We start from the raw sequence: 126,605 nt of genomic DNA on the forward strand, positions 1-126,605 counted from the left end.
GTGGTAGAAAGAGAGAGAGAGAGAGAGAGAGAGAGAGAGAGAGAGAGAGAGAGAGAATAAATAAAAAGAAATAAAGTTAAGCAACTAAGGAACATCCAATTCTTCATCTGTTGGCTATATATAAACATCATTCAACTCATCCACTCCAATATAACACCCAGCACGACTACTGTCTGTTATAAACATTCTGGAAATAATGTGTCATGTTTATTACCCCAAATCTTGTTTTATTACGTGTGTAATATAGCCGCATGTAACTAAAAAACAACCAAGTGGATACAAGCAGAATTTTACATTTCTCCTGCAAATGGGTGCACAAAACATGTTCTCTTCTTCACCTGGTAGCCAGTGAGATTTCTGTGAGGATGGGAGTTTTTTGGGAAGGTATTTCTGAACATTCATTCTCGTAACATTCTCTGTCAGATCAAAATATACAAATAAATAAATCCTGAAGTGGAGTGGTTATCTAGATGAGGGATGGATGAAGTCTGGGTCATTGAGGACTGCTTTGTTCCCCAGACATTGTTCCGGGTGCTGAAGGTGTATTTTATCACACACAATTGTTACTGATTAATTTGGTTCAGCTGCAATTCCATACAGGCTCCTAAACTATATGTGACCACTCACTTTGCTCTGAATAATGAGGGTGTCATTGGGGTAAATCAGGGAAGGCTCCTGTTTGTCCAAGTCACCACTGATCTCAGCATGTGTCAGTCACAGGTTGAAAGCTGAAATTGCCATATCTAATGCAAGTAATGCCCTATGCTGTGTCCATTGATTATTCCTTGTGGGCGAACACTTTCCCAGCAAACAAGCACTTAAACCAAGTGTGTAGGTATATATTTTATATTTCCTGAGAAGCCCAAGATTGTGCCTCATTCAGCAAGGGCAAGATTGCCTTGTTAGAATAAATTCTGAAGGCACAGACATGCCTCAATGGCTTTGTTTTGCCCTGTGGCATGACCCTTAATTGGGATGACATGGGATGTCCAAAGAAATTTTCCAACTGTGTCCTTTTGCCATCTAATGAAGCTTAAGTCCCAGCTTGGGTCTTTCTTTCTTTTTTCCTTTTTGAAAAATGTCTTTGAAATTCAGGATTCATGTTGCAATCCCAGTTTGTTCAGCTTTGGGGAATGAATCTAGAACATTTTTAAATCTTGTGGATGGCAACAAAAGCCAACTTCTCTTCCCGTTTCTTTAAACTTCAGCTAGATTCCATCCTTGCTTCTGAACTATATTTGTGATTTTGCTTTGGGAGTAGTTAGGATTCCTCAGTGGAAAGGCACCCAACCATGTCTTTCTGAGGGGAAAAATCAGTATGTTTCTAACTGAATTGGAAGTGTTCTAAGAACATTTCAAGATAGCATAAAACGACGGAGTTTTTGTCAGCCTCTCTGTGGTTCTGACAGATTATTGTAGGCAAAGGAAGATCCTCTTTGACTGTTCCAAAAAGAACCAATAGGAAGCCACAGTCAGCTCCATAGTAAACTCCTAGTCCATTCATGGTAGTGCACTTCTAAGTAACAGTGAAGAAACCGAGCTTTATTTTGATCCAATTTCTCTTTACTGTTGGATAGTTAAATATTAGCACAACAGCTTTCTTACTTCTTTCTTTTTCTTTATTTCCATGACATCTCACCTATCTCTGAATCTTGTGCAACCGGTAAAACTACAACTTTGAATGTAACTTCTCCCCGGTGCTGCTGCTTCCACCTTCTGCAAGGCAAAGCTGTGTCAATAAGACATGGCCCCATAACTCCATATTCGGCACTTGTCTGAATTTGCAGGTGTTTGTCCTGTCCTTCTGCTCTGAACATGCACCTCCCATCCCCAATTTCTGGGAAGGCTCAAATTGACTCCCAGACAGACAAACAATTTAATTCACATGGTTTTCCCAGTAGTGATGTATGGAAGTGAGAGCTGGACCATAAGGAAGGCTGATCGCCGAAGAATTGATGCTTTTGAATTATGGTGCTGGAGGAGACTCTTGAAAGTCCCATGGACTGCAAGAAGATCCAACCTATCCATTCTAAAGGAAATCAGCCCTGAGTGTTCATTGGAAGGACAGATCCTGAAGCTGAGGCTCCAATACTTTGGCCACCTCATGAGAAGAGAAGACTCCCTGGAAAAGGCCCTGATGTTGGGAAAGATGGAGGGCAGAAGGAGAAGGGAACGACAGAGGACGAGATGGTTGGATAGTGTTCTCGAAGCTACCAGCATGAGTTTGACTAAACTGTGGGAGGCAGTGGAAGACAGAAGTGCCTGGCGTGCTCTGGTCGATGGGGTCACGAAGAGTCGGACACGACTAAACGGCTAAACAACAACAATTTGCAACATTACAGGAATTATCATCAGCGGAATACTAACTGTTCTTTTGGCATTCTTGGCCCAGGAACATATATTTTACCACCCAAATAACTCATGAGTTATTGCCTATCCACATTTGGAAAATGGTGTCTTCCGTATTATTGTCACAGAAGGAGCATGTCAGTTTTGTAGATGCAAAGTTCAGAAGCATATATTTTAAAAAAGCACTCTCAGTACTCAGGTTTTTAAAGCAAAACACTGTTCTGGATGTGGATTGGGAAGAAAGCTTTTCAGGGTTTCAGTTGCTAAGATATTTTGGGGTTTTCGATATGTAGTTAATCACTGGTAATAGCATCATTGGTACTTGTTTGGGAATTGAATTTTGTGTGTAGATTTGTTTTTTAAAAAACTGGTAATCTGCTCTGAGTTTTTGAGAAAGGAAGGAAGGAAGGAAGGGGAAAAAATCAATACAGTTTAATGATCTGCAGCATGATGCCTGCACATAACCTGCCTACCATGAATAGGGAGGGAGCTCACTGGAGAGAGGGACAACTTTGCCAATTTTGGTTTCTCTGTGTGTCTCTTTCACATTCCCTCATCAATCCTTTTTTTATTATAAAAATAATAATTCAAAGTCTTAGTGAAAATTAATCAGCCTTGTAGGGTGCATTTTTCCTAACGTTCACGTTTTTGCATGCAATTTTCCTTAATGTACACATCCGGCAAACAATTTCCCCTAATCAGGAACAGTCCAAGACATCTGAGGCAACTGAGGTGAACTACAAAATCCCTCCCCCCGCCAGATAAGAAAGGTTGAGTGAAGAGCTGCATCAAGAATAAGAAGAGAATAAAGATCTACAAAGGGACGTGGGTGGTGCTGTCGTCTAAACCACTGAGCCTCTTGGGCTTGCCAATCAGAAGGTTGGTGGTTCGAATCCCCGCGACAGGGTGAGCTCCCGTTGCTCGGTCCCTGCTCCTGCCAACCTAGCAGTTCGAAAACACACCAAAGTGCAAGTAGATAAATAGGTGCCGCTCCAGAGGGAAGGTAAACAGCGTTTCTGTGTGCTGCTCTGGTTTTGGTGTTCCGTTGCACCAGAAGTGGCTTAGTCATGCTTGCCACATGACACGGAAAAACTGTCTGCAGAGCAGATGAAACATAGGCTCTCTCGGCCTGTAAAGCAAGGTGAGCACTGCCCAGAGTCGTCTGCGGCTGGACTTAACTGTCACGGGTCCTTTACCTTTACCTTTTAAAGATCTACAACAGGATCTTATCGGTCCTTTGAATTCTGCCACCTGAGGCCGGCCCTGCCTTTAATATAAGCAGAAGTGAGATGGCCATCTGTCAAGTATGATCTAGCTGAGATTCCTGCATTGGAGGGGGTTGGACTAGATGATTCTCGCAGACTCTCCCAACTCTACAAATTCTATGAATCCATGGTTCTACAATGCATTTTTTTGTATATTATTCTCACGAATGGACTGCAAGAAGATAAAACCTATCAATTCTTAAGGAAATCAGCCCTGAGCGCTCACTGGAAGGACAGATCCTGAAGCTGAGACTCCAATACTTTGGCCACCTCATGAGAAGACTCCCTGGAAAAGACCCTGATGTTGGGAAAGATGAAGGGCACAGGGAGAAGGGGACGACAGAGGACGAGATGGTTGGACAGTGTTCTCGAAGCTACCAGCACGAGTTTGACCAAACTGCGAGAGGCAGTGGAAGACAGGAGTGCCTGGCGTGCTCTGGTCCATGGGGTCACGAAGAGTCGGACACGACTAAACGACTAAACAACAACAACTCACAAATAGGTGATTTTTATGCAAGCTTTACCCTGACACACATTTTTGTACTTTTTTTGGTAGGAGGATGCACTGCAAAATTCAGGGAAGAGTGAATTTTGAAGGCCGGTTGTGCTCTGTGCACACAAATGTTTTCAGGAAGTGCAAGTTGGGTAGAGTTGCATTAAGATATGAAGTGGACTGAACTACTTCCTATCACTAGTTCACACTTTGGTTTCTAGGGTCCATTGCTCACTAAGATGCAAAGAATCTCAGATTCAGGTTTCCAATTCAACCCAGAGGGGTATATGAAACTTTGTACATAAAGGGAGGTGTTTCTCTCTACTGCCATAAGGGGGGTGGGGGTGGAATTTCAGCGACTTTCTGCCGTTCTTTTATTATTTGTCTGATTTCTTAACAGCCCTATTCCATAAGGTCTGTGTCACGCTTCATGAGAAATGAAAAGAGAATTAAAACAGATCAAAAATCTGAGGAAGCCTAATCTTAAGCAGCTCATTCCATTTTCTGCTTAAACTCACCAGTGCATGTACATTATTTGAGCTAATCTAAAACTAGTAATAACTTTCAGAGCATCACTACACCCAAATCCTTATATGAAACCTAGAAAAGGAACTCAGGTAATTTAAAAAAACAAAAAACGGATGTTTTATATACCATCTCAGTTTCTTTCATAGGTCTACTTCTCGGTTTGCATGATTCTATTCATTTTCCTTTTGGGGGAGAAGAGGCCAAATTGTAGATCAGGCTTATGGATGTGTATGCCAATTATCTCCACATATCTAATCTAAGTTTGAGGTATATCATCTCTAACTAGTACCACCAACTATTTCAGGAGTAGACAATGTGGTGCCTTTGGATGTTGTCGGATTACAACTCTCATCTGCCCAGCCAGTATGGCCAAGGATCAGGAATGATGGGAATTTTGAGTCTAATAACACCTAGAAAGCACAATGTTGGTTGTTCCTGAACTACAATATTTCTGGTATTATGTGTATGTGTCTATTAAACATGGCGCTCTCTGTTGTCAGGGAAACAATCCTCTGTTAAATTTTTAATTCTTTAATTTAAAGTGCTATATTCTGAGCAGAGAAAGTCATGAAAATTGTATGAGGGAGGGCTAAAAAATATCTCCGACGAAGTAGCCCCTCTACTTGTGGCAAAATTGATGGGGCACTGTAATTACTCCAGGTTACAAAGGGCAGTTGGGAGATGTAGCTTTCATGTTAAGACTGTTATTAATGTTTCTACACATGAGTTATGATGAGAATTGTGTGAGCCATTTATTCTTCCCATGTACATCTGTGGTAAAAGTTGCCAGCTGGAATCACAATTTACCTTGTGTATTGAAATTTTTATGTAGGAGGCAGGAATGATCACCATGAAAATGGCTGCCACGTGAAGGCAAATTCAGTTATATAAATGGTAATTTGAATTGTATACTTTAGCAATTTGAACCCAAACTTAGTATGTTCAGACTGGTGCACAGGTAAATTCTGTAAATTGAGAGTTCCCCAATTCAGGGATAATTTGAAAAGTTTTGAAAAATTCAACTCTAAAACACTCCAAGAAAGTGTACAAATGGCCTAAGTTGTGTTTTTTTAAATAGGTGTGGATCAAGCCCCCACTTTTTGCTGTTAAAGGCATTACTCAATAGTACAATTATACACATAGTGTTGTGACAGGGGAAATTCAGTTTTGCCAGGGGTCAGGATGTGAGGCTTGTATGCTTATAAAATAGTTCTTTTTTCCGCAACAACAGAGGCACAACTTGATAGAAAATGTCTATATTCCCAATCAGGAAGGGATTACAGGAGTGCCTTTGTCTCGCCCACCCCAAAGAAAAGTGACATCTGCACACATCACTGGTTACAGGAACATAAATACTCAACCAAAACAAAAGAGACAAAACTGGAATCTCATCCTAGATGATCAGTGCCCCATTGATCCCTTGAACTGTTGCCTCCATTCCTTCACACAAGCTGCATTTTTGTTTACTTTCAACATATAATTGATGTGCATGTGCATGACAGCGCAGCAGGAAAAGAACTGTAAAATGCAAAGAGGTTTGTCAGAAGTTTGGCTCTGACTTTCCTCACACAATAGACTATAAATCCAGGAAGCCCCTGACATATGTGAAATATTTCAGGCCTGGATGCCAAATGTGTCTGTAAATTTGCAACGATCTACTACCCAAACCTAGTAAAAGCTAACGTAGGAGTTAAAAATAAAAATAAAAAACGCACTCTCACACCTTAAAATTATATTGACTCACTGGCTTTAAGGGAAAGCTTTAACACTAAGGGAAAACATGTTTCTGTTTTCAAATTCATCTACAGACTAAAAAGTCTGACTTGTATTGAATTGGGAGTTGCCAGGTGTGTCGTATCATGTAATTTCTGAGTGGCCACATTTTTTTTTTTTAAGATGCCTGTGTTGCTTGGCTGTTCTCTGGGTGCATGCCCCATTTGTACAAAATGATCATTTTTGAACAAACAAATTGGCAGGCAGGGATTTCCTATTGGTATAGGCAGAAACAAGTGAATTTGAGCTTTAACTGAGAATGCAAATATACTCATACCTTAGAAGTTGAATGGAATCCGTTCTGGAAGTCTGCTCGACTTCCAAAATGGTCAAAAACCAAATCGTGGCTTCTGATTGGCTGCAGGAAGCTCCTGCAGCCAATCAGAAGCCGCAGAAGCCCCATCGGATGTTCGGCTTCCAAAAATAGTTCACAAACCGGAACAATCACTTCTGGGTTTGCAGCATTTGGGAGCCAAAACGTCCGAGTTCCAGGGCGTTCAGGATCCAAGGTACGACTGTACGTGTGTGTGTATTTGTCTGGACTAATGAGGTAAATTTGAATGGAGATAGTGTTGAGTATGTTGAGTAGAGACATCACCTTGCCAACAAAGGTCCGTATAGTAAAAGCTATGGTTTTCCCAGTAGTGATGTACGGAAGTGAGAGCTGGACCATAAAGAAGGCCGATCGCCGAACAATTTATGCTTTTGAATTATGGTGCTGGAGGAGACTCTTGAGAGTCCCATGGACTGCAAGAAGATCAAACCTATCCATTCTGAAGGAAATCAGCCCTGAGTGCTCACTGGAAGGACAGATCCTGAAGCTGAGACTCCAAGACTTTGGCCATCTCATGAGAAGAGAAGACTCCCTGGAAAAGACCCTGATATTGGGAAAGATGGAGGGCAGAAGGAGAAGGGGACGACAGAGGACGAGATGGTTGGATAGTGTTCTCGAAGCTACCAGCATGAGTTTGACCAAACTGCGGGAGGCAGTGGAAGACAGAAGTGCCTGGCATGCTCTGGTCCATGGAGTCACAAAGAGTCGGACACGACTAAACAACAACAAGAAGTGTTGATCCAAATGAGACCCAGCATAAACAGGGATAAACCCTCTGTTCATGTGCAGAATTTCATTTTTCCAGCTCACTTAGTTTCTTACAGATGCTATTTGCATGGATGCACTTCCACTGTTCCTGTAGCAACAAAATGGACTACAGTCATTGAGAGCTTAAGCCACATTAGATCGATTAGTCTTTAAAGTACTGATGGAGAAAATAATGATTTCATATAACTATCATTTTGATGATTCCATTTTCTTTGGAGCCAATGGCTTAGCTAAACTGAAAAGTCCTGTGCCTGGATTTTACACTACAGAACTAGTTGCTTTCAGGTACCGTATGTAGCGAATCTTCATTCCATAACACTGAAAAGAATAAACTTGTTAGAATCCATGGTGACCATAGCATGCATGAAAAGAAAATCAGCTAGGCATAGCGGTTGTGATTCATCTTGAATTGTTTTGTAGACAGATGAAAGAGGATATTGGGAGACATTTAATGGATAGGAAAATTAGTCAAAAGTTTTATTTTTAAAAATTGAGAAATGATTATATGTAATCACACGATATAATGATCTGGAGAGCTAAATAGTTTTGATTGGTTCAGGATGATGACACTGGGTTGCAACTGCTAAGATTGCTGTAATCTTTTGACTGCTAAATAGAAATCATGTGTGTGATCTGGGAATGTATAAGAAACATTGCTTTGGATGTGGTTCTTTGCAGCTGCCTCCTTATTTATGAGAAATTGCTATTTCACTTGGAACATGCATCCTTGTCTGTTGAGGTTTCTGAGAGGGATATCTCCAGTCTTAGGAACCCCTTTTCAATTCCCCCAACAGTACCACAAGACTCTTTGCTGTTTTCCCACTACAACAAACTTTCAAAGTTACCTCTGTTGAAAAGATTGTGATGGATATTTATTTTCTTTTTCTCCCACAGTTCACGTTTCCCAGAGTCACTATGCCACCCCCTCCTATGTGAACCCAGCATTTGGTTGTTTTCAAATTATTAAGATGAATGTATCTATTCCTTAATATGAAAAACAAATTCAGTTCGTGAATAGAGAGTGTGTCTGCTTTATTACTCTGGGACATCAGTTGTTCGGGGATTTAACCCATTTCTGGCATGGTAAACCCTCCACTGTGGTTTCTAGTCAGTCCTGAGAATTTTCCAGCCCTATCTCTTCTCAGTAGCTATGGGGTGGGAATTGGGGCAATAATACAAAAAAACATTTTATGACAAAATCCAGAGAGGGGAAATGTCTTAGCACTCCTCCCGAGCCAAGAGATTTTATTTATAGTCCATTTTTCTTCCAAAGAGCTTGAGGTGACACACAGACAATCTTGAGTCTGTGGGAGGACTGGTTGTTGACAGGCAGATCAGGAATCCTTCACTTAAAAGTGAAGTTATATCTTAACCTTAATTATATCTTATTTAGAAAGACTGACTTATGCCCTCAAACACATGTTACTAAAATCCATTAATTTCAGCTCTGGTCCAAGATTGTCAAATTTAGGGATTTAACTGATAAAAGAACAAGCATCAAATTCCTTTGTTCAAGCTTAACCAAAATAAGGAATAAAAAATAATGCCGAAGCAATGATTCTTCAACATCAACTTTGTTGGACTGGTCGTGTTGTGCAGATGCCTGATTATTGTCTTCCAAAGCAACTACAGTGGTACCTCAGGTTAAGTACTTAATTCGTTCTGGAGGTCTGTTGTTAACCAGAACTGTTCTTAACCTGAAGCACCACTTTAGCTAATGGGGCTTCCTGCTGCCGCCGCGCCACCGGAGCATGATTTCTGTTCTCATCCTGAAGCAAAGTTCTTAACCTAAGGTAATATTTCTGGGTTAGCAGACTCTGTAACCTGAAGCGTATGCAACCTGAAGCGTATGTAACCCGAGGTACCACTGTACTCTATTATGAACTTAAAGATGGAAAGTGTAATGCTGGTGGTCAACAAAAGAGGTTTAAAGACTCAAGGCAAATCTAAAAAAATGTAGTATAAACACCGAAAACTGGGAAACACTAGTTTGTGAGCGCTCCAATTGGAGAACAGCTTGTACCAAAGGTATCATGGGCTTTGAAGACCCTCAAACTCAGGACGAAAGGGAGAAACGTGCTAAGAGGCAGACATGCTTGGCAAACCCTCACCATGATCAACTCCTGCCCGGAAGCCTATGGCTCCACTGTAGAAGGATGTGTGGATCCAGAATTGACCTCCACAGTCACTTACAGACTCACTTTTAAAACCGTGTTCATGGAAGACAATCTTACTCGGCTGCGAGTGATCGCCAAAGAAGAAGACGGAGGAGGAATAAAAAAATAAAAATCCACAAAGAGGCATTTAAAAGGCCTTGGACAGTCCATGGATGTGCTGTTGTCAGTTGCCCAACAGCAACTGTACTGAGGAAAGTTAAGTGCATATATATTGTTGAATAGGGTTAACCCCTTTGTATAGGAGGTTAGGTGCTACAGCAACATTAGTTTGATAGAGGTAAAAATCCTTGACATTTTGCTCCAAGGGTTACTTTGAAATGGTGCAGTTACACACATAGATAAGGGGAGGAAGTATCTAGGTCATCTGGAAAATAGACAGAGAATTCTACTATAAAAGGTAAAGGGACCCCTGACCATTAGGTCCAGTCGTGACTGACTCTGGGGTTGTGGCGCTCATCTCACTTTATTGGCCTAGGGAGCTGGCATACAGCTTCCGGGTCATGTGGCCAGCATGACTAAGCTGCTTCTAGCAAACCAGAGCAACATACGGAAATGCCGTTTACCTTCCCGCCAGAGTGGTACTTGCACTTTGGTGTGTTTTCGAACTGCTAGGTTGGCAGGAGCAGGGACCGAGCAACAGGAGCTCACCCCGTCGCGGGGATTCGAACCACCGACCTTCTGATTGGCAAGTCCTGGGCTCTGTGGTTTAACCCACAGTGCCATCCACTTCCCTAATTCTACTATACCAAGGTGCAAAAACAATTGCTAAGACCAGGAATCAGCAACCATAATTTTAAACCCCTTTTGTTGCTTTTCATACAAGCAGTCAGCAAATGCTGGGCCTAAAAGGAGACTGTGGGCATCTTATTGGGTGATTATTAACATTCAATGTATGATTCAAGCAGTTGCGGCTATATAGAAGCAACATCAGTTTCTGTGATCTTCATGGATGCTTCCCAGCCTCTAAAATCATGGAAGCAGCTATAAGCTGAGTGTCCAACCCCAAAATTACTTTTAAGTATGTGAGAAGAATCCCTAGGACAACTTGCTTCAGCTAGAAACGTGACGGTCAAATCTGGTGCAACTTTCAAATATTTTATTTAAAATTAAAATAATTTTAAAGTAAAACAATATACTGCCTATTATTAATAATTAAGGCAGTTTACAGCAATAATAAATGCAACAGAAGCAGCAGCAACAACTACAGCGGTACCTTGGGTTACCTACGCTTCAGGTTACATACGCTTCAGGTTACAGACTCCGCTCACCCAGAAATAGTGCTTCAGGTTAAGAACTTTGCTTCAGGTTAAGAACAGAAATTGTGCTCCGGCGGCGCGGCAGGAGCAGGAGGCCCCATTAGCTAAAGTGGTGCTTCAGGTTAAGAACAGTTTCAGGTTAAGAACGGACCTCCGGAACGAATTAAGTACTTAACCCGAGGTACCACTGTATCTAAAATGAAACAAGTCATACTAACCCAAAGTCCTGAGCGAAGAAATAGGTTTTCAATAAGCACCAGAAACAAATGATCTTGGTGTCTGATTTCTTAGCAGTTTTGCAAGCCATGCCTTGCTGTGTTTGTCTATAGAGTACCACACTGAAAACTGTTGAAAGAAGATTATTTGGGAGATAAACTCTTTTTTTAAAAGTCCAGCGTGATGTTTCTGAAAGTTCTATCTAACTAACTCACACTGAGAGCAGTCTATCAAGATAGTTATGACTAACTTAGGTGATTGATGTCTGTGGGTTTGAGCATGACTTACTTGGATATTTTTTTTAAATGTGGAAATTAAGAGTTTTCTGTTATTGGATGTGATGGTTACATCTGAACATTTAAAGGGCATCATGCAGACTGCAAGAGAAATTTTAGGACACAGAAGGGGTAAGACATTCATGGTTAGGTGAATTATTTTTAACAGATTTTGCAAGGTTAAATGAAACCACATAGGACTTAGACATAATCCCTCACAAATACTTAAAGCTATGTTAATCTCTTTCCAAGTAGTGCCTGATCTGCTTTCCCAAACTGTGACTTTCACCAGGACCCTTAAAATCAAACATTTATTTCCTCTGTAACATTTAAACCAATTACGTTATCGATCACTTTATTTTATGCATAAAATTATATGCATATATTGGTCTCTGTCCAATAATCCCCAATTATTTTAGGCCTAACTTCCTCCACAAATCCTTACTTTGTATTTCATTAGCAATTTAAAATGTTTCCCACACTATCATTTGCTCCCCCCCCCATCTTCACATCCCCCCCTAAAAAAACAAATCTTTGGTATTCTAGTCTTAAACTAGTTGCATTCCAAGATTAATGTGGATTCAAAAATCGAGGGACAACTAAGACATGCTTTTAATTGCTTATTGGCTCAAGTCACAGAGACATTCTCTGGATCAGGATCATGACAAGAGGGGAAAGTTATTTTTTAAAAAATGCTTTAAAAAACCCCTTTTGATTCAGTTGCCCTCTTGCTGTGGTTCTTTGCCCTTAAAGCAGCAGTGGGAAATCTCCAAACAACTTCAGCCCATCAGGTCTATGAATCTGGCCCACGAGCCCAATTTGAGCAAAGCACACCCACCTGACATGAGGCACAAAAAAATCTGTTTTCTCTCATCTAAGCACTTAGTTTGATGATTGGAGATTTGGGGTCTCTTTTCTACCTTAGTGCTTAAGCACCACAACACTAACATTGAAGGCTGGTATCTCCCCGCTCAAACCTAGATAGCATCTTAAAAAGTAGAGACATCACCTTGCCAACAAAGGTCCGTATAGTTAAAGCTATGGTTTTCCCAGTAGTGATGTATGGAAGTGAGAGCTGGACCATAAAGAAGGCTGATCACCAAAGAATTGATGCTTTTGAATTATGGTGCTGGAGGAGACTCTTGAGAGTCCCATGGACTGCAAGAAGATCAAACCTCTCCATTCTTAAGGAAATCAGCCCTGAGTGCTCACTGGAAGAACATATCCTGAAGCTGAGACTCCAAGACTTTGGCCACCTCATGAGAAGAGAAGACTCCCTGGAAAAGACCCTGATGTTGGGAAAGATGGAGGGCACAAGGAGAAGGGGACGACAGAGGACGAGATGGTTGGACAGTGTTCTCGAAGCTACAAACATGAGTCTGACCAAACTGCGGGAGGCAGTGGAAGACAGGAGTGCCTGGCGTGCTCTGGTCCATGGGGTCACGAAGAGTCGGACACGACTAAACAACATAGGAAAGTGCTAAGTGAAATTATGAAGTTTGGAGCAGGATGTCATTGTGTGTTGACGGCACCAAGGCACTTCTGCCAAATCCCGCTGTGGTTTCCTCTGACTCATCTCCTGCATTGCTAGCACTAGGTATCTCATTATTTACAGGCACTGAGGATACGTAATGACAACCACAGCTGATTTCTCGGCCTGCGGTGTTCTTATCTAGTTGTCTGTGCCTTGAGCTTCAGGTTGTTTGGATCTTGAAATCATCAGGTGCACATACACTGATAATCGGCAAAGGAACGACAAGTTTTGGAGAAGCCTTTCAGGCGCATTCAAAGTCCTGAGAGAGACATAAATTGAAGTACAGAACACATTCCTTTTATAAGTGAGGTCCTTACTCTAAATGACTACATGAATGGGGGGGAAGGAGTGTGGGGGCCACACTATTTTACTATATACACAAAGCATGTGTTCAACCACCAAATCACACACACACAAACACACACACACACACACACGGTTTCAAAGTTTGTTCTCAAAGCTATTGTACTACCAACCTTACTGTATGCTTGTGAAACATGGACCACTTATAAACGACATCTCCAACTCCTCAAAAATTTCCATCAATGGTGTCTCTGAAAAATTTTACACATCACTTGGGAAGACAGGCAAACTAATGCCTGTGCACTGGAAGAAGCAAAGATCACCAGTGTCAAAGCAATGATTCTTCAACATCAACTTTGTTGGACTTGTCATGTTGTTCGGATGCCTGATTATCATATTCCAAAGCAACTACAGTGGTACCTCAGGTTAGGTACTTAATTCGTTCCGGAGGTCCGTACTTAACCTTAAATTGTTCTTAACCTGAAGCACCACTTTAGCTAATGGGGCCTCCTGCTGCCACCGCGCCACCGGAGCACGATTTCTGTTCTCATCCTGAAGCAAAGTTCTTAACCTGAAGCACTATTTCTGGGTTAGTGGGGTCTGTAACCTGAAGCATATGTAAACTTAAGCGTATGTAACCTGAGGTACCACTGTACTCTATTCCGAACTTAAAAACGGAAAGCGCGATGCTGGTGGTCAACAAAAGAGGTTCAAAGACTCTTTTGTGGCAGATAGACAAAGATACACACAGAGTGAGCACAGATAAGTGAAAACAGACCCCATTATGTTTGTTTACAAAAGGGTGGGCACTGTGGGTTAAACCACAGAGCCTAGGACTTGCCAATCAGAAGGTCGGCGGTTCGAATCCCCGCGACGGGGTGAGCTCCCGTTGCTTGGTCCCTGCTCCTGCCCACCTAGCAGTTTGAAAGCATGTCAAAGTGCAAGTAGATAAATAGGTACCGCTCCGGCAGGAAGGTAAACGGTGTTTGCAGGCACTGCTCTGATTCTCCAGAAGCGGCTTAGTCATGCTGGCCACATGACCCGGAAGCTGTACGCCAGCTCCCTCGGCCAATAAAGCAAGAGGAGCGCCGCAACCCCAGAGTCGGCCACGACTGGACCTAATGGTCAGGGGTCCCTTTACCTTTTTAAACTAACTAACTAACTAACTAACTAACTAACTAACTAACTATCTATCTAAGGTGTCTAACTGTTGGATATGCAACAGGGATAATGCTTCTCTAAAACATGTTTTTCCATTGTCCTATATTGAAAGATTTTTGGCAGAAGGTAACTGAAACCATCAACAGATCTGTATGGAACAACCTTACATTTACAGAGCAAAATACCCCCTTGAATTACATGCCCAGCACATGGAACCTTACAAAAGGACAATACAAGTAGAATCTCCATGCCCTTACCAGAGGAAAAAGACTGATACTGATGAATCGGAAAAATAAAAATGCGTCTCCCTTCTACAATCGGATTGAAGACTTGTACAAACTCACAATATATGAACAACTTGCATATAAACGCAGACTTGCCATGGACAAATTCACGGATATTTGGAATCCATTCTTACAAATACTGTAATAGGTTAAGATCTCGTGAAGTACAATAACAACCTTGCGAAAGAGGGGCGGGGGATGAAAACAGGCTTGCATCAAAGTCTAATCAAAAGTCTAGGCTAGGGAGGTGATGAATATGGTATTCTCAGCTGTCATCATTGTGCCTGCAGAGTTCAGCCTAGAAGAGGTATTCTGGATAGTGAATGGAGGGTCGTTTGAAAGAGAAATCTAGCGATCCAGTGCTCTTACATACACTTTTAGATTCACAAATGAATCTAGAATACTCTGACTTTTTTGTAGCTCCATCCTAATGGGAGAAGTTACCCTGGAAACTGACTTAGACAGCCCAATTTCCTTCTGAACAGAACTCCTATTATTAGCACTAATACAACTACGGAATAAAAGTCTGTGAAAATCCTACACACAGAATCCCTGCCTTTTGCAACAATAAAATCAAGATTAACTTCTGCCTAATACTAAGAAATCTTTAAGGCTCAGTTTTGATGAAATGGAGAATCTTTATTGTACTTGAAGATACAGAGAGAAAGAGAGCGCTCACAAATGAGTTTAGCAGTCCTTGAAGATAGTTACAGTCGGTGGTTTTGCTTTTTAAAATCTTTATTATATACAGAGTATGTACATGCCTCCATTGTAGGTCATAATATATTTTTTTCAATTTGTACTTCTACAAAATGGATATTGCTGCCTCTATACATGTGCAATTCTAAATAAGCCCTGAGTAAATCTTAAAGCGCATTGAAATAGTCTAAATTCTTATTTTTGCAACTAAGGATCAGTCAATGATAGCGTTATACCTTTATGGGGGAAAATAAGTTTAAAAAGTAAGATGCCATGCTGCATTTCTTTTATGCCTAGCCATGAGCACAATATGATACATAATATACAGTAACAATCCATATAATTAGAAAATGTGAAAAGAAGCTGACCTCATTCCCCTCCAAAAAAAGCTGTTGCTTCCTTTTCTTTTGAATTAATGGCAAATGATTCACTCAAAATCTCAAGTCTTCGGATTACAATGGTGTCCAGTTCTCTGCAGATTATATTTTGTAAACATTCAAATTTAAGGTAATATGCGGAAGAAAATGCTATGATCAAATAGATAAAGTGCAGTTCTTGAGATACACAAGGCATCATGCCAGTATTTTTTTAAATGGAACAGGAAACCTGCTTAAGATATAAGCTTGTCTGCCTGCTGAAAACTTAATCAAAATAACTTGGAAACAGTAATGGAAGGCTGTATCTCTCTGTATTGCCAGAGAACATGTGCAAAGAACTTTGGCCGTCAAGTGGTCTCAACCGTGCGTGAAACTTGCATTGTTTCTCAGACCAATGTAAAGTAGAAAACCTCTAAAGAAGAACCCAGAAGTAGGTAGAAGAACCATTAAAAATGCTGTTTTCAACAGTCAATAGTTTGGGTGGAAATTTTCCAGGAATTGCAACCCAATTTTGTTGCTGAGTTCATGGAGCAGCAAGGAAGACAAGATAAAGTGTATTCTTCGGCTGGGAAGTGAGGCTCCCAATGGTTAACTTGTGCCATGGCTGCTGTAGTCAAAAACACCTTTCTTGAAGAATGATGAGAACTCACAGATAGCATGTTTTGAAAGGGCCAGACCCTCTTTGTTTACATGCAGTGGTGATGATGGAGAGTTGAGCATCACAGCAAAGAAATTTCTGAGGTATTCCTGTGGAGGGAGAGAAAAACAAAATCACAACTGTTATGTAGTGAATACTGCGCTTAGAGAAGCATTACAAGAGAAGAAGCCTTTATAAATCACTAGAAAATTAAGAATCATACCAACTGAAATACAAAACCTTTAAAACTATTCATCTTGACTAAAATCTTAAACATTGATTAAAAATCGATCTTCCTTCTAAACATATCCCAATTTTCTACTAACAAATGTACTGCATGTTATACATCCAACAGACCACTGAAATCCTATCCACCAATATAAATGGGTCTTCTCTTCAACCCTTTATCAATGTATTCTGCTCACTGTTTATTATTTTAAATATAACAATACAATAACTCATACTCCAAAACATGTGGCCCAATATTTTGGGGTGCAATATTTTCCTTTTCCAACACCTTTCTCTTCCTCATAAAACTGGAACCCCTTCAAATGTATTTCCAGTGTCCCAGAATCCCAACCTCTAGATGCTCAAATCACATAAGACTAAATAAATTAACAAAAACAGAGGGGGAACAGGGGAATATATATTTTCAGAGTGTCTCTGACAGTCGTCTTGGGTAATCACACACCTTTGACAAGAGGTTGAGGAAGTTGTGCCAGATATGTTCAAAGTTATTAAGATTCTCTCTTTCAAAATAAGCTGCTTTCTCATTGTCTGCATGACTCAAGAAGTTGTGAGACTTGTGATCTGCAGCTGGTTCCCTTTGGGCCCTCCATTTGTGAAAGATCATTGTCTTGGCAATCTCTACTGCCCTTTGAAAACGCATTGTTCGATTCTTGCTTAGGCCTCCTCTTCTTCTTGGTCAACCGTATAAATCACTAAATAGAATCTTGTCCACTATATAGATGAATTTTATTAAGTACATTGGGTGTAATACGGTTTAATATTTGGAATGCCTAACCTGCCTTTTTCCTTAAGAATCCTTTGATTAATTCTTCTTTTTGCTATTTTCACCAAAAAATATACATGAAAGAAGTGTTTGCCACTTTGTCAGAACAACATTCTGAGCCATGAAATGAGATTTTTCATGTTTTATTTTAATAGCTCCATCTGTATTCATCTTTACTGTATTCTTTATCTTCTGAGGTAAATATAGCTTTGTCAACTTTAAAACAACATTTACCTCAGAAGATAAAGAATACAGTAAAAATAAATACAGTATTGAAAAGTCACAATGTTTGAGTTTTGTGAGGTATATAAAGATGCAAAATATCTAACAATGTGAAGTACATGAAGATTTGCAGTACTTCTTAACAGTGTTAGAAACTCAGATATAAATGGCTCATTAAACAATTACAGTCAACGAAACAGAACGCCTAGTTGCCATTTTAGGGCCAGATGGCTTGAAAGTCACTATTTTGCAATACGACTTTTCGGTTTCTGAATTTCGTTCTGATTGTGAAGGTAAAACAACATGGATAGAATTCTAAAGGATGTGTTGTTAGTGTGTGAAAACAGTCAAGATCCGAGTATGGTTGAGACATCAGTATGGTTGAGACTATCCTGGCGCCCAGGCATCTTCATTTTGTCTTGTGGCTGATTGCCAGGTGCAAAATGTGCCTGGCAAATTTTGAACAATGTTTCTTAATAGAAATTGCTCTAAAAGTTGCATTCAGGGTTTTTTTTTATTGGTAGAATGAAATTCTTATGTCTACTATCTATCAGTTACCTATCTCCCAACTTTACAATATCCTGTGGATTTTGTACACTTCAAAATTTTCTAGTATCTTTATGGTGATCCCACTAAAAAAACAACAACCCAAAACACAACATCTAGTCTGGCCCTATGATAATGTCCTGCATTTCTCTTTCAATGCTTCAAGCTTGGGTTACAAGTGCTTGGGAAATATCAGTAAATGACCAGAAATTCCATGCTTTTGCATGGAATTTTGCAATATCAAGACCTGTTCTCTCTTTATTATAGCTAAATTTAGAAGAAGTTCGGACATTTTTCATCTCTCACCATTGCCCCTTTGTTATGGGTAGCTTTGAGCACTGCAGAAATCCAGGAACTCTAACATCTGAAGAGGGAATTTGAAAATCTGCCCTACAGAAAGATACAGAGACTCCAGATTCGTGGGCATTTTACTATGGGTAGATTATAGAGGATATACCAGAAAGTACAGATGAGCCTATCATTTGTGCATTTGCTCCCTGATACTTTTTGTGGAGTCCCAAATAGTGTGTAAAATTCACTATAAATAATACCTTAAGAGTAGCAAGTGACCAACTGTCATGGCATGAGGAGAATTTATGCAAAACGTATCTCAGACTCCTGGTGAAAACAATGTAATATCTGAGTGGAAAACGAGAGCATGTGAAATGCCCAAATGCCCATAAAACGTATGATGGAGAGTAAATGAAGAGGTGAAATGTAAGCAGTGGTGATGGAAATATTATGTACAGTAAAAAGGATCAGGCTTGCTCAGTAACAGACTGGATAATAACAGCCTTGCTGTATCCCAGTGACACTGCACACTGTAATTGTGGACTCAGGGGAGAAAATAATCTATTTACTAAAGTATCCTTTGAAAAATGGATACTTTAGTTCAGAGAGTTACATGGAGCATCAAATTTATTTTGAGCAGCTTTCCCCAATAAGTAGAAATTTCATCTTCAGGTGAAGTTTTTCCATGTAAACATGACTGATGTGTCTAAATACTGCTAAAGTTCTCAGAGATTTATTACGCAAATACTTCAAAATGTTAAGCAAAGCGCATAGCTATTTTATTGGTCTTTTTTCTTCTCCTGACTGTACTAACCTCCACACCAACGTTTTGCTTTGAGATGCACAACAAAATCCCTGTAAAATGAATGTCAACAGACAAAACAGTCATTTAAATCAGGGAACAGATGTGTCAGCCTGAGTTATGACTAGTTCGCAGAGCAAGGTCTCCTCTGTTTCATGCGCATTCCCTCTATAAGACAACGAAAACACAAATGTTGGATGCAGCAGCTGAGCAGCGGGCATTTCAAAAATGGGTACAGCTGGGTAGAGAGTTAAAGCGGCTAAACTGCAATAATAGTTTGATTTATTTATTATTTATTAAAAGGATTTTTCTCTCACCCTCCTCGCAAGAAGCATCATATACAACTTAGGAGAATGCACCAATGTCTTACTCAGAAGATGTATTTACAACACCAACATTAATTACAGACTGGCGTTTTGTCTCAATTTTCTTTGGATATATACTACTACCTATTTTTAGGGGGGGAACCCTATGTTCTGAGGGGATGGCATAGTTGGTAGAGCATGAGACTCTTAATTTGAGAGTCATGGGTTCAACCCCCGTTTTGGGGGAAAGGGGTTGGACAACACCATTATTATTATTATTATTATTATTATTATTATTATTATTATTATTATTATTATTACAGTGGTCCCTCTGGTTATGAACTTACTTTGTTCTGTTTTTTTTTTAAAAAATACATTTTTATTGATTTTCCAACATATATTAAAAGACAATAAAACTAACAACACATAAACAAACAAACATATAAACATGTATAATTTCATAACCTCTTTTTCTTAAACCTTATTTCAACGACTTCCCCATACCTCCCTTTTCTGCATCCCTGTTTTAAACTTTCCCAGCAACCCCTAGTTTCAATTACTTAAAATTCACTATCTTTGATCTTTTTCCTCTTACCCAATTACTTATCACTGCAATTCTGTTTTACATTACCCATGACATTTTAGCACTCATTAATTTTACAACAGTTCTTAAGATAAACTTTAAATTTCTTCCAATCTTCTTCCACCGTCTCTTTCCCTTGGTCGCGGATTCTGCCAGTCATCTCAGCCAGTCCCATATAGTCTATCACCTTCGTCTGCCACTCTTCCAGCGTGGGTAGTTCTTGTGTCTTCCAATACTTTGCTAAAAGAACTCTTGCTGCTGTTGTAGCGTACATAAAGAACGTCCTATCTTTCCTTGGCACCAATTGGCCCACCATGCCCAGGAGAAAGGCCTCTGGTTTCTTATGAAAGGTACACTTAAGTACCTTCTTAATTTCATTATAGATCATTTCCCAGAAGACCTTGATCCTTGGGCACGTCCACCAAAGGTGGTAGAAAGTACCTTCAGTTTCATTACATTTCCAGCATTTATTATTGGGCGTATGATAGATTTTTGCAAGCTTGACTGGGGTCATGTACCACCTATAAATCATTTTCATAATGTTCTCTCTTAAGGCATTACATGCCGTAAACTTTATACCGGTGGTCCATAACTGTTCCCAGTCAGCAAACATACCGTATTTTTCCCTCTATAACACGCAGATTTTTTCTCCTAAAAAGGAAGGGGAAATGTCTGTGCGTGTTATTGAGCGAATGTGTGGTCCCTGGAGCCAAATGGCAAAAAAAATCAGGCAAAAATCAAATCGCGCGTCTCGGAGAAGGGAAACCTGAAAAGAGGAAGTGGTGCTTTCCTGCATTCTGCCTCAGGGTCTTACTGCCCACCCTCCTCTGTTTCCTTGCTGTGTTTGCTCAAACGGAACAAAGAGCAGGGAAAGCCCCTCCCCTCCAGGCAAGCAGAGGGGAAAGCAGAGTGTCGTCTCTGTGCTCCGGTGCTGCTGAAAACATGCAGGAGGGAGAGAGAGAGAGAGAGAGAGAGAGAGAGAGAGAGAGAGAGAGAGAGAGAGCTGGCTGGCTTGGGTGGGTAGGTGAGGGAAAACTTTTGCCTTCCTTTCCTCCCTCCCGTTATACCCCTCTCCTGCATTCTTAGCCAGCTGCTTCTCTGCACACCCCTCTCGTGCTCCTTGTCCATTCTGTATTTTTCCTTCCTTCCCCACTTAAAATGTGGTTAAAAAGCATGGATCCACATGGATCCTCAGGATCTTTGCATTGGGTCACCCCAAATTCACCATCAGATCACATAGCATGTCCATGGCTACAGCCTGCCCCCCAAAAATCACACACCCACTGTTGCCTGGGGCTGCAATGGTGCAAAAATGTGGTTAAAAAGCATGGATCCACATGGATCCTCAGGATCTTTGCATTGGGTCACCCCAAATTCACCATCAGAGCACATAGCATGTCCATGGCTACAGCCTGCCCCCCCCAAAATCACACACCCACTGTTGCCTGGGGCTGCAATGGTGCAAAAACGTGGTTACAAAGCATGGATCCACAGGGATTCTCAGGATTTTTGCATTGGGTCACCCCAAATTCACCATCAGATCACATGTCTGTGGCCACAGCATGAAGCACAAAAATGATACATCCACTGTTTCATTCAGAATGTTTTTTCCCTTGTTTTCCTCCTCTAAAAACGATGTGCGTGTTATGGTCAGGTGCGTGTTATCGAGCGAAAAATACGGTAATGTCATGACCAATGTCTTGTGCCCATTTAATCATAGCTGATTTAACCATCTCATCCTGTGTATTCCATTTCAACAGCAAGTTGTACATTCTTGACAAATTCTTAGTATTGGGTTCCAACAATTCTGTTTCTAATTTTGATCTTTCCACCTGGAAGCCAATTTTCCTGTCCTGTTTGAAAACTTCATTTATCTGGTAGTAATGAAGCCAGTCTCTTACTTTAGACTTCAATTTCTCATAGCTCTGCAATTTCACTTTTCCCTCCTCTTGTTCTATAATTTCCCAGTATTTTGGCCATTTAGATTCTGAACTTACTTTGTTCTGGAGGTCTGTTCTTAACCTGAAATCGTTCTTAACCTGAAGCACCACTTTAGCTAATGGGGTCTTTCACTGCTGCCGTGCTGCTGCTGCACGATTTCTGTTCTCATCCTGAGGTAAAGTTCTTAACCTGAGGTACTGTTTCTGTGTTAGCGGAGTCTGTAACCCAAAGTGTTTGTAACCCGAGGTACCACTGTATTATTATACCCCGCCCATCTGGCTGGGTTTCCCCAGTCACTTGGGGTGGCTTACAATACATCAAAAATTGTAAAACATTAGATATTAAAATTTTCCCAATACAGGGAACCCCGTGGTCCCTTCCAACTCTACAATTCTTTGAGAAGATCTATATCGCCTTGGAAGAAGGATGGATTTATCAGGTTAATCAATAAATGAATTAGGGTTGTCTATAGTTGGATGTTCTTCAATTCCTCTGACATGCAACATCAGCTTTGCTAGTTTTTCCTCGCTGCCCCTTTTGTTTTACGGCAACTTTTCTTTTTAAAGCGTTCTATCCACTTACAAAGACGGTTGACAACCTACAAAGAGGTTTCAGCACCGAACGTGGACTTGTTTCAAACTTTTATTTGAGTCTCAAAGCTGCTGCTGCTGCTGCACAGAGCGTCTGACCCAACATTTGAAAAGGTGACAGCAGTACTGCCCTTTTGGTTTGTCCCACATAATTATGCCCTTTAGACAGCCAAACCAGATCCATACGGTGTGAGCTATGCTTAGTTCAAAGCTTTAACCTTCCAATTCAAACACCCCTGAGAGGAAGAGAAAAGAAGCACGAGTAAGCCTGACGAAAACTCAGACCTGCTTCTTTATTGACTGGGCTGAGCAACTTTGCTCAAGCGTTAATTAAGGCAAGAGTGATATTGTAGCCATTTAAAAACCTTATTGGAAGCTATTTTAATAGACCTGTACTCTTTAACTCTAGCCTGGTGTTCATGTGATAGGCAATATTTCAGCAGAGAGATGTCATTCTAACGTTTTCTGCACCATCTCACATCGTAGGGGCTCGGGTTTTCAGGGTATGTAGCATAAATCCTGGTTTAATGTAAAGTTATTAAAATTATAAGAAAAATTAATGGCTTTGGGCAATTCAAAGAGGAGCCGTAATTGCTCTTCTGGTTGTGACATATTAACAGGGAACGTGGCTCACTTGCACTGTTCTCATAATCTATTGCAAATCTTTGAAGTCAACAGCACAGTTTAACTTAAAGTTTTCTTTTTTTAAATCATGATTACCAATACCTGCACTGTTTTAAAGCTTAAGTGGTACAAAGTACTCTGAAGAAAAGGAAAGTTGGGTTTGCAACTGACAAAACTAGCTCTCTGAGGTTGGATTAATTTTCTGCCTCCAGATTACAGAAAGCATCAAGGAATAATGAAAGGAGGTGGGGAAATTGAGGGTTTGGATAGATTTTACAAACCCAACATGCATGTGAACATATGAAGCATATGAGAATGAACGTGTGAAAAAAACGGAGAACTCTTTGTCCTATCTCTAGCTGGTTAGGAACCAATGTTTTGAAGTATTTACAACATGAGCAATACATTGAAAAGCTCTAGATTTAAATCTAGGTATAGTATGCATATGGGACACGGGTGGCGCTGTGGGTTAAAACCACAGAGCCTAGGGCTTGCCAATCAGAAGGTCGGCGGTTCGAATCCCCGCAATGGGGTGAGCTCCCGTTGCTCGGTCCCTGCTCCTGCCAACCTAGCAGTTCGAAAGCACGTCAAAGTGCAAGTAGATAAATAGGTACCGCTCCAGCGGGAAGGTAAACAGCATTTCCGTGCGCTGCTCTGGTTCGCCAGAAGTGGCTTAGTCATGCTGGCCACATGACCCGGAAGCTGTACGCCGGCTCCCTCGGCCAATAAAGCAAGATGAGCGCCGCAACCCCAAAGTCGGTCACGACTGGACCTAATGGTCAGGGGTCCCTTTACCTTTACCTATAGTATGCATGCCCGCCAATAAGAAGAATCAGAATAGTAATTACAGTCGTACTTTGGAAGTTGAACAGAATCCGTTCCGGAAGTCCATTCGACTTCCAAAACATTCGGAAACCAAAGCGCAGCTTCTGATTGGCTGCAGGAAGCTCGTGCAGCCAACTGGAAGCCGCAGAAGCCCCGTCAGATGTTCGGGTTCCAAAGAACGTTTGCAAACCGGAATACTCACTTCCGGGTTTGCAGCATTCGGGAGCCAAAATGTTCGACTTGCAAGGCATTCGGGATCCAAGGTACAACTGTGTTATTTCTACAGTACTTTTAGTCTGCATTTCTACCAACGGTTGTTCTGAACTGGAGAGAAGCCATTGTCTGTAACAGCATAGCTGAGAGTTTGCTTTTTCACACCCAGGTAAAACGTAACATTATAATCTGCAGGTGTTTCTTGCACCGATCTCTGCTTTAGTGAGTTTCCCAGTGCACCTCACATTATGTTGAGCCTTACGAAACTGACTAAATGTCCAAGCAAGTAAAGCTCAAGCTGCAATAATTATCTATAATAATGGTTCCTACTACACCCATATATAACATTAAATTCATTCAGAATCCCTAGGATTTAATATTCCTTACAGCACACACAAGCAATAAAGCTTATGTTCTTTGCCACAGATGAAAACAGCAGTAACACTATTTAAACTGTTGGGGGAACCTAGAATTTACAGGGGTTTTGTAGTTTTGTGAATCTGTTTTTTTTTTAGGGATGTGTTAAGGCCCTGTTTGAAAAGTTCAGAATACGCCTGGCTAGTGAAGGAAATCCATCTTTCCTCTTGAGCACTAGTTAAAAGAAGTCTTGTCAAAATCCATTCGCAGACAACAGCAAAGGAATTGAATTTCCTACGCATCTCTGGGTCAGCAGTGACAGGATGTCATTTGCTGGAGTGGTCCTGGCAAACGGCTAACCCAACTGCTTGACATGCATCACCCTCAACTTCCTTTGGCGAAATCAAAAACTGAGGGATGATTGATAAGGTTGCTCTGAAAAGGGACAAGACCGAAGTGCATCTTGCGTCCTTGCCTGAGTGGTCACTTTATTGATACACTTGAGCTCTGAACGTGAAGTTTGAAAGCTATACAGGTACACAGCCCCGGCGCAGACTGGCGAGCACATTTGAAAAATTTGCTCTGATCTGACAGCAAAGGAAATTAAATAAGGTTAAACTGGAAAACAATGTATTTTCCCCCAGAAACAAACCAATATTAGTCACTTTGTCCTCCTTTTCCTCTAAAATGAAAACCATCTGTGGCCAAGTTGAGATTTCTAGCATATAAATCATACCGTGCCAGTTTCAAAAAAGTTAATATATGACCAAAATGAAAAAAAAGTAGCAATTTAGTAATCTTTTAAAATGTCAAACTGGCTGAGTCAAAGAAGCAAAAACGAAAGAAAAAAAAGAGGAGCAGTAACAACGCAGGCCTAAAACTGGAGAAGCCAAGATAATAAGGTGCTGCCTTAAAGCAATTCTTGCAAAGCTCTGGAACTGGAAACACAAACAATTTTCTTAATAATTTTTTGTCAACTGACATCTAACTAGCAGTTTTGACAGCTCTTCCTAACTGAGCACAGTTGCATAAAATCCCACCAGAAAAACATAAATGTTTCTCATACTACTGTTTTCAGAAGAGTTCCCCTTCTCCTTGATTTGACTGGATTTCCCCCCACATTTTATCTGAAGATAAATAAAATAGGGTAAGGCATATGAGCAACTACAGTGATTAACATCTTGCCTAAATGATTGTATTTAAGGAAGAGCCATGGCAAGTTTGTTCCTGGAAATGCCACGTGCTGTTCAGTTCTTCAGGGTGGGGTGCTGCTTTGCATTGTTCTGCTTCAGGCAAGTCTTCTCTTTGCACCTGGTTTTCTGAAGCTTTGGGTGTCTCCTTACTTGGTGTCTTAAAGGACATAGGGGGCAAGTGTCCAAGGCAGGAGGAATAAATGCTGCGCCACAGCCCCACAAAACAGTGCTGACCCCCACTGGTTTTCTGAAGGCAGCAGCGACATCTTTGAAGGCACATATTGGGGTTCGGGCAGCTGCTATGATACCTACAAAGCTCTGAAGCTCTGGGATCAGCCCAATGTGAATGGCCAACCCCTACAACCAACCATCCAAGTGCTAAGGTAAAGGGACCCCTGACCATTAGTTCCAGTCGTGACCGACTCTGGGGTTGCAGCACTCATCTTGCTTTATTGGCCAAGGGAGCCGGTGTACAGCTTGTGGCCAGCATGACTAAGCCGCTTCTGGCGAACCAGAGCAGCGCACGGAAACGCCGTTTACCTTCCCGCCAGAGCTGTACCTATTTATCTACTTGCACTTTGACGTGCTTTCAAACTGCTAGGTTGGCAGGAGCAGGGACCAAGCAACGGGAGCTCACCCCGTCATGGGGATTAATACAAAAGGGCTGACCAATTGGCTTGAAGAAACCCCAATGATTCAGATTATTAAATGACAAACTGATAATGACAAGTTGATAATCTTTGGGTTACAGAAGTGGCCATAATCCAAAAAGTATGAAGGAGACTGGGTAGAAAACAATATTGCCTTACTTCCCCTCCTCCCCATATAAAAATCATTCTGTGGTGTGCTTTGTTATGATGGCATGTCACCGAACTGAATCCTGAGGATGAAATTCCATTCGTTTCTGCAAGCAAGCTCCATTGCACGATCTTCTTTTACAACTGTCTACTGCTAGGCATCAATGTGATGCTGTTTATATAATAACTCGACTCTTCAATCTGATAAAACTAGTAGCATATGCCCTTCAGAGCCTTAAGCAACTCGGTTTGATGTACTGCAACATTCGTGGCATTTGTTTATTCCTTTATCTTGACGTGTAGGCAGCAAATGAAAGCCAGGATAGAGATTCAGGAAGTCTAGTGTTTCAAAGGTCAGGATTTTTGTAGGCTTTATTTTTACACCTAACACGGAACTGAGGCGCAATACCTGGAACACCCTTTTTCTTTTAACCTCATAAGTATCTGTATAGAAACCCGACAAATCTTGTGTTTTTTAGGCAAGTGTTGTAAGAATAAATGGCCATATGCTGAATCCCTTTTGCAGGCATTAAGCTGCACATGCAATTCCAAAAAGACATAACTTATCTGAAAAGCACCTAATGACAAGAAATGGCTGTGTTAATTAGCACTAAATACAACTGGGCAAAAGGAAACAGGAAAATGGAAAGTCATTAAGACAAAAGAAGTTTATTGTTATGAGTTTATGTTATGACTTTGTGGGTGCTAGGCACTTAATCCCCGGACCCAGCAAATGTTAAAAGCTAAAAGCTAAAGACAGGCTAGTTTCCTCAAGAGGTAATCAATCACCTGGGAGATGAGCCATTAAGAAAACAAAGGAAAAGTAATGAGCCATTAAGAAAGCAAAGGCTCTGGGCCAGACGGCCAAGTTGAGATTTCTAGCATACCATGCCAGTTTCAAAAAAGTTAATACAGTGGTACCTCGGGTTGAGTACTTAATTCATTCCGGAGGTCCGTTCTTAACCTGAAACTGTTCTTAACTTGAAGCACCACTTTAGCTAATGGGGCCTCCTGCTGCCGCCGCGCCGCCGGAGCACGATTTCTGTTCTCATCCTGAAGCAAAGTTCTTAACCTGAAGCACTATTTATGGGTTAACCGAGTCTGTAACCTGAAGCGTATGTAACCTGAAGCGTATGTAACCCGAGGTACCACTGTATATGAGTTGCTTGGAATAGCCAATACTGACAGTGTGCCCTTTGTTGTGGTTCTGGAACATATTGAACTCCACACTCTGAAGCCAGACTTGGGGAGAAGAAGAATATTTCCTAGGTAATTTCCTTTGAAGGTAGCAAATTTGTGATGTAAACCAATAAATTGACTCACAAGCATGTTAATTTAAACTGATGTATTTTCTGAGAACAGGAGACAGCAGTAACGGAAAGCTATGTGTCAGAGCTGCCCGAGGTCCCAGCTCACAAAGGACCAACGCCGTTTCGTTGTTAAGTACGGAAGTCTTTATTGAAGTTCAGTTTCACTTCCAGAGCCGCAGCGTGCAGCTCTACGTCTCAAACTTCAGACCGCTGAAGCTCCGTCTGAGTCTCCTCCCCCCAGACACCAGTTTAAGACTCTAGCCTTGCTCCACCTCTTCCTCTGCTCTTTCTGCCTCTGGTTCCACCTGTCCGTCGAGGTCTTGCCCTTTCTAGACTCTTCTGACGCTGAATCCCCTGAGCCTTCCCCCTCCCTCCGGCGGGCTTTAGGAGCTGGTTCCCAATCCGGGTCTCCTGCTGTCCCTCGCGCCTGTACATTTGAACTTGGCGCGCGCGCCCAGCCAGCAACTTTCCTCCTGACCGTTTCACTGCTGCTGTCACTGCTTCCCCCTTCGGGGAGGCTAGCTGCAACTGACCTCCCCTCCGTTCCCCCACTCTCCGATGGAGGCATGGTCAGCCCTGACTCATCTTCTCTCCCCGCTGGAGGAGACGCTGGTCCTGACACATGTGACTCTTCCCCCCCACTACGCTCTGGTGGGGAAACTGGTCCTGATCCCCCGCTGCTGCTTTGGGGTTCCCCGCTGGCTCCTTGTTTCTGGTGCGTCCCCCCTGGTACCCCCCTTGCCCTGACCATTGGCGCCCCCTTCTGGGAATCTTCTGATTCGCTGGAGAAGCTCATGGAATCTCTCGGGTCACTGTCATACTCCCCTACGCTACCCTCGGATTCTTCCCCTTCGCTCTCCATTTCCTCTCTCCCCTGTGCTCCTGCTCCCGAGCCCCTGACACTATGCTTATGAACTACTGGGCACAAAGTGTGCTGCATCAGTGCAGTACCACACTTTGTGGTGTGACGGTGGCCATACAAACAGATGCAGGATAAGCAGTGGCTATCAGCAGTACAGGCAGAAGTCAACTACTGCTAGATGTGCAATGAAGCAATAAGTCAGCATTGCATGGGTCACAAAAATGTTGGAGACGGGTTACAGTGTAGGCTGGTATAACAATCACATGCTGAACAAAGGTATCTTTATCAACAAGCTGTGAAATATCCTGCAAAACCCAACATATGTGGTACCATATATGATGTAATAAGATGTTATAATGTGGATTTACATGTTCCATTTGTCTCATAATGCTGTAGCCATTTGGTGTGACTTTTATAAACAGTAGCTAAAGTGAGGAGGAATTAAAGAAACTTTTATTGAGGGTGAAAGAGAAGAGCGCAAAATATGGTCTGAAGCTCAACATCAATAAAACTGAAGATAATGGCCACTGGTCCCATCACCTCCTGCCAAATAGAAGGGGAAGAAATGGAGGCAGTGAGAGATTTTACTTTCTTGGGCTCCATGATCACTGCAGATGGTGACAGTAGCCACGAAATTAAAAGACGCCAGCTTCTTGGGAGAAAAGCAATGACAAACCTAGATAGCATCTTAAAAAGTAGAGACATCACTTTGGCAACAAACGTCCGTATAGTAAAAACTATGGTTTTCCCAGTAGTGATGTATGGAAATGAAAGCTGGACCATAAAGAAGGCTGATCGCCGAAGAATTGATGCTTTTGAATTATGGTGCTGGAGGAGACTCTTGAGAGTCCCATGGACTGCAAGAAGTTCAAACCTCTCCATTCTTAAGGAAATCAGCCCTGAGTGCTCACTGGAAGGACAGATCGCGAAGCTGAGGCTCCAATACTTTGGCCACCTCATGAGAAGAGAAGACTTCCTGGAAAAGACCCTGATGCTGGGAAAGATGGAGGGCACAAGGAGAAGGGGACGACAGAGGACGAGATGGTTGGACAGTGTTCTTGAAGCTACCAGCATGAGTTTGACCAAACTGTGGGAGTCAGTGGAAGACAGACGTGCTTGACATGCTCTGGTCCATGGGGTCACGAAGAGTCAGACATGACTAAATGACTAAACAACAACAACACACATTCACAGCCATATCCCAAGCGCAGAGTTGTTCAGTGCTCATTTTGTGATGTCCAAAAGACTGCATCTTAACAAACCTGGTGCAGGTGTCCAACGGCGGCTAAGTTGCTACTTTTCAAGGGGAGTAATTTTAATACTAAATTTTGTCATGCTTTACTTTCCCTTCTTTAAATACACACACCCGCACAGCCATGGTTTTAAAAACAGTCAAATAATGACAGCTTTCCCCTATTTATAGTTATCAAATGGCATGAATGGATAAACAACATTAACTTCTATTCATTAAGTTTAATCAACAAAATTCTTGGCTGTGTCAGTCAAGACAGATTTAATTAAGCAAGGGTGGCTTTAAAGTTAAATTGCAGTACTTAAACTGCTGAACAATTAATTTAGAGTTTTACCATGCAACAGGCCCTCATAGACCACTAAATTAAAAGTTGACAAAATAAGCCAGAGATTTAGGCTTAGTTCTCACTGAGCTGGCAAACTCATGTCTAGGTGCCTTCACTTCAGACTGCAGGTGGGGGCAGACATGACTGAATACTCCACCTCACCAAATAACTAAACCCATGCATACAGAAAACTAGGGTGTCAGGGAAAAGGATAGGCAAGAACTGTTCTCCCTAACGTCTATATTCAGGGAAGTTTTTTGTGAAGAGGAGTGCTGTGTGTCCCTGTCTGCAATTTGGACTGATAAACCACAGATATTGTTTTGCTAGCTCAGTGAGTTCTTTTAGAAACTTTTCCTTCAAAGTCTTATCTAACTACTGTGAACAGTAGCAGCGACAGAACACATTACTGCATAACTATTTTCTGACCAAAAAAATTCTTAATCTTTGAGAAATCTTATTGTTTACATTTCATTTTAATTTCCTATTGAAATACTTTTAATTCCCATATGGGAAAAATACCTTTCAATGCTCTGTGCAGTCTGATATGAGAGAACTGTACCAGTTAACAGGACTCTGTTTTACCATGGGCTATTTCTGAATCCACACATTTCCTCCAGTAACAACTACCAAACCACCATTCACTGAGGTTCACATCCCACCATGGATTCTCCTGCACAGAAACTGGTTCCTACACATACATTAAATTTGCTGAAGCCAGATGCTTGCAAACTACCAGGAGAATGCAACCAATACTACTAGGCTACTGACTAGGTGAGAAGCATCCTTCATCAAAGCAATAAACATTTACTGACAGGGATGTCATCATTCTCTGCTTCCCAGCTGCATGTGGATATCTACAGTTGACAGTTTTCAAAGCCCAGCAAACCTTGCTTCCTGATCAAGGAGCAGCGCTCAAATTTTACAGCCAGCCACCTGGTGCTAATGGCCTTTTGCACTATCCCTCGAGGTGACAAGCAGAGACAGTATCTCAGCTGCTGCCAGCCAGTTCCATAAAGAAAATCTTGTCTTGGCCTACTGACCTCAGACGAATGTGATCGTCTGCTTATGGAATAAACTGACTTTCTATGTGAAATGAAGGGACCAGCCAGGCTGTTTGATGTAAACACAGTTCATTTGGTTGGCTTCCAGTTATGCTCCCCCCCCATCCCCCCGAAGTTTAATTTGCTTCACTTCTATTTTATTTCCACCAGTGCCTCCTAACCGGATGGTGTTTTGCTGACTGCTGTCAAGCTGGCTCTCTAGCACTGAGATGCCTTCAGAAGTAGTCCACAATGAGAGCTACTTTTTGTCTGAATGCTGACCTAATTATGCTGATTGCTGTGCTGTTTTCCTGCTGGGATGCCTTTGGCAGCAATCGATGTGAGCGTTGATCTTCTGGCTGTGGCATAGCAGGCACCTTCAGACTGGTACTATTAATAGTGCACTTGGAAGCAGCAAAACACACTTTAAAAGGATGTGTTTTGGGGTGTTCTTAGGAGCTCCAGTTCAGAACGAATTGCTGAAAACTTGGGGAAGCCCAATGCTGATATGCAACTGCTGGGGGGAAATGTAAAAGGGCAGGGGGAATGTGCGGGAGATGGGGAACTAAATATATTGCCTATTTGCTGGGGGTCCCCATGTTGTCGTCGTCCCCTCCCCCTGAGCTTTTGGTGGGTCATATGCAACCCTCCTTTAGATCTTCTTGTTGAATGCGAGAATGTTGACGGGTGAGGCAAGCCCATTTGGTCCTGCACCTCTACATAGCTGTCAACTTACAGATTTGAAAATAAGGGAACAGCAGCCTCGAAAATAAGGGATCAGCAGTCAAAATAAGGGATTTTCCCAGCACAGGTATGTTTGACTTCTGAGCCCCTCCAAGCCTAAGGCAGAAAGCCCAGCTAGCAGCCAAACGAAGCCTCAAGCTGTGGTTCCCATAGTGCAGCAACCTGGCAAAGGGGATGCAGCAAGAAAAACCACTATCACCTCTCCGCTGGGAAGCGCTGAGCAAAGGCGAGTCCCCAGGCAACGTGGCCGATTTGATCGGCACAAGGCACGCAAGCTCCACACCCCCAGTTGTTCTTAGACTCCTTATTGGGTGAGCAATGCAGCCAAGCAACAAAGTTGGAGCCTCCCTCCTCCCCGGCCGGCAGGGAGGGAGAGGAGCTGCTTCCTTTGAAACCCGGGAAATTTAAGGGACATCATCAATAAGGGACAGCAGCGGGACATGGCGCTGGGATAAGGGACTCTCCCGCCATATAAGGGACGCTTGACAGCTATGCACCTCTACCATGGTTAGACATTTATACTGCTGAGAGAGGACTGTACAGTATGCTATTCTAGGTTGCATCAACAGAAGTATAGGGTTCAGATCAAGGGAAGTAATAGTACCACTGTATTCTGCCTTGGTCAGACCACTCCTGGAATACTGTGTCCAATTCTGGGCACCACAATTTATGAAGGATGTTGACAAGTTAGAATGTGTGCAGAGGAGGGCAACCAAGATGATCAAGGGTCTGGAAACTAAGCCTGATTGAGGAGCTGGGCATTTTTAGCCTGGAAAAGAGGAGACTGAGAGGAGATATGATAGCCATCTTCAAACATCTCAAAGGCTGTCACATGGAAGAGGGAGAAAGCTTGTTTTCTCCTGCTCTGGAAGGTAGAACTTGAACCAATGGCTTCAAGTTACAAGAAAGGAGATTCCGACTAAACATTCGGAAAAAACTTTCTGACACTAAGACCTGTTTGACAGCGGAACAGACTCCCATGAGAGGTGGTGGACTCTCCTTTCTTGGAGGTTTTTAAACAGAGGTTGGATGGCCATCTGTCATGGATGCTTTAGCTGAGATTCCTCCATTGCTGTGGGTTGGACTAGATGACCCTCAGGACTCTTCCAACTCTAAGATTCTATGAGAATTTTGTTTTCTTTACTCTGAGATACAGTAGTTAATAGTTAGTGCCTGTCCCATGCATGAATAGTCAATGCATTAAAGGGAAGTACATATAGTAATATTCTCTCTGTGTGTGTTTGTGTGTGTAATGCTGGTATTGAGGCCACAGAATCTGCATCTGGTCACACTTTTATAATGAGAATTCTGGAGAACTTGAAATTTTGCATACTGTTTTGTGATATTTTGGTGGTCTAATAAAACTACTGCCCTTATACATATTTTGGTGGGGCGTTCTTATGGGTCTATATAGCTCCCTTTACTTTTGATGTGAGCCAAAACAGCAAGTTAATAATTCAGAATCAAAAAGATCTATAAAATCTTCCCTCCGTTCTAAATAGTCATCTCATTCCCAACCTCTTAGCCCTCTAATGAACATATTTCCTACAACTCCTACGATGCTTCTTTACAAGACCATAAGAATATTTCTGATCTATGTGCCACATTACTTTATGATATACTGTTGCCATCTTCCATGTCAAATGAAGCAGCTGCAATTGCCCATTTACCAAGGGGCTATTTAATTTCTACCACATGGAAATGGTTCCTATTGGTCAAGAAGACAGAACCGTGTAAATATATCTAAAGGAAGTAGTTTTTAAAAAATATAAATAAAATTCTATTACCTCTAAGTGATTCCGACGCTCTGCGATGACTCGTTCATCTTTGTTTCCAAAGAGCTTCTTTGGAGGAAATTCTAACATAGCCAGCTGCAAGACGCAACAGAGAATGAATCAACTGAGAAATGTTCTTAGCAATTATGAAATAAGATACAGAGGGGAAAGGATGTACATGGGTAGCTTGCTTGTACAGCATTAATGGCAACAGCATTCTCAAACCCATTTTTAATATACAGTGGTACCTCGGGTTACATACGCTTCAGGTTACTACTACTACTACTACTACTACTACTACTACTAATTTATTATTTATACCCCGCTCATCTGGCTGAGTTTCCCCAGCCACTCTGGGCGGCTCCCAATCAAGTGTTAAAAACAGTACAGCGTTAAATATTAAAAACTTCCCTGAACAGACTCTGCTAACCTAGAAATAGCGCTTCAGGTTAAGAACTTTGCTTCAGGATGAGAACAGAAATCGTGCTCCGGCGGCACGGCAGCAGCAGGAGGCACCATTAGCTAAAGTGGTGCTTCAGGTTAAGAACAGTTTCAGGTTAAGTACGAACATCCGGAACGAATTAAGTACTTAACCCGAGGTACCACTGTAATTGTGGGCAGGACAAGCCTATGTCAGTCAAACTATCACAGAGTCTTGTGCCTTAAGGTTACTTAAGTGTAAGTCCTACTGAACCAGATATGTCTGGCATATTATTGCACTACAAATGTTTTACAAAAGAACTGAAGAGATCATGCGTATACTAGATTATAGCCTATGGTTATAACCTAAACCATAGGTTATAATCTAGTATACACAAGACCTCTTCAGTTCTTTTGTAAAACATTTGTAGTGCAATAATATGTCAGACATACCTGGTTCAGTGGGACTTATACTTAAGTAAATTAATTCAGCAGTAAGGCCTTAAAATGCAAAAAGCAATGAGGAGAAGGAATTCAACGTTACAAATGTTTCATCAGCCTAAGCCCAATGGAGTGACCTCGCTTCTCCTCCTCCTGTGTGCTGTTTTTTGGGGGGGTGGGTTTCCACACATATCCGACCCAATGAGGGTCATGGGAGGAGGTGAGAGGGAGAAGTCCTGTTGCGCTTGTGTAAACCCTTGCATGGGCTTCTCCTAGCGGGACCAGTTAGTTGAATCCGACCCAATATGCTTAACAATCCTTCTTCCATTCTTTGGAGACAATTTTTTAGAACTGCCTAGAATTCTAAGCCACTTTGTCATAGACTCAAAACAGCTTCCAAGAAAGCAAGCAAGCAAAACGGTATTTAAGATATCAGGGGGAATGCAACAAAAAACACACAAAACCCAAAGCAGTTTTTACTAACTCAGGCTTTGTTCGTGCCACCCACAGAGCCACAGCAGTTAGCTGAAATAGGTGTTCCTTGCAGCCTTTCTCCAGAGGCAGCTACCAAGTTCGGTTTTAGAACTCCGCAGGAAGATTGTTCACAGCCTCTGGCAATTATGATAAAGGCTTTGCTTCTCCTTGCACTGATGAAAGATGAAGCAGGGCCCCATTTGAGGAATGTAATTATGATAGCAGCCAAAATAGGCAGAGGTGGTTTCTACGATGTGTTGATTCTATGCTTTGAAGGGCTTTAAAAGTCAGCATCTTGAACCGGAAGTGCCTTGGCAGTCAGCATGGATAGACGTACCACAGATTGTATTCAGGAGGCAGGGGCACAATGTGGAGCAGCTGATGTCTCCAGCTCATCACACAGAACACATGTATTATAACACACACACACACACACACACACACACACACACACCTATCTATCTATCATCTGTCTGTCTGTCTGTCTGTCTGTCTGTCTGTCTGTCTATCTATCTATCTATCTATCTATCTATCTATCTATCTATCTATCCCCCTCAGGTATGATGATGGAAGAAAGGTGGGATATAAATGCAACTATAAATAAATGAAATAATAAAAAAGCAGTGCCAGTTTTTTTCATTTTCAAAGTAAAAGAAAGTCTGTTTTATTGCCCCCAATACAGATGGGGGGGGGGTGAGAGGGGGAACTTTTAAAGAAAAGAGAAGCAGAGTATGAGCAGAAATAATTTTTAATGTTTCATTATTACTTGATTTTTGTGCATTAGCCTTTCAAATCTATAGGGAGAAATATTAAAATAATGTCACTTTAAGCATTAAAGTATTTAACATTTTCAGGCCTAGATTTTCTCAGTTTTTCAAGGGCTATGTCTGACTTCTGATCCTTTGTCCTGGTTTTCTATGTCTGATTCGAGAAAAATCAGAAGTGGTCTCTTTCTGTAGATAGTCAGGGGCTGCTTCACTTACTTTTGAGCTTATAATGAAAAGGGGGAAAAGTGTCCTAGTTTAAAGTTTTTGAAGTTTAAACAAGTAACTCAAGCCTCATCTTCTAGAGAAGTCCTGAAACTCCTCGAGTAAAGGAACTGGACAAAAAAAAAAAAAAGTTCTTAAGTTGGAAGTAGCACTATATATTTGGAAATTTGACAACTCTTATCTTTTTTGCCTTGGAAGATTTCTCCAGTAACTTATTTGAGGATAAAACAGCTTTTGCCTACATTTCTACAGCGCTTTCAAGAGGCATGGTAAGAAGGGCAAAACTGCCTTACTTATAGCTTATAGCTTCTTGCAGCAAGCAGCTCTAAAACAGGTCAGAAGGGGAAATATAATTTGAACAAACATTTGATTAAAAAAGCCAATTAAGGCAAAGTAAAACCTTTTTCAAACTTTTTACAAGGGAGAAGAGTATCACCTATTTCAGGTCAGGTCATATTTCTGAAACACAAAAGTTCAATCAAGTAAAGGGTTTATTTTGTCCGTTTGCCGTCCTTGGTTCTGTTTGAAGAACACCAAATCTTATGGCCTAGGTCCCTGAACCGCTTGTACTGTCTTGGCAGGTCACAATGATGGGATGCAGGGCTTCCTATTGTCACATCTGCAATTTACGGAAGTAAGTGCACTGTTTGAAGAACACCAAATCTTATGGCCTAGGTCCCTGAACCGCTTGTACTGTCTTGGCAGGTCACAATGATGGGATGCAGGGCTTCCTATTGTCACATCTGCAATTTACGGAAGTAAGTGCATGACTGGCTATGATCTACCGAATGGAAACTGATCTCTTTCACCTTGCCAACCCCCCAAAGTAGGGGTGCTCTTTTTTATATTGGGAATTGTTCTGTTAAATTCCATTTCCTGATGGCATCATGCTTAATACCTGGTCTATAAATTATGGTACAATATTTTCATCATAGGCTAAGTAGACATTAATTAAACTAAAAATGACAGAATGGCTTGATTTCCGTAGCCAGAAAAAAATTAGCAGAATCCCACCCACTTCCACATAGACTTGTAGAGGAGATCTAGACACCATGGTTTATTGCATTATTATTTTAACATCGGTCTGCCCGGTGTTATTAAGGAAACAAATTAAATTCTGCAGAAATTTTTTATCCAGATTAGGGACATCTTTCATTCCCAAAAGCAATTTTTGGGGAGCCTAGCTGGATATAGCAGTAAACACTGGTAGTATCATGGATGATAAGTAACATCATTTGATAAATGACTTCACCATTGTGTTCATTATAAGTAGTCTAGGGTAGTGTTCATACGCAGAATTCTAATAAAAAGTGAGTGGAGTGCAATTTAGAAGTTCATGCAAACCTTTTATAGTGCTATAAACACTATGGAGCCTTAACTGGATTTTAAATTGCTTACAAAAAAAAATCAGGACTAGTAAAGCCACGGGCTATTTACAGAAATAAATTTACCATAGAACCAAGTTTATTCCCTCAAGTCATACAGTCATACTAGTTTTATCCTTGTGTGTTCACTGCCCCAGCCCTTTTTACTTTTTGCTTCATGATAAAGTAAAGGTAAAGGTAAAGGTAAAGGTAAAGGTAAAGGACCCCTGGACAGTTAAGTCCAGTCAAAGGCGACTATAGGGTTGCAGCGCTCATCTCGCTTTCAGGCCAAGGGAGCCGGCGTTTGACCACAAACAGCTTTCCGGGTCATGTGGCCAGCATGACTAAACCGCTTCTGGCGCAACGGAACACCGTGATGGAAAACACCGTTTACCTTCCCGCCGCAGTGGTACCTATTTACTATATTTTTCCATGTGTAAGTCGCTGCCATATATAAGATGACTCCTATTTTTTTAAACCCCAAATTAAGAAATTAAATTGTTTAGCTTTTTTGGGGGGAGTGGGGGAGGTCACTTCTACCAATTGCTCACCCGCCTGCCCGCAACTTTCAACTGCACACCTTGCTGCAGCCGCCAATTGTCTTCCAGCTCGCCGCCACCAACAGTCCACCCACCCACTTGCAACAGCTGCCAATCGCCTGCCCAATTGCCACAGCCACAGCCCATCGCCAACAGGCCTTGCCGCAGCCACCAATCACCCGCCCAATCGCCGCTGCCAATCTCCTGCTTGCTGCTGCCATTAATCAGATGTCCCCCCCCTGCATTTACTGTCCGTGTATAAGACGACACCCAATTTTTGCCTATTTTTTAATAGCAAAAAGGATCGCCTTATACACGGAAAAATATAGTATCTACTTGCACTGGTGTGCTTTCAAACTGCAAGGTTGGCAGGAGCTGGGACAGAGCAACGGGAGCTCACCCTACCGTGCGGATTTGAACCGCTGACCTTCCAATCAGCAAGTCCAAGAGGCTCAGTGGTTTGGACCACAGCGCCACCCACTCTTTTTACTTTGCTTCAGGATATGCTCAGCTATATCCACTGGATTTCAAGATACGCTGTGCTAATACATATATATTAGGTATATTCAAATTTATGTAAGAGTCCCACGGATCCAAAGAGTGCAAGCCAGGGATCCGTAAAAGCTTTCCTGGATCTAACCCATAGCCTTTATAGTCAGCATCTTCTTCTCACAGATGCCAACCAGATGATACCTGTAGGGAAGTCCAGAAGCAGAACATGGGCACAAATGCCCTCTCCTACTCATGAACTCCAGCAAAAGGTATTTAGGTACACTGCTTTCAATGTTGGAGGTAATCTGGCCACCATGACTTGTAGCCATTGGCGGCCTTTCCTTTTAATCTTTTAAAAGCTGTCCAAGTTGGTGGCCATCAACACATCTTGTGGCAACAAGATTCCATAGCTCAGCTATATACTGTGTACTACTTTGACTCTTCCCAACATCTGGTTCCTCTGTTCTCTAGAACTGAACATAGCTTTTCTATATGTGGCCAATTTTTTTAGAATCTTTCCTAGATAATGATAAATTTCTCTTTCCAAATACTCATCCAGCATAGTAATGAACTACCGTGTTTTTCGCTCTATTAGACGCACCAGACAATTGGACGCACCTAGTTTTTAGGGGAGGAAAACAAGAAATAAGAAAGGAACCCAAAGCATCCTGAGCTAAGAGGGAGCGCTCCTCCATCTTCGCTCAGGAGGCTTTGCGGGGCTATCCCTGAAGCCAGGAGAGCAAGCGGGATTGGTGCACAGCCCTTCTCCCTCCTCGGGAAAAGCCTCCAAGAGCCGCACACGTGCTCCATGCGGCACTTTAAAGGGAGCGCTGACAGAGCCTCCCGCCTGCATTCGCTCCATAAGACGCACACACATTTCCCCTTACTTTTTAGCAGGGGAAAGTGAGTCTTATAGAGCGAAAAATATGGTAACTACTACAATCTGAATATATATCTAATATATCTATAATGACGATCATCTGTTTTGTTTTTTCAACGTAACTTCCAGCTGTTCACTGAGGGCCAGAGAACACAGTACATTACACATACACTTTTTTAAAAGCATGTGTACAACAGGCTACTGCTCAACATCCTGCTGGGTTTTTTTTCTTTTTTGTTTTACTTCAAGTGCAATATTATTATTTGTTTATGTGCCTCTTCTCTCAATTTGACTGACATCCGATGCCCTTTTAAAATGTGGCGGTTTTTTGAAGTTGTTTTTATTTTGATTATATATATTATGGTTTTATATTTTGATTTTGTTCTGTGAACCGCCCTGAGACCTTCAGGTATAGGGCGGTATATAAATTCAATAAACAAACAAACAAACAAAACAAATAATACTGTCGTTTTTTCTTTTTTGCAAAAGCTGTTGCCGGCACTCCAATCAGAACTGGAACAGCAGATCAGCAAATAGCTTCTCTGGAGTTTAGGAGTTATACCTCCCTCCTGCCACGCTCTAATGTGGGTCAAATTCCTCCCATCCCTGCAGCAAGGGAATGCTTAATTTTATCTGGATTGTACTATTTATCTGAGCAAAATAATAGAGAATTTTTTTCGGGGGGGGGGGGGCTGAAACCTTCCCAAATTTTTACACTTAACCTAATTTATGCTGAACTCTATTTAGTTCAAATTGCACTAATCAACTGCACTACACAAACAGTTTTCAGGGATGCCAACTAAAGAGGACAGTTGAGCATTTACATGCAACAGCGCAGGTTATATTTTCCATTTACAATGGAAATGCTGCAATTATTTTACGCTATTGGTTTTTAAATACCAATAAAGATGCAAACAAATGCAGAAGTAAGAAAATAAATAAATAATCTCCATAAAGCCTGGAATAGTTCTTTTGTGACCTAACACCTTGAACACAGTTGTAGTAGCATTCCCGCCCCCCCCCCTTTAATGCTCCAAGGAGTGTTTTAAAAGCAAAACAATTTTAAGCAGGGACCAATAGGGGACGACAGAGGACGAGATGGTTGGACAGTGTTCTCGAAGCTACCAGCGTGAGTTTGACCAAACTGCGGGAGGCAGTGGAAGACAGGAGTGCCTGGCGTGCTCTGGTCCATGGGGTCACCAAGAGTCGGACACGACTAAGCGACTAAACAACAACAATACTGGCACTCCTCATACCTTAAAACATTTGCTTGCGGCTCAGTTTGTAAAGCATGAGACTCTTAACCTCAGAGTTGTGGGTTTGAGCCCCACATTGGGCAAAATATTCAGGGGGGTTGGACTAAATGATCCTTGTGTTCCCTTCCAACTCTACGGTATTCTATGATTTTATAAATGTGATTATCAAAGGAGAACAGACAAGAATTATAAATTATTGTAAGGCTATGCTTGCACAATCCTTTGCATTTTAGTCTGCTTCCCCCACTAAACTGATAAGAATGTATTGACTAGGTTCTGGTCATTATGTATTCCAGTCACAGTCCTGAAATTGACAGGGTCTCGCACTCTGGCTTCTATGTGAAACAAAAATCTCCATAACCACATTAGCAGGCCCCTCCAAAGATGATTTTACAGTCCCCTCTAAAGACGATTTTCTCACTGCACAGAAGCTCAGCTGGGTAACATCTGGCAGCATTTATGAAACCTTCTTGTCTTATGAGACCAAACAGTGCTGTAAATTTCAGCCACCATTGCCTCTGAGAAATGCTAATAATGAAAACTCATCAAAGGATAGCAATAATTCTTAGGGTTGATGAGATGGATGTGTTTCTGACTTCTCAGAATTAATAGCAGGCCCCAGGGTCTAAAAGAACAGCTGTCACATAGAAATATACCTGCAGACAAACAAACAACCTCCCTTTAAGTTAAATCTGGTATGAGTAGTAGCAGCAGATCTTCAGAAAGGGAAAAGGGAGGGGAGTGCAATTTCTACTTTACTCCAAAGCATTTTTAATGGTATTTAAGTTTAGAAAATCTATACTGTGTTTATACAAATTGCACAAAGAGCTGATTAACCAAAAATATAACAAGCCAATTTCAGATAAGCCTAAGGTCTTCCGCAATGAGTATCTCTTTGCTCTTTTTAGAGCTCAAATCACCAACAACAGCAATACACCCCAAAACCAGGGAAATATTGTCAAGAAGGAGATCTTCAACATCAGGAACTGAGAGACAAGCAGCAAAGGCAAGAAATAAATCTGTACCAGCTGGAATTTTATTGTTATTATTGTTACTATTTAATTTATTAGTCACTTCCCTGACATAGATGTTAAGCAGCATGAGAGATAAAATTGAACTGAAGGCTCCATGGGGCCAAACATCAGTCCCCAAGCACCACCTCATGAAAACAATATCCAAGGAGACCTGGAAACACGACCGAGTGATGCCACTCCCCAGGGGCCCCCATCCTGTTTTGCCACTTGTGGAGAAATGGAAAGTGACTTCCTGCCTCGCCACATGGGTATTGGTGCTGATTTCAGGCAAGATCTCTCATGCTCTGCAAGATCTCGCATGATCTTGCCGAGATCTTGCTGGAAATTGGTACCACTTCTCTGCCCCAAGACGGTGGCTTCACCCTACCCAATGGCTGGGCTGACTCTGCCACCCACCTGACTCTCCAGAAAAATGCCACAGTCGTGGTATTGAAAGCCACTGAGAGATCAGGGCTAAAAGGGACATGCTTCTCCAGATTCTCTCCTGACAAAGAGAACTTCTTACAGAGCAACTAAGGCAGTTTCCATACCCAAGCCGGACCTGAACCCAGCTTGAAATGGATCTAGAAAATTTGTTTCAGCCTGGATTTCTGGACCACTCATTCAAGGACCTTGCTCCAGAAGGAGGGAGTTGGTGACCAATCAGTAATGGCTTCGATTTTCTAGATCCAGTGAGGGTCTCTTAAGGAAGAGGAGGAGGCTTGGTAAATATACACTATGTACAGCCCTGTAAATAAATAGAATACAATAACCAAGCGTATTCAGCTATTAACTGGTGGAATTCATTAACCGAATTATATTTATAAGCTCTTTGCTACTGTATGGAAATATAAATAACAAACCACAACAGAATGACTCAGTGTGTTTCCTTAGGGTCAACAAAAAGCTTAATTTCCTCCCCCCCCCATCCTCCATTTTATCCATTTCTATATGCAGTCCACTTTTCCTCAAGTGTTGATTCTATGCAGTCAACATGCACATTGCTTCTTTATAGCATTAGGACCGTGTTGTGAAGTGCCATTTTAATCTAACATGCTACAAGGTCAGGAAATAATGAGTCTCTAAATGCCAGCAGACATTTAGGCATGATTTAATACCAAATGCATAATTAATACCCAATGTTTAGTGTTTCACACCACCAACATATTAGTCTGGAAGTGAGCACGTCCAACATTTTGACTGGATGCATTCATGTGGTCATCAACAACAACTTGTTTATCTGACTCGACAAAATAATATGCTGCAAAATTTCAAAACTGTAAGATGACAGCATTTCTCTTTTAATAAACTGTTGGAATTTTACCTCCCATGATAAATCAATATTTCAATACACTTCTTTTGGAAAAGTGGTGGCGGAAATATGAAATGCATCTTCAGATTAAGAATACAGAGGCAGTAGCCCAGAACTGAACAGCTAATGAGCTATAAAGTTCACCTCTACAGGACATTGCATAAATTAAGCAAGCATGCATTTCTCTATGTACAATAAATATAAATCTGGAGTTAGAAGATTGTGAAAAAGAGCCCTGCTAAAATAATGAGCACACAGGATTTGGGATTCTGCCCCTGCCCCTTTTGACATTAGATATTTGAATTTATGGAACTTTAACCATTCTTCTACTTAAATAGCAAGAGTGCTATTTTAAAGCTCACCCAAAACCTCTGTAATCATGGGGTTGGATCAAAAAGTAAGGGCACATACAGAAGCATACCATTTCACAGAGACATCTAAACTGCATTATATTTATTTACAAATATATGCAAATACAATAAGCCTGCAACTTATGTTGGGGCTACGAACTGGGGAACGTGCCTAAAGCCAAAATTCATATAGTCAAAGCACACTGGGTTCAGTGACAGGTGGGAATGCCAAAGTCTTTTTGCCTGGGCGCCTTCCCCACTTTTCCATTTCTTTTTTCTTTTTTTGCCAAGCGTGTAAAGCTGAATGCACACAAGTTAAATGCTCATACGTTGCAGGCTTATTGTATGCATTTTTAAACTACTAGGTACTTCTATACCATAAACCAGGGATTCCGAAAATTGTCAGTGCCCAGGAACACAACAACAGAAACACGGGAGCTTCTACAATGAAGCATATATAGAAACTGAATTTAAGTACAGTGGCACTTCAGTTTTTAAGCATCTCAGAAGCCGAACGTTTCGGTTTTCGAATGCCGAAAACCTGGAAGTAATTGCTTCCATTTTCGAACGCGCCTCAGAAGTCGAACAGCATCTGCTGCGTGTTTTTCTTTTATTTCCATTGACTTTGCCGACCACCCTTTATGCCTCAGTTTTTGAACATTTTCGAAGTCGAACAGTCTTCCGGAATGGATTACGTTTGACAACTGAGGTACCACTGTACTGTTAAATTAGCACATTTCCCTTTAAGATCTGCTTCTGTTAACTAATTTAACTACAAATACTCAAAAAGACACCTCAGTCAATTACAGTATTAAAACACTGTTGGCGGGGTGTGTGTGTCATTTTGTAGTGAAGAGAGAATGTGCTTTCTGTTATAACTTTAGATCATCCAGAGCAGAAGACATTTGTGAACTTCCGTGGTGAATGTGCACAACTGATTTATAAACCAATACTAGAAGAGGCAGACAGCTGAATACAGCATCATGCAGTAATCCTCTAATACTCTGAAGTTCACTTCACTAGAGTTATGAATAAAATGTCCAAAGAAAGATTACCTCCAAGCAACTATTGTTCTTAATGGATAATACACCTGTCCTGAAAAAGAGGACGTAACTGCATCATTGTGGCCTTTTTCACTCTTGAGCTCTACAATGATCATCTGGAGGCAGCCATCTTTTCCCCTTTAAGATTCTCACACTGACTGGGGAAAGCTACTATCATATCGTATGACCTGCACTGATCTCCCCAAGTTTTCCCTCAGCTACTAGGAAACCAACAGAAGCTGTGGAATAAAGAGGATTACAGGCACTTTATGATCCACTGCTTGGTTTTTCTTCTGCACTTTTTTTCTTTTTAACCGAGGATGTTTCTAAATCCTTATTTTATGTTGCAAATCTTCGTATTTATATATTAAATGCATGTTTCCAGAAAATTACATAGAATTTTTCACAATTAAAAACTACAACAGAATGCTGGGAAAATACAAGAAAAACGGTAAAAAGGTAATGCAGAGAAAGATTCAGTATGTTCATGAATTCCTCTACACTCAAAAATTTCAGAAGGAACCAACACCCCAAATATCTATTTTGAACTTTTGTTTCAGTGATATTATAAGAAACAACAAAATCCTTCTGTAATTTTGGTGGGCTTCATAGTGAAACACACACACACACACACAGACACAGCCTTGTAAATGATAGCACAAAAATCCTTCCAGTGCTTTCTCTGACAAAAGAAGGAAAAGTAACAACACATAAGTAAAAGACTGAATCACGGTAGTAGAGAGATCCTGAAAGGATCATTTGTAGTGGAAATACAATAAATTGTGCGTTCCTGGAGCAGAAAAGGCAAGATGAATGCAAATGTAGATATAATTTAATTAGAAACTTACCTCTGGGTATTTTAATTTTAATGTTTGATGCATTTCCCTAAACCGACTGTACCGCCTGAATACTGTCCACGTCTCATCTAGGACTGATATCTGTTATGCAGCGGTGAAAAAGAAAATAGCAAAATTAAGATGAATGAAGCATATATAGGAACACAGATACTATGGCTCCCTGCAATGGACAATTTTCTCCCATCAAACTATTATTATCGGGACTGGCTCATCTTGTACATGGGGAATAAATGCATTCATTGATACAGGATTTGCAAGAGAACCACATCCGCACAATTGACTCAGTGGGCAAACTGACAACAGAACGCAGAGCTGATTTTATAATAGTAAAATCCATAGAGAGTGCCCGTGGTTTTAAGCTTCCTATAATAAATTCATCCAGCTTAGATTCTTCGTGAATCCCTGTAGTTCTCACTCCTCCCACTCTAACACACACACCTTTCATTTTAAAAAGAAGTTAAACTTCTTACCTTTATTTCATATTCACAGTGCTCATCCATCCCTTGTCCACAAAGGACATAGCGTGGAATACTAATTTTAACTGGATTCTTTAGGTCATCTGGGTTTGTTTTAACAGAGCGACAGATCATTCGCTATCAAATGAATATCAAACAGGAAGAACAAATTAAAACCTGCATCACTTCATGAACAACAGTCTGTAAGGCCAGAAATACATTTTCTGACAGAAAAGTAAAATAAAGTAAGATTGTTATTATTATTAAATGGAGGGTTTATGAGAAGCAAGTGGTAATCCTCTTGCGATTCTTCTTTCGGGGGCAGAGAGGAAAAGGGAAACAATCTCTGCAAGTGTTACTTACTCTTTTTGCAACCTTAAGCACAATGAAAAACAGATAATAAAACTTTATAACCACATTTATGATCACGTAAGAAACGCATCTAAAAGCCTGTCTGTTGGAAGGAGGTGGGGAAACAAATTCTGACAATTCCTCTTTCTCCTGAAAATCTCCTTCAGAGGTTCTGAGAACCTCTGGAACAATGTGGGAGATGTTGCAGGGTCCTGAAAGGAAAGGAGGAATCCACTGGATTGCAGCCTCTTCCACAAAGTGGATCCTCTCCATTTACAGAAGGAAAACTCAGAATGCAATCTGTAGTCACAAGCCTTTCGGATCAGAAATAAAGTAACCTTTGTTGCAACAAGGAAAGCTTAAAGAAAGCTGGCAACTTGCTATTCCTTAAAACTGATCATTCAGTTGGCTTTTCTATGATTTTACTAACATATTTATTAAAATATTTCAGCATAAGGTGAAAGTAGCAACCTGTACAAGATTACGAAAAAAGACTTCCTATTATTATAAAAAACTATTTTTAAAAATCATACAGGCATCAATATCTTTATCAACTGATGTAGTTTAAGCAATGAAATCAAGGCCTATGCTTACTGACACTGCAAATTTTAGTGCTTCTCATCATAAAACCATGTGGGTTTTGAAAGTTCTCACTATCTCCAGATAGCACTTGGGTAGCTGCCCTAGACAATGTAAGCACAATAAATTCAGTGGTTTTACTTAACACCACCTATAGAACATCTCTGTATAGAACGGATCTCTTGAGGAGTCCTTAAAATCTTACAAGCATTGGCTTAGCAAAGCTTGACAAAATAACAGCACACAGAAATGTTAACATAGCAAACAACAAAAGAATTGGTTAGATAGTTCTGTAGAAGTAGTGTCTTGAGGATGGGTCTCTAAAAATAAATCAAAGCTGCATGGACTCAGAATGTATGGCAGCCGTGCAAGATTATATCGGTAAGGTTGTTTGTTTTTAAGGAAACAGTGATAAATAACTAGCAGCGGGAGGAAACCTATATAGAGTAACACTGGAGGGAGATGCACCACACTCTCATTAATGGTGTTCTGGGAGGGATAAAAAACAGCAGAGACCTGTGCCGTGAGAGGGTCAGAGAAATAGTGCAGACTATGGCCAAGGTGGAAAGTCACATTAAATCACACCTTAAAACAAACTATGTGTGTGAGCCAGTCTATGAACGGCCTCATATAAGGCAGGAGTGTACCAGGGAGGGCAGAACTATCAGCCAGCTAGACTCTGGGACGAGTGGGAAACATGGATTTTATCACTTATTCAGGCAACTCTTCTGCTAAATCAAACATGATGAGCCCTGCTTGGGCCACGCATAGCCCCCAACTTATGAGCTCCTACTTCCCCTCATATGCAGAGATTAGAAGTCTCTATTCCCAGTCTGTGTCGGCTAATAGTCCAAATCCATCCAAACAACCAACGATGGTTTGTGCTTGCTTGCATACCTGGCTTGTGGCCCTGGCTTGCAGGCAAGAACAAACCATCTTTGCCCGTTCTCTGCATGCAAGGGAAGAAGGTAGCACAAAGACTAAGGAAGTGGTTGCCAGTCGTTGCCTGACCACAGACTACTTGAAAATTGTCAAGTGTCTTGATGGATCATTGTAGCAATTGACGTTTTTATCATTCAGGAACAGAAACACCCTCATTTTGGGAGGAAAAAGCTCGGGAAATAAACACCCTTTTATGGGCGGGTTCCATACACATAAATACATACAGTGAGGGGGGGAAAGTATTTGATCCCCTGGTCTTGGTCACGGTGGCTACTTTGGAATCTGCTGGATTGATTGCTTCCGTCGGCAGGTGTCTTTTGTACAGGTACTGTAACGAGCTGGGATTACAGGTAAGACCTCTCCCTTACAGCAGGTGCTTCTAATCTCAGCTCGTTACATACGGTGAAGATACCAGGCGGTCTGACATCTGGCTAGTTGATAGGGGATCAAATACTTATTTCACTCATTCTAATGCACATCAATCTCTGACTTTTGTCTTCTAGGTTTCTGGGGTTTTTCCTGTTGTTATTCTGTTTCTCACAGCTACAATAAACCTACCATTAAAATTATGGACTGGTTATTTCTTCATCAGAGGGCAAACGGGCAAATTTAGCAGGGGATCAAATACTTCCCCCCTTCACTGTAGCATGCATACGAACAAAGCATTTCCACATTACAGTGGTACCTCGTGTTACATATGCTTCAGGTTACATACGCTTCAGGTTACAGACTCTGCTAACCCAGAAATATTGCTTCAGGTTAAGAACTTTGCTTCAGGATGAGAACAGAAATTGTGCTCCGGCGGCGCGGTAGCAGCGGGAGGCCCCATTAGCTAAAGTGGAGCTTCAGGTTAAGAACAGTTTCAGGTTAAGAACAGACCTCCAGAACGAATTAAGTACTTAACCTGAGGTACCACTGTAGTTGCTTTGGAAGACAATAATCAGGCATCTGCACAACATGACCAGTCCAACAAAGTTGATGTTGAAGAATCAGAAATTGTGCTCCGGCGGCGTGGTAGCAGCGGGAGGCCCCATTAGCTAAAGTGGTGCTTCAGGTTAAGAACAGTTTCAGGTTAAGTACGGACCTCCGGAACGAATTAAGTACTTAACCCTAGGTACCACTGTATTATTATTTGAATTTATATACCACCATCTTGGGGCAGCTCACAGAACATGTATGTAAGAGGGAGGGATATTGCCTCCCTCCTCCCTCAGTTTTGGAGCTGATATGACAGGCTGGTGCTGGAGGAGGAAGCCAAACCACCTCTTGGACATCTTTTGAATACCATTTAATTAGGCTGCATATGCACACGTTTTAAAAATACAGCCTTGGAACTTCAGAAAGTTTACAAGGAAGATTAGAGAGATCAGAAACATAAATTAAAAACTAGCCAATATAAAATAAAAACCTGCATTAAAATTAAAAACAGAAGCAACGCAAAAAAAAGATAATGTAAAACATCAAATACTTGATGAAATAAAAATATATATGACTAAATTGGTACCTAAGAGAAAGAAAATAGCACCAAGTGAATGTGTTCACCAACAGGGTGCCAACACAAAAAGGCTGTTCTAAACTTGGAAGTTGGGGGTTAAGCCAAGCCTCAGATGAAGGGCAGGAAGTACATTATCATTCTACACAGTAAGGCTGCAATAATATGTACACTTATCTGGGTCAAAACTGCAAGGAATTGGGGGGACTTCCTTAAACAAAGATGTCTAGGAGAGCTCTATCCAAAATTAGCTATCCTTGGCCTATATTCGTTTTATTTCTCTCCTGGGCCATATACCTGCAGATGTGACGTTGGTTTCAGGGTAAAATGCACATAACAGGGCTGATGCAAGTTGACTTTTCGGTCCCCTCCTCCCTGTGGCACTGGCTCTAAGAACTTCAAAATGCTCCACTGAAGGTCCGGGGACCCTGCTAAATGGGAGCGAATTGTGGCATGGGGAAATGGAGGGGGGAGGCTCTTTAATCCAAATTCTTTACGTCATGATGCCTTGAAGATGTTACCTGCAATCTTTTATAAAGTAGTATGCTAATTTAGATGAAAATAGCATATAATAAGGAAAATAAACCAGTAAGACACTGAACAGTCTCACTTCCATTACAAACTGAAGTAGTAGTAGTAGTAGTAGTTTTTAAAAAACAAGAAACAAAGTATGTGGGTATCCACATTTGTCATAGTTCCACATATTTATGCAACAACAAAAAGTTACAAAATGAAGTTTTCCCTCAAGAATTTTGTGCTGTGTTAGAATGGTAACTTGCCATTTAAAAGAAGAAAACCCAGCTCACTGCCTACATTTCCTTAAGGCTATTATTGATATTATGACTCTGTCTATTGAAAGATTTAGCAGTAATGAGCATAAAGGTGTCATTTGAGGACATAGCATGAAGATTAATTTCATAACACTTTTCTCTTTGATACTTAAATAAATGCTGGTTTCAGGACAGTATCATAATTGTTTCTTATGGTAGTTTCACGTATTACTTTCCCTGTCAAGACAACTCATCTCCACATGGGGACTGTAATGTCTGAAAAGTGAATCGGGTGGTTTTTCATTTTATTTTTGTGTCTCAGTATATACACACTATCCCAGCATTTACAGACTAATAAGTGAGCTATGTATTGACAGTTTCAAGGCAGTCCACAGAAACAAGAAATAAAAACACCCTAGCAATCAGATCATGTACCAATGAAGGTGAAGGCAGCAAAAGTTTTATTCAAGAGGAGCAAAAGGGAGAAATCATTGCATCAGCATTAAACCCGCAGACAAGCTGTTGCTTTCCATTAAATCATTTTTGGATTAAGGCACAGAAGCAAATCTTTACATGACTTCTGACTGCTAGTGTTGTATTAAACCTTCCCTGTTCACACAGAGATCAGTTGCCACATCTACTGATGGTTGTCATTGTATCTCTAATGTAAAGTCATGCCTTCCCAAATATGAAAGTGTTCCGAATTGAAGATACAAGTACATGAACATGAAGTACCCAAAACTCAGTTCCTATATTTTTTTTGTCCGAAAGAGGGCATGAGGATATTAGTGCCTTCCTCTCCTACCATAAAGAATATTTAAAACTGATGCTTAACACCAATAAGGTAAAGGGACCACTGATCATTAGGTTCAGTCGTGACCGACTCTGGGGTTGCGCGCTCATCTCGCTCTATAGGCCGAGGGAGCCGGTGTTTGTCTGCAGACAGCTTCCGGGTCATGTGGCCAGCATTACTAAGCCACTTCTGGCGAACCAGAGCAGCGCACAGAAACGCTGTTTACCTATCCGCCGGAGCGGTTCCTATTTGTCTACTTGCACTCTGACGTGCTTTCAAACTGCTAGGTTGGCAGGAGCAGGGACCGAGCAACGGGAGCTCACCACGTCGTGGGGATTCGAACCGCCGACCTTCTGATTGGCAAGTCCTAGGCTCTGTGGTTTAAATTTCAGATACATCTTGGATGTAGCAACTTTGAGCTGAAATTTTTGCATGACTATTTCCATAACACAGCCCTGCTTGCTAAGACTTAAGTATGTGTCTCATCTGAGAGACTATTTACATGAAAACACACATTTGATTTGCATTCTTTTGAACATAACATCTAAAAAGCACCCAGATTTACTGTCCTGTCAAATGCAGCATTAGCTTAATGGCATCTTCATTTGAACTGAAAGTCAATTTCCAGATATATGGTGGAGTGCTAGGTTGGGCATGACAAAATGGTGAAACAGTTCTCAGTTGGGTAAATGCCTCTCTCTGAGAAATGCAAGCCAAATTGTGGGATGAATCACAGCCAACCTTACCTGCACGAGAAAATACAAGCTCAATTTCGATTAGATTTTCTTTCTCCAGGACAACTATACACTTGAGCTCACTCAAACAACGCAGCTGAATTTTGTCAAATTGCAATTGGTCAACCAGGGAATGTAAAGGGCTAGGAACTGGGCAGAAGATACTATCTTCCTCTACAAGACCTACATGAGTATTTGCAAGGACTAGTGATCGGATTTTGCCCTCTAGTTTTACTGTTGTATAGAGCAGTATCTGAATTTCTCCTAAAGGGGGCTTGTTGATTCCCATGTTTCCATAGAGCATGTACACCAGATCAGCTAAATTGGCCTCAAAGCTGCATGACAGACGCAAACCATTTTCAAAAATCAAATCGGAGATTGCTGAAGCCCAGTCAAGTGAAAGGTGCAACAGATCTCCTTTCAGGAGTGGGTGATTTAAGTAAGCAGACTCAGATGATGATATTACAATGCTAAGTATGTCGTGGCATATTCTTTGTGTGATATATTTGTTAAAGGTAAATATTTTCATTATATTTTCTTCATTAGAACACAAAAGTCTGATGCTCTGTCCAGCATAGCCAATTTGGATTTCTCTTAATGTAGTAATTGGGAAAACATGAAAAATTTCCAGAGAGTCCTGACTGCTGTCCAGTGGATTGGCTGATGAAATAATGGCATACAGGACCGAACCAAGTAAAAGCAAGCATGCAGGCTCTGGTCCAGTTCTGTTATGGTTTCCTACAGCAATCCAGTAGATTCCTTTTAACTCATCAGGTTTGGCACAAATTTCTGGCAAGATATAGGACACATATTGCAACAGTTCATCCTGAGAGCACAGCTGCAATTTCAGAAGCCCATCTGAAAAGCACACAAAATTTTGCTTAAGCACAAGGCTAGTTTCCAGTTTTTCCCTTCTGGGAAAGTAAGTATATCTCTCAGAATGATCTGCTGTACACATATCAATTGAAATGCCGGAGTGTAAGAACTTCATATCTTCATCTTTTTGCATAGGACTTCCTGGACTGATACTTGCATCATGGAAGCTATTCTTGTTCACACCTAAAAGAAGATTTAACTGTATTTTTTTAATAAATGGAAAGTCTTTCACAAATGACACCATTTGTGTACACGTCTCATTTTTGTCACACAGACTGGCCAGACCTTTGATCTGCTTAGAAAACCAGCTAAGCTTAAACACTTTATAGTTGGTATCACTGTAAATACTGGAGAATTTGCTGAAGAGATGTCCCAGCCCATAACTCTGCTTTGTTCCCACATGGGACTCTGGGAGAGGTATCTGGCTGGCATTCGTAGCTCTCTCATCTAACTGCTGGTTTGGAATCTGGGCACAAATTTGGGGGATCTGGTTACTGTGTTCTCTGAGAGAGAGAGAAATGCAAGCTCCAGACTGATGTTTGGCAGAGGCTAAAAGTTCTGAGGGAGGAATACGGCGGTCAACAGCAAGATCAGATTCTGCTCCCAAACTACTGGGTTCCCAAATAGTAGTAGCTAAGCCTGTGCTGTCGAAATGAGAGCATGCAGATTTGCTTTCTGATGAATGAATCATTCCATATCTGTCAAGAGCCTGAAGATGAAAATCTGCAGAATATTTGGAGCAAGTGCTCTTGCTATTTATGACTTTGGGTTGATTCGAGTCACATTCATTACTGCAGAGCCAGCTGATGTATTCTTGTCCTAACTGTCTTTTTTTATTTGTAGTTTTTTGAGTCATGCAGCACTCCAGGACTCTTCTCCAATGAGGATTGAATGCATCTATGCTTTCGTCCTGCTTACTGATGTCTGCTATTCTTGTATCTTCACTTGTATAACATTGGCTGTCATTAGTAGGTAGAGCGAGAAAGCCATAAAGGGGCATTTTCTGTTTAAAATGTCAAAAAAACAACAACAAAAAACAAGCACAAAAAGGCACTTCTTGTGTTTAACCGAAAATGTATTTTCATGTAAATTTTCAGATGAGGATTTTATTGTTTTGTTCAACTCTGGATTAAACAGCATTGACACTACATTAAATCAGTGGGATCAGTTGTGATTCCAACCCATAATTTCCCTTTAGCATAATCTTGCATTTCGAACAGTATCCATTTCACTTAGGTAAATATTGAAGGATCGATCCACATCCCTAATGGCAGAGCTACCGATTTGAAAAATAAAGCTGAAATTTATATTATCAGTCCCCCAAAAGAAGCAAATGTTTTGATAAAAATCACCTAATCAGCTTTGATAAAAAGCTGTTATTTAAGCATGTCTTTTTGCTCAGAAAACAGGAAGGAAAGCATATTACCAGAAGCAAAGAAACTTACTGTGAAAACTAAAGTTGGGCACCTGCAACAGTTTGCATGCAGTATTTCTGCATTATGACTGATCATTTGGAAAAGTGAATTTTAATTTTTCCAGACTTTATGGGCCATGCACAACTGACTAGAAGACCGTGCACTCTCATACCATTGACATAGGTTGGAATTCAGAGCAGCTGATTGACTGATTGATTGAATCTAAGTTGCAGTATATCAGGCTATTCAACCAATTACTTACACCTAAATATATAAACATTGTTTCTAAATTATAGATCGCTGAAACTGTTGCAGTGTCAAATATATATATATAATAATAACAAACTATGACCAACCAAAGTTTTACCATAGCAGAAGCTTTAATTTTAAGCCTTATTCCATTGGCTATTAATCTTGCAGGAATACAGAATTATAATTATGCTGCAAAATGTTAAAGAAATTTAATTACAGAGCATGCCATAATTTAAGATGAGCACTTCTTCAAGATGACAAGCTATAACTTACCTCATACTTCAACTTGCGTTGAGCAGTGTCGTTACAAAACTTCTCGTTATCCTGGAAATCAGGCAAAGTTCAAATGTTCAGAAGAGCGGCACAAAAGTAATCAAGACAACAAATGGCCCAGCTCAGCTGGGATATTAGCAATGGCAGCCTATTTAGTCCAAATACTCAGATTTGGCAAATGGAAAATGTACCAAAGTGAGCCCATGGTAGTCTGCCTATCCCCCCAAAGCTCACTCCCACTCTGTAACTGTAGCAAGAGAACACAATCCTTGGCATCAGCACCCCAGTAATGGTCTATGATGGGGTACACTCAGTGCAGGCTAAAAACACACACCTTACTAGCCCAGAGATGGAAAGAAGACAGAGTCCCTACCAGAGAAGACTGGCAGATAAAGTTGATGGACTATGCCGAATTGGTAAAAATGACCAGAAGAATCAGGAAGACCAAAATTTTAATAAGGAATGGGGGAAAATATATAATTTACCTTAAAAACCATTGTAAACAATTAAAATTATTAGGAGGATAGGAATAACACTTGTAGTTTAATGTTAAATTTGGGGTATAATGGAGATTTAATAGATTTGGAGGACCATAAAGAAGACTGATCACCGAAGAATTGATGCTTCTGAATTATGGTGCTGGAGGAGACTCTTAAGAGTCCCATGGACTGCAAGAAGAACAAACCTATCCATTCTGAAGGAAATCAGCCCTGAGTGCTCACTGGAAGGACAGATCCTGAAGCTGAGGCTCCAATACTTTGGCCACCTCATGAGAAGAGAAGACTCCCTGGAAAAGACCCTAATATTGGGAAAGATGGAGGGCAGAAGGAGAAGGGGACGACAGAGGACGAGAGGGTTGGATAGTGTTCTCGAAGCTACCAGCATGAGTTTGACCAAACTGCGGGAGGCAGTGGAAGACAGGAGTGCCTGGCATGCTCTGGTCTGTGGCGTTACAAAGAGTCGGATACGACTAAATGACTAAACATCATCATCAACAACAACAACAACAGATTTGGATTAATAGACAAGATGCAGGAGGAAAAGGTTAATACAGTGGTGCCTTGCAAGACGAAATTAATCCGTTCCGCGAGTCTCTTCGTCTTGCGGTTTTTTCGTCTTGCGAAGCACGGCTATTAGCGGCTTAGCGGCTATTAGCGGCTATTAACGGCTTAGCGGCTTTAAGAAAAAGGAAACAAACTCCCAAGAACTCGCAAGACGTTTCGTCTTGCGAAGCAAGCCCATAGGGAAATTCGTCTTGCGGAACGACTCAAAAAACAAAAAACTCTTTCGTCTTGCGCATTTTTCGTCTTGCGAGGCATTCGTCTTGCGAGGTACCACTGTATAAGGACCCACAAAGGGGAGGAAGGAAGTTCAGGAGATTTTTCGGAATTCTTTTTCTATGTTGGTTGGCTGATAATTGTTTGTAAATTTTTAAAATCTGAAAAACTCAATTTTTTTTTAAAAAAACAACACCTATACATTTCCAAACCTCATGTAGAAGGCTGTTTTGTATTCTCTCGTTGCTCTCTTCCACTTCCCAGCGACAGGTTCAGGAAATACAAATACACAAGGGGCACACTGCAACATTTTGTTTTATCATTTATCATTTACAAATTATTTAGCACCAGCTGCAATAACCATGTTGTCAGGGATTAAATTGAGGGGAATAAGTGGGTCTGATTACATGTATAAAACAAATGTACTTCAGAGAAGCAATTCAAACTCCATTTTACTGCTGTTTGAACCATTGTGTGAGAAAAAGGGAAGCAAAAGCCAAAAGTGTGTGGTTTCTCTCTCTTTTCTGAGTTGGCAGTTATCAACGCACAGACGAATATGAGGCGAATACAGCTTTGTGGAGACATTCCCCCTCCCCGATGTGATCATAAACTCATGCTTAGGGACAGACCAATTATATTTTCTCACCTTTGAAAGTTCTGCAGACTGCAGGAGGCTATTATTATTTTCTCCACATGTATAGTGTATGTTTTGAAGACGTCTTTGAACTTCTTCTTCAATAAAGGCATTTATTCTAGATATTTTTTAAATTGCAAATAAAAGAGAGAAGAATTACTCAACTATGTAAAGAACCATTAAGGCTCTGTCCCCTAGGTAACCTTGAACAAAAAGATTAAGTGTCTTTTGATGGTTAGAGATAGGGCAGGATGATGGAAGTGTTAATAATGAACAGATTTATGGTCTTAATATATTGTTACCTGTCCCGAGACTTTGGAAGGGACAGGCTACACAATAAATAAGTAGTACATTAGTACAGTCACTTCAACTGCAGGAGGAATTGCTTGCCTTGCTCTTAAGTTTTCTGCACTTACTAATTGCAGTAAAGACAAGAATTAGTGACAGCCAATTCCCCCATTAAGTTAAAACATCCAGTGGCAGCCATAGGCTGTAATTATCCATTAAAAATCTATGAAAGCTTTGCTGTTGCCTTCAGTAGCAACAGGATTGCTTCCACAGCTTTCAGCATATAATTCTAGTTCCCACTGTGAAATTTGCTTATTTATTATAAGAGAAAGCATTATCGTAAGAGTTGCTAGAGAGAGAACAGTCTTGGTTAAAAGCAACAGAAGGAAGAGCAAAACGGTGCACACAATGATAATGTTGTTTTTTTAAAAAACCACCTCAAGGGTGCTTGCGGGGGTGGGGAGATTTGGCTCTCTGTATGCTATTGGGTAATATTTTATATTCTCTTGATTACATGGCATTAAACAGATTTCCCAGCCGCTGTGGAACTACAATCATAAAACGTTGCAAGCCCCTGGGCTCTGTTTTTAAGAGACCAAACTCATGAGCTTACCTCAGGTAAAATCAAACAAAGTTCAGAGTCTTATTTGGAAAACATTTCAAACGCCTCAAAGCAAAAAAACTGTGCCATTATACTCTGATTACAATGAAAGCATTCTTTTAGCAGTGCTATTAAAAGACATCCATCTAAAAATACTTCTGAGGAAAATTGCATTATAGATTTATTTATTTTTTTAAGATGTAGAAGTTGGGTTGGGGTGAAACCACGAATACATACCTGTCATCTACCAATGGAATAAAGTGGGATTGTGATTTTGTAACACTAGAAGGGGAAGTGCTATGGGACAATCTCTCTTCTCCAGCTCCTAGGGACCCTTTTTCAATCCCATCGCCTTCATAGATCTTCTGCTTTAACTGCTGTATTTGCAAGTCCAAGCTGTCGGCAAAATTTCAAAACGTATTATTTAAGATGCATCAACACAGCAGGGTTTCTTAAAGCTTTGCTGCAGTAAACTTCATTAAGAAGTAAACTTCATTTTCAGCTGGTAGGTAATTCTTATCCTGGGGGTAAGAAACTAAAAGCCTGTGGAAAAACAGGGGTGTTATTTCTTGTCCCTGGCACAATCAATAAGGTGGTGGGTGAAAGGGTGGAAAACTCATACTAAGCTGGATTGTAAGAGGGTCTCCCTAATAATAATAATAATAATAATAATAATAATAATAATAATAATAATTTATTTATACCCCGCCCATCTGGCTGAGTTTCCCCAGCCACTCTGGGCGGCTCCCACACTCTGGGCGGCTCCCAATCAAGTATTAAAAACAATACAGTGTTAAATATTAAAAACTTCCCTGAACAGGGCTGCCTTCAGATGTCTTTTAAAGATAGTTCCAGTTACAGATAGGTAGCCGTGTTGGTCTGCCATAGTCAAAACAAAACAAAACAAAAAAAAATTGGTACCTGAAGAAGTGTGCATGCACACGAAAGCTCATACCAAGAACTAACTTAGTTGGTCTTTAAGGTGCTACTGGAAGGAAAAATTTTTTTGTTTTGTTTTGTTTTTAAAGATAGGATAGCTTTCCTTCACATCTGAAGGGAGGGTGTTCCACAGGGCGGGCCCACTACCGAGAAGGCCCTCTGTCTGGTTCCCTGTAACCTTACCTCTCGCAATGAGGGAACCGCCAGAAGGCCCTCAGCGCTGGATCTCAGTGTCCGGGCTGAACGATGGGGGTGGAGATGCTCCTTCAGGTATACAGGACCGAGGCCGTTTAGGGCTTTAAAGGTCAGCACCAACACTATGAATTGTGCTCGGAAACGTACTGGGAGTACTAATAGACTGCTCATATGTGGACCCAATTTCAACAGTGCTTACTGCCTCCAATCATACTTGTGTCTAATATGGTAGACACAAAAATGGAGCCAATATGGTTTGAGAAGAAATTAAATCAGGATGTTATTCCATAGGGGCATTTCCTTAGACTGTAACATTCTTTTTGTCAATATATGTGCCTAAGTAGTCATTTGTCAACAAGGAACTTCATTAGGATTTAAATATATTAGTTAAACAAATGAACACTAGTAATTTTCACAGCAAATATCTTAGTCAGCTCATTAAAGTTAGATTGATTCATGAGTCTTAGGCCATTAGCAACACTTGAGTAACCCTGCCTCATTTCAGAGCATCAACAACAATTTCAGCAATTGAGTCTCCAGAGGAACTGGCTGAAGTCAAAAGATGCCATTAGATTTAAACAAATGAACACAAACATGTTTTTAAATGTTCAAGTATTTTAGAAGAAGGCAAACTTAGTTCAACGGAGCAGAAAGTCCATGATTGGTGGGTGCCTCTTTTAAACCTGGAGTAGAAAACTAGTATGCTAAAAACAACAACTAGGTAGACAATTAATTTGCTTTCTGTGCTTTCAAATGCAAGCAGCTTTGCATATCCTGAGAGTCCATACACCTTAAAGATCACTCAAAATGATCATTTTGAAGGGTTGTACTAAATGACTCTTGGGTACTTTCCAACTCCCCTAGAATAGAATTCTACGATTCTATGAAAATTTGAATCTAATACTTGCACTGGAAAGTATTTAAGAACTTTAACAATTCCCCTCCACCCACCCCAAAAGTTAGCTGCTTGCTACATGTAGACATGCACAGCTGATTCAAATTCAAATTCAAATTTTCTACTAGAGGGAAAGAGAAAACATCACTCACTCCTTTCTGCGGAACTGCTGCAATGTTAAATGAGCAAGATTATTTGTTTAGACCTATGGTTTGGTCCACGTCCAAAAGAGCCAAAACCAAAATATAAAGTTGTATCTTCATCCCACAATGATTCACTGGAATAGGAATTTAACATCTCCCCCACAAACTAAAAAAAAGTTCTTACTACAAGAAGCAATCTACAGCTGCCATTAGTTTGGAGGCTATCATTCCTGCTGAACTGAAGTTAGGCTTGTCCGTGGGTTTGTTATTTTTCTGCTGTTTGTGTAATGGTTATAATTCTTAATGTGCAACTGGAACTATACAGAAAAATCTGGCACAATAGAAGTGTAAAGAAGTTTTCAGCTTCTCCACTCAGAGATCGGCCATCCATCTGCCCCCAAAGAGGCAGTTTAATGGCCAAACTAGACATGACATTTAATGGGTCTTTGCCTTCAACATGCACTTCTGGAAAAAATGCAAATAACATCTGCTGGGGTGGTACTTTGCAGAATCCTAGAAAATGGGGAATGAGTTTAACCCTTCTCCTTTCCTGCTGTTGTCATGACAATACAGTGGAACCTCGGTTGTTGAATGCTTCGAAAGCTGAACAATTTGGAACCCAAACGCCGACAACCAGGAATTGAATGTTTCCGTTTTTGAATGTGCCTCAGAAGTCGAATGGCTTCAAAGCACGTTTCTCCATTTTTAAAAGGAATTTGCCAACCGGCAATTGCGCCTCGGTTGTGGAACGTTTCGGAAGTCAAACAGTCTTCCAGAACAGATTATGTTTGACAATCGAGGTTCCACTGTAATTGCTTCTCCGAAAACCACTAGGAAAGCACAAAGGAAGTGCCTACAGCTAAAAGGAAAAAAACCTTCACAACAAGGACCCTTCAGCCTCTATAAATTTGGGTGACTAGTACTTTTGGGTGTATTAAAACTGGGTGGCACTGAAAAGCTAAAAGTACGTGTTTATTAATGATAAAATTGGTTCTTACTGTTCTCTGTCTTCTTCCAAGGCTTTTTGTTCTGCCTCTAGGGTAGCTTGCAGGCCGGCCTGTTCGCTGCAACTGCTGTTCAGAGTTGCAAGCTTCTGTTTTTGCTCCTCAATTTCTATAGTTGAATGACGCTGCAAAGCAGAGTGTCGCCTTTCCAACTTAGCTACCGCTTGCTCCAGTGCCTCTCGCTGCTGCTTTTGCTTTGATTCTAGAATTTCTTTCTCCTTCTTCCGAACTTTCTCTTCTTGACGAGCTACATTGGCAGTGAATTCAAATGTCTCTTGGAGCTGCTGCAGCTGGCTGGCAGTTGCCCTGTACTGCGCTAGCTGGTCTTCTTTTTCTTCCATTTCTTTTTCAACTTCATAAAGAGTATTGTCCAAGTTCTGCAGGCCTCTATCGAGAACTTCAGAGGCTCTCTGCTTTTCTTCCAGCAAAGCTGGCAAATGGTTATTTGTCAGATACAGAAGCTGCCGTTCTTTAAGCTGCAGCCTGTATTCACATGATTTTATTTTGTTACATTCTTCAACTGTCAAGGCAGCATCCATTTCATCGTTTTTCTCAAGGCTTAAATGTTGCGTGTGTGCACACTTCAAACGATTCAGATTTTCGTGTTCCTCAGCTACGTCTTTTTCTAGATGATCCCTTTGCTGAATCAAGTCTCTCTCTAAACTAGTTAGCTGTTCTAGCTGCCTCCTCTTGAAATCCATGTAGTTGTACTGTGCCTTCTCTAACTCTTCGCTGTTTTCATCTCCTTCAGATCTGGCCTCTTTGACTCGCAAGAGGGACTCTCTGATGTCTTCAAGATTCTTCTTCTCGTCTTCAGCCCTTTGCACATCTCCTAGTTTGACCAGATGTATCATGGCTTGTTTGTCTCTGAGCTGCTCTTCTAAGTTTGCCACCAATAATACTTGATCTCTTTCTTCCTCTTCCAACCTCCTTTTTTCCAATTCTAACTTGATATACTGCTCCTCTTTTTCCTTTTTAAGCTTTTCCAGTTCTCGGAAAATCTGCATTTTCTCCGCTTTTTCATTCTGATTGAGCTCTTGTAATCGCTGAAGCTCTTCTTTAACTCGAGCAAAAAATTCTTCTTCTTGTTTCTTTTTTTGAAGCTCTATTTCTTGCTGCTCACGTAATCTCTCTTCTTCAAATTTCTCCTTTTCTGCCAGCAAGTCTTTCATCCTGCTTTCTATATGAAAGCTTTTCCTTTTAAGATTCTCCTCTTGCTTTCGGATTTGCAGCTGAACAATTTCCGTTTCCTTACGTTGAGACTCTACTTCTTGCTGCATTCTTTCTAGTTCAGCTTTGTTAGACTTTTGCTTTTCCTCCATTTCTTCTATCAGCTTTCTAAAAGTTTTTTTTTTGAGAGAGAGAGAGAGAGAGAGAGAGAGAGAGAGAGAGGGAGGAGAATTGTATTTTTTCAAATATTTTGTACCTAGGACATGTACAGGTGAAACTCGGAAAATTAGAATATCATGGAAAAGTTCATTTATTTCAGTAATTCAACTTCAAAGGTGAAACTAATATATGAGATAGACTCATGACATGCAAAGCGAGATATGTCAAGCCTTTATTTGTTATAATTGTGATGATCATGGCATACGGCTGATGAAAACCCCAAATTAACAATCTCAGAAAATTAGAATATTAAATGAAATCAGCAAAACAAGGACTGCAAATAGAGCAATATTGGACCTCTGAGAAGTAGAAGCATGCATATGTTCTCAGTACTTGGTTTGGGCCCCTTTTGCATCAATTACTGCCTCAGTGTGGCGTGGCATGGATGCTATCAGCCTGTAGCACTGCTGAGGTGTTATGGAAGACCAGGGTGCTTCAATAGCAGCCTTCAGCTCTTCTGCATTGCTCGGTCTCATGTCTCTCATCTTTCTCTTGGCAATGCCCCATAGATTCTCTATGGGGTTCAGGTCAGGCGAGTTTGCTGGCCAATCAAGCACAGTAATGCCATGGGCATTGAACCAGGTTTTGGTACTTTTGGCAGTGTGGGCAGGTGCCAAAGTCCTGCTGGAAAATGAAGTCAGCATCCCCATAAAGCTCATCTGCTGAAGGAAGCATGAAGTGCTCCAAAATTTCCTGGTAGACGGCTGCATTGACCCTGCACTTAATGAAGCACAGTGGACCAACACCAGCTGATGACACGGCTCCCCAAATCAACACAGACTGAGGAAACTTCACACTGGGCTTCAAGCATCTGGCACTGTGTGCCTCCCCATTCGTCCTCCAGACTCTGGGTCCTTGGTTTCCAAATGAGATGCAAAAGCTGCTCTCATCAGAAACGAGATTTGGGGAGCCATGTCATCAGCTGGTGTTGGTCCACTGTGCTTCATTAAGTCCAGAGGTCCAATATTGCTCTATTTGCAGTCCTTGTTTTGCTGATTTCATTTAATATTCTAATTTTCTGAGATTGTTAATTTGGGGTTTACATCAGCTGTACGCCATGATCATCACAATTATAACAAATAAAAGCTTGACATATCTTGCTTTGCATGTCATGAGTCTATCTCATATATTAGTTTCACCTTTTAAGTTGAATTACTGAAATAAATGAACTTTTCCACGATATTCTAATTTTCCGAGTTTCACCTGTAAAGCTTTACAAAGGTATCTGGCCTCTTCGCCTTCTGTTTTCTTATTTATGGAAAGCTGGTCTGTTATGAAGTAACTATTGGCAGAGGCAACCCTTGAACAAAATCAATATAATTCTTCATTAAGAAAATTCTTCTATGTGGTTTTTAAAACAAGTTATTCATTAAAAATCATTATTAACACTAAAAAGAGGTGTGCATAGAATGTGAAGAAGTACAACAAAGTTTACGGCATAAACACATACTTAAAAAATTCATATTTGATGGATAATATGTACAGTACAAAAAAAACACTATGGTAATTTTATGTACTTCCTTGTTTGTCCTTCCATGTTAGACTTGTCTAATGGAAAACTCTGCAAAGCCTGAAAGCTAACAAATGAAATTTTCTTCCCCATTCTTCCCCATTTCTCTAAGATTTAACGTGTGAATAAAATATTCCAGTAAAAGATATAATATTATAAAATATTCCAGTAAAAGAAATAATATAATTCCTCTTCCTTCTACCAATTATCAGCATGCATCTTTACAGTCAAACATATCAGTTACCTTTTACTTTCTAATTTTTCGAGTTCTTCTCGTTGCTGTCTCTCAAATTCTAATCTGTGGTTTTTTTCAAAGGAAAAGGAAAAGCAACATTAAATTTTAAAATAGAAATTATGACGAATGGTTAGAACTGACACTTTATATAATTTGATATACTGTATAATTTAACATACTCAATAACTTGTGAGTTTTATATTGCATATAATTTATAACCAAAACACAGCCACATTAAGTAAGACAGTTGAACGATTAGCACGGCTTCCACAAGTTAGGGACATGCAGGTATAGCAATCAATATAATGAAATTTAGTGTCTCTACCTTAGACAGATTGGTCCTTTAATAGGGAAAAGGCTGCCAGAGGAGGTAGAGAGAAATAAAGTCATCAGTAAAGAAAAGAATGTATAGGTATAAGATTAAAGAGAAAAGTAGCAAAAAATAGTCTGTAACATAAACTTATGGTATTGCAAATATTTCTGCTGTTTATTCCCTCCTGGAATCACGTACTATTCTTTATTTGGAGGGGGGTGTCTCTCAAACCTTTAATATGGCATGTTGTCCACACTTAAAACAGCTACAGAATTACTCCAAGATACTTTGGGCCTTTTCAGACATTTAAAAATCACTCCCTGTATAGTATTCATGGAACCACAGTTGCAGTGTGGAAGTTAACATGTATCTCTACATTGCTATGAAATCAGTAATTTAAAAGGGAGAATGCCCTCTCTTGTCTCAAGCGTGGCTGTTTGCTATTTCAAGATACTCTATATTCTCTGCAGGGCTAACCAAAGTAGACAGATAATATATCCGGTGAGTTTTGCCCTAAATACTTGACTTGCACTGGGTTTTCACTTTAGGCTTGTGTCGCTCCGAAGTCAGTGCACGTCAGAACCCATGGTGCATACAGGCTCATTAGCAGAAGAATAAAATGATTACAGTGGTGCCTTGGTACTCAAATGCCTTGGTTCCCAAACGCTGAAAACCTGGAAGTAAGTGTTTCAGTTTTCGAATGTTTTTCGGAAGCCAAACGTCCGATGCGGCTGTTGGCTATTGTTTCCGGGGCACCTGCACCAATCAGAAATCTGTGCCTTGGTTTTTGAACATTTCCGAAGTCAAACGGACTTCTGGAACAGATTAAGTTTGGCAGGTTTGTTTTTGCTATTTATTTTGTATTTTTGTTTTTGAGGTTTTTTTCAGTTAATTTCTTTTTGTGACTGTGTTCAACCCAGTTCAGCTACTGATTCATGGATTGTGTGACTGCAGAAATGGGTAAAAGCCCCCCATCCCCAAAATGACTATCATCAGTGTAGGTAAGAATTTTTTTTTATTTTAATTTTAATCATCTACAATACTGTCTTATTTATTTTATAGTAAAGTACACTGATTATTGCTTTCATTTTATGGATCAATGGTCTCATTAGATAGTAAAAATCATGTTAAATTGCTGTTTTAGGGGTTGTTTTTAAGAGTCTGGAAGGGATTAATCTGTTTTGCATTACCTTCTATGGGAAAGCGTGCCATGGTTTTGGAATGCTTTGGTTTTGGAACAGGCTTGCAGAACGGATTAAGTTTGAGAACCAAGGTACCACTACACAGTGAAAATCAGATAGGAAAAGTTTTAAGGCTCCAAATTGGTGTGCTTTAAAGAAGCGCTTGGACAACCCCCACCCACCTGCAAATGCTATATTGTAATTGTTTAAAAGGATATTAGACAAATTCATGGAAGCCAGGTTTATCAACGGCTATCAGCCATTACAGCAAAAGAGAGAAGAGGTCTTAATGCCAATTGCTGGGGACTGCTTGCTTTGTGGGTTTCCTAGAAGCATTCTTCTGTGAACCAAGCTACATGTTAATGCCAAATGCATGATCATATTTAACATATTTGGTGCATTATTATTTTAGTAGATGCTTCCTTCCAATACCCAAAAGCAGCTTTGATGGCATATGCTGCAAACATGTGTTCAGCACCGCAAAACTGTTGTGGGAACTTCAACCGTTTCCATTATGAAAAGTCGTGTTTTAAGAAGTCCCAAAGAAGGCAAGAATGTAATGAGCGCAGAGATTTATAGAAGACAAGGAATAAGAACCTTGGGAGAGGACAGAAAGCAAAATTGGACTTTTCCTCGGCTGCATTATGACCACCATCCCACACAAATACAGTGGTACCTCGGTTCTCGAACGTAATCCGTTCTGGAAGACCGTTCGACTTCCGAAACATTCGAAAACCGAGGCGCAAAGGGCTGGCTGCATGTTCAATTGGAAAAATTGGAAAATATGCAGCAGAAGTCGATTGAATTCCAAGGTGTGTTCTAAAATGGACGCAATTACTTCTGGTTTTTCAGCGTTTGAAAACTGAAACATTCGGCTTCCGAGATGCTCAAAAACCACTGTAATTCAAGAAGAGGGACGCAGGTTGACTCAATAGAGAAGAATGTGAATAGTTATGTTTAGATATGTGTCTACTTCTACATAATGAAGACCAAATATGCCAAGCAACATTACTTAACAAGTAGCTTGATAAACACCAAGCTTTCACATGCACCAGCTTAGTTAGGAAAAGTGCTCTTTTCAAAGGCTGACATTACTCACACGCACACAAACACACACATGGACTTGATGTCACAAGGAATTGATATTTGGAACATACTCACCCTGGATTATACAGCATAACTGCTGAGAGGTTTTCACAAGATTTTGAAAGATCTGACATGGACAAACTGAAGGAAGAAAGCAGTCCACTCTAATAAGACAGCAGAAGATCAAATAATTACTTACTACTAATATCAAAGTACGGTACATTTTCCTTAAAACTGTTCGCATTTCCCCAGACAAAATATGCATTAGTCTCGTAATGCAAATTAGGGCAACGTGCCTATCTAATGCAAAAAAGGCATCAATAAGGTACATAGGAAGAAATAGCCCAACTCACCTTTCTTTTCTCTCTCAATTTGGCTGCTTCCTTCGGATGATTGAAACGAAACATATTTGTTCTCCCAAGTAATATTACAGCACCTGGCAAGAAAGAAACATAATTCAATTGACTACATAACACATTAAGGGAGCTTTTTTGAGGGAGTACAGATTCTGAACAAACACACACACACACACACACAAACACACACACACACTGACCGTATTCGCATCTAACACTAAACATTTCAAACAAGTCTCTGTTCAGATGACATGCAAAGGCAGCACATTCGAGCAATCTCTGTAAGCCACAGTTTTGCTTACCAGGACATGTAAACTAGGCCAATTAGTTTGCTCCATCAAGTAAAAAGCAAAACAGAGCCAAAAAAATTAGGTGCAGAGAACTGCCAGTGTTTCAAATTTAACATACTTAAGCTTATGTTCTCCTTCACTACTGCTTTAAAATGAATTTAATAAAGAACAGAAGGGTCTTGCCTACCCATTTATGAACACGTCAAAGCAACTTATTGGCAGCAAACATTATCTCTCAATACTATTCTGATACGTGCCCTCAAGGCCTTTTGAAGGGATCAAAGTGGAATAAAAAAGTGCTTCGGTTACCACAGTCATACACATTCTTACCCTTTTCCTGTAAGTTTCCCATTTTTTCCAATAAAATGAAACACACACACTTTCATACATATTTTTAAAAGAGAAAAGTATGTGAAAATGCACGTGCATTCCAGTTTTAAATGTTCTGCTTCTGTAAATATTTTTTCTAAAAAATAGTAATTCATAAACAGAAAATACTTCGAAGAGAATTATCTTCATGGCACCCTTTTTAAAATGTCAGGTATGCAATGTCCATCAAAACAAGTTTCAGAAGAAGAAAAAACTCTTCTCAAATTACCCCAAGATCTTTTTTCATCTGGAGTAAGCTAGCATCAACCAGCGAATGGAGGTTGGCAAGGCTTGGCAGAGGGCCACCTCCACCCCACCTAATACTTTTCCCCACCCCAGTTGGGCACAAGAAAGGCTGGATTGCAGTGCTATAATAAAATTAATAATAATAATAATAATAATAATAATAATAATAATAATAATATACTATTTATATCCTGCCCTTCTGGCTGGGTTTCCCCAGCCACTCTGGGCGGCTTCCAACAAAATATTAAAATACAATAGTGCATCAAACATTAAAAGCTTCCCTAAACAGGGCTGCCTTCAGATGTCTTCTAAAAGTCTGGTAGTTGTTTTTCTCTTTTGACATCTCGTGGGAGGGCGTTCCATAGGGCGGGTGTCACTACCAAGAAAGCCCTCTGCCTGGTTCCCTGTAACTTGGCTTCTCGCAATGAGGGAACCGCCAGAAGGCCCTCGGTGCTGGACCTCAGTGTCTGGGCGGAACGATGGGGGTGGAGACGCTCCTTTAGGTATACTGGACCTAGGCTGTTTAGTGCTAGGCTGCGATCCTAATCATGGATCCTATAGATTCCACTGGACTTACTCCCAGTTATGTGGGGCTCAGAGTGCAGCCTTATGCAGTTAACTTGCCTCTAAAAGTCATAAATATATATTGCCATAGCAATCCACTTGGATTTCAACTGTCGATGAGGATACTGACATGAAATATTTCCCTCAGATATGAGAATAGCCAGTGCTTTCCCCCCTATAAAAATACGTGCCGGTACTTGCCATGAAGTTGTTACAGTAAGTGCCACACCTTTTAACAACAAAAAAGAAGTGCAGGTACTGCATACCATTGAGTACCCCCTGGAAAAAAGCACTGAGCACGCCCCCTCTCACATCCACATTAAATTAGGAACGTAATTTTAAATGACAGGATTTCTAGAGAACATTGGTAATTAAAATGCAGAGTGACGTCATATTCCATAATGGGCAAACACATATGTAATCTAAAGCAACAGCGAGGAGCAGAAAACCACCCTATTCCTTCATCCATGTGACATTCAAGTGATAAAGAACAAGCTACAAAAGAAGCAGGGTAACAGGACAGGCTTGTCCTGGCTCAACCCTTCGGTTGAGAACAATACAGTGGTATCTCGGGTTAAGTACTTAATTCATTCCGGAGGTCGGTTCTTAACCTGAAACTGTTCTTAACCTGAAGCACCACTTTAGCCAAGGGGCCTCCCGCTGCCACCACGCCGCCGGAGCATGATTTCTGTTCTCATCCTGAAGCAAAGTTCTTAACCCGAGGTAATATTTCTGGGTTAGCGGAGTCTGTAACCTGAAGCGTATGTAACCTGAAGCGTATGTAACCCGAGGTACCACTGTACTGTAGTAGGTCTGGGGAGACATTAAGCACAAATAACCATAGTACAGTGGAACCTTGGTTCTCGAACTTAATCCGTTTCAGAACTCCATTCGACTCCCGAAATGTTGGAAAACCAAGGAGCGGCTCGCAATTAGCACAGGAGCCCCAGAAACAATAGCCAACAGCCGCATCGGATGTTCGGCTTCCGAAAACGTTCGAAAACCGGAACACTTACTTCCGGGTTTTCGGCATTCGGAAGCCAATTTGTTTGTCAACCAAGCCGTTCGAGAACCAAGGTTCCACTGTATTTAGCCAAGACCGAAATGTGAGTGTGAAGAATGGCATGCAGGCCTATGTAAGCCCCACACACAAGGTTCAGAAAGCAATGTGTAACAAGGCAACTTGGACCCATCTCAGCTGGCTCCATGCTGCTTTTCGTACCCAGACAAACTTGACCTGGTAGCCAATGGCAAAAGGTAGCATGGTATAATTGCCAGAATGGGGAACCTGCAGCCTTTATGGTGTAGCTGGACTCCAGCTATCATCAGCCGCAGCCAGCATGACCAATGGTCACAGTTGTTGAAAGCTGTAGTCAACAACACTGTTGGGGTCCCTTATGAATTTCCTGGCTCCAGATTAGAGACTCACAACACCATCAGTTCTAAGTTCTGAGGTTTTCCTAATGCACAAAACAAAATGCACCAGCTTGTTTCTGAACAACTACTTCCACAGCCAATCAAATCAGCACGGTCCGCTTCTCAGTTTGAAAACACAGATGGGGAGACATTCTAAAAATGAGCAGAATTAGGACAATCCCAGGGATCACAAGAAAACTGAAACATGGGATTTCAGCTTCTTTGATTTCACTCTCTCTGGTGTCAAAAGTGCAGCCCCAATCGTTACCCTTCAGTTTGATCTGTTTGCTCCAAACAAAAGCATATGCTATCGAGTCATCTTTCCATGTTATGCCTTAATTATTCTTGGAACAGCTCAAACAGTTTCCTTGACTTGGAGAGATAAAAGAGTGCTCTAGAGGTTCCAGCTACAAACTAGATCACATTCTGCAAATATCATGAAATACCATGTGCTCTGGAAAAACTATTTAAATAATTCAGTAGGGCAAAAGGAGGCGATAAAAAGGAGGCATGATTTGTATTTTTAAAGATGAAGAGGCAAATACCATTTGCGAGTTGGTTTGGAAGACTTCCTGCATTATGTCAAAAATACTCAATCTTGAATCCTCATTGCCAGTTAAACACACTGAGTGCAGCATCTTTGGTTAATTCTATCAATCCATTTATATTTCGGCCACTTCAACGTTTCCAGCAATTTCCACTAACTAGAGCAGAATTGCATTTTAAAAAGAACACTACAGCTTATGGATGAAAGCAAACGCCAAAAAAACAAACATAATCTCAATGCAACATGGCTCAGAACAATTTTCTTCGCATATTTCCATCCAAGGACTCTTTTTTTTAATAATATGCCCAATTCACTATGGAAATTAAAATGTAATAGAGATTGTATGACAAGTATACTTTGCAAACTATGCCAAACCGCCTCTTGGAAAGGCAGAGTCCAGTGTTTTCTTTCAATTCAAAATTATGGTAACATTGCCTACTGCACTTTATCGCAGTCTAATCTTAAAGAAGATTTACTGTTCATAAAACTTTATGCAGCAAAGCTATTTCAATACTATCACCGTAATTTATGCTATGCACCAGGCTGGCCTTCCTTTCAATTGGGATATTTTTATGAAACTATAGTCAAGGGTCCCAGCTGGTTACAATTCTGCCAGCTAACACTGTAAAATAGTTTTCTCTCTTAACTCTTTCATATGCTTGTTACTTCACAAAGCGTTTCTCATCCTTTGTGCCACCCTGAAAGTTAAATTTACTATTTTCCTTTGAAAAGCTCGGAGAGTGATTTAAGCACACTCGCTCAGCTGTTTTGAAATAATGGCAAAAAAGCAGCTCTAAATGGCACATTTATATTCCAGCCCTATAAAGATTCACACACATGCTTCCCCAAGCATATAGGGAGTCTCAGGCTGCAGACTGACTGTGCAACTGAAGCCCTTATGACTTTGCAGGAATAGAATGTGGCTGCAACATTTGCTTATACATGGAAGAAAGTAGATTTCTAAAAAAAGAATTAACATCTTGAGAAAAGAGATGGCCCTGGTGCTGGCTGCACAACATTTCCGAGTCTGCTTAACTATTCAGAGCTTGTAAAGCACTCAGAGGATGTGGTTGATTTGAGTGGTATATCAATGCCCAAAAAACAAAACTGCAATGCCCACGCTGATGGAACACTTGTAACAGCACAACACTGAATTCCACACAAAGTTTGCATCTCTATCTGAACCAGGGAAACAATGATTTGTGCAAGCCATATTTCACTTGCTAACCAGGGTTTCGAGTCAAGTTCAAACTGTAGCTTGCAATCCTCCTCTTTGGGCAAATTGGGACGGTTCAGATGTGGTGGCAAGCAAAGAGAATTAGGAGAGGAAATCCAAGACTCAAACGGAGAAGGAGAGATCGTTCAAGCTTGTTCACGTATCACCAACCCAAATTCTGGTGTTACATCTGAACCACCCAGCATTTCCGAAGCTCAACCAGGATTTCTTCGCTTGATTTCAAATGGCTTTTTAGGGTTAATTTTGAATGATGCCAATTTCAGTGCACATATCATGCTCACCATCTTTAACATTAAAAAGGGGTTATGCAGGAAGGAAGAGTGAAGAGAAATCAGCATGCCTATATCACGCCAATAAATTAAATGTCTTCTGCCTGCATTGGATGACATTTCCTTTAACTAATGTTAATTAGTTTATAGTTGAAAATCTAGATTGCAAGTCCACCAGGGTGGAACTATGTCATGTATATGTTTATGGGCTCACAAATAAGCATTCTTGGTGGCTGTGGTTTTGCTTCCTCTGCAGATTCACCAAAGCGTGAGACAGTATTTTTTAATGGAAATGGGATGAGATGCTCTTATTCAGCTAGGCTTTGGGTGGCTAAAGCGGAATACTGTATTTAACATGTTATTAACTATCCAAACCTCTTCAGATGGTAGTTTACTCAATGACAAATACAGTGGTACCTCTGGTTGTGAACGGGATCTGTTCCGGAACGCAACCCGTGTCTGCGCATGCATGTGTCGCGATTCACTGCTTCTGTGCATGCACGTGATGTCATTTTGTGCGTTTGCGCATGCGCGAGTGGCGAAACCCAGAAGTAACCCTTTCCCGGAAATAACCCTTTCCGGTACTTCCGGGTCGCCGCCGGACACAACCTGCAAAGATGTAACCTGAACCAAACGTAACAAGAGGTATGACCGTACGCAGTGTTTTCTAGTAAAATTGATATCGAATATAGAATGACAACCATTCCTCATTACTTTAAGTCCTAACTCTAACATGAATCATAGAATTGTAGCACTGGAAGGGACTCCAAGGATCATCTAGTCCAACCCCCTGCAATGCAGGAATCTTAGCCATGACAGAGGGGCATCCAACCTCTGCTTAAAAATCTCCAAGAAAGGAGAGTCCACAACCCCCAAGGGAGACTGTTCCACTGTCAAACAGGTCTTACTTTCAGAAAGTTCTTCGTGATGTTTAGTCAGAATCTCCCTTCTTGTGACTTGAATCCACTGGTTCGATTCCTACCCTAAAGAGCAGAAGAAAACAAGCTTGCTCCCTCCTCCATGTGACAGCCCTTGAGATATTTGAAGATGGCTATCATATCTCCTCTCTGTCTCCTCTTTTCCAGACTAAACATACCCAGCTCCTTCAATTGCTCTTCATCAGGCTTCGTTTTTAGACCCTTGATCATCTTGGTTGCCCTCCTCTGCACACGTTCCAGCTTGTCAATATCCTTCTTAAATTGGGGCGCCCAGAACTGGACACAGTATTCCAGGTGTGGTCTAACCAAAGCAGAATACAGTGGTACTATTACTTCCCTTAACCTGGACACTATACTTCTGTTGATGAAGCCTAAAATAGCATTAGCTTTTTTTTGCTGCTGCATCACACTGTTGACTCATGTTAAACTTGTGGTCCACCAAGACCCCAAGATCCTTTTCATACGGACTGCTAGTAAGCCAGGTGTCCCCCATCTTATATTTGTGCATCTGGTTCTTTCTGTCTAAGGGCAGAACCTTACATTTGTCCTTATTGAAATTCATGTAGAAATATAAAAATCAAAAGAAGCACCTGATACCATTTTTATGCATTTTTGCTTTTCTCTGCCCATGAGCCTTCTTCACATTCATCATCAAATGCTACTTTTTCTGCAAAAATATGTGACCCTCCAAACACATAATACGGAATACCGTTCCCAAGAAGACAACTTGCTACTACACGCCCTTTGGTTTTTACTCTACAAGATCTCACATGTAACACCATGCAAGATATCTGCTTTCAGGATGGAGAACAAGGTAATCCCAGGTTTATTAAACTCTAGGAGCTTAATTTTATTTTTTTAAGGGGCAGCATTTGGATTTATTCCTGGTCCCCCCTAGTTTTGGCTACATTTTACTGACTGAAAACCAGTTCCACTTTTCTTGCATTTGGCTATGCTAAATTTAAAAGACAAATTAATGCCATCTCAATTAATTTTGACAAAGGGGCGGTAGCTAATTACAAGGCATAGTCCCCACAACTCTCCCAAAGAGTTTAACACATTTTTGATGCATGGCAATTCTAAAAGGAAAGTAGATTGTTAAGTGCAAAAGGAGCTAATCAGAAATATCTGAAGCAGGTATTTAAAGGTGCTGTGACTCCAGGCTGTAAGATTAAACACCATTTAAGAAACAGTGCTAAAACATGCATAATGAAAGCTAGCATGAAGACTTTCCAGCTTGTGAACTGGGATTTGGTGTACATGTTGCTGCCGTCTATCTACATTTAAGTTGGTTGTCTTGGTTAATCCAGACTCTAAAGTTTTCTTCCAAAACACAGGTTCTCAAAGGTAAGCCTATGAAGATATGAAGGAGGCTGCGGAGAATTTTTTCAGCCTTCCCAATTTCATATACAGTGATACCTCAGGTTACATACACTTCGGGTTACAGACTCCGCTAACCCAGAAATAGTGCTTCAGGATGAGAACAGAAATCGTGCTCCGGCGGCGCGGTGGCAGCAGGAGGCCCCATTAGCTAAAGTGGTGCTTCAGGTTAAGAACAGTTTCAGGTTAAGAACGGACCTCCGGAACGAATTAAGTGCTTAACCCGAGGTAGCACTGTATACAAAAGTGAAGTCTGATAGACTGGTTAGCAGCACTCGTAAGGAAACACAGCGAGCAGGATAGAAAGGATCAGGAGTGTGCTTCAATAACCTTGGGGAAGAAACACAAGGGGAGAAATGTTAAAAATAATATGGCGTTCTGTTAGGTGTCAATACTCAAGCACTGTAGGCCACTTGGGTATATCCACCTTAAAACCAGTTGAGTGGAGAAACTGATGAAAGGTCTTGCAATCCCCAGAGCAACTGCCTGGGCATTGTTCGCGACACTAAAAAATGCAGCAGTCTAGCAAGCTACCATCTCTTCCCCTCATCTTAATAATACTCAACAACTACAAGGCAGCTGTTGTATTGAGAGAAGAATGGCAGCGAAAAATGAAGCGTAATCCCCTTCTTTCAAGGGAGTGGTGCAAAATGAAATTGAACAGCTGAGCATCATTGCAGTGACAGCTTTAGTGCAAACACTGAGTGCAATTAAACAGTCACCCTCAAACTCAATCCAGGCCACCAATCATTTTCCTCCTTTTCTGGAATGGCCCAGTGGCCACACCTGAACTGCATGGAGATTACAAGCCAGTCTGACGATCCCTAAAATATCTAGAACGTATGGACGTGTGTGGGGGTGGGGTTTGGTGGGTGTCTAAATAGAGATTATCAATTGTTGGCATCCTCTATCTTGGAGGCAATGGAGGAGTGCACTTTTGGGGGTGAAGTCAAACGTTGGAGAGTTAGAGCTCCGGCTGTGGTTGTAGAGACCAATACGCGAGAGACATGTTTTATTGCAGCTAGGGCAGACGAAGGCATCCAGTTATGCCATGGTGCATCTGCAGCAGCACACATACTAAATAAACACACTGTATGTTGTGCTTCTAATCACTGTATCATTTGCACAACGAAAACAGAAGTTTGATATTTAACAGAAATTGATATATAGAAAAAGAACAGCAGGGGGAAGAAGATCTCAAAATACAATGGATTTTCATTGCAAGGAAGAAGAAAAACATATAGATACCTTGGTTGAGTTGTATGGCCTCTGTGATCTGAATTCCATTTACAGAACATTGTGCTCCACTCAGTGGTATTAAATTAACTGTTCCATTGAAATGTTCAAAGATGCAGTGCTCACTTTCCAAATCGAGGCCATGAAGGACTATGAAATGCAAACATTTTTCTTCTATTAGTAAACAAGAAGATAAGCCCAGGAACTTATGATACACAATTTAAAAATCTATTGACTCTCATTCTATTCACTGGAAAAAGAGATTCCTGATTTTTAAGTATCTTTTTGCATTGTGTGTGTGTTTACAAACAAGAGACAGAGAGAAATATGTTGTATCCAGGAATTTCCTGCTGCAACCAAAAGGGCTCCTTTTTCTTAAGAGGCAGGACCCTGGTGCAGCAGAGACTCTCACACTGTTAACTGGATGCTCCTGTAGGCAAAAAGTTATTTTGCCAATCCCCTTGCCTGTGCAACCTCTGTATTATCTCCCACACTGCTCTGGAGGGTCTCCCAAACCTCCAGAACAGACATGGGGGGCTCTGGGGGCTGCTGGGAGAAGGGAGAAATTAGATAAAAAATACATCCTTAGTTTCTGCTGCAGGAGCATCTAGTACAACCTATAAAAATAATGTAAAGGGAGCAAATAAAGTTAAGTGGTCTCACTATGAAATCCCTGTATAAAAGTAGATTCAAGTTGTAGAAATATTACATGTATTTTCTGGTAACCTAAACAGAACACTTCACACATAAAACTAATTCATTATTAGTGGAAACTGAGGTCCGCTTCATTTACTGTTAAGAGAACTATATGTTAAGAGAACTATGTATCTGCAGGTAGGCTAGTCTGCCGTAGTAAAAACAAAATAAAATAAATAAAATAATAATAATAATAATAAAAATTCCTTCCAGTAACACCTTAGAGATCAACTAAGTTAGTTACTGGTATGAGCTTTTGTGTGCATGCACACTTCTTCAGATATATCTGCAGCTTGAGGAATATCCCCACCCCCCACCCCCGTTTTAGGAAGATAACTCAGACAGGGTTCTCCCCCCCCCTCCTCTTATTTCATTTACCAATATCCTGTTCTGATGCAGCATCTTCTCTGCCAACGTGTGTTTGTCCCTCCTATAGAGAAGCGTAAAACTTATTTACCATAGAGCAAAAATAAAATGATTCCACATAAGTAGAACAATAGCTAAAACTGCTAAGGAATTGAAGAGCTTTTATCAAGGAAATATTGTTTTCATTACTGTTCCTCCTTAACAGGCAAGAAAGAGCATCCTGAAAGTTTCCAAGCAGCATCAATTCACGACCACAGCAAAATGAATGAACCAATATGCTCCACTAGGGTACCATTCATCTGTCATTGACTCTTGGGACAGATACAGGCAGTACTGACTGATACTTTTATATTAAACAAATTAGAGTACCTAACAGCTGATGTCACATTATTGCAGGGATGTAATGGATGCTTAGCTTATTTAGACAACAAATTAACACTATCATTAAAATTGCCCATTTAGGAACGGGAAGGCAAATAAATATTGAGTTACCTTCAGGTGATACAAGATGATGCCAGTACTCAGAAGATCATCATCAATGCCTATTAGGTGAGGCAGCTCAGAATCTAGCACAACACCAATTCCTTCTTTCCTCAGAGCCAAAGTTTGCTCCTGCAAAAATAAACAGAAAAAAGCTACTTTCTGGATTTATTTCTGTATGTCAATTCTACTGTCATAATAGTTAAAGAGATAAAAGTGAGTGAAATCACCATGACAGGAAAAAAAAAGGAAAGATGATAGGCTACACAACACAAGATCTTACTATTCAATGTGACTGTTTCTTTATTGGAAAAGAAACAGCCCAGTTATTTCTAAATAAGCAAACAGATGAATAAAAAATGTATTGCAGCTTTTGACACTTACCTGTTTAAGGACAAAAAGAATTATCTATCCTATGATCCTGGTGCATTATTAAGTATTATTTATTATTAAGTATTAAGTATTTATTAAGTATTTATTTTATACCACTTCTCTGTTATAAAATACCCACAACGCAGCTTACAAAAATCAAGACCTAGAATAATACCACACACACAAACGGTAAGAGAAAAACTGCAGCAGATTAAAAAGCAGGAAACTAACAGAATAACCCTCTTTTATATAAACCGAATGGCAAAAAAACAAAACAAAAACAAAAAAAACTTGAGCGGACATTGCTACTGTTAAACCTCCAACCACTTAAGACTTCTTGGGACTGATTACTCATTACACAAACACTAATTTGAGATTCAAAGGCTTTGGTATCAGAAGGTATTTAACCTAGGTAGGCAACAGCATAGGCAGAAAGATTTGCAAGTGTTAAGTTCTCCTTGGACAATTCCTGCATATAGTGAAAAGTTTAGGAGGTTGAAACCTGTGCTGAGAACTGTAGGGCATTATTTCCTTGGCTGGAAGATTAATGTAAGCAAATGTGCAGTAGTCCTGCGCCAGGCTCAATTTTCAGTACACAAGCTCCCATTTCAGAATGGGAACACAGCTATTCCCAAAAAGGTTGCAAAAAGCCCCCGAGAACTTGCTGCAGTTCTTACACCAAACCATCTCACTTTCTTTGCAAATCTTTCTTCAGAGAGAAGCCCTGAGACTGCACTGCACAGTGAACTGTGGATTATCCCCTTTTGAGTCTCAATTTGATCTGAGTCTTTGTTCTGACCAGCTCCATTGCAAGGATCCTTCATAAGGGAGTTGCTGCCAGGAGCATTATGTGCAGGTGTATTTTGATGCACTGAACAGAATGAAAGTTTCTGAGTGATGGCGGAGGGAAGAACATTCAACAGGACTTTGTTTGTTTGTCTTGTTGCTATTTTGTTAAAGTTATTAATATTGATTTCTAGATACGAATGCCGTAGTACTTTGTGAATCCTATACAGTCGTACCTTGTAAGTCAAACGGAATCCGTTCCGGAAGTCCGTTCAACTTCCAAAACGTTCGGAAACCAAGGCGCAGCTTCTGATTGGCTGCAGGAAGCTCCTGTAGCCAATCAGAAGCTACGGAAATCCCCTCGGACATTTGGCTTCCAAAAATAGTTCGCAAACTGGAACAGTCACTTCTGGGTTTGCAGCATCCAGGAGCCAAAACATTTGAAAACTAAGCTGTTTGAAAACCAAGGTACGACTGCAATATGATTTTTGGTGTAACTGTGATGTTTGGCTTATTTTTTAGTTGTTTTGTTAATAGTTTTACATAGATGGCAATTGTTTTGTTTGTGATTTTTGATTGTTTTACTGATGATTTGTTAAGTATTCTATACAATTTATGCTGTGTTCATGATGTTCCATTATGTTATTTCTATCTTTTGTTTGTAAGCTGCTTTGGGATTCATTTGAATAAAAAGTGGCATAGAAACAGAATCAATCAATCAATCAATCAATCAATCAATTCCTACTTTAAGAGAAGGGATTTGCATGTCCTCCTTCTGCCAAGAGAGGAGAGATTCAGAACACACAGTAAATTGCCTCCTTTAAAGTGGTAGGTGCTACTTTTAAAAGAGGATAACCAATCAAACAGCCCAGTTTTTATGCCATATAATGGGCCCCAGATACAACTCTGGCAATAGCGTTCTGCTACAGTAGATGAAAACAAAAAAAGGAAAAAGCTTTTAAAAAGAAGCATCTGAATGCTCTTTTAAGGGCAGTCCCTTAAATAATACCTTACAACAGCCCAGTCTAGGGATGACCAAGGCACTGATGCAATTTGCATTATTCAATGCTCAAAAAAGGCCAACAAAGTTGTGCAAGACCCATGTGACAGTGCCAGTGAAATAATTACACAGAAAATAGGTGGTTTTTTTTCCATTTTAAGACCAACCCACACACCCCAACACGCAACCTTCTGCTGATGAACAACAGCCAACTAACATAACCTCCCATGAATGCAGTAACTGGAGAAAATGCCAAAATGGAAGAACCAGCCAAAATTCATAGAGGCAGATTTTTTAATAGTACTAATCTGCTTGAGTTAGAAAAAAGAGAACTGGAAATCAATGTCTCCTGCAGGTTTCATACCTGATTTGTTTAGTTGTTAAGAAGTTAAAACAGGCTAGATTGTCATGCTAATCTGATTTAGCCGAAAGCAATTGCAATCCATGCTGCAAAAGCAGTTTCTTTTGAGCTATAAAACATTACTGTTGTCTATAATTTAGCTTGTTTGGTTTATGGCTACCTGGTAATTTGCAGCTAATACCAATTGATTAAGAAGTGATCAGGTTACAAAGAGAAACCAGCTTTGCACATATAAATGTTCTTTGCAAATGATTTAAGTATGCTTACTATCATTACCAGTCATTATTCAGTTCTCTTGTAATGTAACAGAAGATTCTATTGGTTCCAAGCAAAACAAGTAGATAAAATTTATAACATTAACACAAAATAAAAATGAGAGAAGTATAATTGAACACAGCAGAACTAAATTTGTCTTCTGTCCTATATAACAGCTTCAGGAAAATGTGCTGACATACTGTGAGATATTGATATCTTCATTTGATAGGCATTGCAATGTTAAATCAGGCATGGAAGAGAAATGTTGGGACTACTGTCAAGTACATAGCTAAATTCAACTGATTTCAAGTGGGTTGGATAGAACAAGCCTATTCACATCAATTCAGAAGGAAGTCCCATTGAATTCAGTGGAACTTACTCCCATGAAAGGGTACATAGCCCCGCTCTCAATATATACTGAATGTAGGATACACTAAAACATGGCTAGGAGTATTTATATTTCTTTGTATATCTTCACTATGCATGAACATGTTTGCGTGCACTGGCTATATGACAAAAGCAGTATCTGAGAGCTGGGAAAGAAAAAGAAATGGGAGTCACCAACCAGCCTCCAAACCAAAAGCTATTTCACTGAATTGTCTCCATGACAAAATGAATCCCTTAATGCTTGAAGTTCTGATATGCACAGAGCACCTACATTTCAGTCCAATGAAAGAAGCTGGAAAAATAACATCTTTGACCTCTCATTTCTGAGCAGTGCTGAGAGTTGGTTCCGCAAACAACACATGTTTACGTCAGGTAAAAATCCAGTGGTAAAGATCAGGTGCCTCATACGAGCGGAAATTCCTTCCACTGACATTACATTATCACAGAATCGGAAGGGACCCCAGAGGTCATCTAGTCCAACCCCCTGAAATGCAGGAATCTCCCCTGAAGCCATTCATGACAAATGGCCATCCAACCTCTGCTTTAAAACTTCCAAGGAAGGAGAGTACACCACTTCTCGCATGAGTCCATTCCACTGTCAAAGGGTTCCTCCTGGCAGAAAGTTCTTCCTGTTAAGTCAGAATCTGCTTTCTTGCCATTTAGATCCGTTATTTTGAATCCTTCCCTGTGAAACTGGGGGGAAAACCTCCCACAAGCTTGCTCCATCTTCCATGGATGAAGCCACCCCTCGATACAATTCACTGCACAGGGATAAGAAATTATACAACCTGTTGATGTAACTGATGAAGCCATTACCACCTAACATTCTCCAAGAAATAAAGGTTCATTTTCATCAGAGCTGATCTCAATGGTCCCACACTTAAGTGGTGAGTTAGATATGTCGAAAGCTGCCTTATACCAAGTCGGTCCACTGGCGCATCTAACTTAGTGCTGTTTACACAGAGAAGCAATAGCTTTGCAGGGTTTCAGACAGTACAGTCATACCTCGGGTTACAGATGCTTCAGGTTGCATTTTTTCGGGTTACGTGCCGCCGAAACCCGGAAGTACCGGGTTATTGCACAAAAGCAATAAATCGCGCTTTGCCCATGCACAGAAGTGCTGAATTGCAACCCGCACGTGCGCAGACGCACAGCTACGGGTTGCGAATGTGCATCCTGCACGGATCACGTTTGCAACCCAAGCATCCACTGTAGTCTCTCAAAGCCCTATCTGGAGATGCTGGGGCTTGAAGCATGAACCCTGTGCATGCAACACAAATGCTCTGCCACTGAGCTATATGGTCCATCCTCTTTGGAAACCTAATACAAAACAGCCATCGAAAGGTCAGAACACAGCAAACACAAAAGGTGTACTCGTGCTGGTTTCAAGTAAAAAGATCAAGTGTTTTCACGAAGACAGATGAAATGGCCTTTAAAAACCTATCAGTTTGATTTTGTGTGCCCATACCATAAACTAATTGGTGCTCTTGCTCTCTCAAATGTCATAGGTAATTGGCTGGTCAGATAGCTATGGATTTTGATATCTTTCGTACTTCTACAAGCACACAAATCCTGCTATGAACTCCATAACTGTTTCTTAAGCCACCCAATTTGATGTGCTCTGTTACTGATGCAATACAAATAAGTTTCAAAATAACCTCCAAGATGAGCATTATGGGCACCACTGTATTCACAATTACCTTTTATCTTACAACAGGAAGCTGCACATAGCGCATAATGCAAGAACAAAATCCCATCATCCTGTGTTCCAGAAGGGTATAAATTCATTAAGTAGTCTCATTCTTATGTTCAAAGCATTTGCAGAACCAGGAGCTAATTAGAACCATAATGATGGAATGTTTATTTGCATTCTGACAGGTAATAAATATTTAAGTCTAAGATCCCCCCCCCCTTGATTGCACTCGAAGACGCACCAAGGCTTTGCCATGGTCCCACCTCCCACTCTACGCAGAGGGCTCATTTTTTAATTCAAAAATTGGCAACTCCATAGAAAACTCAACCTAAAGAGACACTGAAATCAGTTCTCCTCTAGGCTTCAATTTCAAGCACACTTAAAGCACAATTCTATTGCGCCTACGTTGGTGGCTGGAGGAGGTTAGGATGGCAAGTAGCGATTCTTGGGCAGGGAGAAAGGAACTGTGGTGGCAGCAGGCAGAAAGCCCCCCGACTGGGCCTATTTTGAATCTGCTGGATCCCAAACTATGTGAATCCCCCGAGGGCTTGACCATCAGCCCCCTTAGCTGTATCACCATGGAGCTGGAGCAGTGAAAGGAGAGGAGCCTCTGTTTTCCACAAAGGAAAAGGTGGCAAGGTTCTGGGTGCTGCTCTGCTCCTCACCAATCCCACTTAGGATTCCACTGATATGTGGGCCGCAAATTCAGGTTTCCTTCACTATATGAAGGTAAAGGACCCCTGGACAGTTAAATCCAGTCAAAAGCGACTATGGGGTTGCGGCGCTCATCTTGCTTTCAGACCAAGGGAGCTGGTGTTTGTCCACAGACAGCTTTCCGGGTCATGCGGCCAGCATGACAAACCGCTTCTGGTACCACAGAACACTGTGACGTAAACCAGAGCGCATGGAAACACCGTTTACCTTCCCGCCACAGTGGTACCTATTTATCTACTTGCGCTGGCATGCTTCTTAACTGCTAGGTCGGCAGGAGCTGGGACAGAGCAACGGAAGCTCACTCCGTTGCATGGATTCGAACCACCAACCTTCTGATCAGCAAGCCGAAGAGGCTCGGTGGTTTAGACCGCAGCACCAACCGCATCTCGCCCTTCACTATATACTCAACAAGGAACCACATCTCATCATGGCTCCTTGATGTTTGCATCATATAGATATTATCCTTTGTATCTTACTTTAAATTTCTGAGTACATATACTTAAGATACGTTAAGCCAGGCATCCCCAAACTCAACTCTCCAGATGTTTTGGGACTACAGTGGTACCTCTGGTTACGTACTTAATTCGTTCCGGAGGTCCGTTCTTAACCTGAAACTGTTCTTAACCTGAAACACCACTTTAGCTAATGGGGCCTCCCGCTGCTGCCATGCCGCCGGAGCACGATTTCTGTTCTCATCCTGAAGCAAAGTTCTTAACCCGAGGTACTATTTCTGGGTTAGCGGAGTCTGTAACCTGAAGCGTATGTAACCTGAGGTACCACTGTACCCTACATTCAGTATACATTGAGTGCAGGGCTATGTATCCTTTCATGGGAGTAAGGTACCACTGTACAATCCAATCATCCCTGACCACTGGTCCTGTTATCTCGGGATGATGAGAGTTGAGGTCCCAAAACATTTGGAGGGCCGAGTTTGGGGATACCTGTGTTAAGTGCATACCTAAAAAGTATATGTGTTGTGGCCTTTGCTTTCATGTTGCACCTTTGGGAACTGCGATGATCCGCCAGCGACTGCCCCAGTCAAAGTGGTCCTATCCTGACTGTCCATTTAAGACTGCCCCAATTTGCCATTCCAGGAGCCAGGACTTCTGCAACTCAGGCAGTATTCCCAATCATGTAAAACCAGGATCTCAAAAATCCAAACCCAATTATAAAAGCCTTCTTGCTTTTACAGGTGATACAGAATGAGTACTACAGACATGAACATCACATTCCCATGGACAGCATTCTGCTCAGAAGAATCTGAAGTCTATATAGAGGATTACTGAAAGCTTGTCTAATAAGTGAGAATTGGCTTGATTCTCAATGCCTTCCATCAGGCTCCGTTAAGTCAAAATACTGAATTTTTTGAGAAAAATTAAATAGCATCTGGGTATGAGTGACAAGAAAAGTAATGCCAAAACCTGTTGTGAGAAAGCTATTCTGACATATTTGATATTCATACTGAAGTGATAAGATGCCCATTAAGGAAGGAGAAACTTATTCCGTGGGCCTTGCTAATGCAGTGCCGTTTTTTTAAAAAAATTGTTATGCAAGTTTTTTTGGGTGCACTGTAATGCTGTACAAACCCTGTAACTGATGCCCTGCTCATAAACCTCAGTGCAGCATATAGTTAAAGTTACAAGCCATGGGTGACATTCAACAATGTCCGCCTACTCATACAATGGAAATCTGTGTGTGCAACACTCCCTTCCCTCCAACTCTCCACACCCCCCCTAAAATCTGCTCCAATATGACGACCAATCTTCTTAAGCTTTATTTTATTTTATTGGGATGAGGGGAGCTACAGTGGGAGGAGAGATTTTAAAAATCTCCTTTGTAAATAGATGCTCACTGAATCTCTCCCAATATCCAGAAATCCCTCTAGGAACAGAATCAAGCTATCTTTGTTTTTTGACATTCACTTATTCCTCTATCCAAAGAGTAAAAAAGTGTACAGTGGTACCTTGGTTCTCGAACTGCTTAGTTGACGAACAAATTGGCTCTTGAATGCCGAAAGCCCGCAAGTAAGTGTTCCGGTTTTCGGACGTTTTTCAGAAGCTGAATGCCTGACACTACTGCTGCTGCTTGAGTGCAGGAAGCTCCTGCAGCCAATCGGAAGCCACACCTTGGTTTTCGAACGGTTTCCAGAGTCAAACAGACTTCCAGAATGGATTAAGTTCAAGAACCAAGGTTCCACTGCATATAAAAAAGATTCCTAGTGTGGCAGGCATTCCAAAGGAACTTCTAGAAACTAGATTGTCGCTTCTTCCAGATAAGTGAAGTCTCCTCCACTGACTACTGGCGGCCATCTGTTTTTAAAAGATCAAAGACTATTCATAAGAAATATAGTGATTTAAAAGAACCTGTGTTAAAAAGCACACACAAAAATCATACACAACACACACACACAGTGCTAAACTGAAATTTCCTAGTAAGATCTCTTTCTCTCTCTCTCCTTATGTTAGGTCAAACTATCCCCATCAATCGGAGGTACGGGGAGAAAGAGCATTAAAGAACACACAGTGAGTTTTGAAAAAGCGAGCAGAGGGAAGAGAGAAAAGATGACCACATTACACAAACACAGCACTGTAGAGAGCAGCTTACTGTGAAAATACAGGTGGTGCCAAAACAGCCCACACAGACATCAATAGGCCTCCAAAATAAATGTCAATTAAAAAAAGGCAGATGTAGCATGCAACTCTGTCCAAATGAGCAGCTACTGGCACAGTTAAGTTATAATGATGTGCAATTAATGATAGAATTCTTTTAGGGTGGTGGAGGAGAGGGAATTACAGGCCCATTATAGATCTTATGAATTCAGTTTACTTTTTCCATTATTTATTACTCGCCTCTCCCAAGAACTGTTTGCTAACGTAGCTATACAAATATTGACGTCTGTTAACACATAAAAAGAAATTGTTATTGCCACAATCACAAAAACTAGCATAATTAATGTCCGCATTGCTAAAAATCAAGTCTCTGCAAAAAGAGAGAAAGAGAGAGAATAAAACATTTGCACAGGCAAATCTTTCTTTAAAAGATTGTTACTTCAATACCCAATACACCTTTTGGATTTTGGTGGTGACAGAATTTAAGGAAATATATGTCATCAATACATTGGTTAAAGGCAGATTGTTGAAAAGGACTAAAGAATCTTTAAAACTGACTGATAGCCTTTCAAGAAGGGTTTGATTTTCAGGGGGATAAAGATTGAGGGCAGAAGGAGAAGGGGACGAAAGCGGACGAGATGGTTGGACAGTGTTCTTGAAGCTACGAACATGAGTTTGACTAAGCTGCGGGAGGCAGTGGAAGACACGAGTGCCTGGCGTGCTCTGGTCCACGGCTAAACGACCAAACAACAACAAAAAAGCACATGAACTTGATAAACAGCACACTTGTCTAAGTCACAGAAGATGTAGGTAAAGGACCCCTGGACGGTTAAGTCCAGTCAAAGGTGACTATGAGGTGCGGTGCTCATCTCACTTTTCAGGCTAAGGGAGCTGGTGTTTGTCCACAGCCAGCTTTCCAGATCATGCGACCAGCATGATTAAACCGCTTCTGGCGCAATGGGACACCGAGACAGAAACCAGAGCGCACGGTACCTATTTATCTACTTGCACCGGTGTGCTTTGCAACTGCTAGGTTGGCAGAAGCTGGGACAGAGCTTCTGGGAGCTCACCCCATTGCACGGATTTGAACTGCTGACCTCCTTCTGATTGGCAAGCCCAAGAGGCTCAGTGGTTTAGACCACAGCACCATCGGGAAGACTAGAAAATGCAGGTGGGCTTAAGCCTCGGGAGTGGGGCAGTTATGAGATTTTGGCTGTTTTGTTATCTTTCTTGCTCAAAAAGTCAATGTTGAGTGACATGTGAGCAATATAAAACCCACCCTTCCAACATGGCATTGAAACTGGTATGACTGAACAGTGATCTTCTGAAAACTGCATGCAGAACCTATGTTGCTCATATAATTCCAATGGATATGCAGGGAGGACAGTAAGATCCCCAGTCCCTTGACTAGTTCATGGCAGCCAAAGGTCACACAAAGCTGCATTCACACAGTTACAGGACTCAGCTACATTAGTAAAGAAACTGCACACTGAATGCATTTGAAACATGCAACACTAGTTGACGCCAGAGAGCCAGAATTGTTTAAAACAGGATTTCTCATTAGGATTTTTTTCTTTTGTTAAAACGATCTAATTTCTGAATTATTTATAGTGGGAGTTTTTTCCTGTGTTTAGATCCACTCACATTCCCACCTGGGCGTGCAGTGGTACCTTGGTTTGCAACCATTTTGGATTACAATCGTTTTGGATTACAACCACGTCAAACCCGGAAGTACGTGTCCCTTTTTTTGAGATTACAACCCCCCCCCCCTTTTGGAGGCCCCATTGGTGAAAGCGTGCCTTGGGTTACACCTGTTTTGGTTTACAACCGGATCTCCAGAACGGATTATGGTTGTAAACCAAGGTAACATTGTATGTACCTCATTGTGATGAGGCTGCACTTTAATATTTTAACGCTTCAATATTTTAATGTTGTATTTTAATCTTGTTTTTAATTTGTATTCATTCAACTTGTTTTTATTATTGCTTGTTAGCCGCCCTGAGCCCAGCCTTATTCTGCACTTGCTTCCGAATTGCTCACAGAACTATTCTATACCAAAGGATATAGGCTTGAATCTTAAATTGCCCTTCTGTTCGTTTACGGATTCAGATCCATAAAGGCTCCCATGGCTGCAGGTGGGGGGGAAGAAATTTTTACCTGCAGCCCCCGTCACCACCTCCAATGTTTTTTGTAGGATGCTCCAACATTATGGAGCAGAATTGGGTGGCACAGCGGCAAAGCTGCCCCCTTCCTTTCTAACAAGGTCAATATTCTATGACTAAAGTTCCACTCACAAAATCATAAAAGACTAGAGTTGGAAGAGGCCACAAGGGGAATCTAGTCCAATCCCCTGCAATGCAGGAATCTTTTGCCCAACTCATGGGAGCTTAGGATCCTGGGCATAATTCTTTCCCCCCTTCCAAATGAGGATTATGTTTTATGTAACCAAACAGCTGCATTCCCCAGAAATGCACTACCTTCTCTGCGGGGGTAGAGACATCCTGAGGAAGCAGGTAATGGGCTCAACTGGAAGAGTAATTTTACTTAACTCCCATGTAACCAGAACAGGAGTTAAAACACATTAAAACAGTAAAAGTGCATTTATCAAATTACACTTCAATACAAAGAAATAACTCTAAACAGGCTAGAACAGAGTAACAAAAACTGAAAAATATACCAACGGTTTAGTTAAAACAGTGGACAAATTTTCAGCTTAAAATCTTGATGTGGCGATAGATGCGACTTTGCATTTAACATGCACTTTAGAAAAATCAGTTCAGCAGGGGGCTGATAATTACTGAGGTCATAGCAGAGGAGGAGCTTAACCCTTTCTATCCCAAGGCAAAAATTGCTCTTCAAAAGCAGCTATTTGTCTTGGGAGGGAAGGTCTCATTTCTGCCAATGGGAAATTTCCTACCAATGCATATAAAGCAGTTTCAGAAGGAGAAATGGGCCTTCTGTTATGAGCACTGCTGTTGCAAAACCTACCAATGGTATTTGGAATAAGTCACAATGAAAACTAATTAATATTTTATCTGTTTGTGCAAATGATTGCACATCGCAGCAAAGAACAGTCGTTCACAAGTTCTTCAGTCAGAATTACATTATCTTGTTACAACCTACACCTATAACAATGTTTTGCAATTCTTCAAACTGCTATCTAGATAGAACATGAAGCCAGATTATTCCAAACCATTTCCCTTTGATATATCCAAAGAGCCCTCAATGCAGAGGAAGCAAATTCCTGCATCTGCAGTGACATCTAGTGGTGAGGAAAACAAAGCGCAGGTAAGTTTTGAACAGTCAGGACAGGATATTTTCTTCACAGCTGAATAATGCAATTTTAAAACTATAACCTTGGTGACTTTTTAGAAGTTATGGGATTTTCCAGAAACATTCTAAACACTTAAAGTAAGCTACAAAGGGGAAATCAATGATAAAATAAAATAACCACCGGGATCAATTTGCAGAGCAATTCTGCCAGGCTGTTGTGTTTATGGGGCAATGGAATTGGTACTGAAAAAGTCATCTATTAAGCTTAGCCACAAGCTCAGAGCATGGGGCACCATATCCTTAACCAACTCGCTTTTGCAAAAGACTGAGAGGATGTTAGCAACTGGCATTTTGGGATGGTGGCGAAGCATAAGCCGCTTTAACGAAACTTCAGCCAGTTCAACAAGTATGGTAACCAACATGCCAGGACGGTCGTTTGAATTTGCCCTCGGGTTTCGGCAGAAGGAAAAAAAGATACAATTGTGCTTATTCGTTTTGAGAGGCAGCCGCCTTTTCAGAGATCTGAAAGTTTGGCAGAGAAGAATGCCAGACGCCTTGGCCGGGCATTAAACCGTTGACCTAACGACAATAAAGCCCTATGTAAGCACAGAACATATTTGTGGGATGGATGCATTTCAACTGGGGAGCAGCAGGACAAAAGTTTGGAGAAGAAGGGGAGGAAGGCTTTAAAGCTTTAAATCCCTGCTTTATATTCCAGCTTGTTGGCATTGTTGTCATAGTTATATTGCTACTATTGTGGAGAGACAAAGAGCCATAGCACGCTGGTGGGAGGACAAGCAAGCATGCAGAACTTCTTAAGGTGAAGACAGGAGGGCTGGGAACCATGACACAGATGACTAAGCATAGTAAATCAGCAAAGAAGAGCAAGGATAAGAAGAGGAAATTAGATAAAGTATGTCTTGGGGCGGGGTGGAGAACTGGGGAAGATGACCAACAAAGTGAGAAAAGAGATTATGTGGGGTGGGGGTGGGGATTGAATACTGAAAACAATTATGATCAAATTCCGGGAGCTCTGTGTAACTAGGTAGTGATAGCCAGAGGCATTGTTTAAGGAGAATTGTACTTGGATAGCACAATTCAAATTTTGTACAGAAAAAGTCATGCTGGCCAGAAAGAATTAAAGCTAAGAGAAGTGAAGACAAGGCGTGCTCCTTGGAACTGAAAAATAATTTATTTATTCAAAGCGTCTATATCGCATTTGGGAAGCTTATGAATGAATCAAGTTATTTTAATAAAAGAAACACCATTTGATCCTAAACATTTTTTTCTTAAATGACTCCAAGCATTTTTCTGCTATTGTTTGCTCATATTTTGCACACACGTGTACAAAATTAAGTAGACATGTGAAATAAATAAGCTACATTTGGTTAAATAATATACAAAAACACCGTCTCGTCTCCTCTGATCCTATTAATTGAGCAACACGGATTCAGTTTGAAGTGTTTGCAATGAATTTCCTTCTTCCTGTAAGATCAGGTATATGGTAGAATTAATTGCTCGAGTTTTATTGGTGTGGTGTGTTCAACATGCAAAGGGTTAAACTGGGGACAGAGAAAGGGTACAAACACAAGCCCTGCTCCCAGCGCCCCCTGGTGTCCAGTCAGCTCTTCAGGTTTTTGTGCGATCAACAACCATAATTCAGAGCATCAGCTTATTAAAGACAGCCAAGGAAGCATTCTGAGCAACTCAATGCTCATCCTGAATTTTAAAAAATGTCTTATTGGTTACAGGAAGTTTCACACAGATTTCACACTATATGACCCATCTGATAAACAAGCATATGAATTGATGCCTACTCTCCCATTTTTAATATGCAATGTTACTATAGCATAGCCTTCTGTCAATAACACAAGACAGTTACAACCATCATGGGACAAATGTGGCCTGCTGAATCCATTCAACTGCTAAGGCAGAGCTTTAGATCAAGTTACAGAGATTTCAAAAACATGAAAAATAAAGAAACCACCCTCTTCATTCCCCAATCAGCAATCCTTTCATTAAAGAGAAGTGAGACTGAGCAGTTTTAATAACACACCTGCATACACAAGAACAATTTTCCTCCAAAAAACATAGTTCATGGTGATTAGATTTTGCATTGACAAAGCTGGGAAGGCAGTACAGTGGTACCTCTGGATGCGAACGGGATCTGTTCCGGAGCCCCGTTCACATGCTGAGCAGAACGCAACCTGCGTCTGCACGGGACGCGATTCACCACTTCTGCGCATGCGCATGATGTCATTTTGAGTGTTTGCACATGTGCGAGCGGCGAAACCTGGAAGTAACCTGTTCTGTTACTTCCGGGTCACCGCGGGACGCAACCTGACAAGATTTAACCTGAAGCTACTTTAACCCAAGGTATGACTGTACACAGCAGATGAGTCAAACTAGTCAACACCTTACTTGGATGTCAAAGATAAGGAATTTGATTATAGATAGAAATACACATTGGGGGGGGGGGAGGCATTTGAGTATGTACATAGAGCACTCACAAAAGGTTCAGACTGTAATAAAAGGTAAAGGGACCCCTGACCGTTAGGTCCAGTCGCGGATGACTCTGGGGTTGCGGCGCTCATCTTGCTTTATCGGCTGAGGGAGCCGGCATACAGCTTCTGGGTCATGTGGCCACCATGTCTAAGCTGCTTCTGGTGAACCAGAGAAGCACAGAAGTGCCATTTACCTTCCCGCCAGAGCAGTACCTATTTACTGTATCTACTTGCACTTTGCCGTGTTTTCGAACTGCTAGGTTGCCAGGAGCAGGGCCGAGCAACGGGAGCTCACCCTGTTGCGGGGATTTGAACTGCTGACCTTCTGATCGGCAAGCCCTAGGCTCTGTGGTTTAGACCACAGCACCACCCGTGTCGCTATAATAGAGTAATAGAGATCTGCAATTCTGCCAAATAAAATATTTGTGAGAACACCACAGAGATCACTCCATAATTTTATAATGGCTTCTCTCTAGTTGGTAAAGTGGGAAATGATTTTGTCCTCCAGAATTATTCAAAATCCCAAATCATACATGAACCCTATTCCCATGCATATAATACAACAGAAAATGAGGGCATGGGAGCATATTTTAACTCCATAATATAAATTAAGCTTCCTTCCATAACGTAAAAAATACCCATTCTGACCTGACCGTGTCTGCATTTCAAGGTAAGCCATAAACCATGACCTACTATGCATAATGAAATGAAAATGAAATAAGCCAATCACTCTTGCATTGCTCCTCCTTGCTTGTGCAGAGAATAAACCACAATGCCTGGTCTAGTGTTATGTCTGAACCAGAGGTAATAGTTTTGTTTCACTCCCAACAAAGCATGATCTGCAGCCAAAACCCAACTGTAGCTAAACCCAATATCATGCTTTGTTTCTTATGAACCCTCGGGAGGATGACTAAAATAACCCAGGTAGAAGTGTTCATGGTAAACCATTAGCTATATCTTAAAGTAATCCAACTTCAAACCATGGCTTATGAATCTGGCTTCTTTTTTTTCTTTAAAAAAAAACACCTATTGTCATGGCCTACAATCAGGAGTCCTATGAGGCAGAGTCCAGTTACAGCAACCCAAGTAAAATATGGACTTACTTCCTGGCCCATCCAATGTGGAACTAAGGTCACTGGAGCTCACATATCCTTTTCCTGAACCCCAAGGATACAGCTGTGCCACCAGGCTCAGATGGCTGGCACTCCAACTCTTCAGAAGATCAGGAGAGCCCTGAGGATATATCCCCAAAGCCTGAAACCCTAGGGCCTAAAAGCAGCCAGTGATGGCAGAGGATGGCACTTGCCCTTGAAGTGTTCAGGGTTTGGGGCCTCTAGCTGATGAATACCTAGCCCAGGCTATAAAGACTGCTCCTGGACACTGCTGAAACAACTTGGATGTTCTGTCTCAGCTACGGAATTGCTAGCCGTGGTCCTGAAACCCACACCCAAGTACCCCTCACTTCCCTGATTGCTGGAAACCTGAAACCCTGAAAGTATGGACCTACCCCTTGCATGGTTCATTGCTTATTCATAGTGGTTTAAAGCCCACACATCAGGGCACATAATTAAGATTTAGCCATAGTTTAGGATTTGAACACAACACTATATTACTATGTTTCTATCTCACCTTTCCTCCAGAAATCAAGGTGGCACACGTGGTTCTCCCCGCTCTCCATTTTATTCTCACAACAACCCTATGAAGTAGGTTAGGCTGGGGACATGTTGACTAGCCAAATGTCATCCAGTGAACTTCAAGGCTAAGCCGGGATTTGAACTCTGGTCTCTAAAGTCCTAGCCTGACATTCTAACCACGACGACACACTAAACTGCAGCAGAATTGAAAACAGAAGCCAAAGCTTCCAATCACCTTATAGCCATGGTGGAGAAGGGAGGAGCTTGTAAGCCCACGGTTCATTGTGTCTCCCTATCACAATAAATCATGGTTCACTGTGATATCTCAACTGGCCCAATGGTTGTTAATAGATATTAGAAAGTAATAAAAGACAATAAAGTCCCTCACTGTTAATTCTGGAAATGTGAACCAGCGAGGGTCGATTTTTTACCAGGCAGAGGGCCTTCTCAATAGTGGCGCCAACCCTGTGGAACGCCCTCCCATCAGATGTCAAGGAAATAAACAACTATCTGACTTTTAGAAGACATCTGTAGGCAGCCCTGTTTAGGGAAGTTTTTAGTGTTTGACATTTTATTGTGCTTTTAATTTTCTGTTGGGAGCTGCCCAGAGTGGCTGGGGAAACCCAGCCAGATGGGCAGAGTATAAATATCTTCTTCTTCTTCGTCGTCTTCGTCTTCTTGGTATTGCTTTCCTTTTCTTGGAAATCTCCCATTTCATGTTAGCTGGGAGGTCACATTAGAAATAAACAGGTTAAGGATGTGCCTTGTCATGTCAAGATTTGTCCACTTCCCTCAATCTGTAATGTACAAAACAGACCTCAGGTTGAGTTTTTCAAGATAGGTATATGTTGTTGTTGTTGTTTAGTCGTGTCCGACTCTTCATGACCCCATGGACCAGAGCACGCCAGGCACTCCTGTCTTCCACTGCCTCCTGCAGTTTGGTCAGACTCATGTTTGTAGCTTCGAGAACACTGTCCAACCATCTCGTCCTCTGTCGTCCCCTTCTCCTTGTGCCCTTAATCTTTCCCAACATCAGGGTCTTTTCCAGGGAGTCTTCTCTTCTCATGAGGTGGCCAAAGTATTGGAGCCTCAGCTTCAGGATCTGTCCTTCCAGTGAGCACTCAGGGCTGATTTCCTTCAGAATGGATAGGCTTGATCTTCTTGCAGTCCATGGGACTCTCAAGAGTCTCCTCCAGCACCATAATTCAAAAGCATCAATTCTTCGGTGATCAGCCTTCTTTATGGTCCAGCTCTCACTTCCATACATCACTACTGGGAAAACCATGGCTTTAACTATACGGACCTTTGTTGGTATATAATAGATGTAGATAAAGATAGGTATATAAAGTATATATAAATATAGGTATATAGGTATATATAAAGGAGAGCAAAAGGAGAGCGAGAGAATGCTGAGTTGCAATTGAAAGTACAGGGGGAGCCAATATAAGTTCTGGAAAGCCAGCTTTTCCAGCTGTTTTATGATGCAGAAGCAGTCTATTTTACGTTGTACACTTAAAGTTTGCTTCTTCCCAGGACACAGAATTTTAGCATGCAATAGTGAAGTAGAGCAGATAAATTAGTTGATGTTTCCATTTCCCCTAAAGCAACCATGTTGTACAGATCCAAGCTAAAATATGAAACATAAGCTAGTTACACATGACTGGCACATCAAACTTGGGTGGAGAGGGAAAGAAATCAAATGAGAGAATCAAGGCTTTGTGGGGGGGGGGGACAGCACCACGAGAGTGAGAAATTACTTTTAGTAAGAGACGATGGCATTGTTTAAAAACCCTTATATTGTAAAAAAAACAAAAACCCTCACAAAATTCTGAAGTATGTGAATATTCTTATTCCCAATTCAATATCTGGGCAGAAATTACACAAATCAGTCCATTCTGTCGCACCATCTGCCAGGCAGTTTTCAGTTCAACACTGAATTCCAGACTGCGTACTTTATTTTGAAGTATGATATCCTTGGGTCATTGACAAGTCCGTTAACGCCACACATACGAAAAGTGAGCTGCTTAAGTTTCTATAAAATGTCACTATGTTGGAATGGCTGTGTGTGAGGAAGCAGGTTCAGTATGTCCCAGATATGAAAAGGGACTACAGTTCATTAAGTCACATTTAAATGCATGGTTATCCACGCAAAGACAAGATTAATGAATCTCTTGAATCTGTCTATACCTATTCAAACCTTTTACCACATTTGAAAATTGACCTGAAAAACAATAATTTCCATAAGTAACTGGTTTATTTAAGTGTTGAGCAGAAAGTATGAATAAACCAGATTGCATGAAAGTCTTGACCACTTTTAAAGATTTAATTAATTTGATATCCTGAAAACTTGCATGTTTGCTTTAAATTCTTCCTCACAAGTTCTCTCTTAAGCTTTTAACATAAGGTCTTTCATAAGGGAGAATTTTTAGTAAGAATTAAGGACTCTACTTTTTACTTTCATGATGTTGCACTACACCGTGTATAAGACTATGCACTACAAGGTGTAAGTAAATTCAATAAACACAAAATACAGGATCCCATTCTTAAAACATTTAGATTTAGAAAATCAAGAAGCATTTAGATGACCCTTACTTTTAGAATATTTTGGGTTTCATTCCACTTGTTGGTCCACTCTTTAGTAAGCTCTTGCACCTACAAGATAAACCAAAGTATTATTCACAAATAAAACCCAAAGTTTTAATTTTCACATTTTTTCTGTCTGTTCTCTAGGGAAATCAGCATACCCAACTAGAAGCTCACTTTTATTCATTTATGCCTGCATCCTAGTTCTCCTGCATTAAAAAGCAAAACACATACACACGTGGTTCTGATTCTGTTCTATTTTTAGGGTACAATATTCAAGAAAAAGTATATTCAATTAAAAGAAAAAAGGCTTTCATTTTTCTACTGAAACATGGGGAATAGAGAGTTTAATCCATACAGCCAATTAATTATTGCATTAAATTATAGACTATCATAGAGTACAGGGAGAAATTCCAGTCATTATGCTTGCATTAATTATCATGAATCAATCATGCAACGTACTAATGAGGTTAACAAAAGATAATAAAAAAGCACTCGATATACTTCCTGCATAGAAATATATTTCTGAACAGGGTAAGGATTGATTCCTGCAAGATAATGAATAATATATTCCATTTTGCATCCACTGTGAAGTTTTTCATTTTGAACTATGTTCACAACAGCTAGTAGCAAACATAATCTTATTTTTCCCAGGGAGGCATGCAGACATTTGTTTGACTTCTTTCTCACCCCTCTTTGGAAAAAAAAGACAAGTTAATGAAATGGTATTTATTTAATTGCTCTAACTTTTGCCATTTGCCAGTATTGGACATCAGGGTTTGACTGCAACTATGAGGAACATTTTGGAGAGGTTAGGCTTCCAAAGGAAATGATGGATAGATCTGAGAAGCAGGAGCTGACATATTGGCCACTTTACTCAGTTGATATTTTTATTCAGGTTTTCTTAAGAATTGTCTTTGCCCCATGAATGCCATTTCACACCTTACGCAGAGGCAAGCATGATACAGCAAATGAGGATACATTCAGATGGGAACGAAAGGCAATCGCAGCTTTGGACTGAGTAAGAGCACATGAAACCTAAGTTTTCAACCCATTTTGTCTCGTTTACATTTCATGCGATGTTTTCAAAAGTTATTTTAAACTAAGGTTTTGTGAAAGAGTGGCTAACTTCTGTCTCTCCAAATGCCACAAGTATGAGGGCCACATAGTCTAACACAGACGCCCACAAATGCACTTCACACTCAATGCACACACAGCTTTTGGTTACCGTCTGAACACGGAATTGTGATTAACATTAACTATGATTGATTTAAACCAGTGTCTCCCAGACTTGGGTCTTCCGCCGTTTTCGGACTACAATCCCCATCATCCCTGACCACTGGTCTTGCTAGTTAGGGATGATGGGAGTTGTAGTCCAAAAAAAGCAGCCTGAGATGCAAGTTGGGGAAATACTGATATATAATAATAATAATAACTTATTATTTATACCCCGCCCATCTGGCTGAGTTTCCCCAGCCACTCTGGGCGGCTCCTAATCGAGTGTTAAAAACAAAACAGAATTAAATATTAAAAACTTCCCTAAACAGGGCTGCCTTCAGATGTCTTTTAAAGATAAGATAGCTGCTTATTTCCTTCACATCTGAAAGGAGGGCATTCCACAGGGCGGGCGCCACTACCGAGAAGGCCCTCTGTCTGGTTCCCTGTAACCTCACTTCTCGCAATGAGGGAACCGCCAGAAGGCCCTTGGCACTGGATCTCAGTGTCCAGGCTGAACGATGGGGGTGGAGACACTCCTTCAGGTATACAGGACCGAGGCCGTTTAGGGCTTTAAAGGTCAGCACAAACACTTTGAATTGTGCTCGGAAATGTACTGATTTAAACCAAAGTCAACTTTAAACATTATAGTTCGAAATTAGCATATTTTAAACTAACCATCGTTAATGTTAAACACAGTTTGTCTGTTCAGATGATGTATCAAACTGCAGCTACCCAAAAGCAGAAGCAGTATATATGAGTTTCACAAAAGCTAAACATCCCATTTGTGAATATATTGAATTCTTTCCCTTCTACCCATCGTACTGGAAAAAGCAGCAATCATGGAGCCTTAAAAGCCTATTGAACAAGGCTGTGTGCATTCCCCATGATTTCATAAGAACACAGGGAACTCAAAATGAGTTATTGGCTGTACTGTAATTCAGTTTCCTGTGAATCCAAGCTTTCGTTTATTTTAAAAAAGGGGAGAGCAAAGTCTCAGAAGCCAGAAGATTTCCAGTGGTCAAAGGATTTGACTCTAGTGTCCTACGCAGCTTCTTGCCTCTCATCACAAATAGTAGAAGAAAATATCTACTTATGCGAAGTGTTTTCATAATTTGTACAGGCCTCTGAATTCAATTCAGTATTTAGGTTACTTTGACTCCAAATTTTTCTGTACAAATTTTAAGTAGCCCAGTTTAAGGGCTTTGAAAGTCAATTTGAAGCAAGATTTGGTAGGCCTATTGCTGGATGGTAATCCTGTGAGCAGTGATTTGGGAGCAAGCCATGCACTAATATGAGGGCAACTATTGGTGCTAAAATTTAAACTACTCCTTTAGGCACCAGGCACCCCACTACCATAGCAGAGGTAGAATGAAAGTAGTGGGAAATGTGTCCTAAGTTCTCTGAGTTCACAACTATTCCTTTGAAAGACTCACACACTTAGCAAAATGTAGTACAAGCAGAAAACGTAAGGGAGTGTACATTAAGAATTAGACCAAAACTACATTACTGTACTTGGAAACATGTGTGACTTTAGCTCAGCAGTTTGTTTTGTGTTTCTTTCTTTGTGTTTTCCCCCAGAAAGGCACTTCTGGATGGGACAACTATGAGTACATAGCAGTTTGAATTCAAAATATTTTCCTCTCCTGTTTTTATTCTATTTATGGATTTTTAATTGTTTTATATATTCTACAAGCCGCCCGAACCATGTTTACTGAAGTACAGCATATCAAGCATCTTAAAACAGAACGCATAACTTAAAACCTGCAAATCTGCCAAGAATTCAGACACAGATGAAGTGTTTGAACTAAAACTTACTCTGGCTTCATTCTGTTGAAGCTTTTCTTCCATACTTAGGGCTGTTGGGGAATCCAAAAGCGCAATCTAGGTGAAGCAGACAAAATAAACATTAAAGATATAAAAACAAAAGAAAACCTACAATGCAATACTATTGATTTCTATTTAAGAATTCAGTCTTGTTGGGTTCAATGAGTCTTACTCTCAGGGACATGCACAGGACTGCAGTCGTTCACTGCAATTTTAGGCCACTGTCCTTAGCCATATATCAGTAGGTCTTCGCATGCCTTAAGTGGAAGTCATCTAGGAGTAATGATTCTCAAAAGAATCATTAAAACAATTTGTTTTTATTTGAAAAACGGGATCATTGGTTACTGGCTGCAGACTGTTCTCCAGCTCTCGCACTGTGCCTCACAGAAGACAGATGTTTCTATACAAGTCAAGGGAGTTTCTAGGTCTTTCAGGAAACTTGCACACAAGAAGCTTGAAAACATCCACAAATGACGTACTTCCTTTAAAGTCCATACAAATTCGACACCCTCCTCCTAAGCACTCTCTGGCTCCTGTCCAAAGTAAAAAGCAGGTAGAACAGGTCTGTTGGGGACTCATTTTCTTTGGGCTGCTTTTCCTATATCACTCAGTCCCTTGACTTTACTTCATGCACCCAAACAGTGCTCTGTCCTGTTTTGTTCACTCTAACCTGGCATTCCAGCTTCTCTTCCTACTCCCCAGTTATCTTCTGTGTGTGTGTGTTTCTTTAACAATTCCTAAGATACAGAAACAGATAGCGTCACTCAGGGCCGTCTTATCCATAGGTGCTAGGGGTGCGGGGCACCCGGGCACCGGGCTCTCACGGGTGCCAGGCCGGGAGTCCGGGGCCCGAGAGTTGAGTCTGGGTAAGAGTCCGCCCATCAATTGGAGCGCTGCGGCGGGCTCTTCTGCTGCAGCCGGCTCTCCACCCCAACGCCCAGCCCAGCGTCTGACGGTGGAGTCGTCGTCAAAGTCTTAAGGTGCTATGGGACTAAAGTGAGCGGGCACTCCGGGTCCCCAGACAGGCTTTTGCGAGGAGCCCACAAAGGCTTGACACTTGGGTGCCCACCGGCCGCCAGCCTTAACTTTCCTCCTTCCCTTTCTCTGCCTCCCAAATTTTAGGTGCCTTGTCGGAGACGGAGGGCAACATATGAGAAGGGAGGGCAACACAGGCAACAAAGAAATTGGCTTGGCAGAGTCCCTGGCCATTTTACTTGATTTGAAACCCCTTCCCTGTTGCCAACACCCGGCATCCGACCAAGCTGCGGCCGCAGCAGCTCCGTCCAGGGGGGTGGCACACCGGGCAGATTTTTGTACCCCGGTGCCGCATATGCTTAAGACAGCCCTAGTGTCACTCAAAGAAACCACTCATGTCTCAAGTGCAAAGCTAACCTGATTCCCCTGAGCAAGCAGAGTTTTCAGCCGGGCTATTTCAGCTCGAAGCTCACGGATTAGCTTGACGTTTGGATCCTCGTTAATGGTAGGCTTGTTGATTATGTTTTTAGCTCGGTTTGCATAGCGAAGGGTGCTTAAGGTTTCTCCGTAATTGACATCAGCAGGTGAAATGGCTAAGGAAAGTAAATTCAAAATTAGGTTATACGTACATATATCATTTAGAAATCTTAGAAACCCAGTGTGGGTGGAGAGAAAGCAAACGGTATGCTGCACTGTTGTGAGTAGGATGGCATTTTAGGGGGGAAATACTGCATTAATTTGGTTCACAGTTTCATTATGCAGCATTAAATATCCCACCATTACAATTTTCTTTGAGGACAAAGGGAGGTGTCCCGCAAAATATGATACACATAATTTGGACATTATCTAAACCAGGGGTCAGCAACGTTTTTCAGCTGTGGGCCGGTCCACTGTCCATCAGACCATGTGGTAGGCCAGACTATATTTTTTTTTTGGGGGGGGGGAATGAACGAATTCCTATGCCCCACAAATAACCCAGAGATGCATTTTAAATAAAAGGAGACATTCTACTCATGTAAAAACATGCTGATTCCTGGACCGTCCGCGGGCCGGATTGAGAAGGCGATTGGGCCGCATCCGGCCCTCTGGCCTTAGGTTGGTGACCCCTGATCTAAACAAGCAAATAATAATAATAATTTTTTATTTATATCCCACCCTCCTCAGCCAAAGCCGGGCTCAGAGCGGCTAACAACAGTAAAATAATACAGCATTCTAAAATCAATTCATTATAAAATCAGTTCAACTCAAATTGATGGCAAGAGTCTTGCAGCATCTTAAAAGACTAAAAAAAAAAGTGCCTGAGGATTTCTAATAAAGACAAAGGCAGTTTGTTCTCTGCCTTGTTTCCAACAGTGAAACAAGTTCACTTGTGACTCCCAGACGCAGACATTGCACAAAGTTGATGTCCCAGACCTGCCTTTTGCCTATGAATTGAGAGCGAGGCCTCGTGACTAGTGGAAGTGCCCAAAGCACACATGATGCTCTTCCTCCAGTGCCCTTTTTGCAACAGGCTTCAAGGTTGAGTGTAGGGCATGAACCTTAACCTTTTTGGGGAACTTCCTCTAAGCCCTAAGTGGGGGGCTTGGGAAATCCCCCTCTTAAGTAGTCCAACAACTGGTATGGGTTTCAACTGCACCTCCCCTGAGATGGATAGAGGTAGCAGGATCTTACCATTTATCTTCCCAAGATCTGCACAGCAGAAGAGCTGAGTGTTACATCCCTTGAGTATGTGCTTACAGATGCCTAACCAGGGGGAAGCAGCGCATTCAATTATTCTGCAGGAGCCTGGCACTGTGTACTGACTCTGCTTTCATCTCTCCACTCTCCCGGCAGGATATTATTCAAGCTTTGTTGTGAAGACAGCCCCATTAAAAATAGCAAACAGCAATATTGCTTAATGAGTCACTTGTAATGCCAATCAATTGGATGTATAGATAACCTTTTTAAAAAGGCAAAGCACTGGGAATTAAGGTAATTCAGCACACACTCACTTGCAATCATTATTGTTTTAGAGTTTCCTCCTAGGCTATCTTTCAAAAGCCATGTCAAAACAGAATCCCTGTAAGGCACAAATACTTGCTTCTTCTTTGTAAGGGGGTTTGAGGCATCCTGAGATAAATCAGCTGTAAAAGAGCAAAACAAGGAGGCAACACTACCATTAGAGAGGGCTGGATAACAAGTTTGGTACTCAATTAAGTTGATAAATTAAAATAAACAGAGACTTACCTAAGGCAGAAATTACATTTCCCAGAGTAACTAGGGATTTGTTAATATTTCCTCCTTCTTTTAATCTGACACCTGTAGCTCCAGTAGCATCTGCTCTTTCACTTCCAGCAAGGTCTACCAAATGTATTTTGCTAACTGTTTCACATGGCATCTCATCATCAAACTTTGCCTACAGAAAAACAAGATGTTGGGCTATAACATGGAAGTCTAAGAAGAAAGGAGGAACAGTTTCTATTTCTGTTTCTCAGTTGTAACAGAAATACAGAAAAACTAGGGGTACAACTATACTATATCATTTGCATAGCAGCTCTTTTCTATACATACAAGTAATTTACACACATGAAATCCTTTTCCTTTTCCAAGACACATAAATGCCAGAGAAACTGGTGTGAAATGACTTGAAATTCAACACTCTCAACATAAATATTCCCATTTGCAGTCATTGGGGTTGAGGGGAATATTGTTGTTTACACAGAGAATTCCCATGTATAAAGTTGCATTCCAAGTCTGTCAAGATGAGAAAGTAATTCACAATTTTGTTCTCCCTACTTTTCTAAATAACAGTTAAAAAATTTAAGTTGTGCAGATTGGGTGGAGAATTAAACTAGGTAAAAGGGGAGGGGGTATTAATTTCTCATCCTTTGGAGCCACTCCCTAAATCAAATGTATAACTCTGCAAGCCAAATTGAAAGCGACAATGAAAAAACCTGGGAGATCCTGTCAGATCCTCCATCACAGCAGAGCTTCAAAAACTCATTCTACTGTCAAAACATTTGTGTTGGATCAGGTGAGAGTGTGTCCCCTCCCCAACACAAAGTGGTCATAACCAGAACATATACATCTTTTATTAGAAGTAAAACTGTCTTGTGAACTGCCCTCAGATCTTTTGATGAAGGGCAGTATATAAATCAATTAAACAAACAAATTAAAACAATTTAAAAATAAACTTAGAGACTAATAGTTACATCTAAAAAAGGCTTCAGCCAAAGCACTTCTCATTTTATAAATACTGCATTAAGCATGTATATCTCCTTTCCAGATTTTTTTTTTGAGAGGTGGGGCGTGGCAAATTTCCACTATTTAATCCAACAAGGAGTGAAAGGTCATATTTCAAGTCCCTTTTCAAATTTAGTTGAAGCTGAATTTGAGTTGCACCTAAATTTGAGAAATGTCAACAATTCATTGTGAGCTGCTCCTTTTTGTACCTGAGTGAAGTTGACGGTGAAAATGGCATGGGATCGGCTGCTGACATCGTTCATTCCAGTCGCAGCAGTGGTCCGGTTTATGTTTCCTGCTTCCATAAGTTCTTCTACGTCACCATAATTTTGTACTAAGTGTTTGGACAAGTCTGAGGAAAACACAAACACAAGCCAGCAGTTAGGAGGACTGCAACCTTTAACCAACTAATAGTATTTAATCCACTGAAGAGGCGTCCCCAGTTCATCAGGCAACATCCTTTTAAAGTTATCCGCATCTTTGAAATAACTATTTCTAAATGCAGCTCGTGGTAAAGAAAGCCTCACACAGGTGGCCATGAGGTGGCAATACAGTGGTACCTCAGTTCTCAAACGTAATCCATTCCAGAAGACAGTTTGACTTCCGAAATGTTCAAAAACTGAGGTGCAAAGGGCTGGCTGCAGGTTCAATGGTGAAAATCGAAAAACATACAGCAGAAGCCATTCGACTTCCGAGGCGCATTTGAAAATGGAAGCATTTACTTCTGGGTTTTTGGCATTCGGGTTCCAAAACGTTCTGCTTCCGAGATGATCGAAAACCGAGGTACCATTGTACTTCTTCTAAATTGGCACTTACTGCAATAGATTCATGAACCACCTGAAAGCAAAGTTTTGGATGCAGACAAACCGAAGGCCTCCCTTCATGTCACAGAAGGGACTCTGATCCAATGGTTCCTCCTGCTGGAGTAAGGGAGAGAGGGAATTTTTGCCTCTTCCACAGGAGCAGTTTTTGACAGGGTACAGGAAAGGAAAAAAAATCTGAAAATCATCTTCCCACCCACTTTCCTCCAGTGGAACATCACGTGAATGGCACTCTACACATGACAACTGTGGATCTAACTCAGGGGTCAGCAAACTTTTTCCACTGTCCCTCAGACCTTGTGGGGGGCCGGACTATATTTTGAAGGGGGAAAAGTGAATGAATTCCAATGCCCCACAAATAACCAGAGGTGCATTTTAAATAAAATGATGCATTCTACTCATGTAAAAACACGCTGATGACCATCTGCAGGCCAGATTTAGAAGGTGATTGGGCCAGATCCAGCCCCCGGGCCTTAGTTTGCCTACCCATGATCTAACTCAAAGAAAGCATTTCCCCCCTTCTAAAATGAAAATTGGTTAGTTATATGCAAATGTATTGATTTAACTTATTTGAATGACTAAAATGTGTTCAACTGACAAACAGTGCTAAGTACTGTGAAGTTAAAGAAAACTTAGGAGTGTATATGGGGAAACTGATCATGCCCTTTTTTTTATTGCAAAATAGTGCAGAAGCTGCATGGCAAGCTTGAATTGGCCGTATTTATTTTAGCAGAAGTGAGAATGCTAGACATGTTAAACATACAGAATGTCAGCCTAAAGAGAAATCTGCAGTCTTCCTAAACATTGTGTACTCTCAGGACGCTATAGCATAAATTGGAAGGGGATGGATTAAGACAATTAAGTTCTAATAAGTACTCTTCCATCACAAATGCCTTTGATTTATAAGTGAGACCCATCATTAGTCTCAATTAGTAGGACATCACACTCCAGAAGAAATCTTTAAAATTTTCATTGTAACTGGTGACAAGCTACACACAAATTAGCGCACCCAGATAGGGTTCATAGACTTTTATAACTTCGTTTACACTGGCCTTCAATTTACAACAAAGACAAATTTATACAATTAAACATACAACTGGATGTCCAACAAACAGAAGCATTCAGCTCTTTAAATCCCACCTTCAACATAAGGACCTTCTTTCGGATGCTCACGAATTCTTAAGTTATTTGTTTTTGTAGACTTGCGCCTCAATAAATCTCTGACACGTTCATTATATATTTCCAGGTAACTGAAACAAATATACTTTAATCAGAAGACAGTCCGAGCTTAAAAGCCTATCCATTAAACGAATCTCACATAAGCACAACCTTCATATGTGCATTTAAGAACATAAAGAGAGCAAGGCCCATCAAGTCTAGCATCCTGTTCTCACAGCGGCCAACCTATGGCCAAAACTAATCATGATTCACAGTAGAATACGATTTTAAAGGATAATCACAGTACACAGCATTCCATTAGGTCTCACTGGCTCTTAGATATAGGCCAGTGGGATGGCAGATATTGAAATAATTCAGAGTTCTTGGTTAGTAGGTCCTGACTGAAACTGTATAAAAGGTCAGTCACAGCATTGTCCAGGAGCAATGTGGTCTAGCAGTAAGCAGAAGAAGAGGTGAATCACTAAAGACAGACAGTGCAGAGAAAACTCCCAGAGAGCTTCTGGCCAGAGTGACAGCAGAAGGCAAAGTTGGCCTCAGGAAGCAAGAAGACATCTGAGGATGCAACAGTGTGCCATCTTCTTGGCTGTGTCCTGATATTCAAGTCCCTGACCAGAAAGAGGATTTCAGGGGAAGCTGAAGCAAGCCAGCCAAAGAAAGCATATGTTTCCAGAAGCTGAAAGCTGATTGTGAGTGACAGCTGGGAGACTCTGTTCATCCTTGCACTGGCCCAGCTAAGTTCCTGAACAGGGAGAAAAAGCTTCTTCTCCTCTAGGAGAGCTAACTGGGATGACATTAGAAACAGTACACATTTAATGTCAAGCACTGCTGAAGCACTTTTTTTACATCTATTCCTCTTTGGCTAATTAAACAATCTATGGCCTTTTGTTTGTTACTATGTAGTGTTGTTGTTTTTATGTTGTAAACCTCCCTGTGATAAAGGACTGTCTAGAAATGTGTTAAATTAATATAAATAAATAAAATATGATTGCGGTATGACATTCATCTGATCTATTACTGATTTATTATTTTCTGTAAATAAAGGTTGATAAATATTAATATTTGCTTTTTTTAACTGTGTGAATGGGGATAAGATGTTGGGGTGGCAGCAGGATTGCAAGGAATAAAGAACTAGAGTATGTTTATAGCACATTTGAGGAAGGATTAGTCAACACTTCGGGAAGGTTCGGTAGGATTAAAGAATTCTCCCCCTCCATCTTCCACATTCGGTGTCACTGAAATTAGGTATAACACCCACAGTCTTTGCAGGATCTTAAATGGAATAGAAATAATAAGCAGGCCTTTGAAATAGCTATATGGGTAAAACGTAATGTAATCCAGACTGAAGTCCTATATGAAATCTTTGCTCTGTAACTGTTTAGTTCTCTCTTCCTCCCAAACGAACATGGCCTATGAACTTCTGCAATGAACCAACCTTCCAATGAGCTGAGACATGGATAAGAAAAAGGAAGGCAAAGACAATCAAGACAATTTTGGTTGTATACAGCCATGCAACTGCTACACAAGCATACCTGACCTCTGTGCGAAAAGAGGCTTCATTCCATCTTGTTTTTTCATTTATTCGGTTGAATAATCCTTCACAAATCCGAGGTATTAAACCGAGATCCCCCTGCAACAATGAGAGCCGTTGTCATACTGCACTCTGTTTAATGCAGCCATCACAATCTGAAAAAAACACTGACAGACTATTCAAAGCCATAGGAATTGAGCTCCAGTCATGGAAATGGGCGTTCTCTGCTCCCCTCTACGCATCCCTGTAGTCCCATGAGCCCTGAAAATGAGGCTCCACAGAGTTGCTGAAACAAAAGGCAAAGCAGTGTGCAGCAAGGGAACATTGGCAAAAAGTACACTTTCCCCTTCTGTTTATGGAAGGGCTTCTTCCATTTGTGGGAGACTACTTTCTGGCCCAGTTTAGAGAGTGTATCTCAGGCAGATTGAAAAATAAATAAATAAAATGAATTGGCAAATACAAATTAGTCTATCAGGTTCATATCATGCTGTTTGAGATTAAACTTTGTGCCAGAAAGCATGCATTTTTTGCTTCCCAAGTATACAATTTGGGGGAGGCACGATGTTCACATCTGCATTAAGCATGCCCAGCTAAAACTAAATATAATGCAACTGGCTTGTACATTCTCTTGTCTATATCTGTGCACATCCAAATTAGGCCTTGCTAAACATCAAAATTCCTTTAAATTATTCTATTCAATCCATAATTGCATGAAAAATATGGCGGTTCCTTGTAACAATTTAGAATATACGTTGCTCATCTTATATACGTAGAAGAAAAGCAGCACACTTTTAAAAGGCATGCAATTCTACAAAGTAAAGTAGAATTCTGAAAAGCTTTACGTACAGCATTTCCCATCATAGTATATGACTTCCCAGATCCAGTCTGTCCATATGCAAAAATACAAGCATTATAACCTTCAAAAGCAGATTTGAGGACATCGCTGCCAAGGTTCTTAAATACCTGGGGAAATAAAGAGGGAGACTAGCAATGTTTCATAATATAATTAAACGTAGAAGTTTTAGTTTGTTCTCCTCAGTAGAGTATCACAATATACTATAGGAACTGCTCCCTTACTGAAGTGCTTATGAAAGATGATCAGTTCAAGTGTTTATGAAAAAAATAGAAATTCTGTGGGTTCTCAAACAGTCTACACAGGTGTACCTTAAGATACATATGATACTGCAGAAGATTAGCTTGGGATTTCTTTCCAAAGCCCACTTACTACTACTTCATTTTACTAGAAAACAAACTAGTATGATATATCAAAAGTATTTTTTTCCTTGAACCAATATAAATACACAAAAATATTGCAGAAGAGCTGTGCCAAATCCAACCTTCACAATTTATCACTCAACAGACTGGATGCAGCCCAGCAGCCATAGTTGGTCTTCCATCAGAGATTCAGTTAATCTCCTTGCTGGGATCCATTTTTGGTTTTTTGACCATGCCACATGGAATCACAAACTGTTTCTGCAATTCCCCTCAGGGGTCCCTTCCAACTCTACAATTCTATGATTTGGAGTGCTGCTGTCTGAGACACAAAAGCCCAAAACTTCTTTAGGAGTGCAAAACTAGTTGTGTAGTTCTTTGTGTACCCTGCTTTTGCAGGCTCCCTTGAACTGCAAGAGAATGGCAAACTACTATGCTAATTTATATCATAGCTTTCATGGTAAATCTACTGTATAAAGCTTTCTAGCAGCTAAATTGTTTAAAATCCTCTCCCTAACATCTATGGGAATCCAAATGTGCAGTTCTTTGTCACTAATCTATTTGTAAGTCATTCTGGGAGCCTTTTTGGCAGGTTAAAGCACTTTAAATATAAATTTTAAAAATGCACTTTGACATTATATTTTCATTCTGAAAGAGAATTACAGGTTTCTGTCTGCCTACCATTTCCTGAGATGCGTAGTTTGGACTTTTTGCATCAGCTGAGAAGTAGGAGAAGTCATATGTGAATGTTTTAGTCCGTTCTCTTCCAAGGTCTCCAGTTCCTCCCTCTGGTATCTAAAAATAAGAATAAGCCAGCCTATTACCATATTGCTCCCTAAGATAATAACTCCGTATGTTTCCAACATTTCTTCTGAGAGCGCAATATTATTACTGCCAATATATAATAATAATAATAATAATTTTATTATTTATATGCCGCCCATCTGACTGGGTTGTCCCAGCTGCTTTTGTCAACAAAATTGATTTAAGCATAAAATAAGCACTTACTGAGCATATGTTAGAAATTGGCAACTGAATAATGTCATAGTTTAGAATGCTATCCTACTAGGGCAGAATGCTTATTTTTGAACATGGTTATCATTATTGTTGCAACATAGTATCTTCAGTTTAAGGTTATAAGAGCAAATCAGAAAGTGTATATAAAACATTTCCTAGGAGAGGTTCTGCATATTGCAACCTAAAGGTATCTTCTCCAAAAGTAAAACAGGCTGAAAATGAATTGCTTCATAAAATTTGTATCACAACGAAAGGATGCAACACCCTTCCAGTTGGATAGTTTTGACACTGTAACTAACTGTTTGATAGGTGCAATCTCTAGGTTGTAGTTATGCATTTATAATAAGCACAAATGCATAGCTTATTTTCATTGCTTTTGTTTTCTTCCTTAAATTTTTAAAAAGTTACTATATCTCAAAAATATTTACAAGTATTCCAGTAGGAATAATTTTCAAGCAAAGCTTTTAATTTGTTTGAATATTTGAACCGCATTTTGTACACTTTCTTGAATTTCCCCTCTAGTTGTTTCAGTTAAAATACTTTTGGCTACTGGGCAAGAAAAACGAAGTTAATGCTGTGTTCTTAACCCCTGGCTGGAAGCATCAGAGCTTAATAGAATGTTGCAGCTGTAATCTTGCCACTTGCACCAGACAGAGGAGAAGGGGGGGGGCAAAGTACAAAGGACCCTCCCATGGGGGGGTGTCAGAAGTAGCTTTTGCCCACCATTTGTGCAGAAACATCAAGTGCTCTTTGCCAGCAGAGCTCCCCACTAGGTGGAAGGCAGCAGACCTGGGCAGGACTTAATGAAGTCCCCCCCCCCCACCAAGGCACCATTCATCACAGTGGACTTGGAGTCTGGATAGCTCTGTTTTACAGCAAGTACAACTAACCTGGCATATTTCTTTAGTCGTTTACTAAGTAAATCCAATATGATAAATCAGGTCCCAGTCAATTTAGGGCACCTGCAAAATCTTTTGTGCAGTTTTCTAAACCAATGATTTCCAATGATAATTTTACACCAGCACTTTGTGGCAAAGAGACTTACTCATCCAGGTCCACTAATCACAAGTTCTGAAGCCATCATGTCAAAACCCAGAGTTTGCCAGGAGGAGAATATAAAAAAGAGAAAGTAAAGCAAGGAAAAAAACATTTCTGTGATTGCTTAAAACACTCACCTTCATATTTGTAATTGTTGTTTTATTTTTCTCCATTGAAATAATAAATTTAGCATCCAAATCCTTCTCCCTGTGAAATTAACATATTACAGTAGATTAAGAAACAATTATAGGGAGAATCTGATAGCTGTTGTCAGCAAACTACTATTTTCCTTAATGCATACATTTTATCATAAACTCTAGTTTCATTTCTCATTGTGGAGTTTTGTGAACATTTTCTTGCCATAGCACCATGGGGGGGTCACGTTTTCACTTTATATCCAACTCTAATGTTTCCCCTAGTTGCTGAATTAGGCAAGGAAGGCATATCTTACAAGGGAAGGGTTGTCTTGTCTCTGCCTTTCAGGCAGAAAGCACAATAACTAGAAAGCATAAAAGTAAAGGTAAAGGGACCCCTGACAATTAAGTGCAGACAAGAACGACTCAGGTTGTGGCGCTCATCTCGCTTTACAGGCCAAGGAAGCCGGCGTTTGTCCGCAGACAGCTTTCCAGGTCACGTGGCCAGCATGACTGGCGAAACCAGAGCAGCGCACCTGCCACCAACCTATGATGAAGTTCATCAGCAATTTTGAAGTGGCTTTCCTAGGCACCCATCTTTGCCTCAGTCCCTCCTCCTCACCAGAGCATTCACAAGTAAAATCTAACACCTTGCTCATCTAGCCATAACTGCCTTCCTACTAAAATTTCATGGGTTGCACCAAGCTCCATAAAGGAAAACAACTTCTTGGCTTATAACCAGCAATGACATGCAAATTCCTCAGGGATATTTCCTGGCAGCTCATATAATAAGGTAATATCTTGCAGCACTGTCTTAACCATGTCTCCTCAGAAGGAAGTCCTGTTGAATTCAATGGGGCTTTTTCTCCTGGGTAAGTGAAGTTAAGATTGATCATTTTCATTCTAAGGCTGCAAAGACAACAAAATGAAGGCAAAACAATTCTGGCTAATTTAGTAAAGGGAAAAGAGTTTCCTCTGCTAAGACTGCACGGCTAATAAAGCTATTAAGGCTTGCCTTCTCATTATAGTGTTGCTATAAAATTTATTTTATTTCATAAAATTTATGCGCAGCTTGATTGGTGGTGAGGTGGGGAAACAAAGAAGAAGAAGAAGAAGAGGAGGAGGAGGAGGAGGAGGAGGAGGAGGAGGAGGAGGAGGAGGAGTAGTAGTTTGGATTTGATATCCCGTCTCTCACTCCCCTTCAGGAGTCTCAAAGCGGCTAACAATCTCCTTTCCCTTCCTCCCCTACAACAAACACTCTGGGAGGTGAGTGGGGCTGAGAGACTTCAAAGAAGTGTGACTGGCCCAAGGTCACCCAGCAGCTGCATGTGGAGGAGCAGAGATGCAAACCCGGTTCCCCAGATTACGAGACTACCGCTCTTAACCACTACACCACAAGAAACCCTCAAAGCAGTTCTATAGGTCAGGAACAGATAGAAGGTTTCCAATTATCAAGGGGTGGGGATTAAAGGTACAGTAGAGTCCATGCCACAATATATAAAACACAAACTAACAAAAAGCAGACAGATATAATAATGCAAAACGTAAAGAAGATATACAGGTGAAGACGAAACAACAACTATGGAGCAAGTTTGAACAAGCAATCCACAAGGACATGGTTGAGGGAGCCGGGTATGTTTAGCTTGGGAAAGAGGCAACTTAGAGGAGATATGATAGCCACCGTCAAATATCTCAAGGGCTGTCACATGGAAGATGGCGCAAGCTTGTTTTCTCCTGTTCTGGAGGGTAGGACTGGAACCAATGGATTCAAGTTACAAGAAAGGAGATTCCACGAAACATAGGGAAGAACTTTCTGACAGTAAGAGCTGTTTGACAGTGGAGACTCTCCTTTCTTGGAGGTTTTTAATCAGAGATTGGATGGCCATCCATCACGGACACTTTAGTTGAGTTTCTTGCAATGCAGGGGGTTGGACTAGATGACCCTTAGGGTGCCTTCCAACTTTACAATTCTATGATGGTGAAGGGATAGCTCAGTCGGTAGAGCATGAGACACTTAATCTCAGGGTCATAGGTTTGAGCCCCACGTCGGGTGAAAGATTCCTACATTGCAGGGGGTTGGACTAGATTATTCTCGCGGTCCCTTCCAACCCTATCCTTCCATGATTCTATGACACAAAGCTGTTTCTGCTGAACTGCTCAATGAGATGCTGAAGGGAGGGTCATGTGACTGTGCACTGGTGGTTAAGAAATTTAAATGGAAAGTGAAGATAAGTGATTATGGCCCAAACAATCCATGGGCCTCTGCTTAAGAATGATCATAAAAGCAACATATTATCTAGCAATGAAGCCTAATAAAGCCAGCTGCACCACAGTGAACTCTGAACAAAAGCTTTATTTCTTGCAGACAAGTCAGCCAGTTTTGACTATTCGGCAGTTAACCAAAACGAAGCTTCAGCTTTGAATAAGCAGCTTAACCTAGCAACTGTTTGCAATTTTGCTCATATTCTTGCGAAAGGGAGGAGCAGCAGAAACAGAGCTCAACGCTGCACCTGTCTAGCTAGTTCACCCAGTTGCCCTTATTTCCAATTTTCAGCGTGATATCTTACAATGGTCCATTAACTACTGGTGCTACTTTGTAATCCATCCTCTTGGGACAAAGTTTCATTGAAGCTGGAAAAGAGATCAGATGGGTTCAACAGTCACTCAAAATAGAACACGTCTCAGAAGCACTACCATGGAATACGGTGCTTGTGTAAAAGACAGTAGCCTGTCTATTGCAGAAGAAGAAGGAGGAGGAGGAGGAGGAGGAGGAGAAGAAGAAGAAGAAGAAGAAGAAGAATTTATTATTTATACCCTGCCCATCTGGCTGGGTTTCCCCAGCCACTCTGGGAGGCTTCCAACAAAATATTAAAATACAATACTGCACCAAACATTAAAAGCTTCCCTAAACAGGGCTGCCTTCAGATGTCTTCTAAAAGTTTGATAGTTGTTTTTCTCTTTGACATCTGGTGGGAGGGCGTTCCACAGGGCGGATGCCACTACCGAGAAGGCCCTCTGCCTGGTTCCCTGTAACTTGGCTTCTCGCAGCGAGAGAACCGCCAGAAGGCCCTTGGAGCTGGACCTCAGTGTCCGGGCAGAATGATGGGAGTGGAGATGCTCCTTCAGGTATACAGGGCCAAGGCCGTTTAGGGCTTTAAAGGTCAGCACCACCACTTTGAATTGTGCCCAGAAACGTACTGGGAGCCAATGTAGGTCTTTCAAGACTGGTGTTATGTGGTCTCAGTGGCCGCTCCTAGTCACCAGTCTAGCTGACACATTCTGGATTAGTTGTAGTTTCCGGGTCACCTTCAAAGGTAGCCCCACATAGAGCGGATTGCAGTAGTCCAAGAGGGAGATAACCATGGAAGAGCAAATATTTAATCCTACCAGCCTTAGAAAATGTAAATATTTAATCCTACCAGCCTTAGAAAATGTGTTTACAAGATGGGCATATGATTTCAATATTTCTACCGACCATGGAAATAAATGCTAAGTATCCTTAGGTAGGAAAACCCAGCTCTCCACTCTGGTTTGTGCAGAGATGCAGTATTCATCACCAAAACTTTCTGAAGCCTCTCTTAACACTTATAGTAACCAAATTGCTCCCATTCCACTTTCAGTTTATAGCAGGGAGGGGTATGAAATCACGAGTCCTGAAAGTCTGGTAACTTCAGAGAAGTATTACCAAAATTACAACTCCACTTCAAATTACCAATACTTCACCTTCAACACAGTTGTTGCTACTAATAACAACTTTTTAAATAAAAGATCTCCATCTGGCAAATCCCCTTTTCAATTAAATTCAGGAAAAAAACACATCAACCAAGGTTTTGTTTTTTGTTAATCAATCTGAAATCAATAGTAATAGAAAATATTTCTGAAATTGTCAAAGTTGTTGAGTCTCAAGTAAAGTTAACATACAAGAAAGGCAAGCACTTTCAGACCCCAGAAAATAAATCAATGTTGTGGCACCAGAGAACCCCCTAAACTGTGGGACATCCCCTCTTTGAAAAAAGCAGCAAATACCCAAGGCTGTTTTGAGTTCAGAGCACATGCTTTTAGATGTATCATGTTCTATCCCAAAGCAGTGTTGTGTTCAGAGAGCAGGAATGCAACTTAGGTAACACTTACACCCAAGGATAACAATTTAAATGTTGTTAGCTGCTCTAGGGAAGAATGGGATACAAAAACAAAACAATATCATCTAAAAGTAGCTGATAGAGCATTTCTTGTGCAGTCATGAGCTGACTAGTCTGTTCTGCTTCAACAACACGGGCCACATTGGCTCTTGTGTTAATTTACAGGGCCCTTAACAACATGGGTCAAGGATATCTTAAGGACTGCCTGATCCCTTATTGTTGTTGTTGTTGTTTAGTCGTTTAGTCGTGTCCGACTCTTCGTGACCCCATGGACCAGAGCACGCCAGGCACCTCTGTCCTCCACTACCTCCCGCAGTTTAGTCAAACTCATGCTGGTAACCTCGAAAACACTATCCAACCATCTCATCCTCTGTCGCCCCCTTCTCCTTGTGCCCTCCATCTTTCCCAGCATCAGTGTCTTCTCCAGGGAGTCTTCTCTTCTCATGAGGTGGCCAAAGTACTGGAGCCTCAGCTTCACGATCTGTCCTTCCAGTGAGCACTCAGGGCTGATTTCATTAAGAATGGATGCATTTGATCTTCTTGCAGTCCATGGGACTCTCAAGAGTCTTCTCCAGCACCATAATTCAAAAGCATCAATTCTTCGGCGATCAGCCTTCTTTATGGTCCAGCTCTCACTTCCATACATCACTACTGGGAAAACCATGGCTTTAACTATACGGACCTTTGTTGGCAAGGTGACGTCTCTACTTCTCAAGATGCTGTCTAGGCCTGTCATTGCCCTTCTCCCAAGAAGCAGGCGTCTTTTAATTTCGTGGCTGCTGTCACCATCTGCAGTGATCATGGAGCCCAAGAAAGTAAAATCTCTCACTGCCTCCATTTCTTCCCCTTCTATTTGCCAGGAGGTGATGGGACCAGTGGCCATGATCTTCGTTTTTTTGATGTTGAGCTTCAGACCATATTTTGCACTCTCCTCTTTCACCCTCATTAAAAGGTTCTTTAATTCCTCCTCACTTTCTGCCATCAAGGTTGTGTCATCTGCATATCTGAGGTTGTTGATATTTCTTCCGGCAATCTTAATTCCAGCTTGGGATTCATCCAGCCCAGCCTTTCGCATGATGTATTCTGCGTATAAATTAAATAAGCCCTGATCCCTTATATCATGGCCCAATCACTGAGATCTTTGGGGCTCATAACTTCTGGAAACTGTACATTCAGTCTAATGGGTCAAAGTCTGTGGATCTCCCTCCCAGCTGAGATTAGACAGCTCCTTGCTGAACTTCAGGCCCATGACCATTATTTTGTTGTTGTTCCAGCAGGCATTTTAAGGTAGTGTTTGTTTTATTGTCCCATTTTCTGTGGATTGTTTTTTATGTACACCACTTAGAAATGCAAATTAATCACGTGGTATATAAATATCTTAAATAAAATAAGCCAACAATGGCCAGTGTTTTGTTCAGTAGCGCTACAAGAACAGAGTTCTGTTATGCTCCAAAAACTGCAAGCAGCAGCTATGGAAAATCCTTGTTTGTGTATTTTCAAGAACTTAAAACACATTTTCAAGAAAGTTACATAAAGATAAATGCTGTGAGCTTTATTGACTTTGTTTCAAAGCAAAAGATGCATGTACCACATTTACAGATTATTTAAAAAGTACTCTGTCATGATCCCTATATACTGTATGCAACCACTTCTGTGTGTGTTGAGCATGTATGTGTACCACAACCACAAGATCCCACACTGCTTGAATAAGGTTATTGAGTTGCAACAGATTAAACACGCAGAACTGTTAAGGACAGAATGTTTTCTAGTGCCAAGAAGAAGTATTACCTGTCCGATATCTTTTCAATCTTAGACGCTCAATCTGAAATCTCATTATACTGCTTACTTCTTTCAAATTAAATTTCACCACACAAGTTTCATTCATTGAAATTATACCCCTTAAATTACCTTCCCTAAATCCTATCAGACTGGGAAAACAACACAGTTCTACTCACAAAGAATCATACAATTTTAGAGTTGGAAGGGAGCCCAAGGGTCATCCAGTCCAACCCCCTGCAATGTGTGTTGGGCATATGTATGCAGAATGATGAACAGGGTCAATTGCTTTTAGCTCCACCTCAGCTTCATGTATTATTTCAGTAACCACACGTGAGGGAAAACCCCCAATGCATTTTCACAAGTAGGTGCTCAACATATTCCCTACACTGGTCACTTGCAAACTCACCCCAGAACAACTACAACTATGTAGGGAGATGCTGAGTTGTGGCACCTTCCCACGCTAAGATGACTTTCATAACAACTTTGAAACAAATAGATAACATATAGAGCTATAGAGGTGTGATAAAACCCACCTTCCGACATGTCTGGCTGACATCTGCCCTTCCAAAGAACTGACATGAACCTTTAGTGAGTTTGCAAGAAGCCGCCAGGGACAAAACGATCAATCATCACCAGTTTATACAAAAGCACAAGCTCAGCACAAAGCATCATAAAATTGCTTTGGCAGAGTTTTACAGCTGGCATGCTTTATTTAAAGGGTGTGTGTGTGAACATATATGCACATTTAAGCATGTAGTGTGTACACCTCCTCAATAGATAGAACACTCTTGTTTTTAACCCCTTTGGACACCAGAAATATGTTTGTCAGTGCCTTGTATGAACAGAATTCTAAGTGTGGTGTACTGGTTAAGAGTCCTGGACAAGGCCCTGGGAGATCAGGGTTCAAATCCCCACTCAACCACGAAACTCACTGGGCAACCTTGGGCCAGTCACTGCCTCTCAGCCTAACCTACCTCACAGGGTTGTTGTGGGAAAAGAATGGAGAGGCGTTATGTACGCCACCTTGAACACCTTTGATGAGAGGCAGGCTATAAAGGTGATGAATAAATAAGTAGATAAATAAAAATACATTATACTTTCCCAGATCTAATAAGTTAGGGTGACAAGATTTAAAAAGCGCGGGGGGGGGGGGAGAGAACAGATTCTCCTGTGCCCTTTATTCGTTAGTTTCAGGGAAGAGACTCTGGTAGCTGTGGGGGGGGGGAGCCAGAACACCTCCCCAAAATGCTCTTTACTTTTGGAAGTCGCAGGAGCCTCCTTCGCACCTGGCTCCCCAACAGTCATGAGAGAACATGCCACTGTTCTGCTACCCTAGCAATGAGGCTGCCAGCAAGGCAGCAAAGTTTACAGGGTTTGAACAACAGAGTTCAAAGAGACACCAAGGGTCATCTAGCCCAACCCCCTGCAAAGCAGGAAGCTTTTGCCCAACATGCGGCTTGAACCCCCAGCCCTGAGACCAAGCTATCCCAGGATGGTTTACACCGGCATCTCATCCAGCAGGGAGGCAGTTTATCCTTTTATTACGCAGAAAAAGGGCATTTCAAGCAGGTGCCCTTGTCTTGTTTTGTTTTCCTTGTGGGTGCCACTCTGCCAGAACCTCTTCCGTAGAAGGAACGAATAAAAAGGCAGAGCTCGGTCGGTCGCTACAGCAAGGAGACTCCCAGTCTCAAAGTCGTGGGTTCGAGTCGCACCTTGGGCAAATGACCCCCGCCTTGTAAGGGGTCGGACTAGATGACCTCCGGGGGACCCTCCCAACTCTCCAATTCTAAGAAAGAGGGAAACTGTTCTCTCTTCTCAATCTCAAATCTTATTATACCAAAGACACTTTTTTCGGTTTTTTTGTTTTGTCCCCCCAGCCCCCCCCCCCGCCCACAGCCCATCATTGCGCCACGACACGCACCCGGGAGCTGGCAGGTGAGGGAACAAGTACTGCGCGTGCGCGTTGCAGTCGCAGCCGGGCGGGGGAGGGAAGACCCGCGAGGGGAGAACGTGGGAAGCAAGCGAGCGCGGGGGGGGGGCGGCGTGCGTGAGGGGAGAGGGCGGAGGGCACGAGCTCCGCTCGCTCGGCTCTGGCTGCCTCACCTGCGGTTTATGGGCCGGACTCGGACAGCCACCTTCACCGACGCCATGGCGCCGAGACCCCCCCTCCTCCCCGCCGCCGGCCTGCCTACTCCTCGTCGCTCTCCCGGACGCGGCCCGCTCCGCCCGGCGGCTCCCCGCGCGCTGCCAAAGGCCGCCCTCCGCCTCGCCCCGCCCTCCAGCCGCCCCGCGCGCCGCTTTCGACTCCCGCAGCGCCGCCCTGCAGCGCCGGGCGCCGATGGTGTAAGGGTGCCGCCGGCGGACAAACACCGCCGAACGCGTTGCGCGATCACCCGCCTAGCCCGGACCCTGGGGAGGACCCAGCGGCTCTCGGAGGCGCGCGAGAGAAGCGGGGTAGGGGGTGGGTCAGGCCCAGGTTAAAGCGGCGGGAGGGGGGGGGATGATAGAATCGTAGGCTTGGAAGGGGGACCCCACCCCCCAGCGTCGTCGAGTACAGCCCAGCCCCCCTGCAAGGTAGGAATATGCACACACGCACATGGCGATCGAATCTGCAACCTTGGCATTATCAGCAAGCGCCACAGGTCTGGGCGACCGAGGTAAAATGCCAACAGCAGGAGTTGGAAGGGACCTCCTGGGGTCATCTAGGCCAACACCCTACAAGGCAGGAATATGCACACACACACACACACACACACACAGATTGACCGAGTGCAATGAGATTGAGTGTTGGGGGGCGAGGGAGGCTCGGTTAATTTCATTGTACACAGGTGGCGCTGTGGGTTAAACCACAGAGCCTAGGACTTGCTGATCAGAAGGTTGGCGGTTCGAATCCCCGCGATGGGGTCAGCTCCCGTTGCTCGGTCCCTGCTCCTGCCAACCTAGCAGTTCGAAAACACGTCAAAGTGCAAGTAGATAAATAGGTACCGCATCAGCGGGAAGGTAAATGGCGTTTCCGTGCGCTGCTCTGGTTCACCAGAAGTGGCTTAGTCATGCTGGCCACATGACCCGAAAGCTGTACGCTGGCACCCTCGGCCAATAAAGCGAGATGAGCACCGCAACCCCAGAGTTGGCCACGACTGGACCTAATGGCCAGGGGTCCCTTTACCTTTACACAGGTTGTACATTGACAATAAAGATATTATTATTATTATTATTACCTGCAACCTGGGCATTAACAGCAAGTGCCACAGTTCTGGTAAAACATCAACAGCAGCAGGAGTTGGAAGTGGAACCTCTGGGTGTCATCGAGTCCTGCACACACACACCCCAGGCAAGGCAGGAATATGCACACCCACCCATGGGGATTGAATCTGCAAGCTGGGCATTATCAGCAAGCGCCACAGGTCTGGGCAACTGTGGTAAAATGCCAGCAGCAGGAGTTGGAAGGGACCCCCCAGGCGTCATCAAGTCCAGCCCCCCTGCAATGTAGAAATATGCACGACCACACAGGGATTGAACCTGCAAATTTAGCAATATCAGCAGGTGCTGCAGGTCTGGGTGACCAGGGTAAAATGCTAACAGCAGGAGCTGGAAGGGACCCTGGGGGTCCTCTAGCCCAACCCCCTGTGAGGCAAGGAAGTTGTTTTGCCCAATGTGGGGCTCAGACCCATGATCCAAATCAGGCCAGTGGCGCACCTAGTCCACGGATGGAAGGAAACACCAGGATGTGAGTGGTGCAGAAGCTGTCAAAGGTCAGGTTTCATCTTAGCTTAAAAAAAAATCTAGAAAAACCTGGGCAAGGTGCTGGCTTCTAAAGTTTTCAGCACTTAGGGAGGAAGAACCAGCTGCACAAATGTAAGAAGGGGGATGCCTGGCTTGCCGGTAGTACATATGAAAAAGATCTAGGGGTCTTAGTATACCACAAGCTTAACATGAGTCAACAGTGTGATGCAGCAGCAAAAAAAGCTAATGTTCTAGGCTGCATCAACAGAAGTATAATGTTCTTCTAGGCTGCATCAACAGAAGTATAATGTTCTTCTAGGCTGCATCAACAGAAGTATAGTGTCCAGATCAAGGGAAGTAATAGTACCACTCTAGTCTTCTTAGTCAGATGACACCTGGAATACTGTGTCCAATTCTGGGCACCATAATTTAAGAAGGATGTTGACAAGCTGGAACGTGTGCAGAGAAGGACAGCCAAGATGATCAAGGGTCTGGAAACAGCCTGATGAAGGAGCTGGGTATAGTTAGCCTAGAAAAGCGGAAACAGAGGAGATATGATAGCCATCTTCAAATATCTCAAGGGCTGTCACATGGAAGATGGAGCAAGCTTGTTTTCTCCTGTTCTGGAGGGTAGGACTTGAACCAATGCAAGTTACAGGAAAGGAGATTCTGACTAAACCTCAGGAATAACTTTCTGATAGTCGGAATTAATGGCAGAAGAAGCTCTCTGGATACTTGGGCATCTAACTCTGGCTTTTCGAATCTTACTACACATCTAATGGGAGGGGGCAGCTGAACAAAATTCAGAGCAAGTTCACAGTTTAAATTGAGTGAGAGGCAGAGCTCAGAGTTGGATGAAGGTGAGGCACTCTCTTCAATGCTAAGTGCATAGCTCTAAAAGAGGATTTTAAGTGCATAGCTCTAAAAGAGGATTAAACACATTCATGGAAGATAAGGCTATCAGTAATTAGTAGCCATCATTGTTAAGTTCTGTCTCTGCTGTCAAATGCTGGGATTTGCAAGTGCAGAGAGTTCTACTGCTCAGCCCCCAATATCTTCCCGCACAGATGCTGGTCTAGACGGGCCTTTGGCCAGCCTCTTCTTATGTTCTTAAGAATATTTATTCATTTCCCTCCCTTCTGATGCAAAAGCTCCACTGGGGGCTGTTTACAACATTTGCAATGGAAACGTTATAAAAACAACAATATCTAAAAATAACCAGCCCAGGAGGCGGGAACAGCAGTTCAAACCACCAATGAAAACAGTATCTGCCACATAGGAATAAAATAGACTTGAATCACTGATGAAAAACTGTGAGGGTGAGGGCCAGCTAGGGACAAGGCGTTCCATAACTGGGCGATCTCTCCTTCTCTTTGGGGATGAGGCAGTAGCTGCATCTCAAGGCAGGGCTGGGAGCGACCTCTGCTCCAAATCCTGCTCATATGTTATTCCGTCCAAGGTTGGATCCAGAGAATGGCTTTTCCTTTGGATCTTACTGAAAGGGTCAGGGGATATGGAAAGATGAAGAAGTTGCAGGATTCCTGCAACGTGATCCCATGGGCATGTGCACAGCAACATCTTTGCAGCCGCATCCTGGACTAGCTGAAACTTCTGTAATCTTTTCAAAGGTTGGGCCACATTTAGGTAGTCATTCAGGTCACTGTTCTTCAACCTTGGGCCCTCAGATGTTGTTGGACTACAACTCCCATCATCCACCACCAGCTTAGCCAATGGTCAGGGATGATGGGAGTTGTAGTCTGGCAACATATGGGACCCAAGTTTTAAGAACACCAACCCAGGTAAAAGCCAAGCGAAGGAGCACCCAGGCTGTCAACCTGAGGACTACTACACCATCCAAAGCAGGCTGGATGGCAATTTCAGAGTCCATTTCTTGCCTAACCAGGAGCGCCTCTGTCTTGTTCTGATTAAACTTCAGTTTGTTAGCCCTCATGCAGCCCATAACTGCATGAGATCAGTTCAAAGTGTCAACAGCTTCCTTGGTATTACAGTGGTACCTTGGGTTACATACACTTCAGGTTACAGACTCCGCTAACCCAGAAATAGTACCTCGGGTTAAGAACTTTGCTTCAGGATGAGAACAGAAATTGTGCTCCGGCAGCAGCAGGAGGCCGCATTAGCTAAGGTGGTGCTTCAGGTTAAGAACGGACCTCCGGAACGAATGAAGTACTTAACCCGAGGTACCACTGTATATGAAAGGGGCTTGGGCAGGTGGGAACTTCCCTCACGGCTAGCTCTAATGTAATACAGTACCCAGGAAATGTAAATCAGAACTTTTATGTTGGGTTGATTTAGACAATCCCCCCTCCTTCCTTGGCCCATTTTGATGTTTCTTTCTGAGGTACGGTGCTGGTGGGAATGAGCACAAGGAACGGTCTGTGCGCAGAATTCATTTTTACACTTGACAAAGAAAGCCGTGCCAAAATTGATTTCCCAAACTAGCAGCCATCATCGAGGCCTTCCCAAAGTTGTCATGGATCACAGAAAGCAGCATTCTGAGCAAGCAGCTTGAGGGTGTGCTGCTCAATTTGCTCCAAGCTGCGAAACTGCCATCTCTCCCCCCCCCCCCAATTTCCTCCCTCTCCAAGATTGATCTGCGGCTCATGAAATATCAGCAAGATGCTCTTATTCAGGGAAAGCTTTGAAGGCAATGTCATCTCGTCACAGCTGTAGATCAGCTCATCTCCAGAACTATCCTTTCCTTTGATCCCGCTCCTGAGCACTTGGAGGGGGGGGGAGGAAACTGCTGATCAACCCATCAGCTGATCCATTCTGTCACTCTTTAAAACTCTCTTTATGTGGAGCACCAGGGATGCCACAGCATTCTTCATTTCTTGCTGAGCCTCATGCTGTTATTAGCTATCGCGGATAGCCTTTTTTTTTAAAAAAAAAAATGCCTCCACTCTAAGGATTTTACTGCCCAGTGTTTACATTTTGTCCTCCTCTCATCCAGCCCTTGTATTACCGTACATACTCAATAGTGTGTTAAGAGTCAGCAGTCATGTTTCCCTCAGTCAGCTTCCCAGGGAAGATGGCATTGATTCCATAGGAACCGCACATTTGTGTGCTAGCCTTGAAACATTCATCTTCCTAAAACACCTGTAGAGCTTGCATGTGCATGGCCCTCAAACGGCTATGCATGTGAACATGCTGCAGTAACTATTTTGTTCTTGTGGAGTGCAAGAGGGCATGTGGTGCAATTTTCTCTTTCCTGCAGAGGGGACTTGCATTTTTTAAAAAAAGCTTTAAAGGCAAAAAAAACCCTACAAGAATTTCAGGTATTATGTAATTATTCAGCACCCAAAGTTTTATTGCCCTATCACTCTGCCAAGCATCTCACTGTAATAATTATGCATTTCAAAACAAGCAACTTTCCCTCCCTCTAGTGGTCTACCTGGTGCACTGGCAAATCTAAAGACTTTCAGTAATTTAAATTTCAAAGAAATTTAACAGCACACAAATGGAACATTATTTTGCAATAAACACAAATACATAAAATCCACAACTTCATGGGTAGAAATGCACATGCATTTTTAGTATCTGCACAGCAAAGGGCTGCAGAGTGCACGAAGCTGATACAGAAATATTTGAAGATAATGAAAATCCTCAGTCAAAATACCACTGAAGACAATGGATATTTTTTATAACACCTCTCTTTAGGGGTGGTGGGGGTGGTGGATTTAGATCCAGGCAAGAATTATTTCAGAGTAGATGATCATTATAATTAGAAGAAATCCCATTTTTGCTTAAATTCCACAATAGAAGCCTGGGGCTTTTCAGATATATGCAGATATATTTTCAGGCTGTTGCTATAATTCTGAATCTGTTAATGACTCCTTTTCAGACATTTTTAAAGCAGACCCATCCATGAAGCTTTCCACTCTTAATATGCCACTAAAGCTTATAATGTGTGCAAATTTTTGCACCTCAGGCAGCTCTTTGGAAATGAGCATATTATTCTGATTTAACTATCAGAAAGACTCTGAGTGGATTAATTGGATGAATTAATTGTGTAGACTACAGTGGAAGATTGAAGACATCTAATTTCGAAACAAGTGCAACTGTAGCATCTTTACTGTTCCTCCCTGATTAATTTTCCCGTCCACAAATCATGGAACCCTGAAGATGTATAGAATCAAACACCCCTCTTTGGAATCCTACATCGCTTTTCCAGTGGCATAGAGGAGATGTTGTACCCTAGTCATTTTAATGGCAGAGCAACATCCTTCATTGAAATAAATAAGGCAAGCCTCTGGTGGTTACTGGGTGGGTTCTGTGTTCTTATCCTGTCCTCTATATTTAGAACTACACACTGGATTGAGTTGGTAGTCTTTTACATGGCTGGGGTGAGGGATTGTACCCTGAGCCTAGTTTCACCTGGAAGGCAGGGGAGCCCAACAAGCTGCACCAACAAGCACAAAACAACCCCTCTGCAGCGCCACATATCCATCATTGGAAAATGCCAGTCCCCTCTCCTACCTGGGCAGTGATCTTTGCACAAGGTCAGACACTGATGCCGAAATCCAGCATTGCCTGAGCTCTGCGAGTACAGCTTTCTCCCTGTTGAAGTGCAGAGTGTTTGCGGACTTTCACAGGGAAACCAAAATGCTTGTTTACAAAGCTATTGCACTACCAACCTCACTGTATGCTTGTGAAATGTGGTCCACTTATAAACGCCATCTCCAACTCCTCAAAAGATTCCATTAACAGTGTCTCTGAAATTTTATGCACATCACTTGGGAAGACAGGCGAACTAATGCCAGTGTACTGGAAGCAGGAAAGATCACCAGTGTCGAAGCAATGATTCTTCAACATCAGCTTCGTTGGACTGGTCATGTTGTTTGGATGCCTGATTATCGTCTTCCAAAGCAACTACAGTGGTACCTCGGGTTAAGTACTTAATTTGTTCCGGAGGTCCATTCTTAACCTGAAACTGTTCTTAACCTGAAGCACCACTTTAGATAATGGGGCCTCCTGCTGCTGCCGTCCCACCAGAGCATGATTTCTGTTCTCATCCTGAAGCAAAGTTCTTAACCCGAGGTACTATTTCTAGGTTAGCGGAGTCTGTAACCTGAAGCGTATGTAACCCGAGGTACAACTGTACTCTATTCCAAACTTAAAAATGGTAAGTGTAATGCTGGTGGTCAATAAAAGAGGTTCAAAGACTCTCCCGTGGCAAATCTAAAAAAAAATGTAGTATAAACACCGACAACTGGGAAGCACTTGCCGGTGAGCGCTCTAATTGGAGAACAGCCTTTACCAAAGGTGTCCTGGGCTTTGGAGATGCTCAAACTCAGGATGAAAGGGAGAAACGCGCTAAGTAGAAGGCATGCTTCGCAAATCCTCACCATGATCAACGCCCACCTGGAAACTTATGCCCCCACTGTGGAAGGGTGCGTGGATCCAGAATTGGCCTCCATAGTCACTTACGGATTCGCTTTTAAAACTGTGTTTATGGAAAACAATTTTACTCTGCCATGAGTGATCACCAAAGAAAGAAGAAGGTACATGGCTGGGGTGGGGGGTTGTACCCTGACCCTATATTCACCTGGAAGGCAGGGGAGCCCAGAGGGAGGGTGAGAGGGAAACACTACAATGGATGAAGTGATGATGGAAAGATGAATGAGAGGGAGCCCTCTGCAGCCAACCAGTTCTGATCAGGAGTGACTTGTCCTTATGCTAGCAGCCTGCCACGGAGGGAGTGAAGTGGCAAAGATGGGTGGGGTGGTCTCACTGAATTTTGCCACTGGTCCTGCCCACCACTGGCAGGTCCCTGACAGATTACTCCTGGGAGAATGCAGCCCTCAACGGAAAAAAGGTTCCCCACCCCTGGCTATGATTTGTAAAGACAACAACAACAAGGAGCTGTTCCCTAGGCACCAGACAATTAGCATGGATATAGATGTCAAATGCCTTTTACATTTTTGATATAATTTGCATGGGACCAGACAAACATAATATACAGACTTTGTACAGTGGTTTCAAGTGTTCGAAGCATTTCACGTGCATTATCTAGTTGTCGCAATCCTTACAACAACTGTGTAAGGCAGGTGGGTATTATTATCCTCTGTTTCGCTGTTGGGTTTGGGGAGGGTGAATGAAGCAGAGAATAGAGGGTGTGCTCAGCAACTCTGTACACAGATTTCTGATTTGGGAAATTCTACAATGTGGTTTCAGCATACAGTTCTGCTTTAGAAACAGCATTAAAAAGGGAAGTTCTGAGCCTGGCCTTCACCCACTAAACCACAGTGTCATAACTGGTGAAGTAAGATTCAGCCACAGAATGAGGAGGCAGGGAAACTCATCTCATCCTTCAACTCAGCCCTGGATCGAGATCTTCCCTCAAACACTTGTGTCAAGTCAAGACACGTTCTCATTGCTCAGGGAAACACCTGACAGGAATAGATAAAGAGATGCGTTCTTATTAATGGTGTTTAAACGAGTGCTTACTCCCATAAAGACTCAGAGACCCTTGGCAGATGCTTGCAGGATATGTTCCGGCTGGCAATTGGCAGCTGGCCACGGAGAAGCATTGTGTACAGAAGCTGGAAGATTTACAGAACAGCTAATAAATATCAAGCATCTGCAAGAGTCAAACAGACCTTGAGGATCCATATGGCTGTGTCAGGAGATAATTCACTTCCCCCAGGACTTGACCCTTGCCTTGCTGAAGAAAGGGGTAAAGTCTGCAGTTAATGATGCTATCTCTATATATGCCAACTCAGAAATAAGCCCCAATGGACATAAGAAGAACTTTGCTGCATCAGGCCTGTGTCCCGTCTAGTCCAGCATCTGATTCTCACATTGGCCAACTAGTTGCCTATAGGAAGCCCACACACAGAAACCGAGGGCAGCATGCCAGCAATATGTTCAAAGGCACCCTGACTCTGAAAGCACAAGTTGAACATTCCCATCAGTAGTAGTCACCAGTAGCCTTATTTACCTGACTTGTATGAGGGCTGTGCAAGAAGAAGGAAGAAAAGCCAGGTGGTTACAGTCTGTGAGGTAGTTTCTCACATGCATGGTGTGGAGACAATTGCTCCAAACAGGGTCCTTCAAATTTTGGGTGTGCCTTCAGCAGTTGGCAATTGGTGGAAATAGATTGGTACTGTTTAAGATGTCTGAAATGAAATGGCTATTCTGTGCTCAGGTGAGGAACAAACAGAAGTGGCAGTGTGGCAATAAATGTAACTCACTGAAACAATACTTCATATTTGTAATTCAAACAGATGAATTACCATCCCAGCAACTTGCTTAGTACTAATTTGCTTTGAAACTATGTAGCCTGATATTAATATTAGATACACCTATAATAATTATAAGGCAGCTGGGGCACTTAAAACTCACCTATTTTTAAACTAGACAGCATCTTCAGTAGAGCTTCCTTGTGGTTTAGTTTCGTGTAATTTCTAAAGAAGATGTTCCATTCTTCTACAGATTTATTAGTGAAATGACCTTCCCAAGTTTCCATTAGACAGTAGATGCTGCTGTGATTTCAAATGAAATAGATCCCCATATCTGTAGCATTCAGGATTAATGCACCAGCCTCATGTCAGCCCTGGCAAAAGGTTGAAGACTCATCACCGTTCCCTGGCAACACAGAACTAAGAAGCTCTAAGCCTAAGGAATGTTAACAATGCTTATCCATTGTAATAACCCTTCTCTCAGCCCTCCAGATTTCCTGCTTTCATACCTGTTTCCCTTGGGTGAAAATCATAATTCTCGGTGTGACTTAGTAGAGACTTTTCTTTCAGTTTCCCAAGGAAATAAATTATAATGTTCCTCCTATTTTTACACATATTGTGTGGAGCAAATCTGTTCTTTAACCTACAGGCAGACATTTAATTATATTAATATACGAGGATAGAAAGATCAATACTAGAACTGAAAGATATATGCAATTAATGAATCAGTGAGTCACTCCTATTCATTGTAGATTATGTTTGCTCAGATTTTAACTAGTGTTATTACCTGGTAGATGTGCATGGGGGATTTACAACTAAATCACACTTGGAGAAAACCCACTGAAATTGATAGACAGCTGTATATCTTGATAGGTTAATTTGTGAACAATGAATTATTTGTCTTCATTACTGAGTTAAAGAAAACTATTATCTTCATTAAGTA

General features: G+C 41.5%; 2 protein-coding genes across 7 annotated transcripts; both read right to left on the reverse strand.

The window, feature by feature from the left end:
• Window positions 1-15,334: 15,334 nt before the first annotated feature.
• LOC310759631 (kinesin-like protein KIF16B) lies at window positions 15,335-117,020 on the reverse strand. 6 transcript variants are annotated; one of them, XM_083607066.1, is made up of 27 exons: window positions 116,841-117,020; window positions 108,823-108,892; window positions 107,312-107,425; window positions 106,265-106,381; window positions 105,420-105,517; window positions 103,852-103,961; window positions 102,100-102,242; window positions 100,895-101,063; window positions 100,660-100,791; window positions 99,086-99,261; window positions 97,685-97,750; window positions 94,661-94,720; window positions 76,493-76,612; window positions 76,013-76,064; window positions 74,951-75,088; window positions 66,444-66,526; window positions 66,166-66,254; window positions 63,836-63,868; window positions 63,520-63,573; window positions 60,371-61,714; window positions 57,438-57,596; window positions 56,324-56,429; window positions 54,401-54,451; window positions 45,939-46,061; window positions 45,460-45,549; window positions 34,051-34,134; window positions 15,335-16,539 (listed from the first exon to the last, which is right to left on the reverse strand). In XM_083607066.1, exons 1-27 carry the CDS (start codon window positions 116,885-116,887, stop codon window positions 16,381-16,383), a joined length of 3,987 nt encoding a protein of 1,328 aa, XP_083463192.1. In that variant the 5' UTR covers window positions 116,888-117,020; the 3' UTR covers window positions 15,335-16,380. The 6 variants fall into 6 exon arrangements, with proteins under 6 accessions (XP_083463192.1, XP_083463194.1, XP_083463193.1 ...); XM_083607068.1 differs by having other exon boundaries at window positions 105,425-105,517; window positions 116,841-116,927; XM_083607067.1 differs by lacking the exon at window positions 63,836-63,868 and having other exon boundaries at window positions 116,841-117,008.
• On the reverse strand, window positions 50,485-53,460 carry LOC310759671 (uncharacterized protein; the record flags this gene model as incomplete). The annotated part of the gene is made up of 1 exon (XM_083607264.1): window positions 50,485-53,460. One exon carries the CDS (start codon window positions 53,458-53,460, stop codon window positions 51,412-51,414), a length of 2,049 nt encoding a protein of 682 aa, XP_083463390.1. The 3' UTR covers window positions 50,485-51,411.
• Window positions 117,021-126,605: the final 9,585 nt, after the last annotated feature.

The sequence above is a fragment of the Podarcis filfolensis genome (assembly GCF_964270895.1).
Source record: "Podarcis filfolensis genome assembly, chromosome: 3".
Taxonomy (NCBI): domain Eukaryota; kingdom Metazoa; phylum Chordata; class Lepidosauria; order Squamata; family Lacertidae; genus Podarcis; species Podarcis filfolensis.

Excerpts from the sequence above, each read along its gene's own strand:
- LOC310759631 (XM_083607066.1), bottom strand. The coding sequence starts at position 116,887 with ATGGCGTCGGTGAAGGTGGCTGTCCGAGTCCGGCCCATAAACCGCAG. Across the intron at positions 97,751-99,085 it reads TGCTTGCTCAGGGGAATCAG|ATTGCGCTTTTGGATTCCCC; the intron begins GTTAGCTTTGCA and ends TGCTTCACCTAG. Across the intron at positions 63,869-66,165 it reads GTTATGCTGTATAATCCAGG|CCTTTTCCCTATTAAAGGAC; the intron begins GTGAGTATGTTC and ends CTCCTCTGGCAG.